The 101,269-nt window shown below is 42.3% G+C and overlaps 4 protein-coding genes across 12 annotated transcripts in view; 1 reads left to right on the plus strand and 3 right to left on the minus strand.

Annotated features, from left to right (window-relative positions):
- Positions 1-9,948: 9,948 nt before the first annotated feature.
- Positions 9,949-48,721, minus strand: LOC108437478 (protein shisa-7). Of its 3 annotated transcripts, XM_037537164.1 has the most exons (7): positions 48,162-48,721; positions 47,886-47,985; positions 27,054-28,956; positions 23,079-23,248; positions 16,998-17,063; positions 14,897-15,085; positions 9,949-11,977 (listed from the first exon to the last, which is right to left on the minus strand). In XM_037537164.1, the coding sequence occupies exons 3-7, from the start codon at positions 27,794-27,796 to the stop codon at positions 11,067-11,069; spliced, it is 2,079 nt and encodes a 692-aa protein (XP_037393061.1). In that variant the 5' UTR covers positions 27,797-28,956; positions 47,886-47,985; positions 48,162-48,721; the 3' UTR covers positions 9,949-11,066. The 3 variants fall into 3 exon arrangements, with proteins under 3 accessions (XP_037393061.1, XP_017570077.2, XP_017570080.2); XM_017714588.2 differs by lacking the exon at positions 47,886-47,985; XM_017714591.2 differs by lacking the exons at positions 16,998-17,063; positions 47,886-47,985.
- A 7,705-nt stretch (positions 48,722-56,426) lies between these two features.
- Positions 56,427-68,050, minus strand: ube2s (ubiquitin-conjugating enzyme E2S). The gene is made up of 4 exons (XM_017714587.2): positions 67,518-68,050; positions 61,475-61,622; positions 59,790-59,980; positions 56,427-57,299 (listed from the first exon to the last, which is right to left on the minus strand). The coding sequence occupies exons 1-4, from the start codon at positions 67,518-67,520 to the stop codon at positions 56,961-56,963; spliced, it is 681 nt and encodes a 226-aa protein (XP_017570076.1). The 5' UTR covers positions 67,521-68,050; the 3' UTR covers positions 56,427-56,960.
- A 2,511-nt stretch (positions 68,051-70,561) lies between these two features.
- Positions 70,562-78,795, plus strand: josd2 (Josephin domain containing 2). Its single transcript, XM_037536752.1, has 5 exons — positions 70,562-70,951; positions 71,812-71,961; positions 73,278-73,403; positions 74,218-74,412; positions 78,298-78,795. The coding sequence occupies exons 2-5, from the start codon at positions 71,840-71,842 to the stop codon at positions 78,407-78,409; spliced, it is 555 nt and encodes a 184-aa protein (XP_037392649.1). The 5' UTR covers positions 70,562-70,951; positions 71,812-71,839; the 3' UTR covers positions 78,410-78,795.
- Positions 78,796-85,790: 6,995 nt separating this feature from the next.
- ttyh1 (tweety family member 1) overlaps positions 85,791-101,269 on the minus strand; it is a 50,155-nt gene continuing 34,676 nt past the window's right edge. Inside the window, exons 10-15 of one of the 7 annotated variants that reach the window (XM_017714583.2) lie at positions 99,567-99,659; positions 99,109-99,201; positions 98,838-98,977; positions 96,394-96,561; positions 88,512-88,590; positions 85,791-86,573 (exon numbers count right to left, since the gene is read on the minus strand). In XM_017714583.2, the coding sequence (XP_017570072.2) occupies positions 86,550-86,573; positions 88,512-88,590; positions 96,394-96,561; positions 98,838-98,977; positions 99,109-99,201; positions 99,567-99,659 (597 nt within the window). In that variant the 3' untranslated portion in view covers positions 85,791-86,549. The remainder of the gene's footprint in view (positions 86,574-88,511; positions 88,591-96,393; positions 96,562-98,837; positions 98,978-99,108; positions 99,202-99,566; positions 99,660-101,269) is intronic. The other 6 variants (XM_017714582.2, XM_017714585.2, XM_017714586.2 and 3 more) reach the window with 6 other exon arrangements.

The raw sequence follows: 101,269 nt of genomic DNA on the forward strand, positions 1-101,269 counted from the left end.
ATAGCAACACAAGCCGGAGTGGCACCTTCAGTCTAGCTCGTCTAAATAGTCCAGCTGCTCCCCGTGTTTCTGGAGGAGCCCCTAAAGCCACAGTGGTTATTTGTTATAAGGCGTGGCCACGAATTAATATACTGAAGCCACAAGTTGGGTCTTCTCAGACCTCCTGGCCTCAGGGTAGTAATTTGCGGCCTTTACTACGGTAATTTACGGAGCCCTGCCGGCGACATCCTGTATTAATAAAAATAATGCGTGGCCACGACTTATTAATGCATGCGAACGAGATGATTAAGTCGTGGCCACTTAAGGATTTAGTAAAGTGTGGGAACGAGATCCTAATGCATGGCCACGGGTTAGTAAGGCGTGGGACTGAGATGATTAAGTCATGGCCGTGATTCAAGCTTTACACAACTTAATCATCTCGTTTCCACGCCTTACTAAGTCGTGGCCATGCATTAGGATCTCGTTCCCACACTTTACTAAATCCTTAAGTGGCCACGACTTAATCATCTCGTTCGCATGCATTAATAAGTCGTGGCCACTTAAGGATTTAGTAAAGTGTGGGAACGAGATCCTAATGCATGGCCACGGGTTAGTAAGGCGTGGGACTGAGATGATTAAGTCATGGCCGTGATTCAAGCTTTACACAACTTAATCATCTCGTTTCCACGCCTTACTAAGTCGTGGCCATGCATTAGGATCTCGTTCCCACACTTTACTAAATCCTTAAGTGGCCACGACTTAATCATCATGTTCGCGCGCCTTACTAAGTCGTGGCCACGCATTATCTTTATTAATACAGGATATCACCGGCAGGACTCTGTAAATTACTGTAGTAAGAGCTTTACTAAGTCCTTAAGTGGCCACGACTTAATCATCTCATTTCCACACCTTAAGTTGTGGCCACGCATTAGGATCTTGTTCCCATGCTTTACTAAATCCTTAAGTGGCTGCTTAAGTCGACTTAAGTGGCCACGACTTAATCATCTCAGTCCCACGCCATACTAAGTCGTGGCCACGCATTATTTTCATTTATACAGGATGTCGCCAGTGGGGCTCCTTAGTAATTTGTGGCCTCAACATATAAATTTGTGGTCACAATTTATTCAAATATAATCCCCATAGCACACACTTTGTTTCTCAGTGTCAGCAATGCCCGTATGTATTGCGTTAATATATGGCAGTGAGCGTTAAAGGGCCCATGTTATTTTTGTGGAATGAAAGCACCGGAAACAGAACGTAAACACTGTTGAAGGAAATTCCTCTGAACTCCCTCCACCATTCGTCTGTGGAGATGAGTCTCCGATCGGTTTGATTGTGGCCCTTACTGCAGTAAATTGTGACCGTGGCATATTAATTTGTGGCCGCAGGGTATTAAAAAATAATCACCGTGGCTCATAGTTTCTCTTCATAATGTCAGTGATACCAGCTTGTACTGCATTAAACTATGGAAGTGGGCGTTAAGGGGCCAAAATTAGGAAAAATGTTTTTCATTTTTTTGTGGAGTGAAGGCGTTTGATACAGCATGTGAAACTGTTAAAGGGACGTTCCACTGATTTTTTCAAACTTTCTGTATAATGAATCTGTGGCGATGTAAACGAAGCCAATCAAATCGGTTTGACGTGACGCGCTCAGTTCCAGAGAACGTTCCTGAGTCAGATGTCTTTACAGTGGTGGTGATAGGAACCCGGGGTCACCATGACTACAACACAGCTCTGCCGACTCTATTTTGTATCTGAAACATCTTCTAAACGTCTAGAACTGTGGGATTCATGTGTAATTAAATGCTGTCCTGCAAGCTAAAAACTGTCCAGCTCTCTGAGAGCAGACCGAGGAAGACGAAAGATAGAGTGAGGGTTTACATGCGCTGGACGACCAGGGTACTGTGCTAAAATCCAGCTCTTGAAATTTTTGAAATCCGGTTACAGCCATGATTCAATCTAAGAAATCCTGCTGTTTCCATCACCACTTGAGTAATTAGATAACTGGGAAAATCCGACATTGATCTTATTACTGGCGTGCATGTAAACACACTCGTCCTGTATTGGGATATTAGGACGTCCAGGTCTAAAACGTTCCCAACCTGATACCTTTTCTCTTTAGCATGTTTTTCCCTCAGTGTCACGGGATAATCCCAATTATGAGGTTGTTAAGGTGCCAAAATATGAATACTGCTGTGTACATTGCTGCTAACAAGCTAACACTCCTGCGCACTGAAATGAGGTTAAGTCTATTAAAATTCAACACTGTTTTAAACCAAGACCAGCTGCCTAACACTGCCAAAGCCTCTAAACTACCTCACCTGACAGCTTGCCGGCTTTATGATGTCTGTTCAGAGCACAGCAGTGTTAGCTTGTAGACAGAGAACTTGTGGAGAGGAGAATTCCCGCTCTGCAGTGTCTTCTGGGTTTCTCAAACACTAGAGGGCGCTCATGAGTCCAAAATGAATGGGTTGATGCGGAGCATTTGAGCAAAATCATAGTTTATAAATGCTTAAAAAGTTTTAATGTAAAATAATGCAGTCGTTCCCTGAACAGAATAAAACATTTTAACACTGCTGTTATGTTTTTAAGAGCTTTTAAACTCGAGTTGTAGGAGTTGCTGCTATAGGAGTTCCTCCTGCTGCCCAAAATCCATTTGCTGTAGAAAAAATGAAACAGGCGAGATTTCTTTGCTTTTTTTAGTGAAATCCATCCTACTTTCTAAAATTAAAGGAAGGTTCTGGCCGAGTGGTTAGAAATTATTTTAACTTCTCGTTTTTAGCCGTTGGGTTCCATTCACTCCCATTCATTCAGGACTAGCTCGCCGACGCCCTCTGCTGTTCAGCCGTCCTGTTTTGGTTATGGGGGGGGGGATAGTGAGTGGCCAGGCTCCTCATAAACCGGCTGAGATAGAGAGAGGCTGTTGGCCCGCAAACAACAAAGCTGGTGGCCCACTGGCTTTTGCTCAGCGTTTTCCATGTACCCCACTGGTGATTAAGCAGAGCATTAGACAAAACGTCACTTTTCAGTGCTCATTTTCCACTCACAGCCCAATGCACCTGCTTTCCTTTCTTCATTTCGTTATCCTTTGTAAATTAGTACATCATTTTAACAGTAAATAAATACATGAATAACGATGATTTCACAGCTGTAACTGATCTAGTAGTTTATCTATACCTATAGTGTCAGCAACAGCATTTTCAAGTCATTTTATTTTTGGCCTCATTATTTTTCTTTCAATTGTTTGTGCTATTTGTTCTAGTTTATTTTCCAAAATAAAAGTCTGGGTGCATTTAAAATGTGTTTGAGGAGCTTAAAACTGGTTAGACTTTGTGTGCAGGACAATAATGTGGAGGGTGGACGAGCAGTGGCATACAGTTAGTGAGGTGCCTCCTTATCAAGCCAGCGGACTGATACGTGCTTCAGTGAGAGTGATGTCACAACTCATTTAGAGCTCATTTACATACCTCGTCTTAAATGCACAGTACCAAAAACAGCCAGTTTGATCCGAGAGGTTGGAAAATGGTCATGTAAAATAAACGAAAAGTGTTTTTTGGTGCATAAACCCAAACAAAATGTATCAAAATGTAGTTCGGAAAAAGAAAAACGTAGATTTTGGGCGCTTTACAACGTCAACACAGTGATCCCAAACACAGCATTTTCATCAGTTGACTTTATTTTACAAAGGTGAAATTATCACAATTTGCCTTATATTTGTTACCTAAGAGGGATATATGAAACAAAGCACTTCGTAAAACAATAGTATGGGATTTGAACATTTCAGTGAATAAGAGCTTGACCAAACACCCTCTCCGGTTCTGTTCTTGTACATTCCCTTACAAATTTGAAAGTACATTCAGAGGTGTTTAACCAGATCCACCTCTTTTCCGCACTACACTCTTAAAAGAAAGAGAGCGAGAGGTTGTGAAAACCATTAAAAACCTTCTTTCACTTCCAATCAGGGATCTTTGTCGGGGTGACAGATAACAAACTCAAAAGGAAGCGGGATGTGGGATTTATTAAGATGCAAGATGACAAAAATGTGGAACTTGAAGGAGAAAACGAGGAATGCAGGGGCAAAAACAAAACATGGATCATGACCCAAACTGTCTACACTGAAGCTGCTTTCAAGTGCTGTTTTTTATTGTTTCGTTGTAAAAGCGAGACTCCCACCAGGAGGCGCCCTTAGAAGTGAGATGATGAAGTCGCACCAGTTCCTTCGAATTGGCCGAGTCGTGACGTCAACGCCTTTTTCGTCATGCCAGACGATACGAGTTCAGACGCTCTGAAGGGTCGAAATAAAACGACTAAAACTACGTACCACTTTATATTTTCTGTCTGGCTGTATGACGTACCAAAAACTATCGAAGAAGTATTTCTATCATCACTTGTACAATTACAGCCATCAAAAACTTTTTAAAAATTCTCCTTCATATAAAAAAATATGTATTTTTAGCACTTAACACCAGATTTAGGGCCAGCTGACTGCAAACAATCAGCATACCATACCGGGTTTGACCACAAGGGGGCGATCCATTTCAATAGCCTGCCATTTCAGAGCCAACTAGAGAACTGGCTGCTGTACAGATTAAATTGTTCAGTGTTTATTTTTTATGAATGTTATATAATGCCACCCCCTGTTTGTTAAAGCTGGTGTAACGTGCTAAGTTATTAAAAAAGAATGAAAGAAAGAAAGTGGGCCGCGCTTTAATTTTTTATCTAATCCTTCAGTGCTTCCGTATTAAAGCAGACAGTTTAACAACGGAAAGCAATCAGATAAACTATAAAATACAATCAACGCTGATTCGTATGAGTTCAAAGCATCAGTAAAATAGGCCAGGCTTGCTAATGAACTACAGCACCTATTTCACAATCTCAGCGTTCTGAACATCTTTCATATAAACCACATTAACGCGCGTGTTGGGTGAACGAGTTCCTCCTCAGAGGAAACTACCCACCCACTTGCACTTGAGAGCAGCATGAGAACACCTGAAAACCACCAGACAAAGAAGCCACCAGAGCTATCAGCAGAAGGAGCAAAGTCCTGGGGGTCTTACAAAGCAGGATTTCTCAGTTTCGTCAGATAACTGAAGCATGTTCAATCGAAAAAGTGCTGAGCGGCGTTTGGGTTGGACAGTGCTTAACGATCGGCTTAATTTATCTGGCTAACTCAGAAATCCAGCTTTGTGAAGTACTGCCCGGTGGCATGACGACAGCTCGTGACAGTCGTGGGCTGGAGGTTAGGGAACTGGCCCTGTGACCGGAAAGTCGCCGGTTTGATCCCCAGAGCCGGCAGGACGGGACTGAGATGTCCTTGAGCAAGACACCTAACCCCCAACTGCTCCCCAGGCACTGCCCCCTAGTGTGTGTGTTCACTAGTGTGTATGTGGTGTTTCACTGCACAGATGGTTAAGTGCTTTATACTCTTGATATCTTGGTTGACGTCATCCCTGCTGAAGACAACATGCATGTGCAACAGCACGGTCATGCTGTCTGACCAGCATACCAGCGTCCAAAACACAACCTTGTATCTCCATTTTTGTCATTTTTTCAGTTTTTGCCATAATTTCAAAGGAGCTGTTGCCCTTCACATTGTGTGTAAATTTCATGATGAATAGAGTGAAAGAAACGGCCCGAAATGACTTGGAAAGATGTCTGGTTCCATTGACTTGCATTAAACTACACTATGTTTTTTCTTTCTCCTGTAAAGTTCCAATTTTGGAGATACAAGGTTTTTTTCTGACAACAGCGATATGCTGGTTTTGATGGTGACCAGCCATGCTGGTCTACGCTGGCTTCCCAGCAGGAATGTGGGGTCCATTTCTGTCAGTCCCTGATTTGTCCACTAGCTGTTTATGATCCAAATTCCCAAACTTAACCTGCCCCAGAGCAAGTTGCAATGGCAATGTATCCCGGTAAAAAGACAGAAAATATGGGGTTAGACTGAACTAAGCTTGAAGTTAGCTGGCTAAGCCATAGGTCCTGCTTCATGAGACAGGCCAAAGAATTTCGGTTGGTTTTAACTTTAGCCAAATGTCAAGCTTGTCCAACAGGAAACAAGTTGATGGACATTCCTATTTGGAGAATTCTCAACTTTGGGCTTAAGTTATCTGGCTAACTCAGACGTCCTGCTTTGTGAAACACTCGCCAACTAGGGCAACCAGTAAGAGATAAACAATGCCAGCCTAGGAGCAAGAAGGGGTGGGGGTGGTAAACTGGGCAGGGGGAAACAATTGTACAACAACTGGACGGGGCTACAGACAAGACACAGTTGAGGGGGATGATAAAAATTGCAGAGCACATGGCCATAAACATAAGGGAAAGTAAACAAGAAGGCAAAGTTAACAAAGACAACGGAAGAATGTCACAGTCAGGGACCTAATTCCTCTACTAAAAAGGCCCAAATGATGAATTTATCAGTCTTTTGCACTGTATTTGATGCTAAGTAGAACACAGAACCATTCCTTTAGGGTATTTTCAAAGGAATTCTGTTAGCGACAACCTGGAAAACTCAAGCTGGAGCCTTTTGTTTCAAGAGTGTAGTCTTGCCAACGTTGGTCAATGAGCATCGTCTTATCGTACTAGTCGTAGGCCTACATGAGCTCAACTGATGGCATCTTATTCAATGCAGTTTTAGTCGAAACGTTTCATTAAAAACTTACGGTTATGGCTTGTGGGTACAAAACCGAACAGACGTTGCTACAGACAAATAAAAACGCTAAATTAATTTAGCTATTCTAATGTTCCCTGAAATAATAACATTCAAACAGCTGAATATTTTTCATTAAAATCAACCTATTGTTCATTTACATACACACCGTGACATCACTGTGATGTCATTGCAACAGTGACACTGGCAAGCTTCTTCATGATGGTTACACTATGACATCACACTAAGGAATGTCCGAACGCACTCGTTTTTTTTTTTTTGTTTTTGTTTTGTTTTGTTTTTTTTAAAATCAGGATGCACTGAGAAGTTAGTAGAGGAACGAGTGCCTGCTTTGTGCTTGTGTTTTTTTGTACTCGTAGTTTTAAAAGTAACTCTTCTTGTAAATGAGAAAGATATCTAAAAACAAGTTAACACTAAAACCACAGAAGAAAAAATATCACCATCATAATGAGAAGATAATCAGTAATCATAACAGCAAGAATAAATATCACCAATAACCATAATATTAACTGTCATAGTAATGACAATAACAAACACTTATGTATAAGAGTCTGTAGGAAGATTGTCTCTAAGTTTTGTTCGTAAAGACCCATTTTGGCTCCCGTCAGAAAGTAAACCGCCGTAACGCCTTTCCGTTTTTTTACGGAAGGCAAAACCGCTCGTACTGGGACGCGCGGTTGCGTGCGACTGTCTACCAAAACGTCCGCCAGTACTCGCAGCGAGCCGAAAATAATCGTGAGAAGAACTAAACTGGTTTATAGGGTAGCTTATCCTATAGGCTAGGCCGACGTAACCGCCACCTCGCTCCTACCACAGGTCCACTGTCATCTCTGTCTATGTACATCAGTGTTTCACCGCCATCAATGTCGTCATTGCCTTTGAAATAATAATTCAAAAACTGCGGGTAGGCAAAGTACCACTGACACACATGTAGTATAGCCCTTAATATTGATAAGCGTTATTGATTATGATATTGGGTGTGGTGCTCTGTTCCGCTTCCGAATGACAGCAGATATGAAAGTACAGCTGAACCGTTCGAGCTGACTCTTCCTCTCGGCCCTGTTCAGTCGCTGCTTTCACGGCACTGACGCTGTCATGGCTTTAGGAGAAACCCAGTTCCAAGAGCTCATCTAAGTGCCTGTGCACACCTGAGCTATGATACGCGGTCAGCATTTACCACCGCTGCCTTTAACGGACACAGATGACCCTTAAACAAGCCTCTCTCCCTCTGTAAAACCGCTCGTCTGAGCCACGTTTAACAGTTTGAGGCATTCGCACAGTTCCACCAAGTTTTTTTCTCCAAAATGTCAGCAAAGTCATTCAGAATGGTTTGATTCTAGGGAAGTGTTGGTGGTGAAGGGAACCAGATGCCTAAAAAGTTCAATGCCTCTCAAACAAGGACAGGGGTGCCTAAACTTTTGGCCAAAGTGCAGTGTTTGTAGTGGGCCAGGGGCCAAGAAGACCTAACCCTAACCCTAACCCTAAACCCTAAGCCCACATTTATCAAGTGTCCGAGTAAAAATACTGATCTGACGTCTCGTCAGTCCATGTGAGTCGACAGACCATTGTAAAAGGCATAAACTGGTCCAAGATCAGTATTCGTACTCCGGGAATCTTTGATAAATATGCGGCAATGTGCAAATAACAAAGGTAGGTAGGGTTCAAATCTAGACTGCAGGCCAATTTCATGACATGACACCACATTTTCTTAGTAAAATACTTGAAAATGCAACTTGAAAAGGAAAATAAGGATAAGAACAGAATGTTTTTACATGAAATGGTTATAAATATGCTGGTTTTACAAAAGTTTTAAGGTAAAATTTTGGCCTAAAATTATTATTTTTTTAACATGTTCATTGTGGAGGGGTACATGCAGGGCATTGAGGAAACCGTCTCCAAAGAAAGCGTATGTTTTTCAGATTCATCACTGTTTTACCATCATCAACATAACATATATAAACTGGGAAGACGTGTGTGGGTTCACTGTTAATAAAATGGCTTTGCGTTTCAAAACCACCACATACCGGAAGCGCCGCACCTCAATGTGCAGCATCACTTAGCAAAGTACTGCTATACTGAATGTCTAGTTTGAGTTGATTTTTTACACTTAATGGTTTATCACACTCGTTTTTAAGCTTACTTCCTCTTCCCAAACTCACTTAAAGATACAAGGTGAAAAGCGGACTAGGCTAGTGATGTTAGCAGAGGTAACTTACCGTTACATTTACAGCATTCGACTTACAATTTGATCGTTTTACACAGGCAGGCCAAGGTGGTGTTAGGAGTCTTGCCCAAGGACTCTTATTGGTATAGTGTAAGGTACTTGAACCCCAGTCTACAGTGTAGAAGGCAGAGGTGTTACCCACTACACTATCCCAACCCCATTAGCCTGTTTATCAGAAAGACTGACTGCCTTTCTCTGTAAATCTCAAGCCACTAGTGATCTACTATTTCTTCCTGTCCTCTTGATATGGCTTTAATTTAACATAGTGATGATAAAACTCTGGACAACTGTGCATAAAATGTTGGTGAATCTTCTTTAAAACAGTGGTTTTGTGATGCTATGTGATGGATCAGCTATGCTATATTACATAGAATGCTTTGCACTGTGAGCACGGATAAAATCAGGCTCAAGATTGTTTTTAATGAAAGTAAACTTTCAAAATAATTGATCTAGCTTGGCATCATTTTACTACCTCTTCACAAACCCACTATGAGGGGAAAAACAGACTAGGCTAGTGACGTCAGCTGAGGTAACACAACATTAGCACTAGCACTGACTATTTTTCTATGTCTAAACTTTCTGTCTTTCAGTGCTCTTCGTATGGCTTTAACTTAACATAGCGATGGCAGGTGTGCTGAGGAATTGACCAGTGCGCAAAATGTCAGCTTACTTTCATCAAAAACAACAGTTTTGAACTACTGGATGCTGCGCAACACAACTATTATGCGGTGGCCTGTAGACATCTCAACCCCTGGTTCCTATCACCACCACTGTAGAGGAATCCAAGGCCCTACAATGAACCACTTCACATGAGATCACTCTGAATGACCGGTGCAACGGCTGAAATATGCAGCAATTTTGGAAAGTTCCCCTTTAAGAACATCTCTACAACACATACAGCATACATAGCATCCATGAACATGATGTTCACAGCCTTACAGAAATGTCCTCCAGCGTTCGCAGCCATCCTCCTTCAGCCCACGCGCTCGGACGTTGCAGAATCTGAACAAAAGTGCCATCATTAATGAGTTCATCGTGATGATTGTCTGACTTATCTGTCGTTTTTTCCCTCAGGGCTGGGCTTTTCTGCCCAATCAGAATGGCTTTTATTGATAAGAGAGGTTGCCAGTCCCTTCCTTGAGATATAAGGGGGGTAAATATATAAATAAATGACCTTACTCCATGGAGAAAGTTGAGGATAGGTGTTTTTTTGTGTGAGCTATATCAATATCCCATCAAAACTAGTTTCAAAAGAGCAGTACGTTCACCGCCGGGTCCGGCAGAAGATGTGAAGAGTTTATGGCGTATGACAAAGGCAGTAATCTTGTGGGCTTTCTTAGGAATACAATCCATTTAATCTCATACTGCAGACTGCAAGAAGGTCGTGGCAATAGTTTTTCGGATGCAATGTTGAGTCGCTTTGTTGTGGCAGTATATTGTATAGGGTGGTACATTAAAAAGCTCTCATGAAGGTGGACTCCATTTGATGTTTGACCTCTTTTGATACTGTCTCCGGGACATTTGGAATGACCAATCCATGTTCCAAAGGGATCTTCTGATGTAAGCACATTGCACACGTGTCTGCCGGTTTTCTCCCTTTCCATGTATATATTTCTAGCTTTTTCTTTTCTTTGTCATTTTTTGGTGAATGTTCCATTGGACATTTCCCGAACATATGGCTCTATAATGGCATTAAACGTCATGTAAATATCCAGTAAAAACAAGACACAGTGGCATGAAATTCTGCGCCTCCACCAGGTTTCCAGCCAAACAACAGACTGTTCTGCTTCTTCATGTATGTATACATGTATGTTTGTTCATGAAGGTGGCTATCGTCGAACTTCAAACATATACAGAATTATTATACTGTAATTATGGCTGAAATTTTACAAAGAGAAAAAAAAAAGAAAACATCTTTTGAAGCTTTAGACCGTTGTCTTCTCTCCGTATGTACAGCTTCTGCGCTTCCCTCGGCTTCTCCGCTCTTCCTTTCATCTCCTCGCTCTCCGTCTCTCCCTCACTCTCTTTCTGTTTCTCTTCCTCTGCCTCTCTACCATCCGCCCACTCCTTCTTTACACTCTTCTCTCGGTACTTCACTCCCTCTTCTGCCCACTCTTCCCTCCGCCATCTTCCCACTTCTCCTTCATTTTCCTTCTCTCTCTCTCTCTCTCTCTCTCTCTCCCCATCCTCTTGCTCACACAGTTACTTCGTTCTTGCTCCCTGTTCTAACCCCCTGGTTCCCAGCCACGCCTCCTCCACTGGCCCCTCCCCCTCCAGGGATAAAGTGTAGTTGCTCGATGGTGTTCTGCCGCTTTGCCGCGAACGCCAGCCTCCTGGCGCTGTGTCCTGCTAGTGTTCCCGTACCCATGACGACCCCCGTCCCCTGCATGTCGCTCCAGCCCACGCCTCCGCCTCCGCCCCCACCCAGGTGGCCTGACATGGCGGCCGCGTTCCGCTCTTGCTCCCGGCCCGAGGTGGGGTGGGAGTTCATCTTGATCATGTGGTGGCGGTCGAGTGAGGGCGTGGCGCACACGTTCTGTTGCGACTGAGCCTTCTGGTGGCTGACGCGGGGCAGCGTGGGAACCATGCCTCCTCCCCCTGTGTAGTCGCCCATGCCCATGCCGCTCCCCCCACCTCCGTATTCGACACCACCCACGCCCACCTCCTCCTCCAGGTGGTCCGGTGACATCAGCAGCCTGTCCTTGGACTTGCGCAGGGTGTTCTGGTTGTTGGAGTTCTTGGCGTTTTTGTAGTACTGGTGCTGCTGGTTCTTGTTCATCCTGGACAGCGTGTTTCCGTCGGCGAGTGCCAGGAGCTGGTCGGTGGACTTGACTCGCCGGGGCGGCTTGGAGAGCGTGTCGTAGTTCGGGTTGTGCTTCGATTCTGGCGGGTCGAGGGGGTAGGGGTTAGGAGTGTGGCTGGGGGCGGACTGCGGGTGGGGTATCCGGGGGCGGGTGGCGTGGGTGGGGAGCGTGCCCCGTCCCCCGAGGGTATAGTCGCCACCCCAAGGCAGGTGGTGTTGAGAAGAGTGGAAGGATGGAGGGGCATTGTTGGGTCTCCGTTTAGTGGTGCAGTAACCGGAGTATTCCTCCAAACCTCCTTTTTCTGTGATTCAGGCGGAAGAAAATATGTTTAATGTGAAGTTTTCACAGACAGACAATCAGGAAGAGATAATACACTTTTGACAAAAGCTTGAATGGTTAACCATAATAATAACAACTGGACGGTACATTTGCTGAAGAAAAAGCAGAGTGACTGCGCAACTTAATTCCACTGCATTGCTAGGGTGTTGCTAGATGGTTGCTATAGTGTTTCAGGTGGTTGCTAAGCAGTTCATATGTTATTCCTGGTGGTTTCTAGGGTGTTTGTTGCCAGCTGATATGGTATTTTAGGAGGATGCAAAGGTATCAAAAGTGATTGCTAGGGTGTTGCCAGATGGTTGCTATGGTGTTGCTATAATATTTTAGGTCGTTGCTAGGGTGTTGCAAAACAGTTAATATGTTATTCCAGGTGGATTCTAGGGTGTTTTTAACCAGTTAATATGGTATTTTAGGATGTTTCTATGGTGTTGCTAAGTGGTTGCTAAGGTGTCCAAAGTGATTGCTAGGGTGTACCTAGGTTGCTATAGTGTTTCTGGTGGTTGCTAGAGTCTTACTACGCAGTTGTTGTGTTATCTTAAACGGTTGATAAAACTTTACTAGGTGGTTGCTATAGTATCTTGGGTGGTTGCTAGGGTGTTGCTAAGCAGTTTATATGTCCTTCCAGGTGGTTTCTAGAGTGTTTCTAACCAGTTAACATGGTATTTTGCTAAGTGGTTGCTAAGGTATCCAACGTGATTGCTAGGGTGTACCCAGGTGGTTGCTATTGTGTTTCTGGTGGTTGCTGGGGTCTAACTAGGCGGTTATCTTAAATGGTTGCTAAAATTTTGTGAGGTGGTTGCCGTAGTATTTTAGGTGGTTGCTAAGATGTTCCTATCTGGTTGCTCAGATCGATCCATCACTGATGCACTGATGCATTTTCACACACCTACTAGTCATATACACTTACAGTACTGTGCAAAAGTCACATATATATATATTAGAGATCCAGTCATAATCATTTTGCTCAGTCCTTTCACAATTCATGAGACCAGGCAAGCTAATTTCTGTCCACTGGTCCATTTATATGGAATGCAGATGATGGTAAAATAGTGGAAAATCTGGAATTTTCTTCAGGCCTTAGAACGACCTGCATGTATCCCTCCACCATGATTACGGTTAAAAATACGTTTTGCTTCAAAACTCCTGCAACTTCTGAGACATAAGACCGCGTTTCATATCCATTGCATGTAGGAACGGGTCTGACTTGGCAAGTTTCTCTAGAACGGAGCATTTCACACCAAACCGCTCTGAATGACTCTGTTTACATATTAACCAGTTAATAATGCAGAAATTTAGAAAAATCCACAGAGTTGCCCTTCATCACAGTGCACAGTGAAGGCGTATTGCTACCCTGGAAACCAGTTTAACGCTGTAGGTATTACTTTAACTCTAGCGATTCTTCTGTGAGTGATGAAAGACCATCTGTCGCCTTCAGCCGAGACATCGATACCTTCGGGTAAATCGTCTTATTGATGTATAAACTTTAAATGACTGATAAATAAAAACCCACATAGTTAAATATCATGTTGGCCCTTTTTTGCTTGCATCTGTTATTGTCTTTCAACTAAACGCCCCCCCCCCCTCTCTTCCTCTCTTTCCATCTAGGCAGTTTGCAGAGAGAAGCCTGAAGGCTAGAAGCATCTGCGCTAGAATGACGTTGCCTTGCTGCAATCTGCCCTCATTAGAATGACCTTAGTAAACATTTGGAGTTACTTGACATTCTTGTGCAACTCTGACGCTGCCTTAAAATGAATCCTCATGATATTTTTAAGCAAGGCTGCACTGGAGCTCCTATCAGGGTTATGTCCTTCAGCTAACTATTCCTATTAGGCCTATCACAATTAAGCAATTAAAAACATTAATGGATTAAAATGTACGTGTTAATTGAACTGGCTTTGCAATCTGAGTGCAACACTGGGAATCCACAGGTTATAATAAAGCAGGCAAAAGATTCTCCACAAGGGGGAGCTGTTTTGCATGTAGCTGCTGTGTTATTCTTAGTGGTTGCTAAAGCTTTGCTAGGTGGTTGCCATAGTATCTTAGGTGGTTTCTAGGGTGTTTCTAACCCGCTGATATGGTATTTTAGGAGGTTGCTAGGGTGTTGCTAAGGTTACCATAGTGCTTCAGGTGGTTGCTAGAGTCTCGCTAGGCAGTTGCTATGTTATCTTAAATGGATGCTAGAATTTTGCCATGAGGCTGCTGTCGTATCTTAGGTGGTTGCTAGTTAGGATGTTGCTGAATGGTTCATATGTTATTTCAGTGGTTTCTAGGGTTGCTAGGCGGTTGGTTGCTAGGCTGTTGCTAAGGTTTTTGTTGAAGTATGCAAGGTGGCTCCTAAGATGTTCCTAGGCGGTTGCTAGAGTGTTGCTAGTGTACTTGTATGGTGGTGACATGGTGATTAGAGGGGTGTAAAAGCCTCATTTTGCATGTATTGTTGAAAGAGAGGAAACCCACACCAGCAGGATCTCACTAACACAGTTTTGTGTTCATAAAGTAAAATAAAGTGTTTGCAGCTAGAAATTAAATGTATATGATTACATTGACTATTTAAAATATTCACTAGGCTACTTGATTATTAATACAATCCACAGTGACAGTATAATATAGTAATATAGCAGCCTTTTTAACTGAGAGTACACCTATTCACCTGGAAATGATATAGGTTGTGAACAATGCACTGTACCTTAACGCTATTTCTAAAAAATATAAATAAAAGCAGAGTGCGACGACGCACAAATCATGTAGGTCTTATATTTAATTAAAAATAGATATTTTATTGTTTTTGAATTCAATGGATTCACTCATTAGAAGGGCTGTCTGGATATTTTGGACAGTGGAGTGTATTTCTGAAGACCCTGGAGTGAAGATGCTCGTGCTGACTCACCCAGACGTTTGAGGGAGGAGTATCTGTTGATCTCGGGCTTCATGGCGGCCTCGTAGGAAGGCGGTAACTGGGCCAGGTTGTGGAGCGAGTGGTGGAAGGACGGCTGGGGCTTCATGGCGTTTGTGTGCTTGTTTGGTTTCAGCGTCCCGCCGGTGGCCAACTGCATGTTGTTCATACGCGGTGCGTGCTCTGCAGACAGGAACACAGACGCATTGACAAGCGAATACAAAGGGAAATAGGCACATACTTATGCACAGACACGGGCAGCTGTATGCAATCAATCCATCAATCAGCCAACCTTTGTTTACCCTCGGAGGAACACTGAGGGTGAGCCTCATTTACAATGAAGCTGAGCATTATACAAAAAACACAAGGGATTGAAAAGAGTAGACATGAATTCATGATAGCAGTGGAGGTGGCTAGAGATCAAAAACCTGAAATAGTTGAGTGACACCAGCGAGTGCTGTTTTAGAGATTCCTGTAATCGGTTTGAGCGGGCTAGTGCACCACAGCTACAAGCAGATTTCCTCAGTCCTCATGTCTTTAACTTATTGAAAAAAAAACCCAAAAAATATTAAATAAAAAAAAAAACCCATTGTGCCCAAGCCCTGCGACGGACTGGCGACCTGTCCAGGGTGTAACCTGCCTTCCGCCCGATGACCGCTGGGATAAGCTCCCGCAACCCCCACGACCCTGAGGGAGAAGCGGCTTTGAAAATGTGTGTGTGTGTGTGTGTGTGAGCCCAAGCCACATTTCATTTTGTAGTACACCAAATCAACAGTAAACGTGCATTAAAATCTGCCGAAGTGTGTCCCCCGGAGAGGACCTTAACTTCTCTACACTTAGAAAATCATGAGGTTTGACCAGGGGTGCCAAAACTTTTGCATGTATCACATTATTCTAAAAAAACCTTGCACATCAAGCATTAAAAAGGGTTACTATAAAATTCTAAATGCAACAGGTCGGATTTTATCTCTGAAACATTTAAAATAACACAACATGTTGCCAAAAAGGGCAGCTTTAAACATGTTCAGCCTTTGGTGTGATTTCCTGACATGTCACTCGGAACAACCGCCAATTTTAACAACCGGCTTTTATTCTGACATGTGTCTAAGATAGAGTGGACAGCGTACTGCGTCATAAAGAAGACCCCAAGTGACCTTCACGGTGCATTGCTAAGGTCAGCAGGCCTTTTACAAATATTGATAAAACTGGTCGGACTGGTTCAGTTTCCCAGGTCAGCTAGTGTGACCCCAGAAAAAGAGTGAAGCTGTTATTGTTATAATGCTTATAGTGCTGCTGGAGTTTTAAACACTGTGTCCACTCACTGTCCACTCTATTAGACACTACTACTTTGTCGGTCCACCTTGTAGGTGTTTATGTTGCGCGTCCTCTAGTCCTTCATCAGGGGTCACAGGACGCTGCCCACAGGACGCTGCTGGCTGGATATTTTTGGTTGGCGAACTGTTCTCAGTCCAGCAGCGACACTGAGGTGCTCAAAAACTCCAGCAGCACTGCTGTGTCTGATCCACTCAGACCAGCGCAACACACTCTAACACACCACCACCACCACCACATCAGTGTTACTGCAGTGCTGAGAAAGACCCACCACCTAAATAGTACCTGCTCTGTGAGGGTCCATGGGGGTCCTGACCTCAGAAGAACAGGGTAACAAACTATGCAGAGACACAGATGGACTACAGTCTGTAACTGTAGAACTACAAAGTGCTAAAGTTTTTTCCCCATTTTCATCTTTAAACCCATCTTTGTGTTTGCTTATATATACATACTGTTTCATAAGACACGGCGTGTGAATTTGAAGTGGACGTATTCATTGGAAGAATATTTACCCCTTAAAATCCCAGCTTTTTGCATTCTAAGGCTTATTCTTTAGTAACTACAGGGCCTTCAACACAAACTGGCTGAGCTGTTCTTAGACTATAGGAGTGTGTAATCACATTTTGGGCCCACCCTGACCGTTTAAGGGGATAAACAACAGCAAAAGTGTCTGAATGTGAACTATTTCAAATTAAGAGAAGGTCTCTCCAGAGCTGTAAGAGCATGTGGAAGCTTTTCCGTATCATTGATGAGACAAGCTTACCGATGGTGGCAGTGTGTTTGGGGCTGGACCCTGACGTGTGGATGAAGTTGTGCTGCAGGTTTCCCACTGTGGAGCAGAAGAGCACAAGACAGGCCTGTGAGGAGATGTTATTGTGGGACAAGCGTTAGGCCCAAATGTTAAGAAGAGTCCTTTTTGTCATTATAACAGAAATTAAACCACTTTGGGAGCCACAAGATTTAATGTCCGTGGCTGTAAATCGGTCGCAGTGTGTGCTGATGTACTAGCATAGGCTTAAAATATAATATAAACGAAAATGCAGACTGCTCTGCTTTAAGCTTTAGCTCAGCCGCTTTTCTCACGTCTTCTTGTTCGTATATTCCCGTTTCACCTCGGGGCGGTCGTGGGCCGGAGGTTAGGGAACCAGGCTTGTTACTGGAAGGTCGCCAGTTCGAGCACCAGAGCCGACAGTGCATGACTGAGGTGTCCTTGAGCAAGACACCTAACCCTCAACTGCTCCCTGGGCGCTGTGGATAGGGCTGCCCACCGCTCTGGGCAAGTGTGCTCACTGCCCCCTAGTGTGTATGTGGTGTTTCACTTCATGGATGGGTTAAATGTGGAGGTGACCCATTGTGGGACTAATAAGGGTCTCTTAATCAAACTTGAATGGAACTGCTAGCTAACATTAACCTTAAATTCTTATGCTTAAGTTCTTAAACAAGAGGTGAGAACGAAAAGCTTCACGACTTTTCTTGCTTGACAGTTTCTCGTTGCAGATTAAACGTATCAGGAAACCAGCTGGAGTGATTATAGATGCAAATAAGTCCATTCGTCTCCCAATTTTCGATGTTTGCCTTAAATCTCTCTCTTTGCCTTTACCTTAGCTACGAGCTAGCTAGACGAGACTGCGTTGCTATGGTGACCAGCAGTCTGCGTCGCCAGCCTTCAGGGTTAAAGGTGAATTAGCAGTTATTATATCAACTATTGGTAACACTTTACTTGGAGAGTCCACTTTAGATGCTTTGGAGATATTTAATTTACTTTCAAGTTACATTAAACTAAATATCTACTAAATTAACCATCATTTTCGTTGACTCTAAAGCTGGCTCTAAACCGTGACCTCAACCCAAAACCTAAACCCAACCCTCACCCTGGTCCTAAGCCTGGTCCAGATCCTAACCCTACCCCCACCACTGTTTAGTTTCAACGGATAGTTTGTTAACAGTGCGAACATCTGTTGATAATCTAAAGGGGACTACAGTGGACTATCCAAATAAAGTGAGCCTTCCCACCAACCTGACTGCCCCCACTCGACCCCCCCCCCCCCACCTTACCCAGGTCCAAACATGTAAACTGAGGTGCAAAAAAAGAGACGTTTTTTAATTCATATATCAGCCTTCAGACGTTTAGCTCTGCCCATTTACCCTTTATGTTATGAGGAGTGTTTCAGCCTTTAATTTAGGCACATTTGCATATATTTTCCATACATTACATTGATTTTAGGCTCAACACATGTCTGTGACAGCTGTGCTCATTTTTGGTGTTTTTAGTTTTACGTTGTTTGTTTTGTTTTTGTAATCGACTGCTGTGTTATTTGGTTTGTCTGCTGCTTTTTCATTATTATTGTATTCCTCTTTTCCTACAAGCGGCTTCCGCTGCTTGCCAGCCCGCCGTTGTAAATAAAAATATGCTCTTAATGACTTGCCAGGTTAAATTAAAGGTTAAATATATGAATGAGTCTTAAAGGCTCAGGCACAAAAACAGCCTGTTTTATTAGAAGGCACGAAGAGAAATAAAAAATGTTCATGATAAAATGAATTAAGGCCCTTCGCGGTACAGAAAACCACACAAAGGTCATAAGTGGAAGCATCGTAAGGTCATAACCTCAAGAGGAAAAAGTAAAATAGCAGAATAAGACAGAATACCGGCCCTTTAATAGCCTGTAATCTATGAGCTTCAATCTAATCAAAGTAATCTTTGCTTTCTGAGTGTCTCCACTGTGAATGGCCCAGTTCCTTTTAGTCAGCGCTGTGAACTATCAGTTAAGGCTGCGGCTGTTTCCTTACATAAGATTAGTCGGCCTGTCATAGTAATGCAGTCCAAGTAAACTGAATATTTGTTCATTTTAATAAAATTGTAATTTAAAAATAATTAATAAATACATTTTGGACCAGCCTCCGGAGGCATGATGAGCATATGCCAGGACTCGCGGGCACCTAAATGCCCATGTGCACAAACATGAGGAGCACGGCAGCACACGCTTATCCCCCCCTCCACCCCCCCACCCCGGGGCAGATTCTGCAGCTGTGGCTTCTGATTACATGAGCATCTTTGTCCACCCCGTTCCTTTTGAATGATGAGTGCATTCTGACTCTGAGCTGTGTAATGGAAGTCCTGAAGTAGAGGTAAAGAACACATTGATATTCATACTGGTTACTTAGAACAGGATCAATTAGTCATTTTTATACAACTGGTAGTAGGTTCACAAACCTTGTATCACTCCGCTGAGAAACCGTTGCTAAGCAACGGCTTTGACCGCTGTAGGAAACGCTCAAGCCGTTTGAACGTTTTTACTACTTAATTTCGGCAGCTGTGACAGAAGAACAGCTGAACAACCTGGAATCAGCCAGAAATGAACCCAACACCATTCGCCAAACTAAACAGGCTGTAAGAAGCTTCACAGACCGGCTGGAACAAAACAACATTAATACTGATCTGGAGAAACTGACCAAACTGAGCTGAACCTGATATTGGCTCAGTTTTATGGCTCAGTCTGATTTGGTCCGACTATAGATCAGACACGTTTGGCGAATGGTGTTGGGTAGAACACCATTCGCAGAACACAGTGTAGAAAAGAGGTGAAGAAGAGGGTGCAGGCAGGATGGAGTGGGTGGAGACGGGTGTCAGGGCTGATGTGTGACAGAAGGATAGCAGTAAGAGTGAAAGGGAAGGTCTACAAGACAGCAGTACGTCCTGCTATGATGTTTGGTTTGGAGACTGTGGCTCTGTCTAAAAGACAGGAGGCTGAGCTGGAGGTGGCGGAGATGAAGATGCTGAGATTTTCGTTGGGAGTGACAAGGATGGACAAGATTAGAAATGAGCAGATCAGAGGGACAGTGAAGGTGGAGCAGTTTGGAGATAAAGCCAGAGAGGCCAGGTTGAGATGGTTTGGACATGTGTTGAGGAGGAATAGTGGATATATTGGGCAAAGAATGTTGGAGATGGAGCTGCCGGGTAGAAGGAGAAGAGGTAGACCTCAGAGAAGGTTTATGGATGTAGTGAAGGTGGACATGGAGATGGTTGGTGTAAAAGTAGAGGAGGCAGTGGATAGGAAAGAAGAAGATAGAATAGAAGAAGAAGAAGAAAGAAGAAGAAGAAGAAGATATATATATATAGTGATTTTCTGGACGTTAGTGTGTTTGTTTACCCATCTCCAAGCCTCTCCTCCTCGAGGAAGCCCAGTATTATATGTAGTTAAAAAGCAGCTCCTGGTTTGACCAATCAGTGCTCAGTAAATTGAGCTCATGATGTAATTGTTGATATTAACGAGTCTCTGTGGCGGCTGTGAAGGTGTCAAGGAAAAATATGGACCTGAGAAATTCTCGTTACTTTATTGTTTTTCTGTTTATTTGAATTATGAATATGACTTTATTCTAATGTATATTGTGATAAACTCCCTGCTGAGGGAAACTGTTTAAAAAACTACCTACATGCCTAAAACCATTGTTTTTATATATATATATATAAAACTCAGTATAATTCATTGAATATTTAAATAAACAAGGGTTTTTAATTCAGTTACTATATTTTCTATCAAAACTCTTTTCTTAGTCAATGAGCTGAGTTTACCCCTTAAACTCTAAGGGTCTGTAGGTGGGTCCACATTTCAGTTTCTCACTCTCATTAATACAGAATCTATATACTGACTTTACAGAAGGTACTAAATAATTCATAGTAGATAATTAATCATTTCTAGCATTATTTAAATATAGAGTTATATATTATATATTATAATATATATAATATAGTGTTACTGAATAATTCATAATACAACCCCAACTCCAATGAAGTTGGGACGTTGTATAAAACATAAATAAAAACAGAATACGATGATCTGCAAATCCTTTTCAACCTCTATTCAACTGAATACACTACAAAGACGCGATATTTAATGATCAAACGGATAAACTTTATTGTTGTTTTTGCAAATATTCACTCATTTTGAATTTGATGCCTGCACCACGTTCCAAAGAAGTTGGGACAGGGGCATGTTTCCCACTGTGTTACATCACCTTTCCTTTCCGCTGCTTGGATGGCAGCAGATGTTGCTCCAAATCCTGTATGTACCTTTCAGCATTAATGGAGCCTCACAGATGTGCAGGTTACCCCTGCCATGGGCACTAACCTCCCCCACACCATCAGAGATGCTGGCTTTTGAACTTTGCGCTGAAAACAATCCGGACAGTCCTTTTCCTCTTTGGCCCGGAGGACACGACGTCCATGATTTCCAGAAACAGTGTGAAATGTGGACGCGTCAGACCACAGGACACTTTTCCACTCTGCGTCAGTCCATCTCAGATGAGCTCGGCCCAGAGAAGCCGGCGGCGTTTCTGGGTGGTGTTGATATGTGGCTTCGCTTTGCATGGCAGAGTTTTAACCTGCACTTGTAGACGGAGCGACGAACTGTGTTCACTGACAGTGGTTTTCTGAAGTGTTCCTGAGCCCATGTGGGAATATCCGTTACAGAATGATGTCGGTTTTTAATGCAGTGCCGCCTGAGGGGTCGAAGGTCACGGCCATTCAGTGTTGGTTTTCTGCCTTGCCGCTTACCTGCAGAGATTTCTCCAGATTCTCTGAATCTTTTGATGATATTATGGACTGTAGATGATGAAATCCCTAAATTCCTGCAGTTGCACGTTGAGAAACGTTGATCTTAAACTGTTGGACTATTTGCTCACGCAGTTGATCACTAAGTGGTGAACCTCGCCCGTCCTCGCTTGTGAACGACTGAGCCTTTCAGGGACGCTCCCTTTATACCCAATCATGACACTCACCTGTTTCCAATTAACCTGTTCACCTGTGGAATGTTCCAAACAGGTGTTTTTTGAGCATTCCTCAACTTTCCCAGTCTTTTTTTGCCCCTGTCCCAACTTCTTTGGAACGTGTTGCAGGCAAATTCAAAATGAGTGAATATTTGCAAAAAACTATAAAGTTTATCTGTTTGAACATTAAATATCTCGTCTTTGTAGTGTATTCAATTGAATACAGGTTGAAAAGGATTTGCAAATCATCGTATTCTGTTTTTATGTTTTACACAACGTCCCAACTTCATTGGAATTGGGGTTGTAGATATGGAATATTCTATAGTAGATGCTACATAATTTACAGTAGTTACTGAATAAATCATAATATATATTGAATAATTTATAACATAACTCTTAAAAACGATGGTTCTTTAGTAAAGAAAATGGTTGTACATAGAACCATGAACACTCAAAGAACCCTTGGCATGATTAAAGGGTTCCTCAGAATAGTGGTGCTGTAGATGCTTCTATATAGAACCTTTTTGAAAAGAGTTCTATATAGCTCCAAAAATAGTTCTTCTAATGATTCTATCCATCTGCAGAACCCTTTCATGATGCAGAGAACCTTTTACTCATACAAAGGGTTTTTCAGGTGCTCATATGGAACCATTTTCTTTACTAAAGAACCCTGAAAACCATCTTTTGTAAGAGTGTAGGAAATGAATATTCATAGTAGTTACTAAACAGGATGTTGCATATCATGAATAAATTCTACTAGATATTGAATAATTTACAGCAGGTAATGAATAATTAATAGCAGCTTCTGAGTGAAAAACGTCAAATGAACTAAATGGATAATAAACCTGCGATTTAAGGTTCCAGAAAATGTAAAATAGAAATTTTTGTCTGTTGTCTTGTTAAGAATTATTCATCAAATCCTCCGGCAAAAGGTAATGATAATATTACCAGATTCACCTCCACCCCCCACCACCCCCATCTATCATGGAGAGAAAATGATCCTCCCTGAGTTTCACTCACAGATAAGGAGAACGTCATGATTTCACATTCATGCTGACAACTGTGTCGCATTTCCACTCACGTCGGTTGTCTTTGCTCTGCAGGGTGGGGTACAGGTTTTTGGGTGGTCGTCCGAGGGTTCCCTCTCCTCCTCCTCCCCCTCCTCCACCACCAGTACCCAGAACCACGCTGTTGTTTCGTTCGCCCTGCTGGACGGGGCTGGACTGGTGACGCAGCATGTCCACCAGCGCCCTGTTGGCAAAACACAAACCATCACGTTATCACAATACCTAGAAAAACTGTAGAACTGACTCGGTTTATATCACAATACCTACATTTAGAGTCGGTTATTCATTCAGTCTAATGAGAAACTGTAGAACGGACTCGGTTTATATCACAATACCTACATTTAGAGTCGGTTATTCATTCAGCCTAATGAGAAACTGTAGAACAGACTCGGTTTATATCACAATACCTACATTTAGAGTCGGTTATTCATTCAGTCTAATGAGAAACTGTAGAACAGACTCGGTTTATATCACAATACCTACATTTAGAGTCGGTTATTCATTCAGCCTAATGAGAAACTGTAGAACGGACTCGGTTTATATCACAATACCTACATTTAGAGCCGGTTATTCATTCAGTCTAATGAGAAACTGTAGAACAGACTCGGTTTATATCACAATACCTACATTTAGAGTCGGTTATTCATTCAGTCTAATGAGAAACTGTAGAACGGACTCGGTTTATATCACAATACCTACATTTAGAGTCGGTTATTCATTCAGTCTAATGAGAAACTGTAGAACAGACTCGGTTTATATCACAATACCTACATTTAGAGTCGGTTATTCATTCAGTCTAATGAGAAACTGTAGAACGGACTCGGTTTATATCACAATACCTACATTTAGAGTCGGTTATTCATTCAGTCTAATGAGAAACTGTAGAACGGACTCGGTTTATATCACAATACCTACATTTAGAGCCGGTTATTCATTCAGTCTAATGAGAAACTGTAGAACGGACTCGGTTTATATCACAATACCTACATTTAGAGCCGGTTATTCATTCAGTCTAATGAGAAACTGTAGAACGGACTCGGTTTATATCACAATACCTACATTTAGAGTCGGTTATTCATTCAGCCTAATGAGAAACTGTAGAACGGACTCGGTTTATATCACAATACCTGCATTTAGAGCCGGTTATTCATTCAGTCTAATGAGAAACTGTAGAACAGACTCGGTTTATATCACAATACCTACATTTAGAGTCGGTTATTCATTCAGCCTAATGAGAAACTGTAGAACGGACTCGGTTTATATCACAATACCTACATTTAGAGCCGGTTATTCATTCAGTCTAATGAGAAACTGTAGAACGGACTCGGTTTATATCACAATACCTACATTTAGAGCCGGTTATTCATTCAGTCTAATGAGAAACTGTAGAACGGACTCGGTTTATATCACAATACCTACATTTAGAGCCGGTTATTCATTCAGTCTAATGAGAAACTGTAGAACGGACTCGGTTTATATCACAATACCTACATTTAGAGCCGGTTATTCATTCAGCCTAATGAGAAACTGTAGAACGGACTCGGTTTATATCACAATACCTACATTTAGAGTCGGTTATTCATTCAGTCTAATGAGAAACTGTAGAACGGACTCGGTTTATATCACAATACCTACATTTAGAGCCGGTTATTCATTCAGCCTAACGAGAAACTGTAGAACGGACTCAGTTTATATCACAATACCTACATTTAGAGTCGGTTATTCATTCAGTCTAACGAGAAACTGTAGAACAGACTCGGTTTATATCACAATACCTACATTTAGAGTCGGTTATTCATTCAGTCTAATGAGAAACTGTAGAACGGACTCGGTTTATATCACAATACCTACATTTAGAGTCGGTTATTCATTCAGCCTAATGAGAAACTGTAGAACAGACTCGGTTTATATCACAATACCTACATTTAGAGTCGGTTATTCATTCAGCCTAATGAGAAACTGTAGAACAGACTTGGTTTATATCACAATACCTACATTTAGAGCCGGACAGCAGCGTTGTACGGAATCCTTGTCTGAAGTACGGGGTTCAGCTACACAGTGACGTTTTGTTCATGTTTATAACTCACATTAAGACATAATTAGCCCTAAAACACATTAAGAAGTCTGCACAGCCTTAATGAAGAGCTGGATGCAGGTTGAGAGATGTTTTGTGAATGTATTTAGAGAAAAGATTTGGGTGACTATTTACTTCTAGTCTTTGTTAGCAACATTAGCTTCATAGCTCCAGCGCTAAACTAGAGAAGCAGAATCTGGACTCTAAAGATGTCTTGGCTGAACGACTACGTCTGGGGTAAGTGGAAAACTGTTTAATGGTGAATAACAGCTGAATTATTGCTTTAAGGGATTTGCTAACCACATTTTCCTCGTTTTTAATTGTCACATGCACCAACAAATCTGAAAGCACTACAACAGCTGGCCTCAAGCCGACTCAAGCTATTCGAGGGAGAGAATCCCAATAAAAATCGTTAAGCCAGACAACGTGTCCAGGAAGTGCGGAGACGGCTCAAAAATGCTCCAGTAAATATGAGTAAATAGGTAAGAGTGAGATTACGCCACACACAGCTAACCCTGCGCTCACACTGGTAGCGGCTTTTCGCCCAAATGGCTGAACAGTCACCGATTGTGGCGGGTTCTGAACTCTAACTGACCATTGGTTGCCATGGTTTCACTGACACCTAGCACAAGTCAGATGAGTTCCCACACATCATCTAAGCCGCTTATCCTTCTGGGTTGCTGGGGGTGCTGGAGCCTATTCCAGCTGTCATTGGGCGGAAGGCAGGATACACCCTGGACAGATCACCGGTCTATTGCAGGGCAGACAGACAGACAGATTCACTCACACCTAGGGGCAATTTACCATGTCCAATTAGCCTGACTGTGGCGGACAAACCGGAGACCCTGGAGGAAACCCACGCAGACACAGGGAGAACATGCAAACTCCTCAAAGAAAGGACCGTGGTCGCCCGGCCGGGGAATCGAACCCAGGCCCTCCTTGCTGCGAGGCAACAGCGCGACCCACTGCGCCAGATGCGTCCCTAAAGTGAAATACCCTGTTTACTGCTATTAAACCCCTGTCTGCGCAGTCAGTGTGTGAGAAAAGCATTTGGTCTATTTGTGGTGGTACCATTATTCCATCTCTACCAGGAACAATCATCTAGGAACCAATAAAGGAGCGCCCAATTCCTACTGGTACTCGCCACGTTGCTTCGCTCCTTATTTGCATTAAGTTAAACTCTGTTCAAGTTTGTTGCGTCGCTGACTCCGCCCACTTCGCATCGGCAACCCTTGCCCTGCCTCCAGTTTCCGGAAATCACCAACTCTCATCGAAAACGAACGACCTCCAGCTGCTTTGCCGGTGTAAACGCAGAGTAACAGTATGACCTTTCACATGCATACAAAATAAATATGAAGTGAAATAAAATTTGAAGTTAATAAATCACTCAAAAAACTGGAGTTTCCCATTCAGTGGGGTGAGATTCTTACCAGCGTTCTGTAAACCCTCTAAGCTATTTGTGGGTGGAGCTTAGGTAAATGAAAAACTATGTAAGACAGTGGTTCTCAACCCTGCTTTTCAAAAGTTTAGTATAATTAAGTGGTTAAGATGTAAACAGTCGTTCAGAGCGGTTTGGTGTGAAACGCTCTAGTCTAGAGAAAGAGTCAAAGTCGGAGCTGTTCACAGTGGTGGTGATAGGAACCAGACGTCCCCCTGTAAAAGGTCCTCACAGAAAGTTCCTACATGAGATGGTTATGAATTCACTGCCTGATGACTGAGACGCCGTTTTATGTCTTTTGAGAAGATTTTGGGCCTGAAACTTTTTAAATGGTGGAAGAAAACATGCACACCATTATAAGGCAAAGGCTTTATAAGGCTTTTTTTTCTAGAGAAGCTGTAGAGAAATCTGAACCATTTCACACCAAGCCACTCTGAATCTCTCTCAATAAGGTAATAATGCAGAAATCGTGCTCACCTGGGCATATTGAGCTCTCTGTTGCGGGGCTGGCGCGATGCCTTGTGAAATGCCACCTTGATGGCCACAGCCACGGCCACGGTGAAGGAGATGACCCCTCCGATGACGTAGATAGTGTTGTTGCTCTGCTCGATGCGGCTGAGGTCGGGGTCGGGGAGGTGGTGGGGGGGCTTGGTGCCCGGCGGCGCTGTATTGGCCCAGACTGGAGAGTGGTAGTTGTGGCAGATGTTCTGGTCGAGCCGTCGCGAGCGGTCCGGGCAGCAGAAGCGGTAGTGGCATGTGCCGCAACAGTAGATGAAGTCGTCCTTGGAGCAGTTGAAGGTCAGGTCGTACTGACCCATGACGTCATAGTAACCACGGCACACGTCCACCTCCACCAGCCGTCGTGGGGGCGGAGCCACCTGGGCCGCCCCGAGCGGAGGTTTGAGGGCGTTTGCCGTTTCGTTCTTGGACAGCATGACCTGGGCCTGAGGCCTGGGAGGCGTCTCCGCGGTAACGAACGGCTGCTTGGGGCGTCCTTTTCCTCGCAGGTTCCCCCCTCTGGACTGCAATAGTAAGGCCCAGCTGCTCGGCCTGGGGCTGATGGTGGGGGCGCTGGTGGGCCTTCTGGGGGCAAGTCGGGTTCTCGAGGGGTCTGGCACGCTCGCTGGTGATGTGATTAGCGGCACGGCAATTAGCAGAAAGGAGAGGATGACACACGCTCGAGCTCCCAAGGTGGGCATCATCTTTACGTGACTAAACATGGCTATATTTCACTCGCTGACTCAACCCCCGAGCAGAATCCGGAATCCTCCTTTGGAACCGGCCTCCTTAACGCTGCATGTAAACGTACAGCCTCCTCCGACGTACGGTATTTGTGTCCGTATCAAAACAGTCCATAAATAAATTACAGCGTGTGCAAAAATTCTGTGCAAAGTTCCAGAATAACGGGGTGGGGGTTGGTCGCAAGGATTATTACGATGCGGTCTCTTTGGAAACGAACAAAATGGCAAAAAAAAGAGGAAAAATTCTCCCTTGAGCAAAAAGACATTCGCTTCTCACCTTTCCTCAGAGGTCTATGGCCAAGGAAGAGTAAAGATGGCTTGCCTAATGGTAATCGCTAGCTGATGTAAAGTCAGATTTAGGAAGGCTTTACAATAGTTTTCACTAAGCACGTAGGTTTTTAAGTAAGTATTCTCTCCGTTTCGGCACTTATTAAGATGAAAATTTTCACTTAAGAGCAAAGGTCAACTGTAAACACCGTAAAATGTAAACTAATGTTTCTGGCTTTTTTTTTGTCTTCAGTATGACTTCAATACTAGACAATATGGGCACTCATGTTCAGCAGTGGCACTTAAGTCTTTCCCTGACCCGTAAAACTCCCTGAATACAGTTTTCTTGCAGTTTAAAAGAGTTTAATAATCAACTACACAAGTCACGTTGCGCTGCTATTATTGTGCTAATCTACGTCTTTAGAGGACTACGTATGGTGGTGAGATCTTTGGAATGGTTAAGGTCAGTGTGATGGGGAATCATTTTGACCGCACAGCCCTTTAGAGGCCACTCTTGCTGCACGTGTAACCGATGCGGACTCAAGAGAAATCAGCGTTCATTTTTGCGTAAAAGTTTGCGAGACAGCGCAGTTATCTCGACGAGGTCACCTTACCCTTATGGTCAAGATCGAGCTAAAAAAACCCTGCTTGAGTCGTACGGGACGCGAAGAAAGACCACTTATTCCTCCCGTTTAAAACGATATGAGCAAAAACATAAAAAGAGAAGGACTTCAGAGTCTCAGGCCTCAGCGAAACCATTCAGAGCATGTAAACAGCAAAAATGACACTGATATCCCAATCGTCTCCCACTCAGCTCTGGTTGGTTTCGGGGTCCGTCGATCCTTATCAGCTCCGTTGTGTTCAGAGGGCTTCTGAAACATATAAAAAGACACCATACATTACAGAAATATCCATTTATTATTTGTTTAAATACAGTGTCGCCATATATGTGAGGCTGTGTTTTACAATATGATAATCCACTTGCATAATGAAAACTGGAGCTCAAAAACAATGAAAAGCTACAGAGAAAATGTGGCTCCTAAAAACCACCTGGAAAACCTGGCAGACACCAAAACTGCCCCATCAGATAAACAGCACTCAAAGCTTCCATCTCAGAGAGAGAGGAGAAGATCAAGCTGCTTCAGATCTGAAAACATCCACAGGTGTTTCTGTCCATCCTTCCACTGTGAGAAGACCACTCAGCGCTGTGGGTCTGAAAGGACGTATAGCTGATCAAGAAGAACCTCACTGAGAAAAGGAGACGGACACATCAAACAAAGAAGCTGAACGATGGACTGACCGCCCCAGAGTCCAGACCTCAGCACCACTGAATGCGTTTGATCACTTCAGAAAATCATCAACCAGCTTCTGAGACTGAGCTTTGGAGACGTGTCTGCAGGTTCTTTGAGGAGCTGAAAGTGAGGCTCCTGAGAAGAACGGAAGCTGGAATGAAGGAAAGAGGGACTTACTGACTGAACACAGCTGAGAGGAGATTTAGCTGCTGAGGCTTCTGTGTGATTTTCTGTTAAATATGTTTTCTGCTTTTCTCCCTGACGCTAAAAAATTAATAACTTAGTAACTAAATCAATGCAGAGCGGTCTCTGACTTGGACTGTACTGCATATTATGTACCTGTATGTAATTAGTCACATCTGTACATGTATATCCACATATTATATTCTCTCTCTCTGTCATTATATAATTTATATATATATATATATATATATACATATATCGTCTATTACATTCTATGTAAATTTCATGATGAATGGACCAAAAGAAATGACCCAAAATGAGTCTGGTTCCATTGACTTGCTTTTTTGTTTTTCTCCTTTTTCTGTAAAGTTACATTTCAGAGATACGAGGTTTTGATCCAACAGCAGCGACACATATACAGTACCGATACAGTATATTTATATTATATTATATATATATATATATATATATACACATATATATATATATGTATGGCAGGAGCCTGGGGTGGGTGGAGTAACATTTTGGGCAAAATAGTTTGCCCCTCCCAGTCTACCATGTGCTTTTGTTTACCTTTTCGTCTTGTCTATGTGCTTCCTTGTTTTGATTCTTCCCTGTCCTGCCCCCTTGTTTCCAGACCCTGCCCTTGATTGTTTTCACCTGTGTCTTGTTAACCCTCATCGTTCCTGTCTTTAAGCCCAGTGTTTTCCCCTGTTAGTTTGCCGGTCTTTGTATTGTGTTGTTTGATGTCGTATCTTCTGGCTTTCGTTATATTTCCTAGTCTCTGTTTTTGTGTTTAGTCTGTGTTCCTTTTTGTCATGTCTGTCCATCGATCTCTCTGTGTTGGCTCTGTTACCCTGGACTGTTTAAACCCTGATTCTGGATTTGCCCCTAATAAATCTCGCTTCTCTCAGCATATGCGTCCGCCTCATCATCGCTACCCCACGTTACAGTATCGAATTAAAGCTCTTGAATGTTTTTAGTTTTCATTCACACACAATTTTGATTGTGCCTCTCTGGTTCCAGGCTCTCTAAATGTAAGTATGCTATTATACTATACTCCAGCGCCTTGAAAAAGTGTTCATACCCCTTGAGCTTTGCCATTTTTTCATGTTACACCCAACGTAAATGCATTTCATTGGGATCTTATGTCACAGGCCAACACAGAGTAGCAGGTGATTGTGAAGGCTTGTGATCGTTTTCCAGTTTTTTCACAAATAAAAGTCTGGAAAGTGTGGTGTGGATTTGTATCCAGCCCCCCTGAGTCAATACTCTGGAGGACCACCTTTCGCTGCAATTACAGCTGCAAGTCTTTTGGGGTATGTCTCTACCAGCTTTGCATGTCTAGAGGCTGAAATTTTTGCCCATTCTTCTTTGCAAAATAGCTCAAGCTCAGTCAGGTTGGTCTGTGAACAGCACTTTTCAAGTCTTGCCATTAGATTCTTCTCTAATTAGTGCTCTCCTTGCCTGGGCTGTCAGCTTAGGTGGATGGCCATGTCTTTGAGGGGTTGCAGTTGTGCCATGATGGACTGAACAGTGTTCCGTGAGATGTTCATAGCTTGGGATGTGTTTTTATACCCTAACCCTGCTCTACGTGTCTCCACAACTTTACCCCTGACCTGTCTGGTGTGTTCCTTGCTTTTCATGATGCTGCTTCATCACTAATGTTCTCTAACGAACCTCTGAGGCCTTCACAGAACAGCTCTACTTATACTGAGAATAAATTACACACAGGTGGGCTCTGTTTACTAATTAGGTGACTTCTGAAGGCAGTTGGTCACACTGGATCAGAGTACAGGGGGCTGAATACTAATGCACGCCACACTTTCGAGATTTTTTATTTATTAAGCTTTTTTAAAACCAATCACCCTGGCGCCCGACTTCGCATACGCCACGTTCCTCCAGCTTATATAAGTAGCTCCTTCCCTTCTGCACTCAGTTCCAGCATTTGTGAAGGTGCCACATACGTTATACTCACTACAGTCAGTGCTGAATATACAATCAACCACACACACACACACACACACACACACACACACACTGTGATGCCAGGCTGTGGATCGTGACCTTACATTTCATCACACACTTGCATCCAGCCAGATAGCATGTACTGCTCAGTGCTAATAAGAATGCCGGGTATATTAAAGGCTAATTAACAGCTTCAGCAAGCAAAGTAACAGATACATTAGTCCTCCGATGCATTCCTGAGCAGAAAAGACGTTAATAGATACGGCTGGTGAAAGCTTTTCAGAGCCTTTCAGAGCCTTTCAGAACCCATTATGGCTGACTGGGCTGGGCTGATTATTCAGGAGACGATACCACAAACACTGCAGAGGACACAGGTAAAGATCCAGCGTCAGAGCACAGACAGAGTGGGGCATTATGAAGGTTCTGCATGGACAGAAGGACAGGACAGTATATTATGAAGGTTCTGCATGGACAGAAGGACAGAACAGTATATTATGAAGGTTCCACTTGGACAGATAGAGAGAACAGTATATTATGAAGGTTCCGCATGGACAGAAAGACAGAACAGTATATTATGAAGGTTCTGCATGGACAGAAGGACAGGACAGTATATTATGAAGGTTCTGCATGGACAGAAGGACAGAACAGTATATTATGAAGGTTCCACTTGGACAGATAGAGAGAACAGTATATTATGAAGGTTCCGCATGGACAGATAGACAGAACAGTATATTATGAAGGTTCCGCATGGACAGAAGGACAGAACAGTATATTATGAAGGTTCCGCATGGACAGAGGGACAGAACAGTATATTATGAAGGTTCTGCATGGACAGAGGGACAGAACAGTATATTATGAAGGTTCTCCATGGACAGAGGGACAGAACAGTATATTATGAAGGTTCTGCATGGACAGAAGGACAGAACAGTTTATTATAAAGGTTCCACATGGACAGATAGAGAGAACAGTATATTATGAAGGTTCTGCAGGGACAGAAGGACAGGACAGTATATTATGAAGGTTCTGCATGGACAGAAGGACAGGACAGTATATTATGAAGGTTCTGCATGGACAGAAGGACAGGACAGTATATTATGAAGGTTCTGCATGGACAGAAGGACAGAACAGTATATTATGAAGGTTCTGCATGGACAGAAGGACAGAACAGTTTATTATAAAGGTTCCACATGGACAGATAGAGAGAACAGTATATTATGAAGGTTCTGCAGGGACAGAAGGACAGGACAGTATATTATGAAGGTTCTGCATGGACAGAAGGACAGGACAGTATATTATGAAGGTTCTGCATGGACAGAAGGACAGGACAGTATATTATGAAGGTTCTGCATGGACAGAAGGACAGAACAGTATATTATGAAGGTTCTGCATGGACAGAAGGACAGAACAGTTTATTATAAAGGTTCCACATGGACAGATAGAGAAAACAGTATATTATGAAGGTACTGCATGGACAGAAGGACAGAACAGTTTATTATGAAGGTTCTGCATGGACAGAAGGACAGAACAGCATATTATGAAGGTTCTGCACGGACAGAAGGACAGGACAGTATATTATGAAGGTTCTGCATGGACAGAAGGACAGGACAGTATATTATGATGGTTCTGCATGGACAGAAGGACAGAACAGTATATTATGAAGGTTCCACTTGGACAGATAGAGAGAACAGTATATTATGAAGGTTCCGCATGGACAGAAAGACAGAACAGTATATTATGAAGGTTCCGCATGGACAGAAGGACAGAACAGTATATTATGAAGGTTCCGCATGGACAGAGGGACAGAACAGTATATTATGAAGGTTCTGCATGGACAGAGGGACAGAACAGTATATTATGAAGGTTCTGCATGGACAGAAGGACAGAACAGCATATTATGAAGGTTCTAACATTATGTAAAGGTTTTATAAAGGTTCTAGTACCTTTTCCTAAAAGGATTGTATCACAGATGTTCTGCATTATATATACACATACACATATGCATATACATATAGTGGAGCATATGTTATATAGTGGAACTCTTCTTGGTGTTACATAGAACCATTTTAATATGTTTTCCATCATATAGCAGAATCATGTAACCATTCACTGAACGATTCATAAATTCAAATGGATTTTTAAGTGTTTTTGGTTCTATATATAACCACTGCTGTTCCAAAAGAACAGCTGAAGAACCAGTTTTAAGTGAGTAGTGGTTCTGAACGTACAGATGGAGAGAATGGTGTATGATAATGGTTCTGTATGGTCACAAGAAAGAAGGAAGGGTGGATTATAGAGGTTCTGCATGGACAGAATGATAGAACGGTGGATTATAGAGGTTCTGTATGATCACAAGAAGGAAGGAAGGGTGGATTATAGAGGTTCTGCGTGGACAGAATGGAGGAACAGTGCATTATAGCGGTTCTGTGCGGCGCACGGCGCAGGGTCGGTAATGGCGGCTTGTTTAATGTGGCGGTGTGAGTCAGAGGCATTGAGAAGTTTGAATAGTGGCAATGATCTGAACAAACAGTGATCAATTCCTTTCATACAGAGCATGATGAGCGAGAGAGAGAGAGAGAGAGAGAGAGAGAGAGCAAGAGAGAGAGAGAGAGAGAGAGCAAGAGAGAGCGAGAGAGAGCAAGAGAAAGTGTGAGAGAGAGAGCAAGAAAGAGAGAAACAGCGAGAGAGACAAAGCGTGAGAGAGAGAGAGAGCGCGAGAGAGAGAGAGTGTGTGAGAGAGAGAGAGAGCGCGAGAGAGAGCGCGAGAGAGAGAGAGAGTGTGAGAGAGAGAGAGTTATTATATGTGTCAGTATGTTTATGCGGATTGCACGCATGTGGAGAGGAAGAGAGAGGGAGAGGAAAAAACAAGAGACAGACAGAGAGAGAAGCAAGGGGGAAGAAAAAGAGAGGGGAAAAAGAAGAGAAAGAGATAAGAATGGAAAAATAGAAAGAGAGAGATAGGGGCATCGAGAGACAAGGAGAAAGACATGCAGAAACGGGGAAAAACAAACAGAAATAGAAAGAGAAAGAGAACTTGAGAGAGATGGAGAGAAAGAAAATCTACAGTCTGTCTATCTATATATACACACACACACACAGCTCACAAAAATAAAGGGAACACTCAAATAACTCATCCTAGATCTGAATGAATGAAATATTCTCATTGAATTCTTTGTTCTGTACAAAGTTGAATGTGCTGACAACAAAATCACACAAAAATCAATGGAAATCAAATGTATTAACCAGTGCAGGCCTGGATTTGGAGTCACACACAAAATAAAAGTGGAAAAACACACGACAGGCTGATCCAACTTTGATGTGATGTCCTTAAAACAAGTCAAAATGAGGCTCAGTATTGTGTGGCCTCCACGTGCCTGTATGACCTCCCTACAACGCCTGGGCAGCTCCTGATGAGGTGGCGGATGGTCTCCTGAGGGATCTCCTCCCAGACCTGGACTAAAGCATCTGCCAACTCCTGGACAGTCTGTGGTGCAACGTGGCGTTGGTGGATGGAGCGAGACATGATGTCCCAGATGTGCTCAATTGGATTCAGGTCTGGGGAACGGGTGGGCCGGTCCATAGCTTCAATGCCTTCATCTTGCAGGAACTGCTGACACACTCCAGCCACATGAGGTCTAGCATTGTCCGGCATTAGGAGGAACCCAGGGCCAACCGCACCAGCATATGGTCTCACAAGGGGTCTGAGGATCTCATCTCGGTACCTAATGGCAGTCAGGCTCCCTCTGGCGAGCACATGGAGGGCTGTGCCCAAAGAAATGCCACCCCACACCATTACTGACCCACTGCCAAACCGGTCATGCTGAAGGACGTTGCAGGCAGCAGATCGCTCTCCACGGCGTCTCCAGACTCTGTCACGTCTGTCACATCTGCTCAGTGTGAACCTGCTTTCATCTGTGAAGATCACAGGGCGCCAGTGGCGAATTTGCCAATCCTGGTGTTCTCTGGCAAATGCCAAGCGTCCCGCACGGTGTTGGGCTGTGAGCATAACCCCCATCTGTGGACGTCGGGCCCTCATACCATCCTCATGGAGTCGGTTTCTAACCGTTTGTGCAGACACAGGCACATTTGTGGCCTGCTGGAGGTCGTTCTGCAGGGCTCTGGCAGCTCCTCCTGTTCCTCCTTGCACAAAGGCGGCGGTAGCGGTCCTGCTGCTGGGTTGTTGCCCTCCTACGGCCTCCTCCACGTGTTCTGGTGTACTGGCCTGTCTCCTGGTAGCACCTCCAGCCTCGGGACACTACGCTGACAGACACAGCAAACCTTCTTGCCACAGCTCGCATTGATGTGCCATCCTGGATGAGCTGCACTACCTGAGCCACTTGTGTGGGTTGTAGAGTCCGTCTCCTGCTACCACGAGTGTGAAAGACCACCAACATTCAAAAGTGACCAAAACATCAGCCAGAAAGCAGAAAGGTACTGAGAAGTGGTCTGTGGTCCCACCTGCAGAACCACTCCTTTATTGAGTGTGTCTTGTTAATCGCCAGTGATTTCCACCTGTTGTTTATTCCATTTGCACAACAGCTGTGAAACTGATTGTCAGTGTTGCTTCCTAAGTGGACAGTTTGATTTCACAGAAGTTTGATTTACTTGGAGTTATATTGTGTTGTTTAAGTGTTCCCTTTATTTTTTGAGCAGTGTATATATATATATATATCACTGTTGTCGGAACAAAACCTCGTATCTGCAAAATTGTCACTTTACAGGAGAAGGAAAAAACCTACTTTACTTTTAATGGAAGTCAATGGAACCAGACGTCTTTCCAAGTCATTTTGGGCCGTTTCTTTAGTACATTCATCATGAACACAATGTAAAGAGCAACTGGTATTTTCAAATAGTCAAAAAATGAAAACCATCAAAAATGAACATACAAGGTTTTGTTCAGACAACAGTGATATATAGATAGATAGATAGATAGATAGATAGATAGATAGATAGATAGATAGATATTAAAACAGGTATGAAATGACAGAGGATGATAAAAAAGAAATGAAGAGAGAGAGAATGAGAGAGAGAGAGAGAGAGAGAGATAGTGAGAAAGATAGAGAGAGATAAATACAGGGTAGGGATTTAAATGAGAGCAGAGAGAGCGGGAACAAACAGAGCCAGAGGTATGGCAGAGAAGCTGTGTGTGAGGTGATGCTGTGTGTGTGTGTGTGTGTGTGTGTGTGTGTGTGTGTGTGTGTGTGTGTGTGTGTGTGTGTGTGGGAGTTCAGTGAGTGGGCGATGGAGAATGAAGAGCTTTCTGTGACACCACTTACCAACACACACATACATACACAGCACACAGCATGGTATATCTGCACAAAAGTGTACACAGCGTATATACAGCGCTAACACACAGAAACAACATGCTGCACTGTATACAGCACCATATATACTAACATATACTGACATACTGCACCACATACAGTAACATACTGCACCATATACACTAACGTACACTAACATACTGCACCATATACAGTAACATACTGGCCCGTATATAATAAAATACAGCACCATATATACTAACATATACTGACATACTGCACCATATACATTAACATACTGCACCATATACACTAAAATACTGCACCATATACACTAAAATACAGCACCATATATACTAACATACTGCACCATATACACTAACATACTGCACCATATACACTAAAATACTGCACCATATATAATAAAATACAGCACCATATACACTAACATACTGCACCATATACACTAAAATACTGCACCATATACATTAACATACTCACCATATACACTAAAATACTGCACCATATACACTAAAATACTGCACCATATATACTAACATACTGCACCATATACACTAACATACAGCACCATATACACTAAAATACTGCACCATATACACTAACATACTGCACCATATACACTAAATTACTGCATCATATATAATAAAATACAGCACCATATACACTAACATACTGCACCATATATACTAACATACTGCACCATATACATTAACATACTCACCATATACACTAAAATACTGCACCATATACACTAAAATACTGCACCATATATACTAACATACTGCACCATATACACTAACATACAGCACCATATACACTAAAATACTGCACCATATACACTAACATACTGCACCATATACACTAAAATACTGCACCATATATAATAAAATACAGCACCATATACACTAACATACTGCATCATATATACTAACATACTGCACCATATACATTAACATACTCACCATATACACTAAAATACTGCACCATATACACTAAAATACTGCACCATATATACTAACATACTGCACCATATACACTAACATACAGCACCATATACACTAAAATACTGCACCATATATACTAACATACTGCACCATATACACTAACATACTGCACCATATACACTAACATACAGCACCATATACACTAAAATACTGCACCATATATACTAACATACTGCACCATATACACTAACATACTCACCATATACACTAAAATACTGCACCATATACACTAACATACTGCACCACATACACTAACATACTGCACCATATACACTAAAATACTGCACCATATACACTAACATACTCACCATATACACTAACATACAGCACCATATACACTAACATACTGCACCACATACACTAACATACTGCACCATATACATTAACATACTCACCATATACACTAAAATACTGCACCATATACACTAAAATACTGCACCATATACACTAAAATACTGCACCATATACACTAACATACTCACCATATACACTAACATACAGCACCATATACACTAACATACTGCACCACATACACTAACATACTGCACCATATACATTAACATACTCACCATATACACTAAAATACTGCACCATATACACTAAAATACTGCACCATATATACTAACATACTGCACCATATACACTAACATACAGCACCATATACACTAAAATACTGCACCATATACACTAACATACTGCACCACATACACTAACATACTGCACCATATACATTAACATACTCACCATATACACTAAAATACTGCACCATATACACTAAAATACTGCACCATATATACTAACATACTGCACCATATACACTAACATACAGCACCATATACACTAAAATACTGCACCATATATACTAACATACTGCACCATATACACTAACATACTGCACCACATACACTAAAATACTGCACCACATACACTAACATACAGCACCATATACACTAAAATACTGCACCATATATACTAACATACTGCACCATATACACTAACATACAGCACCATATACACTAAAATACTGCACCATATACACTAACATACTGCACCACATACACTAACATACTGCACCATATACATTAACATACTCACCATATACACTAAAATACTGCACCATATACACTAAAATACTGCACCATATATACTAACATACTGCACCATATATACTAACATACAGCACCATATATACTAACATACTGCACCATATACACTAAAATACTGCACCATATATACTAACATACTGCACCATATACACTAAAATACTGCACCATATATACTAACATACTGCACCATATACACTAAAATACTGCACCATATACACTAAAATACTGCACCATATACACTAACATACTGCACCACATATATTAACATACAGCAGCATATACAGTAACATACTGCACCATATATACTAAAATTCTGCACTGTATATACTAACATACTGCAACACATACACTAACATACTGCATAGTATATAGTAATATACAGCACCATATACAGTAACATACTGCACCATATATACTAACATACTGCACCACATACACTAACCTACTGCACCATATATACTAACATACTGCACCATATACACTAACATACAGCACCATATACACTAAAATACTGCACCATATATACTAACATACTGCACCATATACACTAACATACTGCACCACATACACTAAAATACTGCACCACATACACTAACATACTGCACCATATACACTAAAATACTGCACCATATATACTAACATACAGCACCATATATACTAACATACTGCACCATATACACTAAAATACTGCACCATATATACTAACATACTGCACCATATACACTAAAATACTGCACCATATACACTAAAATACTGCACCATATACACTAACATACTGCACCACATATATTAACATACAGCAGCATATACAGTAACATACTGCACCATATATACTAAAATTCTGCACTGTATATACTAACATACTGCAACACATACACTAACATACTGCATAGTATATAGTAATATACAGCACCATATACAGTAACATACTGCACCATATATACTAACATACTGCACCACATACACTAACCTACTGCACCACATACACTAACATACTGCACCATATACAATAAAATACTGCACCATATACACTAACATACAGAAATAATATATTACACTCTACATGTGTGCAGCACAAATGAAGGAATACACACAGACACACTCAAAGTGCTTCAGCTTTGTCACCTCTGTATTAATTACTTCCTAGGAATTTAATTATGTCACCATTTAATTAAACCCTGCCTACCAATCCCAAATCACTATTAGCCAATTTAGAAGAAATGAGGTTCAGTTTTTCATTTCCTCTGCAGTTGTTCTGTCCTTCTTACACCATCCCCCAACGCAGGCACACACACAAACGCATGTCATACCGTTTTATTATTGCACGGGAGCCCATTTTCAAGGGCTGTGTTTTTCCCCTAATAATTCCTATTAGTTTAATTGCAGCAGTGCAGCTATTAGGCCTACTTGTGATTTCTATCATTAGTCACCGCCCCCAAACACACGACCTGCATGATGGACGTGCACATACCTACACAACCGAAGCACTGAAATCTACACATATAGCTCTGCGCTGTTTGTCCAGCGCCTCACAGAACAGGACACAAAGCCTGGACAGACGGACGCAGCTCGCTCTGTCTTCTGTTTAAATGTTAATGCGTTTTTATCGCGATGTTTAGACCAGAAATGATTGTTATACAGTTTAAATCCTCTAACGGTCAGCCAACATGTGGCTAGTGTCAAAGTCTGCTTATTCAGTTCTGTACTGGAGCGTCGAGGCTAATATATAGTTATTATAGGCACTAGGTTAGCATCATGCTAACTACACGCCTAAATGATTATTCACTTTAAATCATGTTTAAATATAGATGAGTAAGATTCAGATAAACACTTACATAATAGACAGACAGACAGACAGACAGACAGACAGACAGACAGATAGATAGATAGACAGACAGATAGACAGACAGACAGACAGACAGATAGGCAGGCAGACAGACAGACAGACAGACAGACAGACAGACAGGCAGGCAGGCAGGCAGACAGACAGACAGACAGACAGACAGACAGACAGACAGATAGATAGATAGATAGATAGATAGATAGATAGATAGATAGATAGACAGGCAGACAGGCTAATTACCCAACGAGTGTTAAGCTGTAAGCGAAATAGCTAATGCATCAGTTCTGTAATGCAACTGTTAGTGTTACTGAGCTCTGCTAAAGCCTGAGTAGACTGATAAATCAATGTGATCAGTTATTAATCTCAGTGTTACTGAGCTCTGCTAAAGCCTGAGTAGACTGATAAATCAATGTGATCAGTTATTAATCTCAGTGTTACTGAGCTCTGCTAAAGTCTGAGTAGACTGATAAATCAATGTGATCGGTTATTAATCTCAGCGTTACTGAGCTCTGCTAAAGCCTGAGTAGACTGATAAATCAATGTGATCAGTTATTAATCTCAGCGTTACTGAGCTCTGCTAAAGTCTGAGTAGACTGATAAATCAATGTGATCAGTTATTAATCTCAGCGTTACTGAGCTCTGCTAAAGTCTGAGTAGACTGATAAATCAATGTGATCGGTTATTAATCTCAGCGTTACTGAGCTCTGCTAAAGCCTGAGTAGACTGATAAATCAATGTGATCGGTTATTAATCTCAGTGTTACTGAGCTCTGCTAAAGTCTGAGTAGACTGATAAATCAATGTGATCGGTTATTAATCTCAGTGTTACTGAGCTCTGCTAAAGTCTGAGTAGACTGATAAATCAATGTGATCAGTTATTAATCTCAGTGTTACTGAGCTCTGCTAAAGCCTGAGTAGACTGATAAATCAATGTGATCGGTTATTAATCTCAGTGTTACTGAGCTCTGCTAAAGCCTGAGTAGACTGATAAATCAATGTGATCAGTTATTAATCTCAGTGTTACTGAGCTCTGCTAAAGCCTGAGTAGACTGATAAATCAATGTGATCAGTTATTAATCTCAGTGTTACTGAGCTCTGCTAAAGCCTGAGTAGACTGATAAATCAATGTGATCGGTTATTAATCTCAGCGTTACTGAACTCTGCTAAAGCCTGAGTAGACTGATAAATCAATGTGATCAGTTATTAATCTCAGTGTTACTGAGCTCTGCTAAAGCCTGAGTAGACTGATAAATCAATGTGATCGGTTATTAATCTCAGCGTTACTGAGCTCTGCTAAAGCCTGAGTAGACTGATAAATCAATGTGATCGGTTATTAATCTCAGCGTTACTGAGCTCTGCTAAAGCCTGAGTAGACTGATAAATCAATGTGATCGGTTATTAATCTCAGCGTTACTGAGCTCTGCTAAAGCCTGAGTAGACTGATAAATCAATGTGATCGGTTATTAATCTCAGTGTTACTGAGCTCTGCTAAAGTCTGAGTGGACTGATAAATCAATGTGATCGGTTATTAATCTCAGTGTTACTGAGCTCTGCTAAAGCCTGAGTAGACTGATAAATCAATGTGATCAGTTATTAATCTCAGTGTTACTGAGCTCTGCTAAAGACTGAGTAGACTGATAAATCAATGTGATCAGTTATTAATCTCAGCGTTACTGAGCTCTGCTAAAGCCTGAGTAGACTGATAAATCAATGTGATCAGTTATTAATCTCAGCGTTACTGAGCTCTGCTAAAGCCTGAGTAGACTGATAAATCAATGTGATCAGTTATTAATCTCAGCGTTACTGAGCTCTGCTAAAGCCTGAGTAGACTGATAAATCAATGTGATCAGTTATTAATCTCAGTGTTACTGAGCTCTGCTAAAGCCTGAGTAGACTGATAAATCAATGTGATCGGTTATTAATCTCAGCGTTACTGAGCTCTGCTAAAGCCTGAGTAGACTGATAAATCAATGTGATCAGTTATTAATCTCAGTGTTACTGAGCTCTGCTAAAGCCTGAGTAGACTGATAAATCAATGTGATCAGTTATTAATCTCAGCGTTACTGAGCTCTGCTTAGCCCTTTTGCTATCGTTGCTAACGGCCATGATCTGATTTCACATTCAAGAACAAACTGCAAAAGTGATTCCTCAAGGATTCAAAAGTCTATGAGACTCAGAATCTTCTGTAACTGCATTAAGAACTTTGTTTCAAAGATTATCTTCTCGGACCAACTTGCTGTTAATCTGCTTCAAAATTGGTTGGTTAGTGTAGTGGGTAACACCTCAGCCTTCTACACTGTAGACTGGGGTTCAATCCTTGCCTGGGCAGCACCCTCCACTATACCAATAAGAGTCCTTGGGCAAGACTCCTAACACCGCCTTCGCCTACCTGGGTAAAATGATCACGTTGTAAGTCGCTCTGGATAAGAGCGTCAGCCAAATGCCGTACATGTAAAATGCCTGTATAAGCTACATGATAATAGGCAGTGAGCACAGTTATGACCAGCGGTAGTTCACCGCTGTTACACCATTCAGGAGTGGTGTGGATCATGTTTGAAGACGGTAACCCAGCGTGGATGTTCTGTCACTCTGTAAAATTCCCACTGGGCTGTGTGAGGCAGCCGCCCTTCATGCTGTGTGAAAAGTTCATGACGATTGGACCAATAGAAATGCTCCAAAATTGCTTGGAACAAAATCTCTTTGCATTGACTTACATGGAAAGTAAAGAACGTTTTTGCCTTTTCCTGTGAAGCTGCCATTTTGGAGACGCTTGTTTTTCTTTGGACAGTGACGATAAAAAAAATTACACAATTTTCCAAAACATGTCCGGTGTCTGAGGCTTGCTGGGCCTATGCGGCTAACGCAGCTGCCTGTGATCAAGCTTAGACCTTTAAGATCAGTTATAACAGTCAATCAAAAGACGTAAATCCACTTTACCAACAAGGTAGGAGTGTCTGATAGAGTGGACAGTGAGTGGACACAGTGTTTAAAAACTCCAGCAGTTCTGCTGTGTCTGATCCACTCAGACAGTGTTACTGCGAATGACCCACCACCCAAACAGTACCTGCTCTGTGAGGGTCCGTGGGGGTCCTGACCACTGAAGAACAGGGTAACAGAGTATCAGAGAAACAGATGGACTACAGTCTGTAACTGTAGAACTACAGAGTCCAGCTATACGGTCAGTGGAGCTGATAAAGTGGACAGTGAGCACGGAAACGAGGAGGTGGTCATGATGTTAAGCCTGATCGGTGTGTATGGCCAGGGCCCAAGTCCTTGTGGCTACCAGCCTTAGTGTGTAATGAGACTGAGATCTTAAGGGGCTAACCGATACATGAGAACATGTGTGATCTATCTGTGACTTTAAACATGGACCGAAACTTCGTTTAACAGCGTCACTGGCCTCCCGTTGGCACATGTGTAGCGTAGCGCGTACTGGGGAATGGCGCTAGCCTGCGTAGGCCATTGAAAACACCTCATAATCTGAGTGGAACAGGACGCCCCTCTCTGTAAACCGGATTAGGCTTTCTTAAGCGCCGCAACCCGATCGGCAAGAGACTGTGGGCGACGGGAGCGAGAGATGTGGCGCTGGAGATGTGGCGCACTGACAAAGCAGGTGTGCGCAGAGCGCTGGGCCTGCTGGGCTCATCGAGGAGCCGCCTGCCTCGCCTCGAAAGCGCCGTCCCTCTCGACCAGCCTGTGGAACGGCGTGTCTGTTTTTTGGACGTTCTCTTCTTTTTCCTCTCCCCTCCCTCACTTTCTCGCTCACTTTCTCCCTCTCTCTCCCCTCTCTCTCTCTCTCTCCCTCTCTCCCTCTCTCTCTCTCTCTCTCTCCCTCTCTCTCTTTATGATATTCAGTGCGTGGGTTGAGGCAGCTAGCTCTCTCTCAGAATAGCACTGCAGCAGTTCATACTTGTGGAGAGAGGGAAAAAAGAGAATGACAGAGAGGACGAACAGACCCCTCTGAGGCCGCTTTTCTTCTCCTTTTTTCTTTTCTTTCACACCTCTAAGAAAAAGCTCTTTTGTCCACGTGCCTCTGCATAGACATAATGATATTAGCCTAGCGCCTTTCTGGACTGGCACGTCTATGGCGCTGCTCATATGATGTAATATAATATAGCATAATAATCTGGTTTCTGGTCCCCTCCACCGCCGACGACCCCCCCCCACCCCTGACACTTCAGCAGTGACACTGGGTTCACACAGCCAGTGCAAATCACAGGGAAATTACACGCAGCTCTCTTGGCGGCGCAAATGGCCAGGATGTTCCGTCACTCGCCGCTACGAAGTGTTTCCAGAGGAATTTAGTTCACCTCTCCCTCCGCGTCGTTCAGTAAAGATTCCGTAAACATGAGGAAGTTTTTTTTTTGACTGGAGAAGCCGTCAGACTGATCAGATTAGAGGAACAGACGAGGCGAGTCGGCTGTAAGGCTTCTACAGTTTGCGAGGCTTTGAGCGAAGCTTGATTGACGTGGACGTGTTTGTAGCTGTGCATGTGGTGGGAGTCGAGGGCAGTGGCGCAAATTATGTAGGACAGCATGAGTCTGAGAGAGAGAGAGAGGAAAGGAGTGAGACAGGGAGAAAGAGGGATACAGTGGGGAAAGAGAGAGAGAGAGAGAGAGAGAGAGATGGTGGAGAAACAGTTTGAGAAGCTCAGCTACAACAGTAACACTGCATGCTGTCGTACCAATAAAGATGTCCTGAACTGATATATAGATAGATAGATAGATAGATAGATAGATAGATAGATAGATAGATAGATAGATAGATAGATAGATAGATAGATAGATAGAGAGCAAAACTGATTCACTCAGATTTCCTCTTGGGGATCAATACAGCACATCCACTCATCCCATCTATCCATCCATCCTTCTGTCCACCCATTGGTCCATCCATCTGCTGATCATGTCCATTTATCTATCCATCCATCCATCAGTCTAACTATCTATCCATCCATCTATATATCCATCAGTCCATCCATCAATCGAATCTATCCATCGGTCCATCCTATCCATACACCCAGGCATATATCTATCCATCCATCCGTCTACTACCCATCCGTCCACCAGTCTGCCCATTCAACTATCCATCAGTCCGTCCACTATACCCATTTCTATATCCGTCTATTCATCTCTATATCCTTCCATCCATCCATATATGCATCCATCCATCCATCTCATTGGTTCGTCTATTCACTGATCTGATCATTCATCTTCCGGTTAATCCAGACAATCATCAATATATCCATCCATTTATTCATCCGTTCATTCATCTGTCCTTCCATATATCCATCCATCTGTCATCCATCCATCTCTCTAGCTGTCATTTGTCCATCTATCCACCGCCCTGCCCATTGATCTATCCATCAAGCCGTCGAATCATCAATAAACCCGTCTATAAGTCCATCGATTTTATTTATTCATTCATCTATCCATCCATCCATCTACCCTCCATTCATCCACCAATCTGCCCATTCATCTGTCTATCCATCAATTTATCTCTATATCCTTAGATCTATCCATTTATTCATTCATCCATCCATCCATCAATCCATCTACCATCCATTCATCCACCAATCTGCCCATTCATCTGTCTATCCATCAATTTATCTCTATATCCTTAGATCTATCCATTTATTCATTCATCCATCCATCCATCAATCCATCTACCATCCATCCACCAATCTGCCCATTCATCTATCCATGAAGCCGTCGAATCATCAATATACCCATCTTTATGTCCATCGATTTATCTCTATATCCTTCCATCCATCCATTTATTCATTCATTCATCCATCCATCCATCAATCTGCCCATTCATCTATCTATCCATCAAGCCGTCGAATCAATATAACCATCTGTACACTCATCCATTTATCTCTATCTTTCCATCCATTCATTTATTCATCCATCCATCCATCTATCCATCTATCATCCATCCAGTCATCCACCAATCTGCCCAGTCATCTATCTATCCATCAATCTGTCAAATCATCGATATACCCATCTGTCCATCTATCCACCAATCTGTCCATTCATCAATGTATCGCTGCTGTCTGTACAAAACCTCATATCTCCATTTTTAGCAATTTTCAGTTTTGGACATAATTTTAAAAAGCCTGCTGTTCTTTACCTTGTGTGTAAATTCCATGATCAATGGACCACAATAAACATCTCAAAATGACTCGGAAAACACTCTGGTTCCATTGACTTCCATTAAAAGTAAAGTATGTTTTTCCCTTCTCCTGTAAAGTTACCATTTCGGTAGATACGAGGTTTTGTTCCGACAACAGCGGTACCCGTTTATCTATATATCCACCCATCTATCTATACATCCTTCCGTCCATATATCTCAGTGGCACAAAACACTCATTTAATTGATGTCGACATGTTTTCAGTGTGTGCACCTCTATCTGTCTGCCTGCCTGCCTGCCTGCCTGCCTGTCTGCCTGCCTGTCTGTCTGTGGTAATGACAGATGCGGAACAGACCGTATCTGTCCAGCAGACTCTGATCTCTCACTGCAGTCCATGTGCAACCGGTGGTGCGTTTGTGCTCCTGTGTATCAGCGTGAAGGAGTCCGGTCAGGACTCAGAGTGGACATGTAGGCCCGGGAGGGAGGGGGGTAAGGGGAGGGGGGCAGCAGGGCTGAATGACCGTCTGCGTTGGCGTGAAAGTGTGTGTTTTGCATGTTTTGGTGGAGCATCAGGACTACGAGCAATCGGCTTTCTGCAGCTTACAATCTGACTGCGTCCCTTTTGCATATATATGTGTGTATATATACACATATACATATACATATACATATATATATATATATATATATACACACACACATATATATCAACAGGTTTCTAAAGCATGCATTCTGACTATGCTTTGAAAAACTATAATCAACAGTTTTCTGCAGTTCATATATATATATAGAGTATGTATATATATATATATATATATATATATATATATAGTATGTATAAACTATGGTTATACGGGGAGGATGCAAGCTCCTCAGCTCTTCTCCATCCTGGCAGACAGCAGACAGTTGCTATAGTAATAGCGAGGAGGAATGAAAATAAGGGGCCAGTGTTGCGCGAGAGCGATGCGGAGCGCCCAAGTTAGAGACTTACCTGAGCGCGCGAGTCGGCTGAAGCTCACGACTCCTCTCAGCTCGGTGGCACGACGTTCAGACGTGTGCGCGAGGCAAACAAGCCGGGCAATCACCTAACACTGTGGGGAGGGGGGGTGTGTGAAGGAGCCTGAAGTTGGAATTTTCCCGTTCCACCTTAAATGGTGCAGCGGCTGCATTCAGGCGTCACAGACGCCTGAATGCAGCCGCTGCACCATTTAAGGTGGAACGGGAAAATTCCAACTTCAGGCTCGGTGAGTGAATAAAGGCTGCTTACCTGCTTTCCACACGGCTGTCTTCTGAGCCCCGGTGGTCTCCATGGCTGAGTGGGGGGGTGGGGGGTGGTGGTGGTGGTGGTGGTGGAGGTGGAGGTGGTGGTGGTGGGGGGATTACATCACACCTACATAGGGTCCTCAACCAAGACTTGTTTATGTCTTTCTGACGACGCGTTGTGAAGGTATTCCAGGTGAACGCGGGGCTCCGGGGCTTAGTTCCTTGCTCTGCTTTAACTGGCCAAAATATCGGAAACCCGGCTCTGTTAGTTTTCTCTCCTCTCTCTTCTTTATTCTTCAACAGATGCTGCATAAAATGTTAGTCCTTCTTCTCCTCGTCGCTGCTAGACTGCAGGCTGCTCTAAAGAGCGCTCAGGCACATCCCTCCTTCCCTCCCTCCCTCCCTCACTGCCTCCTCTAGAGCACGAAACACCGGCGGAATGAGGCGGCGGTGCTTTCACGGAGGTCCGCTTCTCCCGCTCAGCACTGCGTCTCTGGCTGCCGCGGAGCGCCGCGTCTTCCCAGCTGGACCATCTTCATCCCTCCGAGCTCGCGCGCGATCATGGCTGGCTTGAAAGGGGGGGTGGGGTGGGGGGTGGGGGGGTTGGCTTGAAAGGGGGCTTTGTTGGGGGTGGGGGGGCTTTGGGAAGCGAGCTATAGGAGAGGATGGAATCGGTTGCCAAGGCAACGGTGTCATTTTTTTTTTTGTTTTTTTTTTTTTGTTTTTGTTTATTTGCTTATTTATTTATTTAGCTGGGGGTGATGAATAACCAGTGGAGCATTTTTTTACCCTCGTGCACTTATTTATAATAAATAACATGCATTAACACGTGATTCATGGCTCATTTTTATGGTTATAATGATGAGAATAATAATGATGATGATAAAAACAATAATAAAGTTAGAACTACCACCTATGTTGCTAATGCACCCCAGTGCACGAGCTCAGCCCAATCACACAGGTTGCACGCGCTTCCTGCACTCTCAAATACGACGGTTCTCCAAGGGTTACTACATGCTGTAGAACCATGAGCGCTCAAAGAACCTTTTGCATGCTTTGACTGGCTCTTTTCAGTCGTTCTTCAGATTGATGGAGAACGTGTCGTATGTGGTTCTATGTGGAAGCTTTATGAACGTGGTTCTAGATAACAATAGCAGGACCCTTTTAGGTGCTACATGGAACCATTGACTTTAAAAGAACCCCTGAAGACCCACCTCTTTTAAGAGAGCAGTCAGCGTGGGCTGGTTTATGTCCATATAATACACTTAAAGGGGAATTCCACCCGAATTTCCCCACATCTCTCACTCAAACTGGCCAGAGTGGTTTTCGGTAATGGTACAATTATCCATACATCTGTTTGGGGGGACTACTTTCCTTTACAATACGCCGCATGTATCCCTCCGCCTCAAGCCAAAATCTTCTTGAAATGACTGTAAAACATCGTCTCAGGCAGTGAATTCATAACGGCTGAATGTAGGGACTTTCTGTGAGGGAGCTTTTAGAGGTGGACGTCTGGTTCCTATCACTGCCACTGTGAACAGCTCCCCACATAGCAAGAGGATATGGCCACTGCTGGACCCCTGATGGCAAAGCTGGAGGCCCACTGGCTTTTTGCTCAGTGCGAGCACTCATGTTCCGCTCACAGGCCAACTTGCCTACTTTCTTCCTACTATCATCCTTTGTAAATTAGTTGAGTAAGTCATTATCATTAATCAGTAATATCATTAATAATAATAATATCATATCAACCTAGCACAGTGTCAGCAACAGCATTTTCAACAAAATCATTGTACATTCGGCCTAGTCATTACATTTTCCCTGCTAATTGTTTGCATTTTTCCAAAATAAAAGTCTGTGCTCACTTAAAATCTGTTTGAAGAGATTAAAAACTAGTTAGGCCTTGTGTGCAGGACAATAATCTGGGTGGTCCGAGGGTGGACCAACACTCAGCAGGGTGCCAACCTTATCAAGCCAATGAACCGATATATCACTGCTGTCGGAGCAAATCCTTGCATCCCCATTTTTGTCGTTTTTTTAGTTTTTGACACAATTTGAAAGCACCAGTTGTTCTTTACGTTGTGTGTAAATTTCATGATAAATGGACCAACAGAAATGACCCAAAATTCCTTGGGGAAAAAAGTCTAGCTCCCTTGACTTATTAAAAGTAGAGTATGTTGTTTCCTTCTCACTGCAATAAAAACAGACATGGTTCTGTAGTGGAAATCACTGCATGGGCTCAGAAACACTTCTGAAAACCACTGTCTGTGAACACAGTTCATCACTGCATCCACAAACGCTGTTAAACTCTAAAACTCAAAGAAGAACCCAAATATGAACAGGATCCAGAAACGCTGCCACCTTCTCTGGGCCTGAGCTCATTTAAAATGACTGAGGGGAAGTGGAAAAGTGTCCTGTGGTCCGGCGAATCAACATTTTAAATTCCTTTCGGAAATCATGGACACTGTTATCATGAACAATCTGAGCTAAGGAGGGGAGGGACCACTCAGCTTGTTATCAGTGCACAGTTCAAAAGCCAGTATTCATGATGGTTTAGGGGGCATAAGTGCACATGGCATGGGTGACGGATGATTCACATGTTTTGGAGTAACATCTGCTGCCGTCCATACGACGTCTTTTTCAGGAAAGGCCTTGATTATTTCAGCAAGACAGTATCAAACCACATTCTGCAGGTATTACAGCAGCATGGCGCCGTATTAAAGAGTCCGGGTACCAAACTGGCCTGCCTGAAGTCCAGACCTGTCACCACTGACAACATTTTGTCCATATTTCCCTCAGTTCCCAAACGCTTACAGAGTCTTGATCAAAGTAGAGGTGATGCAGTGGTAAACAACCCCGTCCCCACTTTTTTGGCACGTGTTGCTGGCGTCAAATTCAAAAAAGAGGTAGATTTTTCAACAAACAATAAAACTTAAAATAGATTTCACATGATTTGCATATCATTGAGTTCTGCTTTGTCACATTTTCTGCTTTTTTTTGGAAACGGGGGTTCTAACTCTTACCAGCAGCCACGAAAGAATGCATTTGTGGCCAGAGCTTGGATAAATCCATCGGTCTAAATCAGTGGTATGGTTTCCATCAAAATCCTTCGATTTCTGAATGTGCTGAAGCCCACCCCTCCCCCCCGGTCTCAGCCAGTACTGTCTCAGACAGTAATTAGGCAGCGAGCACTCTGCTATTCCTATACAGGTGGGTGGGCCGCTGTTAGGCCTCTGCGGCAGCCCCACAGAGAGAAACTGTTCAGCCGTTATAACCGCCTCAAATTACAGCCTGCGTGCGTCCTCTGCAAATCTGCATGCCGCGAGAAAACCACAGAGATTACACGTTCGGCAGCGAGAGAAAAGTCCCTCAATGAAACGAATCAATAAAACATTCAACGCTGTTTTTTTACATCTGACTCCAGCTCCAGCATGAGCACCCGTGAAAAGCTTAAATTAGCCTATTCAGAAGTGACGCTTTCACCAAAAGTCAAATTCAGCCTGTTCGCACCCTGAGCGCCGCCAATCAGCCGAGACGCGTTCGCCGTCTCAAGGTTTCTCAGTTTTACTGCTGGAGCTACGAGGCTAAAGCCACTAGCAGGTAATAGACGCTTATACTTCTAACTGCATGCAGGCATTACGTTTAAGTGACCCTTATTAGTCCCACAACGGAGGAATTTCACCTCCGCATTTAACCCATCCGTGCAGTGAAACACCACATACACACTAGTGAACACACACACACTAGGGGGCAGTGAGCACACTTCACCGGAGTGGTGGGCAGCCCTATCCGCGGCGCCCAGGGAGCAGTTGGGGGTTAGGTGTCTTGCTCAAGGACACCTCAGTCATGTGCTGTTGGCTCTGGGGATCGAACCAGCGACCTTCCAGTCACAGGGCCGGTTCCCTGACCTCCAGCCCACGACTGCCTCCGCACACACTTGCCCTGTCGAGTCGTAATCAAATAGACTTATAATTATCTATAAAAATGGACTGAAGTGTGGACAAAATTCAGGCTTCAGTGCGTTTGTTTCTACCGCTTTCAGCTGTGCTAATGTACATACAGCTGATTCCACCCTGTGATGGACTGGCAACCTGTCCAGGGTGTATCCTGCCTTCCGCCCGATGACCGTTGGGATAGCACCCTCCTGCAACCCAGAAGGAGAAGCGGCTTAGACGTGTGTGGGTGGGTGGGTGTGTGTGGGTGGGTGGGTGATGCTATGACTGGGTTGCCATTTAGCTCATTTTCTAATCTTTTCTCAACTTTGAAACGAAGAAAACAAGCATTTAAACCATTCTAACAATACCTCACTGAGGACGCATGACAAAAGATGTTTCAGGCATTAGATGATAATTGGATTTGCACATTTAACATCTTATGAAAATAAAAAACACATTTCTGAAGTATTTTATGGTTATATTTGAAGGTGAAGTGTAAAAATGGGTTGGGCTGGGTAAAAATGCTGTTTCATGAATGCTGATAGGTTTTAATAATGTTCTACGTCGTTTATCTGAAACGTGCACGTACGATAATGTGAGGGGCACCTTAAAATGCTTTTTTATGTCCACTGTATCTACTGTACATACACTCACTGGCCACTTTATTAGGTCATGTCATGTGCCGTCAGCTCTGGGGATCGAACCGGCGACTTTCCGGTCACAGACGGTTTAACATTTACTGAACGATGGCTTGAAAATCATGGACTGCATTCACTTACTTCATGTCCATGTAAGAAAAGTACCATTCGATTTTATTCAATTTTGCATAATAAGCTTTTTCATCATTTATGACACTGTAATTCCCAAAGAAAACATTTTTTTTCTCAGATTTATTACTTTTTTCCATCATCAACATTCCATATAAAACTCAGAAGACTCGTGTAGGTTCTCTGGTGGTTCTGGATGGTAAATAAAGTGTCCATATCTGTGTTGTAGTCATGGCGACGTCTGGTTCCCATCACCAGCACTGTAAATGAAATCCAACTGGCTCTGAATCACTTTGTTCACATCTCAACGATTGAGTTACGTAGAGATTTCGGGAAACGGAAGGAATTCCCATTTAAGTCAACCCTAATGACCCCTTACTGTCATCATCAATTATCACTGTAGTTTTACAAACTGCAGGAAATTTGATTATAGCAGCTAATAAATAAGCCACCTTGGTGGATTGTCAACCCTCTTTGTCACTTTTCCAAAACATTTTCTTCGCTTTCCGTATTTCCAGGTGTTTTATATGATTGTATAACTAGCCTTTACATTTCCAGGACACAGAGGAACACTGGCTGTTGTATTATGGGTAACATCAGTGTTACATAAGCTACAGAGCAGCCTTCAGGACTTTCCACCACATCAGAGCTGGTCACAGTGGTGGTGATAGGAACCAGACGTCCACCTCTAGAAGCTCCCTCACAGAAAGTTACTACACGAAATGGAACTCGTGTAGGTTCTCTGGTGGTTCTGGATAGTAAATAAAATGTCTATATCCGTGTTGTAGTCATGGCGACGCCTGGTTCCCATCACCACCACTGTATAAAGACATCTGAAGCATTTCACACCAAACCGCTCGGAATGACTTGCAGAAAATTCCCCTTTCAAGCAAAGTTATACACACAGTGTCACCCCAATATATCTGAAGACTAATATACTTTATTATTAATTTAAATAACTTACATGGACACAAAAACGCCCCGCGGTCCACCCAGAACCTCACAAGCTGGCGAAAGGTTACCCGTATTCATGGTCTTAACCAGAGTTCAGAACTGTTACAGAGGGTTTCCTTGGAAGATGTAGGCCCCACACTGGGAACGATGGGCCTTTGCTGGACGTCCACTGAACCAGACACGTTCTAACAGCAACCAGTGTTGCACAGATAAGACACTTCACACCTCCACGAGGCCTGTCGGGGCTGGAGCGCAGATCTAATATACCAAACTGGGTTTAAAAAGATGGCCTTCAGAACTGGACCACTAAAACTGAAGGACTTAAAAAAAGACAAGGGAAAGAAACAAGGTGGTCAGTGATGGAGACTAGACAAATAGGTGTCTGGGGATGAAGGACTGCCCTGGCTTTGATTTTAAAAAATCAACCTGCATGGTCTTGATCTGCTCCTTCTGGTTCAGTGCCAAAGCTAGAAGCTAGATAGGGATATTTTAAAAAAAATAAAAAACTGGAAATGCTGGAAAAACAAACAGTAATATAAAAACTTGCGATCACAAGAGCGAACAAACATGGAAGAAGTCATGAACAATTATATTCAGACCACACTTTAACCCCTTCTTACTCAATGCAAGAGCTTTCAGAGCACCTGGAACGCTTTTCCACTTCATATGTTACCAATTCACGCCGTCTTGCGGAGCATTTTCCTACACCTGCTGATCAAAACATCTCATCCTGCCAAGGTCATTCAGCTTATGAGACTGTATGGACTGTAGCCAGCAGAGAAGAACCCACGGACCACATCAGAAGGCTTCATTATTTACTGCCGACATGTCTGTCAAACACCTGAACCAGATATATTTAAGATAATTCCTTCAAATTAACACTTCAATTGAAATAATACATTGGGGCCACGAAGAAAAATTACCCAAGAAATAACGTCCACATAGAACAAGTAGAGTCATTGATGTGGAAGCAAGAGAAGCTTGTTGACTGCTAATTGGTGACCCCTTGTGGAGAATCTTCAGCCTGCTAAATGTGAGTGAGTGCATTATAGACCAATTCCACCATCTGAAGCTCAAAAGTCCCATGAAAGAACTCACTCTGAGAATATTAGTGCTGATATATATATATATATATATATATATATATATATATATATGTGCTATTTCTTTGGACAAAAAGACATCCAGTATAATGTGTGTACTGCTGTTGATATCTTTTTTTTTTTTTACAGGACAGTAAAATGGGACGCTATTTTATGCGGCCTTTGTTTAATTTCTTCTAACTTTCTGACCAACGCAGTCGCCACCGATGTTGGCATGGCAACAACCAAGCTGACGGGAGCAGCTGTGTCTTAATGACTGGCACGTTTTGACAATTGTCAGAAGAATTTGACCATTTCTTCCTAATGGGTGATGTTTGCACCTCCAAAAGTAGCTCAAGTGGCGTTATGAGTTCAATCTGAAAGCATCATAAAATTTTCTAGCTGCTGAATGAGGGGCAGAAACTGTAACTGCTCCATTTTGGTGTGTACAGCTTTCACTCTGAAAAAAACTGAGTATGAATATTTCACATTTTCATGTAATTTATTCATGCTGCATTCAGTGTGTGATGGCCTTAATGCTAAAAGCGACCGCCATATTTCTAGAAAAGTGTGTGTGTGTGTGTGTGTGTATATATATATATATATATAGCTTTAACATGCATTGTTCCTATGAAGTTACCAATTTGTAGATTGCAATACAAGAGTGTTTTTTTTGGTAAGTATACTAAACAAAAAATATAAACACAGCACTGTTTTGCTCACATTTTGCAGAGATTTCCTTTAAAATAATCCTAGAAATATGTAGACAAATGTTGGTAACATCACATGTTATAAGAATTCAACCCACCCGGTCTTTAACAGGGTTTCAGCAAAATCTCTGCATTTGCATATGTGGTGTTACATTTATATTTTTGTTCAGTATTTCTAGAACTCAGGTTTTTACAGTGTGCAGAAGTCCTGGCACCCCTGAGCATGATGTTTTGTTGATTTACATATTGCTAGTAAGTCAATATACGCTCTACAGAAAACAGCAGATAACTGCTTTTTTTTTAAAATCCACTAAGAATTGACCGATATTTCAAACAGATATTTGATTTATAACTTAAGGAACTCTGGAAGATCAGAATGTTTCGGCTGCTATACTAAAATTACAAAATTGTACTAATTTATTGCAATTATAACGCTCATCATACTGGTGCACCCTCAGCAAATATGACAACTTTAGTGCACAATTTCCATTAATCTGCTAAATTTAAAAGAAAAAAAAAAAGGCACTTTTTCACATGCCACATTTTATGATTATCTACAGTACGTTCAACAGAAAATACTGTAAATGTGCCTTAAACTGTGCAGAAGAGTCTGCAGGTACTTATTTTCACTTACAAAAATCAAAAAAACGTAATTTGGCAGCCTATATACACACAAATCGACAGGCTGTAGAAACTCTATAAACACCGAAAAACTATGAAATGCCTTTTAAGCTACATTCCAACATTAATTGTGAGTGTTGGCTGACTACAAATAGGCAGAGTGAATACTTTAGAGCATTCTCTTCATAACCCACCACGGACTGTTTGATTTATCAGATTTATTCATTGAAAAACGTTACAGATTTAAAACTCGACAGGTGTTTAACTGACATGGCGGCAAATAAATAAAGAGGAATTCAACCAAATCAGCTGAAACGTTCAAACCATCTGGGTGAAGCCAAAGACTGAAATACTGACATGAGTGTAAAGGCTACTATGACATATGAGGGAAAAGAAAGAAGGGGGGGGAAAAATAAATAATAAAAAAATACAATGAAGTCACACTTGATCTTCCAAAAATGAACCCATTTTTCTCCTTGAGAGAAATACATTGCGAGTTGTCATGATGGAAGTTAGAATCCTGAGAGTAGCACTTCGAAAGAGAGAAGAGGCAAACGGGATTATTGTGGCATAATAATCATAAAAATGATCAAAATAAGAGACAGATTCTTTAATGGGACAGAAAAAAAAACATAAAAAGGAGTAAAAATATGGTCTATTCAATTCAATATTTATATTGACAAAAAAGAAAAACAAACAAACAAACAAACAAAAACGAAACGAGGACAGACGGGTCATTATAGCCGCCTCAAAGCTCGTTTCTTATCAGTTTTCTTTTTCGCAGCTGCGGTGCTGTTGCTACTGTTTGTGCCGCTGGTAGTGCTACTGTTTGACCCGCCGGCTCCACCCGCCGTCATGGGCCCAGCTGCTCGTTTGCTTGGGTCTCCTGCGTGTTTTTTCGGCTGGGGTCCGTCCCCGGCCTCCTGCACGGCCCCCGAGGAGCCCCCCATGGCGTGGATCTCCGTCAGGAGGTGGGCTCGAGACGCATATTCTGCATAGTCCTCCAGCAGTAACCTCCCCGCCTCTTCATTCAGAGCTGATTCAGGGTTCGGATGGATCAGTAGGCACTTAATGGTCTGAGAGAGAGAGAGAGAGAGAGAGAGAGAGAGAGAGAGAGAGAGAGAGAGAGAGAGAGAGAGAGAGAGAGAGAGAGAGAGAGAGAGAGAGAGAGAGAGAGAGAGAAAATGAAAGACAGAAAGAAGAGTAAGAAAAAAAAGAAAAACAAGAGAGTGAGAGAGGGAAAAAGAGGAGAGAAAGAGGGACAGAGAAAAACAAAAGTGCAAGACAGAATGACAGAAAAAAAAGTAAAAAGTGAAAGAGGGAGGGAAAAAAAAAAAAAAGCATGGGGGCAAAAAATAGAGTGAAAGACAGACAAAAGGCAGACAAAAACGACAGGAGGAATGGGAGAAAGAAAAGCAATAAAGCAAAGAAAAATAGAGGAATGAGCAAAAGAGAAAGACGGGTAGAAAAAAAAAAAAGACGAGACAGAAAAAGAAAACGAAGGCAAGAGAAGAGAAAGAGTGTGCAGAAGAGATAGAAAAGAAAGTCACAAGAAAAAAGACAAAGAAAGACAAATGGAGAACTGCCATCGCTGATATTAGCTTTTGTAACACTGCCATCACAAACGGCTGCAATATGCAAATGAGCGTCTAACCAATCACAACGCTTTTAGTTTGTGCCGTGAGCATCCTGACCAATCACAGCTCCAGAGGAGGGACGTGATTTCACAGAACTTTATTTATGGACTATTTGGGTGACTATTGAGTTCTAGTGTTGAGTGAGTGCCACTCCGCCTAAGCTCTAAACTAAAGAAGCTAAATTTGGACTCCAAGCACGTCTCGGCTGATCAGCTGCGTCTAGGATGAAGTAGAAAACTGCGTCTGATTTTTCACCAAACCGTTACTTTAAGTTCCCAAATCATCCATCACTACTGTTATTAATCATTATTAATCATTATTAATAGCCGTCCTTCTGAACAAACCTGCCTCTGAAGCCTTGGGCTCACTACACGACGTTTACAGTCTGAGCGGATTATAAAAGACTGGGCGTCTCACGCAAGTTCAGCCGCTTGTCGCAGGATTTTTTGGGCGAGTGAAATATTGGGGACCCACATTCAACGATTAGGGGTCACACACACTAATCAACTTTTAAGCTGCCGCTGAACCGAACGAAGCTCACTGAACTCGCGCGAACCTCAAGCTCTCCCGTTACTAGGAGACGCAAATAAACAAACATGAGTTTGTAGTATTTTTAAACTTTATTTATTTTTTAAAAGAGTTTTAAACGTTAAACTCGGTCGTGCCTTAGGCTACGTTCACATCATACGCCTCGTGGCTCAAATCCGATCTCTCCGACTTCACACTGATTTAGGTCAGAGACCGGTCATTAATGTGATGAACCGGCCTGAACTGACCCTCATGAGCTCCTCCTGCTCAGTAACGTCACGTGACTGAATCACTGCATCATCAGCACAAACTAACGAGCAGAACGAGCTTCGCTGAGAAGATCATTAACTCTGATCAGCTCTCAGCTTCATTATTAGATCCAGACGGAGGAGAAGAAGGTGAGACGAGCTGCTTTTCCACCGTTTACAGGCTTTAACTTGTGTTCAGCGCTGTTGCCATGGTAACGCTGAACGATGGTCACGCGCAGTGGAAAAAAAAAAAAAAAGCACATGGATTCCGATCTGAGCGTCACATTAAGGTCGAATGGCCAAGAATTGGACACGTATCCGATCCAGGACCGCATATGAAAGTGGCTCAGATCGGATTGGAGTCCACACAGTCCTGAAAACACCAGATCTGAGTCACATTAGGGCAAAAAATCTGATTTGTGCCACTTCAGCCTGGTAATGTGAACGCAGCTTCGCTCCAAACGTGAGTGACTGACACTTTTCTTTCCTTACTTGCTGTATTTTGTTGTTTCGCGCTGTTATCACTGGCTGTCGGAGGAGTCGTTCAGATGGAGCTGTTGATCGGTTTACACTAGGTTACGCTCACGACTCACGAATGTCTGATAAACTCTGACTGCTCGATCAGGAGGCCAAAAAACATCTGCGCTCCTCACACAACACGACTCCACAGCCTCTCCAACTGTCGACTCAGACTAGAGCCGACCAGCTCAGACTGAGAATCCGCCTAAAAGCGGGGTAAAGGTCGTGTAGTGTAACTCCGGCTTAAACTGAGGAAGCATCCACAGTCGAGACACCTAAACACACCACCCTCTGATTACCAGACCATTATCAATTCAGACCACTACAGATCTGCTGGTCAGGATGCCTTTGGTCGTCAGATTTTCAGCGGCTCTCAGAAAGCCGTTAAACATATTTCAAACCATTTCAGTGGCTCAATGGACCATTTGGCAAAGAACTGACTACGCAATCTGGATCAGGCCATGTTGGATAAACAAAAACGTCGTCTGACTTTCCGTTAACGGAGCGAATTGTAAGAATAACAGACTGAGATCAAGTAATTTGCCAAAATTAAATCCATGACTAAAGACAAACTTAAATGCGCTTTACGTGCTCGACTTAACAAAAGCCCAACTAAAGCGACTGTGCTACTTACCAGCAACACATGCCTGAGGCCCAGCTCTGCCTTCCAGTCTCTCTTCAGAACATTGACACAGATTTCACCCTTGTGTCCGACGTTTGGATGGAAAATCTTGGTCAGGAAATAGCCTCTGGGTGGTACAGCAGGAAAATCCTTCCCCAAGACCAAGCGCATCCTGAACACTCCTCCGGCATACGGGGTCCCTTCTATTAAAAACACAGCAAAGAAAATAAGAACAGATGACCAAGTTTAAGATTCACGGCATGTTCTGTGCTCAGATCTCAAATCTACCCTCTTATTCGTGATGTTTAGGGTAAGAGGGACAAGCCGAGACACGTTCGTGCCTGAGGTTTTATCTTAGGCTTTGCACTAAAGCCAAGAGACTAATGCCAACGAGTAAGAGAGGCAGATGTACACCAATTTACAGCTGTGGCTCATCAAAATAGACGCTCAGAAATAAAGGTATGAAACGGTCACTGGGGAGGTTCCCTCAAGGGTCCATCTCAGTACCATTAGTCAGGGAAAAATAACTGAACCATAATCCACTGAATTAAAACATCTGGATATGAAAAAGGAACAAATACCAACTTTTCACCTGGAAAAACTGATTTAAGGTTCACAATCAGACCTTAGAACCACTGCTGGAGCTTTGAGGGAACATTTACACTGTTTGTACCTTGAACGAAAAATGTACCTGAACAGAACCTGCATTTCTAACCGTGTAGATTACTAAATAAATAAACTCAATTTTACATTTCAATCGACTAGGCTTAGTAATTACTAGCAGTACGAATGACGAACAGGGCACACATTTATGTTCCTGACAAAGCTGCGTCCAGCAGTGTCCAATCAATAGTCACACAAATGTCTACAGTTACACACAACTACATATCTAAGAAGTAAACTTTCACGCTGCCCTCGAAAATGTTACAGCACCATGTCTTTTGTTTTCATAAACCCAAATTACGTCTCAAAGAATTCATTTACTGCAACACACCCAACTAACATTGGTGCAGAATAATATAACCCTGAAATCTAACAACTGTGCAAAATGACTGCAGTCAGCTGACACAACTGCGATTACGTAATAACTGAAAATCCTATTACTGAAAGGGAGGAAACCCACACCAGCAGGATCTCACAAATACAGGCAGGTTTGTAGTTGCAAATTATGTATATAAAATAAAAGGTTGCGTTAAACTGCAACATATTGAAATGGCATACTTTTATGCCGGTTACAAGCTTCAAATGTTTATGTAGCACCAGCCCAAGTAGTATTAAACAATGTGTGGGCAGTGAACGCCTAGTTATTTACCAGTAATGGCCATTACACATATATATATGTATATATATATATATATATATATATATATATATATATATATATATATATATATATATATATCTATCTATCTATATATAAGGTGTCGAGGAAAAATATGGACCCGAGAAATTCTTGTTACTTTTTATTGTTTTTCTGTTTATTTGAATTATGAATACGACTTTATTCTAATGTATATTGTGATAAACTCCCTGCTGAGCTAAACTGGTTAAACATTTGCTTAGATGCCTAAAACTCTCACACAGTGCTGTATGTGTATATATCTTTTTACTACATTTGGGGCAAATATTGGGGGGAATTATGTAAATTTAACTTTTGGCCAAGCTTGAACAGTATGGCAATGCTGGAGAATTACTACCTGGACCCTCGATAGCAGTGTGAAGCTCTGTGATGTCCTCCTCGCTGGGGTAGATTTTGATCCCTTCAGGCGGGTCTGCTGCCAGTGCAGAGACTTCTTTATAAACTAGTCTCAAAACTTGAGGGGGCAAGTTCTCCACATTTGAGTTCTGCTCAAAGAGGAAGAAAAGAAAAACGAAAGTAAGCTGTTGTGCAAGAGAACAGAGATAAACAACCAACTCGCATATAAAGAATTGTAAATTAACTCAAGCTGTCCAACTTAGAGATCTGAAAATCAGTCTACATCTGTTGGTCATTTAAGTTCAGGCTCAAAAATTATTTTCAAAAAAAATATTTTTCTCAAGACAAACAATATCATGGTGTCATCCAGAGCCGGTTAGGATCACAATCTAGGTGGAATCAGACCACTCTTCAGCTCCATAGAAGTCTCCGTGGGTGTTTTAATGAATCAAGAAACTCATACAACAAAAATAAACATGTGATTAAAGGGCATATATCATGGAAAACTGAATTCCCCATATTTTAAAAAAATAAACAGTGTTAAAGTTTCAAAGCATATATACCTATTCAGCCTACAGCACCTTAGCTTTGCCTACTAACACTGATGTTCCAAGCTTTTTGACTGAGACAGCCAATCAGAAGAGAGCTCATTTATGAAGAGAGGTTGTAAAATGGTTGCATAGAAATTATTGACAGTTTTAGGTAAATAAAACCACTCAAAATGTTAGAAGTGGGCCTACAGTGAAAAAATAAAGTAGATGTGCCCTTTAAAGCTGCACTGTGTAACTAGTGGGGATTTGGAGACCTCTCTGGTGGAAATGTGTAACTGCATGTAATTTGTTCTTGCACAAATTACATGCAGTTACGCATTTCCACCACAGAGGTCTCCAAATCCCCAGTAGTTTAGTAGCATGGGCTGTGATTCGGACCCCTGCCCTGAGCAGATCGATCTGAAGACTGAACGAGAATTCAAAGAACTCTGTCTAATCGTGGTGAAGGAGCGTCTTCTGAGGACGCGAGTGAATTATACACTATTGTAATCAAGTTTTCATCAGAATGCAGATTTTGAGATCATGTGAGGTCTAAACAATCAAGCCGGTCCTCCGTTCTGAGTCTGTGTGCGACGTTAATACGTAAAGACTTAGGACATGGTGTTAAATACACGCCAGAGTGCATTGAAACCCCAGGCACCACAGTAAAACTTCAGCACCATTTAAGGTGGAAAGGGAATTGTAAGAAGCTATAATACTCCTTTTGGTTTCACCGGGTCACATTATTGATTCACCAAAACACCGGAAAGAGCTTTGCAGACACAATATGTAGCAATACAATAAACAGTTTCTGCCATAATAAAAAATAATCCTTATCCTTTACATTGTACATTAATTTAATGAAGAATGGACTAAAGAAATAACTGAAAATGAATGGGGGGGGTTGGAAGTCCAGTTCCACTGACTTAAATTAAAAGTAGAGTGTTTTTCCACTGCTGTAAAGTTACCATTCTGGAGCAACGATGGGGGCAGTCATGGGCTGGAGGTCAGGGAACCAGCCACGTGACCGCAAGGTCGCTGGTTCGATCCCCAGAGCCGACAGCACATGACTGAGGTGTCCTTGAGCAAGACGCCTAACCCCCAACTGCTCCCCGGGCGCTGCGGATAGGGCTGCCAACCGCTCCGGGCAAGTGTGCTCACTGCCCCCTAGTGTGTGTGTGCTCAGTAGTGTGTATGTGGTGTTTCACTTCACGGATGGGTTAAATGTGGAGGTGGAATTTCCCCGATGTGGGACTAATAAGGGCCTCTTAATCTCAATTAATAAGGACAAAACACTAGTATAGTAAACAGCCCTGCCAAACATTTCTGCATCTCTCTAACCTCAAGGTGCTTTTGTCTGATGTGCTTTGGCAGAAATGCCACAGGATCAATGTTATGCGCCGCGGATCAATACGACATGTCAACAACGAACAGAAATCTTCCAGTGAGATCCAGATCGGAGGCAAGAAAAGCCCAAGTGTGGCAGCACGGAGGGGAAAAGTTGCTGCTTTTGAAGGGAGAAAGCGGTGTTTAAAGGTGTTGAGCTGAGAGTGAGATTGATCGGTGATTAGAGACTGGCTGCATGTGACGAGAAGAAAACGGGTGGCAGGTGCGCAAGTGGGCGCAGCGATGAAAACGAGCGCGTTTCTGTGGGTTGTTTGAATTATCGCTGTAGGGCTTCACGAACAGAACACCAAGCACGTCGTCTATAGCGCTGGGCGATACAACCTCAAATCAATATCACGCTTAATTGAATATTTCATCTCGATTACAATTAATGGGTCATTTTTTTGCCCTCATAGTTCACTGACAAGCTTTATACCGTAAACATGTTCTGCATATCTTAATGTAAATCGTCTACAGACCGGCTGGAACAAAACAACATTAATACTGATCTGGAGAAACTGACCAAACTGAGCTGAACCTGATATTGGGTCAGTTTTATGGGCTCCGTCCGACTTCAAACGACGTCATCAGAATTCACGCGACTTTTACGTCAATCCAACTCCGCATTCGTCATAATATTGCGCTGCTGCAACCTCAAACATTCGGGGTGATACTGCTGTACAAAGATTAGAAGGGACTTATTCAAAGCCTCCGTGTTTGAAGAGATTTCTAAAGAAACGTCCGAACGCGGCCGCAGGAGAACGAGGCTGCAGCGTCAAAGGACAGTTAAACGTCTAAAAGCAAAGTTTAAAGAAACCGAGGACGCAAACCAAAAAAGTGACTACCCCCTTTTTACGGCATCCTGGGTGATGAGCCCAGCTGTCGGCCAGTGAAGCTTCATGATGCTCCGGTGACGCTGGTGAAGACGAAGCTCTGGGGGCGACTAGCGTTCGTTGGCAGTTGTGATTGTTTACCCCTGGATGAGCTCTTCTTTTGGTCACGTGGGCCAGTTTAGGAGCTGATCAGCTTAGACTGATGTCCCATACAGATCACATTTAAAAGATATTGTGAGCAGCCAAACATAAAAATCGGATTTGGTGAGAAAATTAAATTTGGGCCACTTTTACCTGCTGTGTGAACCGAGCCTTAGCTCCCATGTCTCAGATTGGACGTGGTGGAGTCACGTGACGACGCGCGGTAAGTTTTAAGGGGACAGTACATCAAAAACACAGAGCCGGGAAAGGATCAACAGAACTTAAAAAAAAATGATATATATATATATATATATATATATATATATATATATATATATATATATATATATATATATATATATATATTTATTTATATATAAAAATAACCAACACGGGCAAGATTACGTCGGTTAGAGGCTCTGAATCTCGGTTTCGATTACTTTTCGATTAATCGCCCAGTCTTAGCTAAAAGAATCACTAACATTACATAACATTGATTCTGTGATCCTTTCTGAATTCCACCGTATCAATAATCCCCACTATACAACAGGTAGTTCTGGCCAGGTGAGCTGATTGGTGGAGCAGCGTTCTAACGGTGCTGTTATTTCACCATAATATCAAAAACGGACGCTACTGAGCAGCTTTTCAGTCGGCAGCTGTGACAGAAGAACAGCTGAACAACCTGGAATCAGCCAGAAATGAACCCAACACCATTCGCCAAACTAAACGGGCTGTAAGAAGCTTTACAGACCGGCTGGAACAAAACAACATTAATACTGATCTGGACAAACTGACCAAACTGAGCTGAACCTGATATTGGCTCAGTTTTATGGGCTCCGTCCGACTTCAAAAGCAGACTGAGCAGCGGGTGGGCGGAGCTCATTACTCTGACGTAGCAACGAGCTGCTCGTTAAGGAGCTCTAATTAGGAGGAAGGAACTGAACATTAAAACATATTAAACGCCGCGTTCACGGCCAGTTTATTCATTTCTTACTGTATTTATTTAACTGTTGTATCAAAGCAGTAGAGACACTTTGGGTTCTACTGCTTTAACATGTATTTCAGAGAGGAACAAAACCTGCCACTAGAGGGCGCTCTAAATCCACAGAACAACATTTATTCAAACTATTATTATTATTATGCTATTCAACACAATTTCAAAGACACAATGATTTGTATTCAATATATGGCACTAAATCCAGTTGAATGACTTATAGATAAATTTTAGTCCAGTTAAATTTTGCTCCCTTTACAGAGCAATAAGTACTGATGACCACCAACAATGTCCATAATATGTTCAGGAAAGCATTTTGTATTGTAACAATTTATCATAATACATTTATATTGCCCCAATATTAACATTTTGGTACCTAAAATGCGTCTTTGATGCAACAAAGTAAATGAACGACTGGAGCAAACAAGGATACAGAACTATTAAGCTATAAAATTTATCAAAATTATGAAAGTAAGTTGGCACTGTGAGCAGGATGTTTGGGCTGCATTGGGAACGGTACTAAAATAATGAGAATTTTATTAATTCCACTGCATTTGTAACTGGCTACAAATGGATAACTTTTCTCTGAAAGCTCCATGACCCCAGATCAGAATTATTTCACTCCACTAAACGACCGATTTACGCGGCAGCCAATTTAATACTGGTGTTAAGGCTTCTGATCACCTTCTGAGCCTCACGTTGTTTTTTTTTTTACTGCAGAAATCCCTGTTTCATGTGCACAAGACTTCTAAAATCATCAGTATCGGGATAGCTGTATTACTTGATATCGGATCGGGAAGAAAATCGGTGGTATCGCCCACCCCCAGCTACCGCTTCAGTCCGATTGCTGCTGCTAGACAGCGACTTTCAACACAAGGCCAAGAAGTTGGCTTCTTCTTCAAAGCTCACGTTCCACCTTAAATGGTGCAGCACTTACATCCTGGTGCCTCTGGCTCCACAACATAACTGCGGCACCATTTAAGGTGGAACAGGAAAACTGGTACAAGAAGCGGATATTCTTCCTCCCTTCCATAATTTCCAGTTCCACCTTAAACGATGCAGCAACTATTTCCTGATACCCCGGGCACCACAGTGTAACCTCTGTACCATTTAAGGTGGGATGAAAAATTGGTATAAGCAGCTTACATCTTTGTTCTTCCTTTTATAGCATCCGTTCCACCTTAAATGGTGCGGCAACTGGGGCCCAGAGCCCCATAATATAACTTCAGCATCATTTAAGGTAGAACTGGTATAAGAAGCTAATATCAGCTATGTAAAAACAAAGAGCTATGGCCTCTTCTTGTAATTTCCCATTCCACCTTAAATGTGTTGATTGAATCTGCACCAAAGTAATTGTTGGACCGTTTAAGTTGGAACTGGAAAATTGGTTAAAAAAAATAAGCTTTCATCATCTTCTGATTATCCATTCCACCTTAAATGGTGCTGCAACTACATTTTGATGCCCGGGCCCCCACAGTACAACTTCTGAACCGTTTAAGGTGGAACGAGAAATTGGTATAAGCAGCTTACGTCTTCTTTCTTCCTTTAATAATATCTGTTCCACCTTAAATCGTGCGGCAACTACATTCTGGTGCTCAGGGCCCCACAATATAACTTCGGCACCATTTAAGGTGGAACTGGAAAACTGGCATAAGAAGCCAACAACCGCCTGAATTTTCCTAGAATTTCACGTTCCACCTTAAATAGCGCGGCAACCACATTCAAGTGCCCCAGGCCCCACAGTACATGCGAACTTCTGCATCGTTTAAGGTGGAATGGGAAGACTGGTATAAGAAGCTAACGTCTGCTTTCTTCTTCCTGTTCCACCTTAAACGATGCGGCAGCTTTAGTGCGATGCCCCGGGTCCCACAGTGCAACTTTAAGGTGGAACGGAAAATTAGAAGAAGAAACCAGGGCTCTTCATTCGTTCACAGCTAAAGTTGGCTTCTAACACCAACTGTCAACTCCACCTTAAATGGTTCAGCAGTTACACTGTAGAGCCCGAGACAGGAGACGGTAACAGCCGCACCATTTAAGGTGGAACCGAAATTTGGTATTTCAACCCGAGCTTGGGACAAACGAAAAGCGCTAGCTTGTCAACTTGGGCCACAGACAGGCTTAATTAACGACAGCAGGGATAATTAGAGCGGGTTAACTTACCATTTCGGCTGTGATAAGCGGGTTAAAAAGACGGAACCGGTCCAAACGGCAGCCTCTCTTGAGAGCCGGGCAGACGAAGCTGGTGTGAGCCCTTAGCGTTAACTGGGCAGGCTAACGTTAGCTTCGGGAGGAATCAACGGCTATATAAGCTGGCTGTGTCACTCTGGCACATCAGCTGGATCGAACATAACTTCGAAAATAAAACCAAGCGGGAATCTGGAGGTAAATGAATCCGGAAAAGGTCCCTTTTTTCTCGGTTACGCGACCGAACTCTCCCGTTAGCTTAACCGGAGCCTGACGTCAGCCTGAGATTAGCTAGCTGGCTAATGCTAACCTCGCTAATTTCTCCACTCCGCTGAACGAGTCCGTCCTCGAACTTGGTTAAATGCGTCGTGTGGCTGAAAACGAAATAAATCCTGGCGTCTCTGTTTATTGTTATCGGCGCCTATATGGCGTAAGCCACGTCTAACGGCTGATCTGCCCCGTATTCAGCGAGCTAGCCGTTTTTTTGACACAGGAACATAAATACGGGGACGTAGAGAAACGAGAGCGAGCCCGGCCGACCAATCAGCTTTCGACGTGAGTCGTGCGAGTTCAAAGAGCCGCTCCAGCCTAGCCAATCGCGGCGCACGCCTGCCGTGACGCCACTGAGCCGAAGCGGAGAATGTGAAAAATGCCTCGCAGCGATTGGCCAGTTTGAAAAACTCAACCCCGCCCACAGGGCGCAGGGGCGGGACGCGACATGCAAATCAAGCTGTCTGTCAAGGCGAAACGGTAAATTGAACCGAACAACTGCGATATCGATCATCGATGTTTCCACGCCCACTGTCCATTTCATCAACTCCGCTGACCACATAGATGCACTTAGTACTTCTATAGTTCACCTGTTTCTCTGATACTCTGTTGCCCTGTTCTTCAGTGGTCAGGACCCCCATGGACCCCCACAGAGGAGGTATTATTTGGGTGCAGTGACACTGATGTGCTGGTCTGAGTGGATCAGACACACTGTGTCCGCTCACTGTCCACTCTATTAGACACTCCTACCTTGTCGGTCCACCTTGTAGATGTAAAGTCAGAGACGACAGCTCATCTGCTGCTGCACAGTTCGTGTTGGTCATCCTCTAGTCCTTCACCAGTGGTCACAGGACGCTGCCCACAGGACGCTGCCCACAGGACGCTGCCCACAGGACGCTGCTTGGCTGGATATTTTTGGTTCTCAGTCCAGCAGCGACACTGAGGTGTTTAAAATCTCCAGCAATGCTGCTGTGTCTGATCCACTTGTACCAGCGCAGCACACACTAACACACCACCACCATGTCAGTGTCACCGCAGCGCTGAGAATGATCCACCTATTAGCATTAATATGTGTTTTGGAAGAAAACCCTCCATCTCTTCGACATTTACAATAACTCTATCTATAGTTTATTATGTTCTTCTGTAAGTTAAAGGGGAGTTCCACCAACATCTCAAAATTTCTGCACAGTGAATTGGCCGAGATAGTCCCCAAAGAAAACTCATTATTCCAGATTTTCCACTGTTTTAACATCATCTACATTCCATATACACTCAGAAGACTCGTGTGGGTTCTCTGGTGGTTCTGGATGGTTAATAAAGTGTCTATATCTGTGTTGTAGTCATGGCGACGCCTGGTTCCCATCACCACCACTGTAAAGACGTCTGAACCGTTTCACAGCAGACCAGTTTATTTAGTAACACATATGTTGTTTATTGTTTGTGTACTTTTCTTTTTAGATGGAGGGAGTTGTTTAGAAAACTACAGGCTGTAGAAGTATTTTCCATCCTCTAGAGGGCGCTCCAATACAACATGTACTTAAATCAGGTGTGACTTTAATTGTTTAGTCTTCTGGACTGTCTTATTTGACTTATAATGCCGGCTGATACTGAAACATCAGCCCATATTACTCTCATTCTTTATTCCACCCTTTAGGAGTAAATCATTCTCTTTCTTCTCTGATTCTGGCAGCAGGATGTCAAATAAATGGCTTATCTTCACAGAGTAGTGATTTACTGCGCAGTATCTCGTAATATTGACTTATTATCTCAAAATAATAACTTTCTTTTTTAGTTAATAACTCATTATTATGACATAGTACCTTCAAATCTTGAGAAAATAGCCATGACTTCAAGATACTAAGCCAATGTTACAGAAAATAAACATTATTTCTAAATGCTTTGTTAGAATTAAAAAAGTAATTATTTCACATTTCTAAGTCAATATTTAAAAAAATTAAATACATTTTGACATGTTAAGCCAATATTTCAATGACATTTTAAAATATTTTGAAATATTAAGTTGATGTTTCAAGAAATTTTAAAAAATATTTCAAAATATTAAGTTAATATTTCAAGAGAATAAAATATTTTCAGATGTTAAGTCAATATTTCAAGAAAATAAACATATTTCGAGATGTTAAGTCAATATTTTAGGAAGTTGAAAAATATTTTGAGATGCGAAATCAATATTTGTGAAAAAACGTAAATATATTTGTCTGTGTTAAGTCAGTATAATGGGTATAATTTGATTATATTTATTTTATTAGATATATTCATATTTTTTTTACTGATTTTTTGAGCATTTCTGTTTAAATGATTTTGAATATAAACATTGATGTACTAATCTTGGTCCTACTACTATTACTAATAGTAGCAGTACTACTATTACTACTTCTACTACTACTGTTACTTATGATAATCATAATAACAGCAACACCAACAAAAATATTCTCAAAATCACCAAAATATTAAAAAACTAAAAAAATAACATTTAAATTAAAAAAGTAAAATGTATGAAATACGCAACAGAAGAAAAGGGGGGTGACCCAAACACTAACCTGAACAAATGTTGTTTTAATCTGAATTTTTTTAAAATACTTTTTAATTGACGTGCTTGTTTTGTTTTACCAGCTGGAAAGAAGAGCAGCACGTATCGCCCATCCTCACTACGCGGATCTCCAGCTCATCTCCACCAGACGCCGTGCCGGGCGTTGCTATAGAGATCTGCGCTGTGCGCTGATAGGCGCTTCACAAAGGACGATTTCACAGTTTACGAGACAGCTTTAGCCCAAAGTCGGGCTTGTCCAATAATAGAAGAGCCAATGTACATTTCTACCATGCACGTCTTACTTTATGTTCAAGTTATCCTGTTTATTTTATAAGTCCTGCTTCATGACAGGGGATCCTCAGGGGCGTCGACAACAACAACAACAACAACAACAGCGCTACTTCCGGTTCGCTGTTTCGCTAGACGCTAACGGAGAGCATCCTTTCTAAAAGAGCACAAAGCTGGCGTTTTAGATCTAGATGACACATTTTGATGAGTTCGGAAGAGAGGATAGTACTAGACCCTGTTTACGACCCATCACGGTACCAATTAAAGGCTGTTCTGACTCGCGTTTAAGGATTCAGCGTTGAAGGTAACGTGAGTTAGCCAGCGAGCTAACTTGGCTAACCCGATCTAACTGACTAGGGGTGTGTTTGGTTCCCTCGATATGCTGCTGCGATTTTTACATCATTCACGCGAACAATTGCCAGGAACAGTGGTTTAAAGATCAAGTCTGAGAATCTTAACTGGCCTGAATTGTTTCCCTAAAACGTTGGCTTCTTATTCGCGATGTTCTTTTTTGGAATTATCCGGTCCACCTTAAATATTGCAGGCACCAGAATATAACTGCTGCGCTGTTTAAGGTGGAACGGAGAGTTCCGATAAGAAGGCAACAGCAGCCTCGTATAGCTTGCTCGCTTTTAAAGGGGACTTCCACCCAGTTTGGCTGAGATGTAAACACAGTGGGTTTGGTGTGAAACGGTTCAGACGTCTTTACAGTGGTGGTGATGGGAACCAGACGTCGCCATGACTACAACACAGACATAGACACTTTATTTACCATCCAGAACCACCAGAGAACCTACACGAGTCTTCTGGGCTTAATATGGAATGTTGTTGATGGAAAAATCTGGAATAATAGGTTTTCTTTGGGGACTATTTTGCCGCACAGCGCCCTGAATATTACGTATCCCTCCACCATGAATGGAGTTTAAGGCTAAAATCTATCCAGAACTCTCATAAAACAGCGTCTCAGTCGTCAGGCAGTGAATTCAGCACCAGTTCATGTAGGAACTTTCTGTGAGGAGCTTTTAGTGGGGGACGTCTGGTTCCCATCACCACCACTGTGAACCGTTCTGATGCTGTGAGCTGACAACTCTGTTTACATCCTGATCATCTAATTATGCAGTTTTTAAAACATAAGTGGATTCATATTCTGTAAATCTTCTGGAGGCAGCCGGCTGTCTGCGTGGGAGGGAGTATGAGTGAGGTGGAGGTGTTTCATGAGAAGCAGAGGTTGGAGCTGTGTGCCATCCACGCCCTAAACAACGTCCTCCAGGAGAGAGTGTTCACTAAAGAAACAGCGGATGAAATCTGCAAGCGGTAAGGAGCGCAGCCTCTTCTGAGCTGTTTACAGAAACAACAAACAATGCAGAAATCTCAGCACGGCAGTAGCACTGACTTGGTGGTGGTGTGTTAGTGTGTGTTGCGCTGGTCTGAGTGGATCAGATACAGCAGTGCTGCTGAAGTTTTTGAACACCTCAGCGTCGCTGCTGAACTGAGAACCAGCCAACAGCATCCTGTGGGCAGCGTCCTGGGACCACTGATGAAGGACTAGAGGATGACCAACACAAACTGTGCAGCAGCAGATGAGCTGTCGTCTCTGACTTTACACCGACCGGACCGACGAGGTAGGAGTGTCTAATAGAGTGGACAGTGAGTGGACACAGTGTTTAAAATCTCCAGCAGCACCGCTGTGTCTGATCCACTCAGAGCAGCGCAACACACACTAACACACCACCACCACCACGTCAGTGTTACTGACCACTGAAGAACAGGGTAAAAGGGGATAACAAAGTATCAGAACCAGGCGTCGCCATGACTACAACACAGATATAGACATTTTATTTACCATCCAGAACCACCAGAGAACCTACACGAGTCTTCTGAGTTTATATGGAATATTAATGATGGAAAATAGTGGAAAATAATCTGGACTATTTTGCCTCACAGCGCACCACATATCATGTATCCCTCCACTGTGAATGGATTTTAAGGCCAAAACCTGCTCAGAACTCTCATAAAACAGCGTCTCAGTCATCAGGCAGTGAATTCAGAACCAGCTCATGTAGGAACTTTCTCTGAGGAGCTTTTAGAGGGACGTCTGGTTCCCATCACCACCACTGTGAACAATCCTGACTTGCTAAGTTTCTCTAGAATGGAGCGTTTCACACCAAACCACTCAGAACGACTCTATTCACATCTTAGCCAAATCAGTTTCGGCAGAAAAGGTGAAAGGCGCAGTGACGTCCTGTGGAAACAAGCTGACTTTGAGGACAGGTTTTATGTGTAATCATGCAAGCTAGAGTGATAAGAATACAGTGGGATCCAATGTAGGACTGTAGGTATGGTGAAGTCCCATCAGTGAACTCTACATATTTCCATGTTTGGGAAAATGGTAAAATATTGGGAAAATGTCTCAAATATTCGGAGCATTTATTTGCATATTGAGGCTCTTTGCTGAGACCAAGTCTGCAATAACCATTAATGTTTCTTATACAGTATATTATGGGATTCTAATTGCTAGAGCAAAAGCAGGCTAGTGCTCAGGAGATCATAGTGATTTATTTATGTATTTATGTCTATCTGTCTGTTTATCTATCTGTCTGTTTATCTGTCCATCCATGCGCTTCCACTAGCCTTGCCCCGCAGTGTGTGGTGAACCCGCACCGCTCCGTTTTGGGGACGGGGAACTACGACGTGAACGTGATCATGGCAGCGCTCCAGAGCCGCGGACTGGCCGCAGTTTGGTGGGACAAACGAAGGTCAGTTTGTCACTTGCATTATTTGATTTGTTTCTGCAGAATTTAGTGCACAATTTCTATTTTTTACTGACCTCATTTAAATCAATCAGACAAGCAGCCTTTATTTGAACTCGGGCTACGTTGAGGGAGACCCTCGTTTACAATGTAAGCGAGTCTAAACAGAAACCATGGGTTGAAAAATTGGATTGTAAAAACATGTAAAATGCTGGAAAAGTAGTAATAATAATCATCCTTGGAAGATGAATAGTAAAAAAAATGAAAATCAATAAACCATTAAAATGGGTGGCGCTGTCGCCTCACAGCGAGGAGCCTGGGTTCGATTCCCCGGCCGGGTGACCGGGGTCCTCTCTGTGTGGAGTTTGCATGTTCTCCCAGTGTCTGCGTGGGGTTCCTCTGGGTTCTCCGGCTTCCTCCCACAGTCCAAAGACGTGCAGTCAGGCCAGTTGGACGTGCTACATTACCCCTGGGTGTGAGTGACTGTCTGTGTCTGTCTGCCCTGTGATGGACTGGCGACCTGTCCAGGGTGTATCCTGCTTTCCGCCCGATGACCGCTGGGATAGGCTCCAGCACCCCCCCTGCGACCCTGACGGAGAAGCGGCTTAGACAATGGACGGATGGAGGGATAAACCATTATAATTGCAGCACTATAATAACTTAATAAATAGTTAAATGAAGCTAAAATAAAAACATAACTAATGAAGTCAGTAAAGGAATGGAAGATGTAAAATAGAATAATAAAAGTGAAACGGTGGCATTCGTCCTCTTGCACTGGACTTTGGTTGAGTCTGTTCTTCTCTGGACGTCTCTGTTGCAGGTCAGTGCAGAGTTTGTGTCTGGACAAAGTGCAGGGATTCATTTTAAACGTGCCGTCGCGAGTTTCTCTGGGAATCGTGTCCCTCCCGCTGAGACGCAGGCACTGGCTGGCCGTGCGGCAGGTTAACGGACACTACTACAACCTGGACTCTAAACTAAAGGGTCCCGTCTGCATCGGAGGAGAAACAGAACTCAGGTGAGAAAAATGACGTCCATCAGAACCTCATACAGAGAACCCGAGTCTTCAAGCAGCAGCAAAGTGTAAGAAACGTCCCGAGTTAAAGGCGCCCTCCACCCCTTATTAGGGGTCTTTTCGCAGTTCAGTCATTGAGCTGTATACAGAGTCATTAGAGCTGGTTCGCTGTGAAATGGCTCAGACGTCTTTACAGTGGTGGTGATGGGAACCAGACGTCGCCATGACTACAACACAGATATAGACACTTTACTTACCATCCAGAACCACCAGAGAACCTACACGAGTCTTCTGAGTGTATATGGAATGTTGATGATGGGAAATAGTGGAAAATCTGGAATAATGAGTTTTCTTTGGGGACTATTTTGCCTCACAACCTTCTCAAAAATATCCTAGAACTTTCTGTGACTTTTTTGAGGTGGACGTCTGGTTCCTATCACCACCACCGTGAGCAATTCTGACTCGGTAAGTTTCTCTAGAACGGAGCTTTTCACACCAAACCGCTCTGATCGACTCTGTTTACATCTTAACCATTTCATTATGCTGATATTTTGGGAAACTGATGGGATTCCCCATTAAATCACGTTTAGATTCTTCAGATTTTTTAGGTTCCACACTGAAACTGTCTCACTCTTAGCTGCTAATATTGTAATCGCTGCACGTTAAATTTCTGGTCCTGCCAGTTTAGTTAAGCAAACGTTAATTTCACACCCATCACGAGTACAAGGCTCATCTGACTCGTTTATCCCATTTGTCCACTTCCGGTCGTCATTCAGAATCCATTTCCTGGCCAAAGAGTGGAAGTGACGCCGCAGGTGTGAACCTCTGTTTATCTGTGATAATTAAGAGCTTCAGTTAACTTAACAGACCTGTTCTGAAGGAAGCAACACATTTAGAGGCAGAACAATGTCATTTCCTGCAGCAGCTACAACTGACGAGGAAAACATGACCAGTGTTGGTTTAAGTAGAGCCTGGCCACTTCCTATTCCTTCCATTACACCAAAAACATCACTGCGGAACACCAGAGGTCGGAATAGAACATGGCCATGTACACACCTCAGTCGGAATTGAGGCCGTTCGGAATACAGTTTAGTCTGTCAGAGCGACTGTGTGGATCATATGAACATTATAGAGCTTTTTAAATGAAACAGTAGAAGCCGTATCGCCCCCTACGCTTCCTGTAGTGTATTACAGTCTGTCAGAGCGACTGTGTGGATCATATGAACATTATAGAGCTTTTTAAATGAAACAGTAGAAGCCGTATCGCCCCCTACGCTTCCTGTAGTGTATTACAGTCTGTCAGAGTGACTGTGTGGATCATATGAACATTATAGAGCTTTTTAAATGAAACAGTAGAAGCCGTATCGCCCCCTACGCTTCCTGTAGTGTATTACAGTCTGTCAGAGCGACTGTGTGGATCATATGAACATTATAGAGCTTTTTAAATGAAACAGTAGAAGCCGTATCGCCCCCTACGCTTCCTGTAGTGTATTACAGTCTGTCAGAGCGACTGTGTGGATCATATGAACATTATAGAGCTTTTTAAATGAAACAGTAGAAGCCGTATCGCCCCCTACGCCTCCTGTAGTGTATTACAGTCTGTCAGAGCGACTGTGTGGATCATATGAACATTATAGAGCTTTTTAAATGAAACAGTAGAAGCCGTATCGCCCCCTACGCTTCCTGTAGTGTATTACAGTCTGTCAGAGCGACTGTGTGGATCATATGAACATTATAGAGCTTTTTAAATGAAACAGTAGAAGCCGTATCGCCCCCTACGCTTCCTGTAGTGTATTACAGTCTGTCAGAGCGACTGTGTGGATCATATGAACATTATAGAGCTTTTTAAATGAAACAGTAGAAGCCGTATCGCCCCCTACGCTTCCTGTAGTGTATTACAGTCAGTCAGAGCGACTGTGTGGATCATATGAACATTATAGAGCTTTTTAAATGAAACAGTAGAAGCCGTATCGCCCCCTACGCTTCCTGTAGTGTATTACAGTCTGTCAGAGCGACTGTGTGGATCATATGAACATTATAGAGCTTTTTAAATGAAACAGTAGAAGCCGTATCGCCCCCTACGCTTCCTGTAGTGTATTACAGTCAGTCAGAGCGACTGTGTGGATCATATGAACATTATAGAGCTTTTTAAATGAAACAGTAGAAGCCGTATCGCCCCCTACGCTTCCTGTAGTGTATTACAGTCTGTCAGAGCGACTGTGTGGATCATATGAACATTATAGAGCTTTTTAAATGATACAGTAGAAGCCGTATCGCCCCCTACGCTTCCTGTAGTGTATTACAGTCTGTCAGAGCGACTGTGTGGATCATATGAACATTATAGAGCTTTTTAAATGAAACAGTAGAAGCCGTATCGCCCCCTACGCTTCCTGTAGTGTATTACAGTCTGTCAGAGCGACTGTGTGGATCATATGAACATTATAGAGCTTTTTAAATGAAACAGTAGAAGCCGTATCGCCCCCTACGCTTCCTGTAGTGTATTACAGTCTGTCAGAGCGACTGTGTGGATCATATGAACATTATAGAGCTTTTTAAATGAAACAGTAGAAGCCGTATCGCCCCCTACGCTTCCTGTAGTGTATTACAGTCTGTCAGAGCGACTGTGTGGATCATATGAACATTATAGAGCTTTTTAAATGAAACAGTAGAAGCCGTATCGCCCCCTACGCTTCCTGTAGTGTATTACAGTCTGTCAGAGCGACTGTGTGGATCATATGAACATTATAGAGCTTTTTAAATGAAACAGTAGAAGCCGTATCGCCCCCTACACTTCCTGTAGTGTATTACAGTCTGTCAGAGCGACTGTGTGGATCATATGAACATTATAGAGCTTTTTAAATGAAACAGTAGAAGCCGTATCGCCCCCTACGCTTCCTGTAGTGTATTACAGTCTGTCAGAGCGACTGTGTGGATCATATGAACATTATAGAGCTTTTTAAATGAAACAGTAGAAGCCGTATCGCCCCCTACGCTTCCTGTAGTGTATTACAGTCTGTCAGAGAGACTGTGTGGATCATATGAACATTATAGAGCTTTTTAAATGAAACAGTAGAAGCCGTATCGCCCCCTAAGCTTCCTGTAGTGTATTACAGTCTGTCAGAGCGACTGTGTGGATCATATGAACATTATAGAGCTTTTTAAATGAAACAGTAGAAGCCGTATCGCCCCCTACGCTTCCTGTAGTGTATTACAGTCTGTCAGAGTGACTGTGTGGATCATATGAACATTATAGCGCTTTTTAAATGAAACAGTAGAAGCCGTATCGCCCCCTACGCTTCCTGTAGTGTATTACAGTCTGTCAGAGCGACTGTGTGGATCATATGGACATTATAGAGCTTTTTAAATGAAACAGTAGAAGCCGTATCGCCCCCTACGCTTCCTGTAGTGTATTACAGTCTGTCAGAGCGACTGTGTGGATCATATGAACATTATAGAGCTTTTTAAATGAAACAGTAGAAGCCGTATCGCCCCCTACGCTTCCTGTAGTGTATTACAGTCTGTCAGAGCGACTGTGTGGATCATATGAACATTATAGAGCTTTTTAAATGAAACAGTAGAAGCCATATCGCCCCCTACGCTTCCTGTAGTGTATTACAGTCTGTCAGAGCGACTGTGTGGATCATATGAACATTATAGAGCTTTTTAAATGAAACAGTAGAAGCCGTATCGCCCCCTACGCTTCCTGTAGTGTATTACAGTCTGTCAGAGCGACTGTGTGGATCATATGAACATTATAGAGCTTTTTAAATGAAACAGTAGAAGCCGTATCGCCCCCTACGCTTCCTGTAGTGTATTACAGTCTGTCAGAGCGACTGTGTGGATCATATGAACATTATAGAGCTCTTTAATTTCTCTCTCCCCTCTCAGGTCGTTCCTCAGTGAGCAGCTGTCTCAGGACGTGGCGGAGATGCTCCTTGTAGTCCAGAGAGAAGTGGAGGATGATGGGACGTGGCTGGTTGCGGAGGACTCCAGGAAGTGATGTATCTCAGGACAGGAAGTTGTCTGTGCATTCAGGCTGCATGTGCGCAGGGAGGCCATGTGGGGACACAGAGGGGCTTCAGGCTGTTTGTGATAAGCCCCCCCCCACCCCCACCCCCCCCCCCCCCCCCCACGCAGACCATCACTACCAAAGAACGAAGGATTAATGGAGAGAGAGAAAGAGAGGGGTCGAGAGAGGTGCGCTGTGGTGAATAAAGGGCCGTCTCTCTCTCCGCCTGCAGGACCTCCGTCTCCGATTCTGTTTATTAGAGTGGACTCAGGACCCGCGACACTACCACTGTTACAGCAACGCTCTCTCTCTCTCTCTCTCTCTCTGTCTCTCTCTCTCTCTCTCTCTCTCTCTCTCTCTCTCTCTCTCTCTCTCTCTCTCTCCCCCCTCTTTCTCGCTCTCGCTCTCTTCCTCTCTCTCTTTCTCTCTCTCTCTCTCTCCCCCCTCTTTCTCACTCTCTCTCTCTCTCTCTCTTTCTCGCTCGCTCTCTCTTTCTCTCTCTCTCTCTCTCTCTTTCTCTCTCTCTCTCTATCTCTCTCTCTCGCTCGCTCGCTCTCTTTCTCTCTCTCTTTCTCTGTCTCTTTTTCTCTCTCTCTCTCTCTCGCTCGCTCGCTCTCTTTTTCTCTCTCTCTCTCTCTCTTTCTCTCTCTCTCTCTTTTTCTCTCTCTCTCTCTCCCCCTCTCTTTCTCTCTCTCGCTCTCTTTTCCTCTCCCTCTTTCTCTCTCTACCCCCCGTCTGTCTCTTAACTCCCTACGCCTCTCTGTCGCTCTCTCTCTGTCTCTAATCCCTCTCTCTCTCTGTCTAACTCCCTGCCCCCCCCTCTCTGCCCCGTCTGTCTCTTAACCCCCTACACCTCTCTCTGTCTCTCTCTAATCCCTCTCTCTCTCTCTCTCTCTCTCTCTCTCTCCCCCACCCCCCCTCTCAGGATAAGTGTCTAAGTTGTAACCCGTCTGTCTGTCTGTTCTCTGTATCTCTGCACTGCTGAGTTAGTTAGTGAAGGTGTGTGTTTATCTATGCACAGAGACGTTCCAGCACACTTTATTTCCACTTTGTAAATATGATTATGATAATGATGGTTTGCAGGTTAATCTGTTCTTCCAGTTCTGTATATTCTGGAGAACCGGACTTCCTTTATCTGCTCATGGTTCTTTTCTCACTTCGCCACGTACACATCTCAGAGGACTCCAGAGAACCGGACTAATTTCACTAATAAAGCGAGTTTGTTATTTAAACGTGTCCGTCGTTGTTCTGATGTAGCTCTGTATTAGAGTTCTGACCGGGCTGTCCAGTCCAGTCTGTAAGTGAGCGGACAGGGACAAACTGTGTGGTTTTGACCAAATACTGTGAGGAATCTGGATATTTCTTAATAGTTATTATTGAGGCTCATAGTCGCCTGAGTGATGGCACAACGCCAGTAAAGCAGCCAAGAGGAAATGAAGTCAGTTCCAACTCTGGAGCCTCATTAATAAATAATACATAAATGTGCAAACTCAGCTTTTTTCTTTATAATATTATGTCCATAACGATGCTCTAATCAGTGTCCAGAATGAGGTTCTAATAAAATTAGTATCCAGAACAGAGTTCTAATAAAATAAGTGTGCAGAATGAAGTTCCAATTAAATATATCCAGGAAAAAGTTCTAACAAAATTAATATCCAGAAGAAAAATTAAAAATATCTATAATGAAGTTCCAGTACAATTAATATGCAGAAATAAGTTGTAATGAAATTAATATCCAGAATATTGCTGATAAAATAATTTTCCAGAATGAAGTTCTATTAAAATTAATATCCATAATGATGCTCTAATAAAATAAACATCCAGAATTGAACTCAGAATTAATATCAAGAATGAAGTCCTTATACAAAGAATATCCAGAATTAAATTCTAATAAAAGTAATATCCAAAATGAAGTCTTACGAAATTAATATCCAGAAAAAAATTAATAAAATGAATATGATAAATAAAATTACAAAAGATGTAATATCTAGAATAAAGTTCTAATAAAATGACTATCTAGAATGAAGCTGAAGTTAAATTAACATCCAGAATTACGCTCTAATAAAATCAGTATCCAGAATGAAGTTCTAATAATGTTAATATCCAGAATGAAGTTCTTATGAAATCAATATCCAGAATGAAGTTCTAATAAATCAGTATCTAGAATGAAGTTCCTATAAAATCAATATCCAGATTGAAGTTCTAATAAATCAATATCCAGAATGATGTTCTAATAAAGTTCATATCCAGAATGAAGTTCTAATAAATCAATATCCAGAATGAAGTTCTAATAAATCAATATCCAGAATGATGTTCTAATAAAGTTCATATCCAGAATGAAGTTCTAATAAATCAATATCCAGAATGAAGTTCTATTAAAGTTAATATCCAGAATGAAGTTCTAATAAAGTTAATATCCAGAATGATGTTCTAATAAAGTTCATATCCAGAATGAAGTTCTATTAAAGTTAATATCCAGAATGAAGTTCTAATAAAGTTCATATCCAGAATGAAGTTCTTATGAAATCAACACTTTTTTTAATGGTGATTTAAGTGTAGAGACAGAAAAGTTACTTTGATGTGATAATTTAGCTTATTGATAAATAGCTTATTGCTTACTACCATACTTTTGTATCGGCGTTATTCCATTATTATTATTATTATTATATTGTCTGTGAACTGAATGGTGGGAGTGAGGAGTGAGGAGTGAGTCGCCGGTGTAAAGATGCGAGAACCGGAAGGAGTTTTGCTTCATTACTGCTCTTCCCAGCGCAGGACACACAGACAGACCACAGCACCTCAGTTACTGTACTTTTATTTATTTATATTAGACTCTGTAGTGAAAAAGGATGCCATTCAAAAGGAGCATTAAAACCATAGAAACTCAGGTTTCAGGATTAACAAGATTATGAGAGGAAAGAGGGAGATTAATGCATGATGGAGCATATATATGTATATAATATATATACACACACAACATCTCATGACAACCCCTTACACACTCACACACACACACACACAGAAACATAGTGTTTTGCCCTTTTTACAGTTGCTCTCCAGTGAGTTAGCACTGTCCTGCAGGGTAGAGTGGACGCTCTCAAACCAGCACGGCCGAAAAAAAAGGTTTGTCTCCATTAAAAAGGCAGTTTTACTGTAAAACGTCCATCAGTCAGACCGTCGGGTCTGGTGGATTCGTACAGCCATCAGGTCAGAAAGTGCTGCCCACTAAACTGTTCAGTCACTAAAACGTAGAAAAGTCCGTTTTTTTGTAGGAAGACATTAAAAATACATATTTGCGGAATGTTTTACTGTAGCTACCTTAAGATTTCGTGTGCCTATATGGCTGAATGTCTTGCTGAGTTTACAGCTCTGATCATCAATCAATCAATCAATCAACCTTTAGTTTGACTCGGAAGTACATTGAGGGCAACCCTCATTTTCAATGTAGCCGAGCATTTACAAAAACAGGGATTGACATGACAAAGAAAATAATAACTACATTGAATCATTTTAAATGAAAAGAAAGTTTAAAATAGCAGTGAATAAAAGATAAAAGTAGATAAAAATAGAACTTGAGATATAAATGGTAAGAAATTAGAATCACTGATGAAGTGATTTAAAACCCAAATCCATTTTACTTCCGGCGCAAGAACATAAAATGGCACGTTCGCAATTCCCGCGGAATTAAAAGGAAAATATACGCATAATTAAACGGATAAGATGTAAACAAAGTCATTCTAAATGCTTTGCCGAGATTCTAGAGAAACCTGGTGATAGGAACCAAGTGTCCACCTCTAAAAGCTCCCTCACAGAAAAGGTACTAATTACAATGGTTATGAATTCACTGCCTGAGGCCTGAGACACTGTTTTACAGTAGTTTTGCCCTGAAATGTATCATTTTATTCATATTTGTATAGTGTTCATGGTGGAGGGATACATGCAGGGGTTTTGTGAGGCAAAATAGTCCCCAGTGAAAACGTATTTTTCAGATTTTCCAGATTTCACCATCATCGATATTCCCTATGAACTCTTAAGCGGCTGGATTTTCGCTCAGGGATCAGATTTGTCAGTGCTGTGAACTCTTACTCTGATTTCTTTCGCATTTCTCAGTCTGCGCATGTGCGACAGGCAGCAAAACTGTTGGAGCGGCGCTGAAACCAAACACGAAATAAAGCATTTAAATATTCTTCGCCTTCTAGTTGGTGTCTGTTCATATTTTCAGGTATGAGGTTTGAATTTTTATGTTACGCCTACGTCGCGTCTCCTTCTGTGAGTTTATTGGCTGGTTGTAAAGCAGGAATCTAGAGAGCTTCTCTATTATCTGATTACCCAAGTGCTTGTAAACATGTTGATCAGATTACTGACGAAATCTGATCTTCTGCAGTGATCGGACTATCGAGCGCATGTACTTTATGTACATTATCTGTGCTGTAAAGTTATTTGTAGAAATGTAAATACGTTATTTGGCGGTCAGGTTTCTGCTCCAATGTTTGCGAAATTCGCCTCCTAGTTACTGTTGCTATGTACAGATTTTCAGTTCAGGCTACATGTTAGCACCCCTAGCTAACAGACTAAGAAGCTCAGTAGCACAAATGAACGTTTAAAAAGCACACAAAGGAGAACATCTGGAACGTTTTCCATTCAGAAATAATCTGGCCTTACAAGGCATTCGGTGAAATACAGCGCTGTGTGAAAGTTTTAGGCATCAAATTTTAAAATTTTATCACAATATACATCAGAATAAAGTCGTATTCATAATTCAAATAAACAGAAAAACTATAAACAGTAACAAGAATTTCTTGGCTCCATATTTTTCCTGGACACCTTCACAGCCGCCACAGAGACTCGTTAATATCATCAATGACATCATGAGCTCAATTTACTGAGCACTGATTGGTCAAACCAGGAGCTGCTTTATAACTACATATAATACTGGGCTTCCTCGAGGAGGAGAGGCTTGGAGATGATTAAACAAACACACCAACATCCAGAAAATCACTAGTTATTATATATATATTATTAATATTCTATACATTTTGTTTATTCAAATATTAACGCTTTTCTCAGCAAATAAACAAACTACACAAATAGATAATAGATTTTGAAAATGAGTCTTGGGTGCCTGAGACTTTCGCACAGTGCTGTATGTTTGTATGAACTGAGTATGGACTGATCTAAACACCCCCCCACATACTCTACACACACCTCTTTTGATGCTCTACCTGCACTATCTGGCACATTGCTGCTACACTGTGTTTACACTGTTTACTCAAGTTCTACTGCCTCAGTAACTGCTGTGTTTATGTCTGTTATCTGACTGCATGACTCTCAGATCACAGCATGTTGAATATATATAACCTTATAACACGACCTCATGTCCAGAATGAGTGCTGTGTCGGTGCTGCACTGTCCAGTCTGTTTACTGTGTCTAATGTCCGTTTATTTATTGTACTTTCGTTTAGTGCACGTTTCGTTCCTTGTCGCTCCGCGTTGTTCCCGGAGGACTGTAATTTCACTCCACTGTGTACTCGTACATAGACGGAATGACAATAAAAGCCTCTTGACTGACCTGAGCTGATTTAAAAGAAGAAACCATGGATTCTGGAACCCGAGTTCACTTCAATCAACCCGCGGAAACAGTTTAGCCGCTTGCAGTCAAAGTGGCAGGTTTTCATGTCTAAGGAGGAAGAGGCTTTAGCAACAGAATGAGGCTAATGCTAAAGCTAACGCTGGAGCTGGTCAGAGCATTGCAAGACAGGCATGTTTCGCTTTCCAATGGGACCATTCCCACGAAGGAAACAGATCACGATAGTCCTTCGGAAAGTTCTAGACACGTCACTCGCTGTGAATACAAGCTGGAGCCTAAGCCGGATTCAGTCAGGCGCTACACACGAGCTCATATATAAGCTAATGTCTCTTACAACCTTCAAATAAAACTCAGAATGTCCTTTACAAGCATAAAGTGTCTGAGCGTAAGCAGGAACGGCCGAAAGTGTTCCTGTGCACCAGCATTAGCTTAGCGCTAACATACTGTCAGAGATCCAACAGAGCTGCTAGCAAAGAATTAGCATTATCGCAGAGGTGGGTTCTGACTTTCATGGCCCGAACTGAGCGCCGAGCTCTGCCGGTCACGGTTTGACTCTGCTCACAGTCGCTTTCACACTTTTATTTCCAAGTTTTTCTTCAGCGAATGACGCCAAGGTTTGTACAGGCGTGTTTCTTCTGACTAATTTATTGAGCTAACTGTTAGCTGCTAAACTAAGAACTTAGGGTTCAGAACCATCCAACTGTGTCTACACACTGTGGAATTAGACCTCCGCACTTAACCCATCCGTGCTGTGAAACACCCATTTGCACACTAGGGGGCAGTGAGCACACTTGCCCGGAGCAGTGGGCAGCCCTATCCACGGCGCCCGGGGAGCAGGTGTTGGGGGTTAGGTGTCTTGCTCAAGGGCACTTCAGTCATGGACCGTCAGCCGAGGGGATCGAACCGCCGACCTTCCGGTCACAGGGCTGGCCCCCTAACCTCCAGCCTCCAGCCCACGACCGTCATATTACATCATCTGTCTTATTAAAATGATGTTCAGCAAGTAGAGTGAGCCAGAAAGTGTTTATCACACATTAGAGCCTTTTGTTATTGAGCTTTTTCACCGGTTTAATTTCTTAGGCCCAGTCCCAGTTCTTCTTTTTACCCCTACCCCTTGTTTTCGAGTGTCATGTTGCCCCTTGTTCCTGAGCTACAGGGCACTGGTTGAGATCTTCCCTCTGAAATGAGACCCTCTAATAAAAGAGCACCACTTCATTAACAGCTACTAGCGCCGCTCTGTAGGCGACCCTGCCCGTCTGCCGGGACAGCAGAGGAGGGGAAAGTTCAGCTCCTCACTGCTGGGCTTTAGTTACATTTAGGGATCAGACGCCTTCAAAGAGGGGGGCAATTATTTATTATCATATAGCCCAAACACTTTGCCCTACCCCTCTATCTCAACATGAATTGGGACACCCTAGCCCTAGACGTGAAGACGCAAAACGGAGGGCTAAGTGGTGGGGGCGAGGGGTGAAATGGGATTGGGCCTTCCTCTAATAACTCTGACTAACTTACTACCGCCGCCATTCTCGCTGAGGGCAGTGATTGGCTGAGAGGCAGTTCAGTTACTGTTTTGTACTCAGTTCTATGCTGTTTTGAGAGCGATGACTCTAGTATGCAGGACTGTGCTAGAAGAAAAGATGCATTATTGCTGTGCAGGTTGTGACCACTGCAATTGCGGCTAGTGGCATAGGTTATATTGCTAAAATGCTGCGAGGGGGAAAAACATATATTTCCCCGGTCAGCAGCCAGTGGAGAGGCTGGACCCCATTAAGACCTCTCAAACCGTTTTTTTTTTTTTTTTTTTTATCCTTCTTTTTTTTTCACTTTCCACACATCGAATTGCATCAACACTCAAACATCATTTACAGTGAATATATATTCATCATTTATCATATTTCATATAGTATCAGAGGGTATACAAGGTAATACAGAATCGCCACCTATAAAAAAGGTACAGTCAAATATTTAAAAAAGAGAAACGACCGAAAGAGAGAGAGAAAAAAAAAGTGCCCGACGAGCTGCATAATCATACAAAGAAGTTGTGCCATCATTTCTATGTGTGTCTGTGACTCAGCATACAACAATATTATAAAAACTCCAAAACAAAAGTGGCAATACATTAAAAAATAGACTACTACAGTAACGTCAATACCATCCTGATTCCACCCTCCGGCAAATGTTCACAACGACACCAAACAGATGGGTTTTGGGGGCTGGGGGTGGGGGGGGGGGTGGTTAGTGGTGGCTTATATATCTCACACTAACATTTCATTATCTGTCAATCAAACCGCCAGCCTGTTCTGGCTAAGTGCTTCTAGAACTCAGTGGTACTGACGTTACGCCATCGGTTCTCACATCTACAATTCAAATCTCTTTTTGAATTAGTTTTCAGTAAAATGTCCATCCATATGAAAACTAAATATCTGCTATATTTCAATATCTTTTTTTTTTTTTTTTTTTTAAATACTATACATAAAAATTAGTGCGAATACAGGTTCCGGGAGTGGGCGGAGTTTGGGTGTGATTGATTACCCCCGTAGCCCGTCAGCATGCTGGGAGAGTACTGTACTTTTGGAAGGCCGGGACGTTGTTTGGACGGAGACGGACAGGTCCACCAGAAGGACGGAGACAAAGAGTAGAAAAGACAAGAGAACAAAAGAGAATATCAATAAGCAATGAACCAATCGTCAATCATCAGATGAACCAAAACCAGACCCAATCAGGATGTTTCTGAGAACTGGGCAGCATTAGGTACGCTTAATAATTCACTTTATGCTTAGAAACAGGAAACAGGCCTGTTGGATTAGTAATAATCTTCAAAAATCTGCACGTTTAGAACAAATAAAAGTCGTTTCTACTTCTGGGGCGTCTACTGATCCACTAAAATAACGCTGCTGCTGGGACAAAACCTTGTACCTCCTATTTTGAAATTTGTTGGGAGAAGTAATAAAATGTCATTATCTTGTTATTTCTTTATTTCTTCTTTATTTTTTATATATATGTGTGTAATAAAAAAGTTACAAATTAAAAAAACAAATCTGAGGTTTTGTCCTGATGGCAACAACAAAAACATCAACTGCTTCCTGAAACATACTGATTAGGGCTTTTATAAACACATATATAAGCTCCATTTCTATCCATAATTTTACATATTACCATAATTATAACCATTTTTATTTTTTAAACAAATACACAGAGTGGAAAATAACATTCGAGATGCCCACCCTGCAAACTCAAATACATGGAGAGGTCAAACGAGACCAACCTGACTTCTGTGTAGAATAGGAAATCCAAATTGAATTGAGTGAAATACTGATGTTGTTATATATTTTAAGAAAATAATGATATTGTGCAAAATGTTTGAGATACAGCCGCTTTAAAAATGAGTGTGGCTTTAAAATCAGTGCTAAAAAAGGTCCATTAATAAGTCATTCCTTTTACACCAGATGCATGAAATTTCAAGAAATATTTCTTTGAACATACAGACATTTATATTTACCAATTTCTGGCTTTTATTTTTTTTTTCAATTTTGTCTCTATATATCTCCACAAATCTTGGCATTAATTATGTATTAGGCATACAGTTTTGTGAGTGTAAAGTATATTGTGTATTTGTATTTTAATTTCTCCTGTAAAGGTAAAAGGCATATTTAACAGTTTAATAAATATAGTTTGACTATTCCTAACTTTATTTTTGTTACATTTGTTGACTACAATTTGTCTTTATAAATGACCTTCTGTGATGCCTTGTCAGACGAGCAGTATACATTTAAAATTTGGCCATTATGTTCATTTTTTCATTTTTAAAATTTTCATTTTATAAATCAGAAGCCTTTACTACTGGTCAACAAATACCTAGTTGATAAAAGTGTTCTATAAAGGAAGTAATAAACATCAAAGTTTGAAAAATCTGCTGTGATGTATTGCAGAGATATAGAGGACCAAAGTTAATTTAAATTTTTTTAAAAGTTAATTTTAATTTTTTAAAAAGTTAATTTTATCCTTTTTTTTTAAATTCAAGCTATTCAGCTAGCCATAAAAAGACAGGCACACATCTCTCTACCATCTGTTCTGTTTTCATGAAATATCTTAAGTCCAAAAATAAACCCTGATATTTTTAGAACAAGCAGTTTGAATGTTATCACACGTTTTCCCAAAACACACATTTTAATCCAAAAATTAGAGCCAAAATGAAAGCCAAAAGTTTGACTAATATCTTCTGGGCACAATCACATTTCCTGGAAATATTAAGCAAAGCTGTGATCTGTGGATTTTGCCCAAAATTAAGCTACAATAATAAGCATGTCCTAAAAAGAGACTCATTGTACACGGCATGGTGGTCTTTCAGATGGGCTTCCCTACTGCTTCTCCCACTCCGTGTACGCTAAAAGGCGATGTGACTCTTCAGGTAGAAGACAGACAGTTATAAACAGTTAAATCCCTGTCACAGATAAAACGATGAGAATGCCACGAGTCAGGATGAAGTCACAGAGACAGGGGACTCACAGAGGGGGGTGGGGACGGCCTGTCACTCAGAGGCAGGCTTTCATAACCAGGGTTGCCATTGGAGGAAGCGTTTGGAGTCCTGCATAGAGACACAGAGAGAGGAACAGAGGAGAAAGAAGACGGGAAAAGAGGAGGAGCAGGAAGAGAAGAAGAAAGGAAAAAGTATAAAAGGAGGAGGAGGAGGAGGAACAGAAGAGCACAGAGGAGAAAGAATAAGGGAAAAAGGAGAGAGAGGAGGAAAGAAAAGAAAGGAAAAAAGGGAAGAGAAAGAGAAGTAAAAAGAGAGGATAAAGGAGAAGAAAGAAAGAAAGAAAGAAAGAAAGAAAGAAAGAAAGAAAGAAGGTACAAGAGGAGGAAAAGAAGTATAGGAGGTGGTCAAGAAGGGAAAGAAAGAGGGCAGAGTGGAGAAAGATTTGGGGATAGGAGGAGGAAAAGAGGAGCAGAGGGAGAAAGAAGAAGCGAAAAGAGTACAGACGAGGTGGAGGAGAGAGGAGAAACAAGAAGGGAAGGAAGGAGGAGAGAGGAGAAAGAAAAAGGGGAAAAGAGCAGCAGAAAGACAAGCGAGACAGGGAGGAGGGCAGTGTCACACAGACGGGAAACAGAAAAGCGAGGGATGAGAGGCAGGACCGAGGATGGATAAAGACAGAAAGAAAAAGGGAGAGAGAAAGGGAGGAAGAGAGTTAGAGAAATGGAGACATCCATAAGGCCCTATTCATCACAGCATTCCATAGATGGTATTTTTGAGAGGAGACGAGCCGAACATGAGCGCCTGAACTGTGGAGTGAGTGAAGCTAGTGGAGTGACTAACCAGTTAAACGAGTGAACTGGAGATACACTAACTAACCAGTTAAATGAGTGAACTGGAGATACACTAACTAACCAGTTAAACGAGTGAACTGGAGATACACTAACTAACCAGTTAAACGAGTGAGCTGGAGATACGCTAACTAACCAGTTAAACGAGTGAGCTGGAGATACACTAACTAACCAGGTAAAAGAGTGAGATGGAGATACACTAACTAACCAGTTAAACGAGTGAGCTGGAGACACACTAACTAACCAGTTAAACAAGTGAGCTGGAGATACACTAACTAACCAGTTAAACGAGTGAGCTGGAGATACACTAACTAACCAGGTAAAAGAGTGAGATGGAGATACGCTAACTAACCAGTTAAACGAGTGAGCTGGAGATACGCTAACTAACCAGTTAAACGAGTGAACTGGAGATACACTAACTAACCAGTTAAACGAGTGAACTGGAGATACACTAACTAACCAGTTAAACGAGTGAGCTGGAGATACGCTAACTAACCAGTTAAACGAGTGAGCTGGAGATACACTAACTAACCAGGTAAAAGAGTGAGATGGAGATACACTAACTAACCAGTTAAACGAGTGAGCTGGAGACACACTAACTAACCAGTTAAACAAGTGAGCTGGAGATACACTAACTAACCAGTTAAACGAGTGAGCTGGAGATACACTAACTAACCAGGTAAAAGAGTGAGATGGAGATACGCTAACTAACCAGTTAAACGAGTGAGCTGGAGATACGCTAACTAACCAGTTAAACGAGTGAGCTGGAGATACGCTAACTAACCAGTTAAACGAGTGAGCTGGACATACACTAACTAACCAGTTAAACGAGTGAGCTGGAGATACGCTAACTAACCAGTTAAATGAGTGAACTGGAGATACACTAACTAACCAGTTAAACGAGTGAGCTGGAGATACACTAACTAACCAGTTAAATGAGTGAACTGGAGATACACTAACTAACCAGTTAAACGAGTGAGCTGGAGATACACTAACTAACCAGGTAAAAGAGTGAGCTGGAGATACACTAACTAACCAGGTAAAAGAGTGAGCTGGAGATACACTAACTAACCAGTTAAACGAGTGAACTGGAGATACACTAACTAACCAGTTAAACGAGTGAGCTGGAGATACACTAACCAGTTAAACGAGTGAACTGGAGATACACTAACTAACCAGTTAAACGAGTGAACTGGAGATACACTAACTAACCAGTTAAACGAGTGAACTGGAGATACACTAACTAACCAGTTAAACGAGTGAACTGGAGATACACTAACTAACCAGTTAAACGAGTGAACTGGAGATACACTAACTAACCAGTTAAACGAGTGAGCTGGAGATACACTAACTAACCAGTTAAATGAGTGAGCTGGAGATACACTAACTAACCAGTTAATCGAGTGAACTGGAGATACACTAACTAACCAGTTAAACGAGGGAACTGGAGATACACTAACCAGTTAAACGAGTGAACTGGAGATACACTAACTAACCAGTTAAACGAGTGAACTGGAGATACACTAACTAACCAGTTAAACGAGTGAACTGGAGATACACTAACTAACCAGTTAAACGAGTGAACTGGAGATACACTAACTAACCAGTTAAACGAGTGAGCTGGACATACACTAACTAACCAGTTAAACGAGTGAGCTGGAGATACACTAACTAAACAGTTAAACGAGTGAGCCAGAGATACACTAACTAACCAGTTAAACGAGTGATCTGGAAATACGCTAACTAACCAGTTAAACGAGTGAGCTGGAGATACACTAACTAACCAGTTAAACGAGTGAGCTGGAGATACGCTAACTAACCAGTTAAACGAGTGAGCTGGACATACACTAACTAACCAGTTAAACGAGTGAGCTGGAGATACACTAACTAAACAGTTAAACGAGTGAGCCAGAGATACACTAACTAACCAGTTAAACGAGTGATCTGGAAATACGCTAACTAACCAGTTAAACGAGTGAGCTGGAGACACACTAACTAACCAGTTAAACGAGTGAGCTGGACATACACTAACTAACCAGTTAAACGAGTGAGCTGGAGATACACTAACTAACCAGTTAAACGAGTGAGCTGGAGATACACTAACTAACCAGGTAAAAGAGTGAGATGGAGATACGCTAACTAACCAGTTAAACGAGTGAGCTGGAGATACGCTAACTAACCAGTTAAACGAGTGAGCTGGAGATACGCTAACTAACCAGTTAAACGAGTGAGCTGGAGATACACTAACTAACCAGTTAAACGAGTGAGCTGGACATACACTAACTAACCAGTTAAACGAGTGAGCTGGAGATACGCTAACTAACCAGTTAAATGAGTGAACTGGAGATACACTAACTAACCAGTTAAACAAGTGAGCTGGAGATACACTAACTAACCAGTTAAATGAGTGAACTGGAGATACACTAACTAACCAGTTAAACGAGTGAGCTGGAGATACACTAACTAACCAGGTAAAAGAGTGAGCTGGAGATACACTAACTAACCAGGTAAAAGAGTGAGCTGGAGATACACTAACTAACCAGTTAAACGAGTGAACTGGAGATACACTAACTAACCAGTTAAATGAGTGAGCTGGAGATACACTAACTAACCAGTTAATCGAGTGAACTGGAGATACACTAACTAACCAGTTAAACGAGGGAACTGGAGATACACTAACCAGTTAAACGAGTGAACTGGAGATACACTAACTAACCAGTTAAACGAGTGAACTGGAGATACACTAACTAACCAGTTAAACGAGTGAACTGGAGATACACTAACTAACCAGTTAAACGAGTGAACTGGAGATACACTAACTAACCAGTTAAACGAGTGAGCTGGACATACACTAACTAACCAGTTAAACGAGTGAGCTGGAGATACACTAACTAAACAGTTAAACGAGTGAGCCAGAGATACACTAACTAACCAGTTAAACGAGTGATCTGGAAATACGCTAACTAACCAGTTAAACGAGTGAGCTGGAGACACACTAACTAACCAGTTAAACGAGTGAGCTGGACATACACTAACTAACCAGTTAAACGAGTGAGCTGGAGATACGCTAACTAACCAGTTAAACGAGTGAGCTGGAGATACGCTAACTAACCAGTTAAACGAGTGAGCTGGACATACGCTAACTAACCAGTTAAACGAGTGAGCTGGACATACGCTAACTAACCAGTTAAACGAGTGAACTGGAGATACATTAACTAACCAGTTAAACGAGTGAGCTGGAGATACACTAACTAACCAGTTAAACGAGTGAGCTGGAGATACACTAACTAACCAGTTAAACGAGTGAGCTGGAGATACGCTAACTAACCAGTTAAACGAGTGAACTGGAGATACACTAACTAACCAGTTAAACGAGTGAGCTGGAGACACACTAACTAACCAGTTAAACGAGTGAGCTGGACATACACTAACTAACCAGTTAAACAAGTGAGCTGGAGATACACTAACTAACCAGTTAAACGAGTGAGCTGGACATACACTAACTAACCAGTTAAACAAGTGAGCTGGAGATACACTAACTAACCAGTTAAACGAATGAGCTGGACATACACTAACTAACCAGTTAAACGAGTGAGCTGGAGACACACTAACTAACCAGTTAAACGAGTGAGCTGGAGATACACTAACTAACCAGTTAAACGAGTGAACTGGAGATACACTAACTAACCAGTTAAACGAATGAGCTGGACATACACTAACTAACCAGTTAAACGAGTGAGCTGGAGATACACTAACTAACTAGTTAACAAAGTTTAAAGTGTAATGTAACCAAAATTAGCTTTAACTAGCTGCTCCACCAATTCCACACGAAATCAGGCGCCCATGGAAAAGGGTGACAGCTAAAGGGAAACAGGAGTGCAAGGTGAGCAGAGTGGAAGGTTCCTAAATTCGGAAATTAAAACCCACATCAATCAGTTTTTGTCCCGCTGTCTGACAGACCCACCCCATATAACAAAAACCAAGGCAAATCTTGCAGCTAAACAGAAAGAAATCAGAAACGTGTGCATGTAGCAAAGGAGCGAAATCAGAGAGAAGGTGAGCGACAGAGAGAAGCAGACTGAAAGGATGATTTGAACAGCATGGCTTTGATGGTGGGAGGGAAATATCGGCGGGGGGAGCGGGACTTTACCTAAGAAACCTTTGGTCTCTGACTGGTAGATTTACGTCTGTCTTGGAATGACGGACAGACTGATAGACAGACACACAGACAGACAGACCTATGGACTTGTGTCTGCTTTTTTCACGGCTAAACTGCTCTGAACAACACACCTGTCTGTGTGTCTGTCTGTGTGTGTGCTCAGTGTGTGTTGGTCTGTGTGTATCTGTCTGTTGTCTACAAGTGTTTTTAACATGTTGGTTTAACATGTTGGTTTAACATTACTCGCACATTAACATCCGACCAGAGACTAAAACAGCTTTGGGCACTTAATTGATACAACCTGTGCTGAGACTTTTATCTTTAACCCTCCTGTTATGTGTGGGGTCAGTTTGACCTCATTCAGTGTTTACCCTCTCTAAATAAATGAACGTTTTTGCTTCATATTTACGGCATTTGGCAGACGCTCTTATCCAGAGCAACTTACAGTTTGATTATTGTTACATTGTTAGGCGAAGGCGGTGTTGGGAGTCTTGCCCAAGGACCCTTATTGGTATAGTGTAGGGCGCTTGCCCTGGTGGGGCATTGAACCCCAGTCTCCAGCGTAGAAGGCAGAGGTGTTACCCACTACACTAACCAACCACATATTTCATGACTTTTCCTAATTTAATATTTTTTTAGAAAATCAGTGCATGACCTTGATTTCAGGCCTGCATGACCATGACCCCAGGCCCCAGGGAATCTTACACATAGTTGTTTTGGATGATGTCCAGGTCACTATAATATGCCATTTTATAATCTTCAGAAAACGTCCTACTGCTTTAGGGCCCTAATCTGCCATCACCACATCTGTAGTGGTGCGAGAGCCACTGATAGTTCTCACTACATGGAGGAGAAAATATACCTCCCCCCAGAACTTTGATATTTCCCCAAGGTTAAAATTTCTGGGCTAATATTAACCCCGATGATAAAATATGTCAGTAAATTTGGAGATAACAGGAGGGTTAAGAGTTGAGACACTCGGCTCCGACCGATTTATCATCTGGCTAATAAAATCAGGCAAATATTAAGAGTTAGATTTATCGGTATCGGGCGAAAATCATGCTGGTAAACTCTGCCCTTGACTCTAGCCTTTCAGGTTTGGGAATAACATGCTACAACGTATATTTGTCGAGGATTTGTGGAAATTAATAGACGTGCTAATAAAACTCCGCAAAGCTATCTGAGATTAAGAGGTCTGACGATTATAGTCGGTAAAGCACTTTTACATGAAGCTCCACTGCATCCTTTCAAACTGCGGCTAACGTAATGACCCTGGACGGCTCAACACGCTTGGAGGAGAACACTAACTGACTAGCTAACTGCTGATTGTACTGCATCAGCTAACACGAACTCGCAGTCTCAGAACGCCTACAGCTGGCAACAGCAAGCCATCATTCAAGGCACTGCAAAGCCTTCAGGATGTTGACATGGAAACGTCAAGTCTACACGTCAAGTCAAAACGTAAACAAACCACAGATGCACCAGCTAATCGTTAGAGACATCAACGAGAAATTTCACATCTAACACATTTAAATGCAGTTTCGGCAGCTTACAGCCGATAACAACTAAAAACGGTTGGTATTACTCAGTGGCGAACTATGACTATTCAGTTTGAGCCATAAATGTCAAAATTTGATCAAAAACAAGGGAAAAAAACACCTCTAAGATGATGCTAATTTCTGTTAGCACCGCTGTGTGGTTCTAGTCGTATTCCTGCACTAAGCTACAATATCTTGTCTGTTCTAGATTAAACATTTGAAGCTTGTGAAAGACGTATTAAAAGCTTGTGGCGGACATTAAACAGACATTGGAACGAAACCTTGCGTCTCCGTTTTGGTCAGTTTTCACTTTTTGACGCAATTTGAAAGCAGCTGGACTTTGTACTGTGTCAAAATGCCACGATGAATGGACCAAAAGAAACGGTCCAAAACGAAAACAAATGCTCCATTAAAAATTAAGGAGGTTTTTTTCCTTGTCCTGCAAAATTTCTTTCAGTACAGAGTTACTCTAAAACTGACGCTGCTTTCAGTTTCCAACAACTGACTGAGACCTGGTTGGACTGCAGCTTACATTCACTGCCAGTGACGTATCTAGAACTTCCAGAAGGCCTAGAGTGTCTTTTTCCTCACGAAATTGGTCCCATCGTGAATCAGAACGTGATCAATTCCGTGGTCCATTTCTAATCAGGTCAGTGGTTAAGTTGACAGGCCTTCAGTCCAGCTCCTGAAGCCCTAACCAATGGGAGAGCTAGCTTCACTATATCTACCTAGATACCACGGAGAAAACGATCCTGATTGGCTGATTTTCCTTTTAGCGTTTTGGGACCTTAATATTCAACGTCTGTGCGAATTTTAACGCCAAAATAAAAGTGCTACTGCAATACTAATTTTAAACACAATGATTATATTAAATAAAAAAGAAAAAGCATTATGGATGTGTATTTTTTAATTTAATATAATTAACTATTATAACTATTTCTATAACTATATAATAACTATTTCGGTTAATATAAACATTTTCCTTATAAAAACTAGTCAACTTTGTCGATTGTGGAGCGTTTTGGTTTTGTCTTTGTTGCTCTCTTACATCATTTACTTTTCATTTAGGACTCAGTGTTTAGTGGCTGTAAATCCCTGTAAAGCTCTATTTACCTTCTGTTTATTTCATTTTACACTATATAAATTGTATCTATTGATATTAACGGTTACTTACAGCTCCTTAAAATGGGTTTAGTCGATGAAACTGGCATATCGGCCGGGCTCCACTAATACCTGAAGGAAATGATACGCTGTGTGATGTAAATAATGCTACTGTATTTAATATAAGAAAGCACATTTATATACGTGTGCTGTTTGATTCAGGGTCATTCTGTCTGTCTGTCTGAGTGCCTGTGCGTGTGTTACTCACGGTAACGGAGGCGCGCTAGAAAAGGGGGGTGTCCAGCCGGCCCCCTGGTAACTATAGAAGGGGGGCAAGGCCCCTCGCTGTGAGCCCGTGGCCGTCTGTCTACGTGCCTGATGAGAAGTGAAGGGGTCCTCGCTCTCACTGTCCGAATCTTCATACTCCTCCGAGTCGCTGCTCCGATACAGGAAGACATGGAGGGAAATACAAACGGCGAGGGACATTAAGGCTGGGCGATACCACACAACCATCACAATACTCTGCATATCGCTGCTGTTGGAACAAAACCTCGTATCTCCATTTTTCAGTTTTTGACATCATTTGAAAGAACTCCTCATCCTATATATTGTCTGTAAATTTCATGACGAATGGACCAAAATAAATGACCTAAAATGACTTGGAAAGACGTCCGGTTCCATTGACTTACATTAAAACTGGAGTAAGTTTTTTCCTTCTCCTGTAAAGTTTTCATTTTGGAGATACGAGGTTTTGTTTCCGACAACAGCGATACGAATATATTACGTAAACTTTTGGAAAATGTTGACTTTTTGTGGTACTGATATTGAAGAGCAAGCCATTTCAGGCTTTGACGACAGACCAGTGACGACAGTGCTTACTTACTAATAATTAGAATCGTTTTTTTACTTTTTATTTGGCTGGCTGTCACTTTGTTGTTGCTTATTAGGCCAGTTTTGTGCGGCACTTTCAAAAATATTGAGGAAATAATCTTTGATCCCTAGCAAAACTGCTACAGCCTTATTTTCTAACAGGTAAACATGCAAAATATCAAATTTACCCAGTTAGTTTTACCCCCCGCTCCACACACACCAAATGTCTTTGGCGTCTGAACTTCGCTTCTTTAGTTTTAGCACTCAAGCTATGAGGCTAATGTAGCTAACCACCAGATGCTTATATCCGTCCAGTTAGCACTGTGCTAACCGCAGGCCTACGTCCACGTCGGGTTGTGGGTTCTGTCACTGTAGCCATACTTTCCTTCTTAGCCACATTACAATAATTACACACACACATTTTCTAAGCCGCTTCTCCCTCAGGGTCGCGGTGGGGGGTGCTGGAGCCTATCCCAGCGGTCATTGGGCGGAAGGCAGGATACACCCTGGACAGGTCGCCAGTCCATCGCAGGGCAGACAGACACACACTTTCACACCCAGGGGCGAATTAGAACATCCAATTGGCCTGACTGCATGTCTTTGGACTGTGGGACGAAACCGGAGAACCCGGACAAAACCCACGCAGACACAGGGAGAACATGCAGACTCCACACGGAAAGGACTCCGGTCGCCCGGCCGGGGAATCGAACCCAGGCCCTTCTTGCTGTGAGGCGACAGCGCTACCTGCCGCGCCTCCATGCCGCCCCAAGAATAATTACATTTTAGCGATTTTCAGGTTCAATTACAAATAATGAACCTTTCATTGCAGAAGAACCTTCAGTCTAAGAAACAGAACTGAAGCGCTAAATGCAGTAAAGAGACAAAACACCTCAAAAACATCCAAACTACACGCTATGCCAGTTTGAAGCTTCTGTGCTTTAAAGCAGGGTTCCTCGGCCACTGGGCTGAGGACCAGAGATGGGCCGCAAAGCACCCCTTGTTGGCCCTTTGTCGTAAACATTAGTGAAAAACCATTGACTTGACTTAACAACATAAAGAAATGTAACGGTTAATCAGACGGTTAACATCATTAATACACGCCCCGCAATAACAGTGCACCAAGGCAGCTTCGCCAGTTTTTACCCTTTGCCTCTAGAAACGCCTGACCTTACAGTTGCCCACTCGCACCAATATTCTGCTGATATTCAAGTTCACTGATACACATAACATCATGCAAGACTAGACCCCCATGGACCCTCACAGAGCAGGTACTGTTTGGGTGGTGGGTCATTCTCAGCACTGCAGTAACACCGACGTGGTGGTGGTTTGTTAGTGTGTGTTGTGCTGGTCTGGGTAGATCAGACACAGCATTGCTGCTGGAGTACCTGCTCTGTGGGGGTCCATGAGGGTCCTGACCACCGAAGTCAGTGAACAGGGTAAAAAGGGGCTAACAAAGTATGCAGAGAAGTCTATTTAGGTGAAAATGAAATAGTAATGTATGGATGTAGAGTTTTTATATTTTTACATTATTTACTGTGTCGTATGTAGTGGTTAACATTCATGCTCCACATGTGGGGGTGCAGGGTCCCCACCCCGGGTCAGACAGCATTTTATAGCAGTTAATTGTATACCAATATACTGACATACTATACGTAAATGTATTAAAACGTATGCACATATATGTAGACTGAATATATGTATTGGTACGTGTGTGGTGACATATGCAATGCAATTTCGATATACAGCGATATAGTCACAGTCTGGTATTTGGTCCATATTGTCCAGTTACAGAACCTCTCACAATAACAGTGAAGACCATCAGAAACGATGCAGTAGATCTACCTGGAAAAGCTCCTCCAGGCTCCAGGGAGGGAGCAGAGGATGGCAGTGAACGCCAGTGCGGAGAGAAACGAGTAGAGAGAGAGATAGAGCAATCCCTCCATCCCATCATAGCACAGGCCTTTCAGAGAGTCAATGTAGTCCTGAGGGACAGAATCAGAGAACATACGCACATTTGCTTTCCATCTGACGCACAGACGTCATTTGCTGTGAAGGTACAGTAATCACACCACGCCAAGTCAGTGTGAAGGGAAGAGCTGGTTGCCATGGTTACCTTGTTGAGGCCTCGGCAGTTGAGCAGCGCCACCAGCTGATGGAAGTTTCCCTCGGTCACGTTCAGGATCTGCTGCACCTCCCTCAGAGACTTCTACAAAGAGGAAAAAAACACAGCCGCTGAAGACGATGGCCATCCTCACCTCTGTGCAGGTCCACTTTTCATCCAAACAATGTAAAAACACCTTAAAAGGCACCACAGCTTTAAGGTCCAACTGTGTAGCTTAAATAAGTTTTCCCCAGGAAGAGGTGCACAGTGGAGTGACCACTAGGAGGCCTGCAGAAAGGGGTTCAACTTTTGGTCCTGGCTATTTTCTATTTTGCCCTTTTTTGACCATTTTCAAATGAAAATTGGTGGCCAAAATGTTGGTGCATCCTTAAAACCAGGTATTATTTCAGCCCAAGTATGCACTGATATCAGTTGTTAGGCTTGTGGAGGAGCATGTAGGGCTCACTCACCTCTGCTTTGGGGAAGCGTGGGAGGGCATCCCGCTCCAGACCGGAGAGATGGGAGTGGATACTGGACAGCGCTCGCTGAGACTGGGTCAGCAACTACAGCCAGGTCAACACACCAAAGAATAACAGCAGCAGTTTTAGAGTCTGACTGTAATAATTGTGGAGTGATTTTAATCCAGTATGAATCTGCAGCGTATAGTTTTACAGTCTGATGGTAATAATTGTGGAGTGATTTTAATCCAGTATGAATCTGCAGTGTGTAGTTTTACAGTCTGACTGTAATAATTGTGGAGAGATTTTAATCCAGTATGAATCTGCAGTGTGTGTAGTTTTACAGTCTGACTGTAATAATTGTGGAGTGATTTTAATCCAGTATGAATCTGCAGTGTGTAGTTTTACAGTCTGACGGTAATAATTGTGGAGTGATTTTAATCCAGTATGAATCTGCAGCGTGTAGTTTTACAGTCTGACTGTAATAATTGTGGAGTGATTTTAATCCAGTATGAATCTGCAGTGTGTAGTTTTACAGTCTGACTGTAATAATTGTGGAGTAATTTTAATCCAGTATGAATCTGCAGTGTGTGTAGTTTTACAGTCTGACGGTAATAATTGTGGAGCGATTTTAATCCAGTATGAATCTGCAGTGTGTAGTTTTACAGTCTGACTGTAATAATTGTGGAGCGATTTTAATCCAGTATGAATCTGCAGTGTGTAGTTTTACAGTCTGACTGTAATAATTGTGGAGTGATTTTAATCCAGTATGAATCTGCAGTGTGTAGTTTTACAGTCTGACTGTAATAATTGTGGAGTGATTTTAATCCAGTATGAATCTGCAGTGTGTAGTTTTACAGTCTGACTGTAATAATTGTGGAGTGATTTTAATCCAGTATGAATCTGCAGTGTGTAGTTTTACAGTCTGACTGTAATAATTGTGGAGTGATTTTAATCCAGTATGAATCTGCAGTGTGTAGTTTTACAGTCTGACGGTAATAATTGTGGAGTGATTTTAATCCAGTATGAATCTGCAGTGTGTAGTTTTACAGTCTGACTGTAATAATTGTGGAGTGATTTTAATCCAGTATGAATCTGCAGTGTGTAGTTTTACAGTCTGACGGTAATAATTGTGGAGTGATTTTAATCCAGTATGAATCTGCAGTGTGTAGTTTTACAGTCTGACTGTAATAATTGTGGAGTGATTTTAATCCAGTGTGAATCTGCAGTGTGTAGTTTTACAGTCTGACTGTAATAATTGTGGAGTGATTTTAATCCAGTATGAATCTGCAGTGTGTAGTTTTACAGTCTGACTGTAATAATTGTGGAGTGATTTTAATCCAGTATGAATCTGCAGTGTGTTGTTTTACAGTCTGACTGTAATAATTGTGGAGAGATTTTAATCCAGTATGAATCTGCAGTGTGTAGTTTTACAGTCTGACTGTAATAATTGTGGAGTGATTTTAATCCAGTATGAATCTGCAGTGTGTTGTTTTACAGTCTGACTGTAATAATTGTGGAGAGATTTTAATCCAGTATGAATCTGCAGCGTGTAGTTTTACAGTCTGACTGTAATAATTGTGGAGTGATTTTAATCCAGTATGAATCTGCAGCGTGTAGTTTTACAGTCTGACTGTAATAATTGTGGAGTGATTTTAATCCAGTATGAATCTGCAGTGTGTAGTTTTACAGTCTGACTGTAATAATTGTGGAGC

The sequence above is a fragment of the Pygocentrus nattereri genome, chromosome 3, assembly GCF_015220715.1.
Source record: "Pygocentrus nattereri isolate fPygNat1 chromosome 3, fPygNat1.pri, whole genome shotgun sequence".
NCBI classification, from domain to species: Eukaryota; Metazoa; Chordata; class Actinopteri; order Characiformes; family Serrasalmidae; genus Pygocentrus; species Pygocentrus nattereri.

Bases quoted from the DNA above. Each gene is read 5' to 3' on its own strand.
- LOC108437478 (XM_017714588.2), bottom strand. From the start codon at position 27,796: ATGTTTAGTCACGTAAAGATGATGCCCACCTTGGGAGCTCGAGCGTGT. The intron at 17,064-23,078 runs GTGAGTGGAAAT...TCTGCTCCACAG, and splicing joins GCAGAGCAAAGACAACCGAC to TGGGAAACCTGCAGCACAAC. The intron at 15,086-16,997 runs GTAAGCTTGTCT...TCCTGTCTGCAG, and splicing joins CAAACACACTGCCACCATCG to AGCACGCACCGCGTATGAAC.
- ube2s (XM_017714587.2), bottom strand. The intron at 59,981-61,474 runs GTAGTAATTCTC...TGTTTTTAATAG, and splicing joins CACTGCTATCGAGGGTCCAG to AAGGGACCCCGTATGCCGGA. The intron at 57,300-59,789 runs GTAAGTAGCACA...TCTCTCTCTCAG, and splicing joins GCCTCAGGCATGTGTTGCTG to ACCATTAAGTGCCTACTGAT.
- josd2 (XM_037536752.1), top strand. From the start codon at position 71,840: ATGAGTGAGGTGGAGGTGTTTCATGAGAAGCAGAGGTTGGAGCTGTGT. The intron at 71,962-73,277 runs GTAAGGAGCGCA...CGCTTCCACTAG, and splicing joins GCGGATGAAATCTGCAAGCG to CCTTGCCCCGCAGTGTGTGG. The intron at 73,404-74,217 runs GTCAGTTTGTCA...TCTCTGTTGCAG, and splicing joins GTTTGGTGGGACAAACGAAG to GTCAGTGCAGAGTTTGTGTC.